The 142,478-nt window shown below is 37.4% G+C and overlaps 9 protein-coding genes, 3 long non-coding RNA genes and 1 pseudogene across 14 annotated transcripts; 5 read left to right on the forward strand and 8 right to left on the reverse strand.

Annotated features, from left to right (window-relative positions):
- Positions 1-5,812: 5,812 nt before the first annotated feature.
- LOC106411128 (protein RCC2) lies at positions 5,813-9,339 on the forward strand. Its single transcript, XM_013851821.3, has 16 exons — positions 5,813-6,215; positions 6,318-6,379; positions 6,460-6,527; positions 6,623-6,744; positions 6,834-6,957; positions 7,058-7,109; positions 7,424-7,541; positions 7,624-7,654; positions 7,738-7,761; positions 7,834-7,958; positions 8,040-8,121; positions 8,206-8,328; positions 8,413-8,466; positions 8,546-8,618; positions 8,696-8,729; positions 8,808-9,339. Exons 1-16 carry the CDS (start codon positions 6,023-6,025, stop codon positions 9,134-9,136), a joined length of 1,614 nt encoding a protein of 537 aa, XP_013707275.2. The 5' UTR covers positions 5,813-6,022; the 3' UTR covers positions 9,137-9,339.
- Positions 9,340-18,511: 9,172 nt separating this feature from the next.
- On the reverse strand, positions 18,512-19,980 carry LOC125589864. The gene is made up of 2 exons (XR_007326059.1): positions 19,169-19,980; positions 18,512-18,963 (listed from the first exon to the last, which is right to left on the reverse strand). It is a non-coding gene; the product is annotated as an uncharacterized LOC125589864 (long non-coding RNA).
- An 817-nt stretch (positions 19,981-20,797) lies between these two features.
- On the reverse strand, positions 20,798-25,112 carry LOC106411172 (auxin response factor 5). 3 transcript variants are annotated; one of them, XM_048762471.1, is made up of 13 exons: positions 24,785-25,112; positions 24,414-24,674; positions 24,047-24,162; positions 23,867-23,965; positions 23,722-23,778; positions 23,498-23,653; positions 23,353-23,437; positions 23,004-23,259; positions 22,796-22,918; positions 22,489-22,700; positions 21,389-22,422; positions 21,126-21,316; positions 20,798-21,043 (listed from the first exon to the last, which is right to left on the reverse strand). In XM_048762471.1, exons 2-13 carry the CDS (start codon positions 24,538-24,540, stop codon positions 20,917-20,919), a joined length of 2,583 nt encoding a protein of 860 aa, XP_048618428.1. In that variant the 5' UTR covers positions 24,541-24,674; positions 24,785-25,112; the 3' UTR covers positions 20,798-20,916. The 3 variants fall into 3 exon arrangements, with proteins under 3 accessions (XP_048618428.1, XP_048618427.1, XP_048618426.1); XM_048762470.1 differs by having other exon boundaries at positions 24,835-25,111; XM_048762469.1 differs by having other exon boundaries at positions 24,831-25,111.
- Positions 25,113-33,311: 8,199 nt separating this feature from the next.
- LOC106407274 lies at positions 33,312-34,606 on the reverse strand. Its single transcript, XR_001281696.3, has 2 exons — positions 34,161-34,606; positions 33,312-33,708 (listed from the first exon to the last, which is right to left on the reverse strand). It is a non-coding gene; the product is annotated as an uncharacterized LOC106407274 (long non-coding RNA).
- A 14,296-nt stretch (positions 34,607-48,902) lies between these two features.
- On the reverse strand, positions 48,903-51,028 carry LOC125590521. Its single transcript, XM_048764121.1, has 3 exons — positions 49,767-51,028; positions 49,583-49,664; positions 48,903-49,022 (listed from the first exon to the last, which is right to left on the reverse strand). The coding sequence occupies exons 1-3, from the start codon at positions 51,026-51,028 to the stop codon at positions 48,903-48,905; spliced, it is 1,464 nt and encodes a 487-aa protein (XP_048620078.1).
- Positions 51,029-54,159: 3,131 nt separating this feature from the next.
- On the forward strand, positions 54,160-57,256 carry LOC125590522. Its single transcript, XM_048764122.1, has 6 exons — positions 54,160-55,008; positions 55,087-55,800; positions 55,895-55,906; positions 56,016-56,359; positions 56,427-56,508; positions 56,576-57,256. The coding sequence occupies exons 1-6, from the start codon at positions 54,160-54,162 to the stop codon at positions 57,254-57,256; spliced, it is 2,682 nt and encodes an 893-aa protein (XP_048620079.1).
- A 576-nt stretch (positions 57,257-57,832) lies between these two features.
- Positions 57,833-58,277, forward strand: LOC125590523 (uncharacterized protein At4g04775-like). The gene is made up of 2 exons (XM_048764123.1): positions 57,833-57,961; positions 58,053-58,277. The coding sequence occupies exons 1-2, from the start codon at positions 57,833-57,835 to the stop codon at positions 58,275-58,277; spliced, it is 354 nt and encodes a 117-aa protein (XP_048620080.1).
- Positions 58,278-58,577: 300 nt separating this feature from the next.
- LOC125590524 lies at positions 58,578-60,782 on the reverse strand. The gene has a single exon (XM_048764124.1). The coding sequence runs from the start codon at positions 60,780-60,782 to the stop codon at positions 58,578-58,580; it is 2,205 nt and encodes a 734-aa protein (XP_048620081.1).
- A 945-nt stretch (positions 60,783-61,727) lies between these two features.
- On the reverse strand, positions 61,728-64,340 carry LOC125589865. Its single transcript, XR_007326060.1, has 2 exons — positions 62,440-64,340; positions 61,728-62,336 (listed from the first exon to the last, which is right to left on the reverse strand). It is a non-coding gene; the product is annotated as an uncharacterized LOC125589865 (long non-coding RNA).
- Positions 64,341-64,394: 54 nt separating this feature from the next.
- On the reverse strand, positions 64,395-65,443 carry LOC125590525. Its single transcript, XM_048764125.1, has 3 exons — positions 64,922-65,443; positions 64,526-64,807; positions 64,395-64,415 (listed from the first exon to the last, which is right to left on the reverse strand). Exons 1-3 carry the CDS (start codon positions 65,441-65,443, stop codon positions 64,395-64,397), a joined length of 825 nt encoding a protein of 274 aa, XP_048620082.1.
- A 1,806-nt stretch (positions 65,444-67,249) lies between these two features.
- On the forward strand, positions 67,250-68,249 carry LOC106409080 (auxin-responsive protein SAUR50-like). Its single transcript, XM_013849762.3, has one exon. The coding sequence runs from the start codon at positions 67,361-67,363 to the stop codon at positions 67,808-67,810; it is 450 nt and encodes a 149-aa protein (XP_013705216.1). The 5' UTR covers positions 67,250-67,360; the 3' UTR covers positions 67,811-68,249.
- Positions 68,250-122,916: 54,667 nt separating this feature from the next.
- On the forward strand, positions 122,917-124,124 carry LOC111206987 (annotated as a pseudogene).
- Positions 124,125-136,496: 12,372 nt separating this feature from the next.
- Positions 136,497-137,369, reverse strand: LOC125590526 (glutathione S-transferase T3-like). The gene has a single exon (XM_048764126.1). The coding sequence runs from the start codon at positions 137,367-137,369 to the stop codon at positions 136,497-136,499; it is 873 nt and encodes a 290-aa protein (XP_048620083.1).
- Positions 137,370-142,478: the final 5,109 nt, after the last annotated feature.

The raw sequence follows: 142,478 nt of genomic DNA on the forward strand, positions 1-142,478 counted from the left end.
GCTTTTCTTTCTCTCAACATGTAAGATAGGAAATCTATGTACATGCAAAAAACTGTGCACTACAGCGATTTACTGGACTTTTATATGTTAGATAATGAGAAAAAGATAAAAATAGCATTAAATCAAGTTTTTGTTCCCAAACTAGCACTCAAGGTCAAAAGTCACAAAAATAGCACTTAATGTTTTATCAAAAGTCACAAACTTAGGGTTTAGAGTTAAAGGGTGGGGTTTAGGATTTAGGGTTTAGGGTTTAGGGTTTAGAGTTTAGGGTGTAGGGTTTAGATTTTAGGGTTTAGGGTTTAGGTTTTAGAGTTTAGGGTTTATGGTTTAGAGTTTAGGGTTTAGGGTTTATTGTTTAGGGTTTAGGGTTTAGAGTTTAGGGTTTAGGGTTTAGAGTTGAGAAATGAGGTTTTGGGGATAAGATTTCAAATTTTGAAAAATAAAAAAATTAAAATTTTCAAAGGATAAACTTTGAAAGATGCTATTTTTGTCATTTTAGTTTTTGAGTGCTATTTTTGTGATATAAACTTAGAAATGTGTTATTTTGGAGATTTGCCCTTAGATAATCCCCCACTCATATCTTTGTAAAAATATTATGCTTACATTCATATGTATATGCTGAGTATATGAATAGTCTTCTAGATTCACGAAGTTGTTCAGAAACAGAATCAATTCACATATAGATTTTTATTTTGTTCATGATCCTGTTGTGTTTTTGATAAACATATGCATATATGATAGCGCTGATGAAAAAATTAGTAATTGTTTTAAAATATCATAAGATTTGGAGCATCCTAGGATGAAAAGAGAAGCAAGCACATAGATATAAAAATTTGATCATTGTGGTAAGAGCTCCTTGCATATCTGTGTTTCCTTTTTGCTCTTTTGTTTTCCCTGTTTTTCTACATTCTATTTATTAATAAGTTTTAACTTTTAATTGTCAGATAAACCATATTGTCTTCAATTAATTCTAGCAGAGGAAGTAACAGGCTCTTATGAGTTATGACATCCTTGAGCTGCGGAAACATGATCAAGGTGTGATTCATTGGTTTCTTCAGTTTAGAATCTACAAAATTCATGTTCTATCAATTTTGTGTTCTACTTTTTGAATCTTCAGTTGTAAAAAGAAAGAACAAATATAGCAATGTGACAATTTTTAGTGAATGAAGCTATTTTACTTACGTTTCTTGCAACTTTCTTACATCTTTGTTTCTTATTTAATTTCTGGTTGGCTACTATATGTGTTGCTAACATTATGCACAATTTTATTGTGGTATCAAAGATATGATGTCTACGAGTTGAACTCTGGTTCATGAAGAGATCCTGATGGTGATATCACTCAGGGTTGGTCCCTAGATTATTTTATTTGTGCAGTTTACATGTTGGGTACAGATGAAACAGGAGGAACACAACTTGAGATCTTTCTCACGTTTGATTTTTTAACATGACAAAACAATAGCGTGGTTGTTTTTAGGTGTATATAAATATATGTAAGAATGCTTCTTTTTAGCCATGGACGGTGATTATGTCAAAGAGAGTGTTGGCTGAAACAGATGCATCTGAAGGGAAGAGACGACTGATTTTAATGCAGTGAGTCAGTATCTATATATATGTAAGAATGATTTTTTTCCCACTGATACATGTTCCTGGGAGAACATATATACAGTCTTTCCCCTTCAGCGTTTTTTCATTGGTTCTTCTTTTTAATTATATTTTAGTTTTGTTCTAAGAAAAAAACATCAGTTATATATCATGCATTAGTGCATTATCATGTGACATCACAACTAAAATATAAATAAAAACCACAACATCAATTTTTTTACTTTAGTAATAACTATTTTAATCAACAGCCAATTTTTAGATAATAATAAGATTATGATCACTGTTCAAAATTGGTTATATGTGTGTGTGTAAAAATATAGATGATGCAATTACATCAAAACAAACTTAGAACGAAGTGGAACAAAAATTTTGGAAAGACATCTGTGAAAGTTGTGAATTCAATGGCTTTAAATCTAAAATAGAATTACGATTGGTTGTACATTAAAAAAAGTTTTGCATCGAACTTTATATAGTAAGATAAATAAATATTTAGATCATGGATCTAATTAGTTGGGTTGAAATTTTTAAACTGGTATTTAAAAAATATATATTTTAAAAGGATTGTAAATTTAAAGGTGAGGGTCAATTAAATTACTAAGAGAATAATTGGAAACAAAATTTATAAAAATCAAGTGAAATGAAACATTTCTATAATTCATCCAATCAAACATATAACTAAAATTTATTCAATTTTTTTTTTCATTTTGCTCATTACCTTATATATAATTTCCAATAACAAAAATATCAGAAATTTGGATACTAATTTTTTTGAAATTTGTAAGACAGGAAAATTACATAACTGATAATAATTTTATAATTGTCTAGGTACTTATATTTTTATAATAGATTATACCATTTATATATCAAAATAAACATACATACAAAATATATAATAAAAATTAAAATTTAAATAAAAACCCCGGGCGTAGCCCGGGCCGACCCTAGTAATCTATATTATAATAGTTGAGTTTTTGATCACTCCTCAGTGCGCCACGCCAGTGTTTTGTAGGCCCCACTTTTAAAAAGTGTGAAAAAGTGTCAAATCCATGGCTCGAACCGGGTTATTGAGATATAAACACCAACATTTATACCACTAAGCTAAATAATACTTTGTACATTGGTGGCCGAACCTAGTATATATTTATGAAGGTCGGAATCCCTTGTTCTTCGGCTTCCTCTGAGGGTCGGGCTTACAAGTGTATTATGGGTCATTTTTAAATGGGATTCATCACGTTATTTGAAAAAAGCTCAAGTTTGCAACATATTGTAAATTGTTGTCGTTTAACATGAGTTTGAGTTCTTTTCATCGTTGTCTCAAACAAGTCTGAGTTACAGAGTTGCGTCGTGTGTCTGTTCGTAATCTATTTTTTCACCGGTGAACTCTTCATGTCTCCATCTTAAATTGCTTGATCATAAATGTTCCTGATTTGTAACCCCTCTGTAAACCCTATATATATGATTTTTATCTTTGATGAACTCAATCTGCATCTCCATAAAACTCATTGATTCATCTTAGCTTATAACCATCTTCTAGAAAATGTTTATATCTGCCTCTCCAGTTCCTCAAACCGGCGTCCCTGCGTCCGTCACTCAACCTTCGAGTCTCTCCATCTTGGTCGTAGTAGTCAGAGCATAGCCTCTGGCTTCATCCGCTTTTGGGATTCCCTGATCTTCAAGAAAGACATGGAGTTTGCGGGAATCATGGGAACTTCAAGAAAGACAGGGAGTTTGTGGGAATCACGGTTCTACTCCTTGATGAAAAGGTAAGTTAATATTCGATCTATCACACTTATTTAACATAGTTGTTTTAATTGATTTCATGATTCTTTGTTGAATAATATTATTTGCAGATTCCGTGATTCATGGGTTTACTCCCGTCGGACGTGCTAATCATTACATGCCATCTTTGAAAGCAGATTCCATTGTGAAAGTTGATCGTTTTGAGGTTGCTATGTGCTCAAACATGTACAAGATAACTGATCATCCATTCATCATTTGTTTCATCTCACTAACCATTATTGATGAAGTCATCACGGGTGCTCCTGAGATCAATCTCCAGTCAAGATTAGACTGTTCGAAATCTCCAAGTGATTGTGAACACAAACCTAGAACTCTCAGGTATATTATCATATTGCATATGAGTTTATATTATGTTTTGATATCATAACTGATATTTAAACTCGCAAATGTTGTTGGGCAAATCCATTCTGTCCAAGGCTCTGACCTCACCAAAGTAACAACTCGAGTCGTTATCCGTCTCCTCATTGATCCGTAAGAAACAATCAACACATAATTCCCTTTATATTACTGTCTATATTGTGCTAACATCAATAATCAAAAATATTTATTACCCAAGATTTGTGGTCGTCTATTTATCTCCCTTACTTATCAATCTAATTTTCCACAAATCTTTATTTTACAGCTTAAAAGAAACCACAATAACTCAAACAATCAGAACTCCCAGGTATATTATCATATTGCATATGAGTTTATATTATGTTTTGATATCATAACTGATATTTAAACTCGCAAATGTTGTTGGGCAAATCCGTTCTGTCCAAGGCTCTGACCTCACCAAAGTAACAACTCGAGTCGTTATCCGTCTCCTCATTGATCCGTAAGAAACAATCATAATTCCCTTTATATTACTGTCTATATTGTGCTAACATCAATAATCAAAAATATTTATTACCCAAGATTTGTGGTCGTCTATTTATCTCCCTTACTTATCAATCTAATTTTCCACAAATCTTTATTTTACAGCTTAAAAGAAACCACAATAACTCAAACAATTAAAACACCAAAAACTAGAATCTAAAAAAGACGAATCATTAATGATGACCTCTATTTTTGTTTAATGTTACAAATAAACTTCAAAACAAATATATCAAACCAATCAACTTAACTAAAACTCAACGACACATACATTGAGCCAGCTAAACAAATACAAACGACACGGCCAGCTATTTAACAATTTACAAACTTACTTTCGCATATGCTTACGAAGAAGACAAAGACGACAACCAATATCAGTGAAATTACCTAAACAAAAAAACAGAGTAAGTTACAAACTCTGATAAATACAACTAACAATGATTTTTGTTTACATATTACTCATCAAATAAAAGAGAAACAAACACAACCACACCAAGAGATACAAGAGACAATCCCAACAGACACAAAGGCGGCAACAACATCTCCACATGCTCACTCTGTCTTATGAAAATAGCTTACATGTTCAATGTCAACAGGACAATGTTATTGTTTTCTTATGAGAAGTACATATATTCGTTTAAGGCCTAAATACTAATTGTCACTCATTTTATAGTTATTTTACAAGTCTTCGTGTATTTGTTTTAAAGGTCCGGTAAAAGCAACAGTTTAGTCTTTCATGAGTGGAGAACAGTGCATAGACAGTTCATCATCACAACTCTAATCCTATAACAATAGAAAACTTGAAAAACAATGATCAATCCAAAACGCAAAATTTACAGCTACAATAACCCTAACAAATATTGAGATGAAACAAGAACACTGTCCACGAACGCGGAGACAATGCTCCTAGTGTGAATAATTGATTGGATTGTAGCTGATCGTAAATGAATTGTCAGTTACTGTAAATTCATTGTTGTAAATTTATTTGCAGAAATTTTTGTTGTAATTATTTTAGTCATGGTACAAAGTAAAGCACTACCGGATATTTATGTGAATTTCAAAAGATCATTAGTAAAATGGCATTGTATAACAATTTGGCACAGCAGTGAATACTTTTTTTTATGTCATCATATGATAAAATAAATAATCTAATTTCAGGAAAATACAGAAGAAACAAAAAAATATGTTTTTATTCCTTTGGTACCATCATCAGCAAAATAGCTTTTATTATGGGATGAGTTTGTATGTAATGAAACTATTTGGTACCAGCGAATACTTTATTGATGTCAGCATATGATAAAACAAAACAAAAGAAATTACGGAACAAATATGTTTTTATTCCTTCCTTAGGAAACAAACTTTGTATTTATATCTTTCCTCAGAAAGACGAACGTTAGACACAAAAAAAAAAGAAAAGAAGAAGCAAAAGCGGAAGAAGAAGAGGAATGAAATATAACGAATTAAAAAATATAATGATATATATATATTCTTGGTAAATGCAAATCTCACAATTTAATCCCTTTTCTATTTTATTTCTCCTCTCCTCTCTACTTTATCTTCACCCACCCTTTTTTACTCCTTTGGTAGTTCAATCTGTTTAGGGTTTCTGAATCTGTCTCCCCATTCTTTCCCTCTTTCACATTCTCAATCCTTACGATCGGGCCGTTGCTTTCCCGCCACTTTCAAAAGCCTCAGCCCCCATTCGCCGCGTACCCGTCTTCAGATCCGTTTCCAATTTCAAAAAAAAAAGTTCAAACCTTTTTCGATGGCAGCGATGAATTCAACCTCGGGGAAGAAGGATGAGAGCTCGGAGGAGAAGGGCGGTGAGCTTTTGTTCTGCGGCGCTACTTCTTGGGACATCGTTGGAAGACGCAAAGGTGTTGAAGGCAACTTGCTCTCTCCCACTCGGTTAAGGCCTCTCCTCGGCGTCAACATTCGATTCGTCGCATCTGGCTGCGGTAATCTCTCGTTTCCTCGTAATGGGCTCTGTTTTTTTTTTTTTTTAGATCTGTGCGTTGTAACAAAGATTGACACTTTATGATGTGTGTGTGTTTATATAGCTTCGTGTCATTGTGTGGCTTTGGATGTTGAAGGTCGTTGCTACACCTGGGGACGCAATGAGGTAATGCTTCTTTGTTTGTTTGTTTGCGCTCTCTTTAAATAGGCTTCTCTGAGATTATTGGTTTTGATGTGTGTTTTCAGAAAGGGCAGTTAGGTCATGGTGATATGATCCAACGTGACAGGCCAACGGTTGTGTCTGGACTCTCTAAGTGAGTTTATGTTTCCTTGTTAGTAGTGGAATAAGTGTTTTGAGAGGGAGATTGATTCTAACTCTCTGTTGAATGGATTGTGTTTCTTGTTGAAGGTACAAGATTGTGAAGGCGGGAGCAGGGAGGAACCATACGGTTGTTGTTAGCGATGAAGGCAGGGCCTTTGCTTTTGGCTGGAATAAGCATGGGCAGTTGGGTTTAGGCACCGCCAAAAACGGTATATGCTAATAATCTGATTGTCTTTTAAAGCAGTCTAATTACCGTTATATGATGGTGTGGTGAAATCTGTGTTTTTCTTTTTTGCAGGGTTTGTGTCTGTAGAAGTTGAATCGTCGCCTGTTCCATGTGTTGTCTCTGACGAGGTCACGAGCATTGCTTGTGGGGCTGACTTCACTGTGTGGTTATCTTCTACTGAAGGAGCCTCTATACTGTATGGTTTTCTTAATCTTTTGTTCTTTTTCCTCTGTTGTTGTTTTTTTTTTGCCTTTAAATGGCTTTGCTCAACTTTAGAGTGTTTTGTTTGTTTATAGGACTGCTGGACTCCCGCAATATGGTCAACTTGGTCATGGAACTGATAATGAGGTAATTTTATTTCGTATTTTATAGAAGATTATTGATTTGGCGTGCGCCTAGACCGATTTTTTGAAAGTTTGGGCATTTAAAAAAAAAACCGTTCAAGAAAAATCGTTTCGTTTAAGTCCGATTTGCCGCCTAGACACCGGGAAGACCGATTTTTATAACACTGATTGGATCAAATTGTTTGTTATTAGTCTGAGCTCTTGTATCTTCTTCTCATGTTAAAATTTTATATGTCTCTCTGATTTAAACCTAGATGAATAGATTACGTTTATATGTCTCTGCCTTTTACTGTAAACATTGTTACTGTGTGTTTTCAGTTCAATATGAAGGATGGCTCAGTTAAACTCGCCTACGAAGCTCAGCCACGTCCTAAAGCCATAGCCTCTCTTGCAGGGGAAACGATTGTCAAAGTTGCATGTGGAGCGAATCATACAGGTACAGCCTTAATTCTATCAATCTTTTGCCTTTCAAGAAAGCTAACTTCAAATTCTAAACTTTTCAAATTTTTCTTGTTCAGTGGCCGTCGATAAGAATGGGTTTGTTTACACGTAAGTTGCTTCTCTGTTAAAAATCCCAATCATTTTATACATATGGTCTTTCGATATATGTCTAATCTTGAAACATATTGCAGGTGGGGCTTTGGTGGATATGGAAGGTTGGTACCTTTAGTCCATTGGAATTTTGAAGACTGGTATTAGATGTTGGTTGGTTGTGAATTGCAATGCAGGCTTGGACATAGGGAGCAGAAAGATGAGTGGTCTCCTCGCCGCATTGATGTGTTTCAGAGACATAATGTTTTGCCTCCTAATGCCATCGTCTCTGCTGGCTCTGCAAACTCTGCTTGTACTGCTGGTAAAGTGAACTTAATCTGAACTATCTCTCTTTTACCTCTTGTGTTCCAGATTATCTAAAAGTTAGAATTGGTTTTTGCAGGGGGAGGACAGTTATATATGTGGGGAAAGATCAAGAACAATGGTGATGATTGGATGTACCCTAAACCTATGATGGATCTAAGGTTTGTCTTCCTAAGTCAAGATTGTTATATTTGCTTTTTTTGATGATTTGATTTTTAACATAATTATTAATTCCTTAATGCAAGTGGTTGGAACTTGCGTTGGATGGATTCAGGAAGCATGCATCACTTTGTTGGTGCGGATAGTTCTTGCATAAGCTGGGGTCATGCTCAGTATGGTGAACTTGGTTATGGCCCCCACGGTCAAAAGTAAACGCCTCACTATATATAACTTAACTTATAGTTTAAGCTCCACGTGTGACTATTCACTGTGCTTGTTCTTCCTCGTTTTAGATCCTCTGCAGCGCCTAAGAAGGTGGATATACTCGAGGGAATGCATGTTATGGGGTGAGTGTGTCCTCAAGAGTTTACCCCAGAGATGATTAGTTGGAACTTTTTTTTAATCCATTGTGTATGGTTTATGCAGTGTGGCATGCGGGTTTTGTCATTCTATGGTCATAGTGGACAGAACAGAAGATATCGCTGATCGTCTTGAGCAGGTAAGAAAAGAAACTGAACCATTTCTTATTTGATTGATCCCTCGTCTGGTTCCTTATGTGGTTTATACGTCCTGCAGCTCGAGATCTACGACGGGAAAGGATCATTAGAAGGTATACACTCGCATTATAATTTGCTCTCCCCTAGGGAGTAATCATATTATCTGATGTGTTTCTTTTGTTTTTGAACAGAGACTGTTGAACAACCCAAAGAAGAAACTGTGACAACAACAACAAAGCAACAAGTACCTGCCAAAAGAGGTAGAAAGAGGAAAGCAGCAAAGGCTTCGTCTGACTCTGAACAAGACAGTGATGAAGAAAACAGTGACAAGGAGAAGGAAGCTAAAGGCAGTGACAGTGACTATAGTGAAGATGGAGAAGAAGAAGCCAATGGCAAGAAACAGAGCACTCGTGGCAGAGGCCGTGGCCGTGGAGGACGTGGTCGCGGCGGCCGCACTGGTAATGGAAAAGCTTCGCCGGTGAAGACCGGTCGGGGAAGAGGAAGACCACGCAAGTCTTAGAAAAACTTACTTTGACTCCGACTTCTCTCGATGTGGTTTAATTTCTTTTTAACAGTTTTTTTTTTTGTTTCTTTTTAATACAATGAGAGGCTGAGAAACATTTTTATCAAACATTTGTTTAGGCTGAGAACTTTGATCGGCTTTTGTATTCTGATGTAAACCACATCGAATGATTTATTTTTCTAGAGACAGCATTCCCGTTATTACAGTTTTCAGAACTCAATTGATCATCGACTAGTCACAGGTCAGATGGGGACCTTGTAAGATTATATAAATGTCGGCGAGTGCGAGAAAACAGTGAATGAGTCCGCAAGATGACTTGAGATAGATGCAACTAGTGATTTGGATACTATCCATACTTTAAGTTCTGGTTAGTCGTGACCAATGGTTTGTTCATCTTCACACGCAATCCCTGAGCTTATATTATCACACAACTTTTTTGCTACCGACTACGGCTTCGTTTGTATGCGTGTCCACTTTGTCTGCGTACGTGAGACAATCCTATACCAAAAAAAAAAAAAAAATGAAAACCAAGAATTCTAAGGAGTAAGGAGAGATCAGGCAGTGTTACTAAAAGTATATGACTTTATTACAATGTTAAAATGATTATTTTATATTCTGATTTCATTTTCACTTAGTCCCACATTTTCATGTGATTCTTTTTTTTAAATCAAATTTCATGTGTTCATGTCTTAATTGCACAAAACAAAAAGGCGGCCTAAGTGGCAGTACTTTGTAAATGACACGTTGCAAAAAGCATGTCAATATTATAATGAGTAGTTGTTTTACACTTTGCAGGCCATTTCAACAAGATTAAAAACTAAGAAGAAAATAAATGGGTACATTGATGTTTTTGTCTATGAACATGGCTGTATAAGCATGGTTGTGACAAATGGAATGTTAATCTTGTCCAGATGCATAAGGTCAGTGACAAAGAGAATGTTAACCATGTTCAGAACCAAAGAGTCAGTGATAAATAGGTCAATTTTGCTTAAAACCAAATAATCAAATCAGAATACACAGACAAAACAAAACACTAGCCAGAACAAATTGTTTGACAAAAGAAAAAGACAACATATTGAATACAAAGCTAATTGTACTTTATTTTATCATTCAATGATCAATATTTTTCATATTTAATAGAACAACCCAAATGAATATAATCATAAAAATATCAACATTAATTTGTTTCATGATCGAACAATAAATATTCATCAATTTTTTTTTTTTTAACTTTCATCAACTATTCATCAAGCTTTAAGATTATTAAAAGTTTGATTTTCTGATTCATTCATTAATTTATCAATTAACTTACAATCATCCTTTAGTCTTTCAACTAATGTATTTTACTGTGATTAAACACAAATAAGCTCAACAGTTTAGAAACTTAAGGAATGTATTCTAGTGAGAGTTTGAGGTGTTTTGTTTTGTGATGACTTCAATACAATCTTTATCATTAATAATATCGAGTCGCCTTTGGTAAAGTAAGAGACTCTTAGTAGTATCATCAAAACAAATTACATCAGGATACTCGCCACCTCCACAGACTTTCCCAAATAATACAAGAGATAACTGATGTATATCTCGTCGTATCCCGAACACCTCACGAATAAAAGATTGTTTATTGTATCACAGATGATCTTTTTTTCTTCGAGACGATCTAGTGTTTGTGAAAAAAAATTGTGCAAAAATTGTAATTTATTTCATCATTCAATATAATCTATGTTTTCATATCTGATAGAATAATCAGAAATGACTATAATCATAAAATATCAACATTAATTTATTAATTAACCTACTTAATGAGTCAATTTTCAATTGTTCAACTAATGATATTTTACCATGATTAAACATGAATAATCTCAACAATTTGGAAACTGTTACAAACGTCAAATATGGCAGCGCCTCAATTGTTGAGTTTGTGAACAAATATGAGGCCCACTGTCACTATTTACACAGTAACTTCCACTTTTTAATTTCTATATAAACGATCGTTTATAACACATCATCTCAAAACACAATCTCTTCTCCCTTACAATAAAATCTCTCTCTATTCCAGTGTTATCTTCTTCGTACGGGTATAAAATTTTGCTTTGTTTAAATTCCCGCGATACAATAAAATTTCAGTTCTTTTTATAACACGTTATCAGCACGATCGTTCTGCAATTCGGTAAAATTTATTGTATCATATATACCCTGCTATAATGGTCGGTATACCGCCTGTACTATTATTTATATTATGTTATAATGGCCGGAATACCGCCTATATTATTTATTAATAATTTAATTAATTTATTGGTCGGCCGAGCCGCCTTATATTCTGTTTATTGTTAATTGGTCGGCCGAGCCGCCTTATATTCTGTTTATTGTTAATTGGTCGGCCGAGCCGCCGTATAATTTATTTATTACTCTGCATTGACCGGCTGAGCCGTTGCATGATTTGTTGCCATAATTTTTACCTTTTTCTAATTTGTATGAAATTTTATAGATTTGATTGACAGTTTAATACAATATTTTCAGACTGATTTTTGGTGCACTCGATTTAACACCAACGGTCACAAAGAAAATTTTTCAAAAATTTTCCCTTTCTCAAACGGTCATGAACAGTGATTTTCATCTATAAATACAACTCATTTTCACTTCATTTCATCATCCAAAACATTTCATCTTCTCTCAAAAATTTCAAATGGCTCTCCTCCGATTTTTCATTTCAAGAAAGATGATTCGCGCATTTTTGATTTTATGTGCAATTTTTATTTGTGTTTCTGTTTATGGTTTATTCGTTGGAGAATTTACTCCGAGTGAATTTAAGATGAATATCGGTTTAATTTTCTTTACATCGCTTCTCCTTGTAATTGCTTGTATGATTAATGTAAACGGTTTTTAAATTATGAAGTTCTAATAAAATAATTATTTTGTGTTTTAGAAATACAAATGGCAAACATCGAAAAACTCCAGTTCCCGGCTCTGAAAGTAACCGGCGAAAACTATGTCAGATGGGTCACAAATGTGAAACCTTATCTTGTAATAAAAAAGATAACCGAAGCGATAAAAGTCGGTAACAAATCGCCACCCGAGCATATAGCCGAAGCGATAATCTTCCTGAAGAAGCACTTAGATGAGAATCTAACTCACGACTATGGAGACGTTGAGGACCCAGCCGTACTATGGCAAACCTTGAAAGACAGATTCGATAATCAAAAGGAAATCAATCTCCCTCACGCTCTTGAAGAGTGGAAAACCCTGAGGTTTCAGGATTTCCAAAGGGTTAGAGATTACAATTCCACTATCTTGAGGATAGTTGCACAATTAAAATATTGTGGTAACCCTGTCACCGAAGCAGAAATGCTTGACAAGACATACAATACTTTCCACAAAGAACACAACGTCTTATCCCGAATTTACAGAAAATGTGGGTACACCAAATTTTCTGAATTGATGGTAACACTCATGTTGGCTGAAAAGAACGATGAGTTACTAATCAAAAACCATAATTCCCGACCTACGGGAGCCAAGGCATTTCCCGAAGTGAATGCTACGGCGGTAGAATATTCGGGAAAGAGAAACCAGACCAACCGAGGTCGTGGTCGGCGTTTCAACAACAAACGTGGAAAGCCTTACTATCCTAAAAGTATTAGATCTAACAAATGGGTTAGATCAGAACAACCTCCTAAAGGCAAAGAAACCGAAGAGGATACCACAAAGAAAAGTGAGACTGTATGTTACAAATGTGGATGTAAAGGACATTGGTCCCGTACCTGTCGTACTCCCCCACATTTGTGCAAGTTATATCAAGAGTTCATAAAAGGAAAGGCTAAAGAGGTGAATCTCACGGAAAACGTTGAAGGGACCTCATACCTTGAATCCTCTGATTTCGCAAATGAGCTGGACTATAATACTCTTGAAGAGTACGGAAATGTTTCTAATACGACTACTGAATAGTCCTCATTTGTAATGTATAATAATTATGTTTTTCAAAGAATAATGTTGTTTTAACAACAATATATGTATAATTATTGTGTGTTTTCTTTATATAATCAATGAATAAATTTCACGTTTCACTGTTGTTTAATGTTTATGATAATTTCAGAAATGGATCAAAACGCAAATGGAACAAACTCTAAGAAAGAGATTCAAGAGATATGTATACTAGATAGTGGAACAACGCACACTATCTTAAGAAACAATATATATTTCTCAGATATAAAACCAAAAAGAATTACTGTCAATACGATATCAGGTCCTGCAGACGTGATTGAATGAAATGGTAAAGCAAACTTTACATTGCCAAATGGAACGAAAATTTCCATAAATAATGCACTATATGCTCCAAATTCCAGAAGAAATTTGTTGAGTTTTAAAGACATATATCGTCAAGGATATGATACTCAGTCTGTAACTGAAAATGGAAAGAAGTGTATATATATAACTTCTGATAAATTTGGCAAAAGACACATATTGGAAAAGTTTCCAGAACTTCCTTCGGGATTACACCATACTTATATCAATGCAATCGAAACAAATTTTATGGTAAAACAAAATCCAGAAGATTTTAATTTATGGCATGATCGCCTCGGTCACCCGGGCACCACAATGATGCGTAGAATCATAGAGAGCTCGCATGGTCATTCACTAAAAATCCAGGAGATTTCTCAAGGGAATAAAATGACATGTGTTGCATGTTCTCTAGGAAAATTGATCGTAAGGCCATCGCCAACCAAAATCGATAAAGAATCACCAAAGTTCCTTGAAAGAATTCAAGGTGATATATGTGGACCGATACATCCACCATGTGGACCATTCCACTATTTTATGGTATTAATTGACGCATCCAGTGGATGGTCACACGTTTGTCTATTATCATCTCGAAACATGGCATTTGCGAGATTTCTAACTCAGATAATCAAACTGCGGACACAGTTCCCTGATTATAATATTAAAAAAGTTAGATTAGACAACGCTGGTGAATTCACATCCCAAGCATTCAATGATTATTGTATGGTAACGGGAATTGAAGTTGAACATTCTGTGGCTCATGTTCATACGCAAAATGGTTTGGCTGAATCTTTAATTAAGCGTCTGCAACTGATTGCAAGACCATTGATCATGAGATCAAAACTTCCAACCTCTGTATGGGGACATGCTATTTTGCACGTAGAAACACTTATTCGAATCAGACCGAGTGCATACCACAAGTATTCCCCACTCCAATTAGCGTTTGGTCGAGAACCAAATATTTCCCATTTAAGAATCTTTGGTTGTGCAGTATATGTGCCTGTAGCACCACTACAACGAACAAAGATGGGACCATAAAGAAGGTTGGAAATATATGTTTGTTGTGACTCTCTATCAATTATAAGATACCTAGAACCTCAGACTGGTGACGTCTTTACAGCACGTTTTGCTGATTGTCATTTTGACGAAAATGTATTCCCAGTTCTAGGGGGAGTAAACAAAAATGTTGGAAGTGATGTAAAATGGAGTGTACCATCATTGTTATATCTTGATCCTCCTACTAAAGAGTCAGAACTAGAAGTTCGACGAATTATGCATTTACAGAGTATAGCTAACCAGCTACCTGATGCATTTGCAGATACCAAGACGGTAATTAAATCTCATATACCAGCTGCAAATGCTCCTGCTCGTATCAAAATGCCAAATGAACAAGAAAAGGAGGATGACACACGAGAGCCAAAAACACGCCTGAAGCGTGGTAGACCTGTTGGTTCCAAGGATAAGAATCCTAGGAAACAGAAGAAAGCTGAAATATGTGATGCACCCAAAATAGCAGAAAATATTTTGGAAGAAATAAATGATAAGGACTCTGATGAATCAGAGCACCATGAATCGAAAGATAATCATGAGATTTCTATTAATTACATCCATAACAAAAAGATATGGAAAAGGAATGAAAATGATGACATTGGTGATGTTTTCTCATATCTTATGTCAAATGAGGTAAATGAAGATACCGATGATCCAGAACCGAAATCCATATATGAATGTCAAAAGAGACATGATTGGAATAAATGGAAAGAAGCAATACAAATCGAACTTGATTCGCTTAACAAACGAAAAGTGTTTGGATCTATTGTACTCACACCTGAAGATGTGAGACCAGTTGGGTACAGATGGATTTTCGTTCGAAAACGAAATGAGAAAAATGAGATTACAAGGTATAAAGCTCGCTTTGTAGCCCAAGGATTTTCTCAAAGACCTGGTATTGATTATGAGGAAACATATTCTCCTGTAATGGATGCGATCACATTTAGATTCCTGATGAGTCTAGCCGCTGATAAAAATCTTGAGATGCGTCTCATGGATATTGTTACAGCTTATCTATACGGATCATTAGATACTGATATCTACATGAAAATCCCTGATGGATTTAAAATGCCAGAAGCATTAAGTTCCAAACCTAAAGAGTTATGTGCAATAAAATTGCAAAGATCACTATATGGGCTAAAGCAATCTGGACGTATGTGGTATAATCGTCTCAGTGATCATTTAATAAAAGAAGAATATGTGAATGATCCTATATGCCCATGTGTTTTCATCAAGAAAACAATATCCGGATTTGTAATAATCGCGGTATATGTTGATGATATTAACATTATCGGAACTCAAAAGGAAATACAAAAGGCATCAGACTATCTCAAAAGAGAATTTGAGATGAAAGATCTAGGACAGACACAGTATTGTCTTGGCCTACAAATAGAACATTCACAAAATGGTATATTTGTGCATCAATCCACATACACTAAAAGAGTGTTGAAACGATTTAACATGGATAAATCAACTCCTCTTAGCACCCCGATGGTCGTTAGGTCACTTAATATTGAAAGTGATCCATTTCGACCACCTGAGGAGAAAGAAGAGATACTTGGTCCGGAAGTACCATATCTAAGTACAATTGGAGTGCTGATGTACCTTGCAAATTGTACACGGCCTGATATATCATTTGCTGTGAATCTTTTGGCAAGATTCAGCTCATCTCCAACTCGAAGACATTGGAATGGGATTAAACATGTTTTTCGTTACCTCCAAGGGACCATTGATTTAGGCTTGTTTTATCCTAAAAGTTCAAAAGGTCTAATGGTTGGTTTTGCAGATGCAGGATATCTTTCAGATCCACACAAAGCCCGATCGCAAACAGAATACGTTTTTACGATCGGAGGCACTGCTATATCTTGGCGTTCCCAGAAACAAACGCTCGTGGCTACTTCTTCAAATCATGCTGAGATCATTGCACTCCATGAAGCAAGTAGAGAATGTGTATGGCTAAGATCAATAAGCCGACACATCTGTTCAAGCAGTGGGATTGGCAAAAATACGGAGCCAACTATTCTATATGAAGATAATGCAGCATGTGTTGCTCAAACAAAGGACGGATATATTAAAAGCGATAGAACGAAACATATTCATCTGAAGTTCTTCTCATACACTCAAGAGCTCGTGAAGAAGAAAGAGATTGAAGTAAGATATGTCCAATAATGCGACAATGCAGCTGACCTCTTCACAAAATCACTTCCGACTTCAGCATTCAGAAAACATGTCCATAACATTGGAATGCGCCATCAGAAGGATTTATGACTGCTCATTCGAGGGGGAGATTACGTAGTTGTACTCTTTTTACCTTACTATGGTTTTTCCCATTGGGTTTTCCTAGAAAGGTTTTTAACGAGGCAACATAGACGTTAAGCAAAAGACAATAGTGACACCGGTCCCCAAGGGCGAGTGTTACAAACGTCAAATATGGCAGCGCCTCAATTGTTGAGTTTGTGAACAAATATGGAGCCCACTGTCATTATTTACACAGTAACTTCCACTTTTTAATTTCTATATAAACGATCGTTTCGATCGTTTATAACACACCATCTCAAAACACAATCTCTTCTCCCTTATAATAAAATCTCTCTCTATTCCAGTGTTATCTTCTTCGTACGGGTATAAAATTTTGCTTTGTTTAAATTCCAGCGATACAATAAAATTTCAGTTCTTTTTATAAGAGAAACTTAATCATTTTCACTGATTAACAGATTTACTTATAATTTCAAACATTTATGTATCCACTACATTTTGACTTTACTAATGTTATCTTAGTTTTTTTTTCTTATTTATTAAGATACTTTTACATTTAATTTTGACAAAATACAAACTTATACAAAATTTTGCTAATATTGTATATCTTAAACTGATGTGGAAAATATTATACTATTGCATAGAAAATTGGTATGTTTGTAATTATATCATTGTGCGTAATATCAAGCCCGAACCACTGAGACTAATAAGACTATATACAATTATTTGTAACTTCACACCCTACTTTTCTTTTTTTAACACTTCACGTCATCTTATTTTTCTTCCACCTAATTATTCAACACACACTTAATTTTTAACATCTACAATAGTTATATTTAATAAAATTCAACACTCTACTTCCCCATTTCTAATTCATATTTTATCTTTTATAGTTCACTAACTACATATCAATAATAATTTCGATTGTAACTAAAATAACAATATTTATTTTATTTTTGTATTTATTTTTTAATAATAGTTTTGTATATATTTGTGTGTGTTTAAAAACAGAATTTGAAACTAATAATTGTTGAGATTTAAATAGTTAAAATAAAAACTAGTAAAAGTTTAGTTGTTAAATGTTTTTATAGTTATGATCTATTTAACTAAAAATAAAAGTTTCAACACAGAAAAACATATTGGAAATTAATAAAAATTAGAGTAAAAAATTGATTTTTTCTATATCCAAATAAAATGAGACTAGCATCTATCTATAGATAATTAAAATCACGAATTTTGATATAAATTTTTACTTTAAAAAAATATGTACTATAAAAAATGAATTCTAAAAGCATGATTAACCCTATAACCCCATTTGGGTTTCTTAGTGATTATTTAAATAATTAATTGTACTTAAAAACTCTAGTTAAGAAACTATTAGATTTTGTGCTCCAATGGGAGTTTCTTAATTAAAGATTCTTAAAAAAAAAAAAAATTTAAGATAAAATTTATTTATTAAATAAAACATATTAAAAGATAACATTTTAAATATAGATTTTAAAATAAAAACATAAAAACAAAGATTACTAAAAATAAACGAGAATAATTTGAAAGAAAGATGCTATATATGTGATCAAAATGTAGAAAGTGTTTTTGATTATTTTGTGAATAATATTTGTGATGAAAGACACTGTTTGTCGATTACTTTGTAGAAAGATTTTTTTCGATGAGAAGAATGAAATGAGAGAATGAATTTGTTTGGTGAGAAGGAGAGAAGAAGAGTTTGTGAATAAAATGCTTTCTGAATAAAATTTTCATATATAAAGCAAGAGAGAAGAACCATATGCTTGCGACTTGAATAAAAATCTTGTGACTTGCACACATACGGACAGCACATACAAACATACATAACAACTCGTGACTTCTCTTGACTTGCACACATAAGGACAGCACATACAAAGTAACAAACATAACAACTTCGCTTGTGAAACATCTTGTGACTTGTACATCTTGTAGGTAGGGGAAGAGTCATACAAGGATGGCACTTGCTGAGTTAGAGACACTATGGGAAGACACACATCGCTTCGAAAGGGTAACACAAAAGGAGATATAAGAGTAATAATGTACTTCAACATGGAAGAAAGAGAGAGAGACTGTATCTCTTTGATTAGAGACAATATGATTATTGACGAAGAAAATGGTTTCAATCCCTAACACTAGCAGAACCATTTCACACCAAGATTCTTCATTTCTGCTCTTCGGACCTGTTGCTGCTTCCTTGATCTCGTCTGCAGATTCATCCTGATCTGCACCAACAAAATATTTCATCATCACATTATGAAATCAAGCAACAGCTGTTTAGTGTGTAAAACAAAACATGTTATAGATTCCTTTCAAACGCATAGTTAACCATAGATTCATGTTTTGGTGTCCATCTCCTAACTAGTTGTACCCAAGTTCATTTTGGGGACAAAAACTAAGTCTTTTAAAGTTAAAGTAACAAGATGAGACCTGCAAAGGATTCAATCCACGAGGACTACCAGCAATTTTGGGCTTGAAAGCATCCGGATTACGCTCCAAGCTCGCCATTGCAATACGATCCCGACGCAAAACATTCACAATAACTATACAAGATTACATCAACCAAAGTCACTAGGCATTGACATCTCATCACCACACCACATTGACCACTAAGAATTGACATCCCTTAAACCGATGAAACTAATCAAAGATTCTTGACAAACCGATGAACCGGAAGTGTTTGTGGCGGCGCGGCGTCTTGCGTCGTTGATGGCTGCTTCTCGGAACCTGACGGCGGCGTCTGAGGCTGAGAAGGCAAGTCTTCTTCCCTCCGATCTTGCGAACCGAGAACGTAATGCGACTGTTTCATCTCCCTTCCACTAGAAGATTCCATCTTCGCCTCCACAACCACCGCCGGGACGGAGAAATCTGATTGGCGCGCCGAATTGTTACAGTTAGAACCCGAATCTTGATCGGATTGCTCCATTATAGAGAGGAGTGTGATGGAGATTAGGCTGATTCAAGCTTGAAGGAGCTCATCGTCTTCGTTTGTTTCTTCGTCTCTTGAGTTCTTTTGAAAAAATCGAGCTAGAGCTGGAGCTTCTCCATGGTGGTAGGGTAGAGAGAAACGATGGAGTTGTCATAGTTGATTGCTTCATCGACAAGAAGACGGAGAAGACGAGACTAAACGAGAAGACGAGACCGAGACGAGAGAAAAGAAAAAAAGAGAGAAAAGAGAAAAAAAAATACAATCGATGCTTTGCTGACACGTGTTTCCAAAACCCACTTTAAAATCGGTTACAAAAATCCTAACTTAAGGATCGGTAATCTGATTTTTAATTAAAACAGTTATTTTCCTTAAAAATCATGCTAACAAACCGGGATAAACATGGTCTAATAGTTTGAAGGGATGTGCTCACCTTTCTCGGCACTTCCCCCATTCATATTTTGCCATGTGGTAAAAATGACCCCACTTCAATTGTATTCAACGGGTTGAAAAGTTTCTACCCTGTTTAATCCACATGTACATTTTTTTGCAATTTAACAACTCCATTGTATGGGTTCAACGGTTGAACTTCTAATTCAACTAGCCCATTGCTCGTGGTCTAATTACTACAGAACAAGAAGGGAAAGAACAGAAAAGCAGGAGAATAAATTCTTTGGATTATGACCAAGAAGCAAGAGAAAGCAGAGGAGGCAAGAACTCTCTTCCCCGGTTCATGAAGCCAACACAGTCGGCGAAAGCTAAGATTCAAGAACATAACTCACCAAGATCAATCCCTTATCTTCAGGAAAGAGAAGTTTCCATCAATAAGAGACATTCATTGCCTGTTGGTTCCAGTGGGAAACAAGATTCTTTCTCCTAGAATCTTCAAGCACAACCGGGAACAAAGGGTAGCAGATCTCCTCTCCTCCTATCGTTTATTTGCAATTCACTCCTTTGTATTTTGATGTTTTGATGATCAATTACTGAGAAAGTGTTTGCTGTTGCCTTTTGTTTTCAACAGATAGAAAATGGCAGAGATGGAGGAGTCAAATCGGAAAAAGGCAAATATTTTATTTGGTTTGGTGTTGTTTTGTTTTTTTTTTCGGACATGATTTCTTTGTCCAGTTTTGATCTTAAGACAACAAATATTCTAGTCTCAGACTGTCTTAAACTATTGATTCATTATCATTCATCACTCTACTGCATAATAACATTAAGATAGTTGCAGGTTTCAAATGCTTACAACAAGAGTCTATGGAACAGAAGTCTTGAGATCGTTAATGCAAGCGCTGCTCAAAAGCTTCATGCCTTCTTCACTCATCTGCTGAACCTCTGTTGGCGACAGTATCCTTATGCACTTCACACATCCCACAAACTCTCTGCGCACCAGTTTTATGTATGTACTTGAGTTAGAAAAACTATAATAACACAGAGCTTAATTTGATTAGTATCAAGACTTACTCCCATGGATCATCTCCTACAAGCAGAACATCACTCTCGTAATCAACATACACAAGCTTCCACCCTGAGCTTTGTGGGCGAGTGAGCAATCCTTCAAGTCCAAACATGCACTCTATTGCAGATTTCAGCTCTTGGTAGTCTCTGAAGCTTGTCACATCAATTGACCTCCCAACTGACCCGGTTTTTTGAACCTTACAGAACCAAAGTTCCGCGTCAGACGTATGCTTAGTGGAAAGTAAAACTAGATATTTGTCTTTTGTTACCTTAGTGTAGGTTCTAACGCGTGGCGTTGCAAGCTTCTGCTGCCATGAGCCTTTGCTGTTCTGCAGCAGACTACTATCATCAAAGTCAACATTGCTTGAAGATGTACCGGTTCCTCCAGAGTTGTCTGCAAAGCTAGCGGATGTGATCTGCGACTGGACATCTTGGGTGAAGCTAGTGTTGTTGTTCCCGATCATCTGGAAGTCAGTTTCTTTGATGGCACAGAAGTCATCAAGAACTGTGTTTGAAAGTGGTGGAGGAGGATCTAGAATGTTGCTGTTTGTGCTATTATTACCATAAAGGTCCTGCTGCATCAAGGGACTGAACTGGTCAAACTTCAAACCGTTGAGCTGATTGTCCCACACATCGTGAAAGAGAGATGAGTTTGTTGTGTCCGGTAACGCGACATCTGAGGAATCCATCAATGGCTGCTTGTATGATCCGGCAAGAGACTGGAAGGAAGAGACTTGTGATGTCAGCTCTTCTGTCTCCAGGAAAGAGAATCCATTTGTTGGTGGGTATATCTGTTGGCTTATGTCTGGACATGGAGACAAAGCCACTGGTTTCTGCATCAGCTCGTTAACCTTCTCCTCATTACACCCTTGGTTAGCCTGTTCCATTGACTGCTGCTCATTACCATGACTGAGTCTCCCAGAGCTGCAACCAGAAAGTGTCGGTTTTTCGGATATTGAATGAGCATGCATACTTTGTGTTGGCAGATTCTGTTCTTGGCCACTTGTATTGGAAGCAGATGGGTTCACAGTTAGCTTGTTTTCAGGGTTCATCACCATTGGTTGTTGCTGCATCTTCATATCTCCTAGTAAACCTCCCTGCCCCATTAAAACATTCTGTTGCATCTCAGACATGAAAGATGTTGTTGCATTCTGGTTGTTGTTGTTGTGAGGTCTCATCATCATTCTCATAAGCTGCTCTGAAGCCATGTTTGGGAATGATGCGTAAGGCAGGATCCCGTTTGTGGAGTCAGAAACACGGACAAAAGGCCGTTTGATCAAGCTGCCCCATTCAGTTTCACCAGCTGCACATTTCAAAACAAAGTTACTTAATGCTTGCAAATCAGATGAAACATGTTTTTGTAACTTACCAAAGTAAGATGGATGGAGCTGGCGTTTGAGTCCTGAAGTGAGAGAAGGGAAAATGAAGAGACTCTCAGGTGTTTCAATATCCCATGGACTGACCCTAGTAGGTTTATCGTTACATCCAGGCTCATCCCATTCGACTTGTAGGTTACGCCACTTAGAACCAGGCCATCTTAATGGATCCAAATCACTTATTCCAACAATGGTTCCCATGTATCTACATATACACATCCAAGAAGTTAAAAAGTGAACAACAAAATTTGTTTATGTAAGAAACAGATTAGGTTGTTGGTTAGTGAAATCACTTATTACCTACGTTTCCCTGAATCCTCAGTTTCAAACATCATCCCAAACCTCATACTAACTGAGAGCTGAGACCCGCATATAGCCTTGCGGTACTTCGCTATAGGGATCACAAACTCTGCTGGACACGCTCTGATAAAAACAAAACACCATAACCTCTTGTTTAGTCATGTGAGAAGATGTGTCTTTGAGAAGTGTAGAGGGCATTGGAGATAACCTTGGATTATAGAAAATCAAGAAAGGAGTGCGGTTTGCAGTTGCGTGAGCCGCGGCAGCAAGAACACCGATGTGCATACTGTCAGCTGAGAGAACCGAGGACGGTAGAGCTGTCTGTTGGCGGTTAGCTCGTCTCACACCAACCATCAGCTGAGACTTCTCATCCCGGATGAACAAAACAGAATCTCCAGCTCTCAGTCTCTTTGAGCCAACAAACAAACTCCATCCCGTTGTAAGAAGATGTCTCTTCGGTTGTCCTGAGAATGCAAACCAAAGAATCTGAGCTTAAATATCAACTGAAAATCTATATAGAGAGAGAGAGGTAGAGAGGGAAATCTACTAGTCTTTACCGCGGTATATATGGCGAAATGTCCAAGTATTCTCATGCAGATCTCGAACTACAAGCTCCTGAGTAGGAGGCTGTGCTGTGTAGTCCTGTAATGTATAACATTAGCAGCAAATAGAAGTGAGAGGAACAAAGGCTGCTATACTCACCAAGGGTGGGAATAGCTTCTCTGCAGCCCTACGTGGGACGGAGAAGCCTCCATGTGTACTTGTATCACTAGCAGTAAGCGTTTTGCAGAAAAACTCAGATGGGTGCTTGCTTCCTCTTAGTAGTCCAAACTCTGGTACAGGGAAAACATCTCTCTCCTGATACACACAAAAACCGTTCAAGACTCAATTTAAAATATGGAAGTTGCAAGAACTGTGAAACTTACAGAGTGAACCGGTTGTAGACTCATCTGCGCATAGATTTCGTCACTGTCTTTGTCTGCCTATTAGAATAAACCGTGGTCAAGAGAAATCAATATATAAGATTACAAACAAAAGCAAATGAAAATGATTATGAAATGGCACGCATACATGAAGGGTAACATTATGGACTTGGCACATCAACTGAGAAGGGAGATTTGGGTAATTAGGAACTTGGCTTGTTGCTGATCTTCTGGTTGATACAGCAACCTAAACAACAACAGAATAAGAATCAAACCTTAGAAGATCAAGAGAGCTATAAATGTGTCTAAATGACACACAAAAAGTTACCTGCTCGCTGTGACCTTGTGGGAAGTAATACACTAAGCTCCCAACTTGAGGGAGAGAAACCAGAGGGCCTGCACAAGCGTGCCATAGCTCCGAGTTTATTACCGGCTTTCTCGTTCCTGGACATGTTGTAAGAAACCAAAACTTTCAGGGAAAAAAAGTAAACAAGATTTCATTATGTCATTTAGCCTAACTTTTTTTACAAGTTGATTTAGATTTTGATTGACAAGAAAAAAAGTTAGTTTGAACTTTTGTATGTTTATTGTCATAGCAAAAAAAAGTAAACCCACAAAGGGAAGTGTTGCAAATGGAATTTCTCAAAAAGGGAATATTCATTCAAAATATTTTAGGAAGAAAGAAGATGAAAAACCTGACTGATCCTTCAACAGCTTCATCTCTTCAAGCAGAGTAGATTGAGAAGTTGTTGGTGTTGTTCCTCCATTAACCAAACCATTTGTTTTCATCTTGTCCTCAACACAAGCCAATGAAGCCATCATGTAGGGATTTTTTTTTATGTTCTGTTTTGTCTCTCCCACACTCAAACAGTAGGCTTTAAGTGAGACTCAGATTATTTTTCTTTACAAACTCTGTCATTATATATTTTTTTTGACCCAAGAAGAGACAAAGAGCCCTACAAGATAAATCAAGAAACAAGAAGAATTAAAGACAAACCCATTTCATGAAATCTGGATTTATATTGGTTTAAAGACAAACTCCAAATTCGAAGGACAAAATCCTTACACATGACAAAAAACAGAACAGAAGAGAGATTAAAGGGACTACACACAGACAAGCATGTCTCTCTTGTGGGCCTCTTGCCTCTCTCTCTCTCTCTCTTCCTTTCTCAGACCAAATTCGACCCTTCAATGAAGAAGAGAAACCAAAGCTGCCATCATGAAACAACAGTTTCTTTCTTTTGTTTCCAGATGCAAACAAGAAGGTCTTGAGAGAGAGACAAAAAAAACTTTCTTTTCTTTTATTTCTCTGAAAAATCCCACATTTTTCTTCTCTCTCTCTATATGTATATAAAGTATAGGTGTGTATGTATAGTTGTTTTTTTGCTTGGAAATGGGAAAGAGTGTGCATGCTCTTATCCTGCGCTTAAACTTTCTGTATATGGCGATGCCGTTGCAGCTTTTAGACTCTCCAAACGAATAATATTTTTATTTGTTTTCACATTAATTAAGATATCTTTGTATTGAAGTTTATATATGTATATATATATACATTAATTTATGTTTCAACAGTTTACTCAAAAATTAATAAAGTAGAGTAGTGAGCACACGTAATCTCTGATACGCACAGAAACGTAGTTGTTTGTACAAGTACTTTAAATGCTTATGTAATAAGACAGATAGCAAAGCTTAAAATAAGTACCATGAGTGACATTGTGACAATATATTACTGTAATGTAATTTGCATAGATATTCGAAATTTAATAGTATTTTCTTCCAAAAGTGTTTTGCTTTTTCAACAGCTTTTGTTGATTTTTGTAACCTGAATTTATATGTGTGATTATACAGAAAAAAATTAAGCCAAAAATGAAAACTTGCTTAGCTTTATGACAGCTAAAATATAATTTTTCAAAAAGTTTATTTTTCATGCTGATGTTTGGAAAAGGGGACGTGCATGGGTGGTCAGGCTTTGGAAGATTTTAGAGAAGGTGGCGCGTATGGTAGAAAAGCGTATATTAGCATGATGTCTAAGAGGTTGAAGAGAGGAAGTGTATCTTGCAACCTTTTGAGCTGGTGCTCTTTTTTCTTTCCGAGTTATGACTCAAAGATGTCTTCCTTTTGTTAGAAAAGTTATACGATTACTAGAGTATTTGATAATTATCTATTACTAGAATTGCATAGTTTTTATGTGCTAAAGAGTCTAACACCATCTCCAAATAAAATTGAATGCTTGTATTAGCACTGAAATGGCCTTTACGAATTATTTTTTGAACGTCTACATACAAGACAGGTGAATATCTTGGTTGTGAACATGTATCAACATACTTTGTCCCATTGACACATACAATTCCTCAAACATGTGTGTAATTGTGTGTGAGTGTGCAAGGTGTACATAGTGCGTCAGTGTGTGCTTAGCTTAATACACCTTTAGACTTTTTTGGTCACTTTTTATACATCTTTGTTTTGACTTTTCTTTTGGTTTTTATGCGACGAAATAATTGACATGTAGTGATTGTATTAGATTGTGTGATTTGTTATGAAACGATATCTTCTTTTTCGTTAAAGGATGATACGAAATGATATCGCTTTTTCATATCATTAAATTTACGTTTTCATATATATTAAAATTGAGCACGCATTATCTTCTGATTTTTAATACAGATTATCAAAGATTAGAGAAAACAATAAAACGTATTTTACACACTATAAGTCGTATCTCTTCAGGACTGGAACTAACATAAAAAAATATAGACATCATATCACTATATAAGATAGTAACAAATGTGCTGATCATAATACTCTTTCGCTATAAACATACTCAAAATGAATGATGCTTATCCTACGGTGATAGTGATACAGAGCTTGACTTAAATCTCCATAAACCCATGTCCATTTCCTATTAATACGTTCTGTCGACTTCAGAGAATATCAGGACCATGTAACAACAAGTTATGTGGATGTTGGTCTTTCGCATACAATTTGGACCATCTCAGGATCATGTAACAACTAGCAAATCCCATAAAATATACTCCTTTCGTTGTAATATACTCATCTCAGGATCATGTAATATACAAAGATATTTTATGTCATTTTTGTTGTTTTATAATAGATCATATTTTCAGATATCTAGATAATCATTGGATGTGATTGGCTATCGTTATAAATGCTCTCTACGGCCACAATTATACCTACAACCCTAAATCACCACCAATCTTGATTTGTATTTTTTTTAAACTCACAACTTTTTTTAAAAATCCACGTCACTTCTTTAAACTCATGTTTTTATAATTATTCTACATAGACAAATACCTACAGTCAAATTTAAAAAACTTTTAAAAATTAAGAATCTAGAGCCAAATCAAAAAAAATCACAGCAATATTTTTACAGCTAAAAAAAGAAATCATAGCTCTTACTAATCAAGCCCGTTATCAAAATCTGTGTAACCAACATTTTCACTAAGTCATCAAAAGTTCAAAAAAAAAAACATTTTCACTAAGTTCATTAGAATTAACAATTAAATTTTTGAATATTATTTGAAAAAAGAGATAGATTTTCTTTGATGTAAAACAATATCTAATATGAAACATATACAGTTATATTTAACTCTATTTATCGAACCATCATCATCCAAGATACAATATTCTCTTTATATTTGCAGCAGTTTGTAGCTACTAAATATTCAAAAATACAACACCATTGATAAATAACACTCCCTCCGTTTAGTTGTCGTTCTAGTGTTTTGCATACAAATTACGAAACTAGTTAAATGTTCAAATTTTTCCTTGTTTGACCACTAGAATTGCATAATATTTATATTCAAGCTTAGTTTAGTTTGAGACACAAAAGATAAATTAATAAAAAATTGAAATGAAATTATTAAACGATAATTATTTTGAAAATAAAATTATACTACAACGATACTTAATTTGAAACGGACAAGTATTTTTTTTACCCAAACTAGTCTTATTATGCAAACTCACAACCTTAAACCTTTTTATTCTAAAAAACAGGTATTAGAAATAAGAAAACAACAACAACAACAACAAGAAGTGAGATGGAAAGTGAAAACATTATATGATGCTTTTGCGTCTGAAAATCTTGACCGCTCGGCACGCGTGAAGTGGACGGAAAATCAATGGTCGAGTAAGAGAGATATAGTTTAAAAGATATATACATTTTGGACGGACACGCCGACACGTCACCGATTCTACGCTTCACACTTTCACAGTTCACATCTTTACCTCGGCGCTCTTCCTCTCGTCTTTCCATAGTAAAAAAGGCAAGACGATTCCTTTTTTTTTTTGCTAAAACATTTTTTTTTTTAACAAGCAAGCAAGCTTGAAGAAATCATCATTGGCCGGCCACTCCGATGATGACACGAGAAAAACCAGCATCCGAGGAAATAAAGTAAACTCCATCACTTGAATAGTTATCAACGACGGCGGAGAACGGTTAATTGATATTCTAAGGATTTTGGAGGGTTATAGCGGAATGTGTTGGTTGAGTGAACGAAGCTAGTGGTGCAGTGTGTTGATTTAGAAATTTTTGTTTAAATCAAATTTGTAAAAGACACTTGAATTTTCGTTAATTCGGATATAACTAATAAAAATAAATATTCCAAAAAAATGAGTTATTTAAATATCTTACCCGTTTAGTCGTAAGATTTTATTTTTGGAACTTTAACGTGTTAATAAGGTTGCAAACTTGCAATCAAAAATAAAAATACGAAAAATCTGGTAATGCTTGGAGAAATAACCCACGTCATATTCCAAATGTATGAAAATCCTATTTGGTTCTTTCGCCAAGTAACCCACTCCAACTATAATATCATGCCATCTTCGTGATTATCATTTTCCTTAACCGTTCAAATTCTTATTATCTAATTGTTTTAAATCAGACAAAAACATTCTTTGTTTTCTCATGTTTTTCTTTTTATTCTCCCATTTCATGTTTTCCTTAACATGTGTTTAATGTGCACCGTTTAGTGAGTCCTCCTTTTAAAATTGATTAGAATAAAAATAAAAATATCAAATTCCGATAAAAGGTCCCAAACGACCTTTTGGGTTATTAGGATTTGTGTCCTTTAAATTAATAGCTTTGGAGTTTGGACTATTTAATTAATTGCTACCACTAAAGACACCATTAATAAGCTCGTTTATTAAAAAATAGTAAAATACATAATAAATGTTTTTATAATAATAAGGCGTGCTTGATTTTAAAAATGCCATTGCCTCAGGCCCCCAAGAGATAATACGAATTACGAGGCCCCATTTTCGTGAAATATTGTGTATCATACTGATTATAGCTATACAACATTAAATTATATTTGTCCTCATCCCAAGTTTGTCACCCTAAGTTAATTTTAGTTTTATTTGTTTTCCAAATAAGATTTTAGGAAAACAAAATATTTTTTATCTCGTCAAGTTTCCAAATAAAAAAATATGTATCTCCAAATAGGAAATTTAAATATATAAATAAATAAAAAAATACAAATGTCAGTTAATTTTAAATATATTCTCTATTCAATTTGAAAATTAAGGATTTAAATATACTACAATTGTGTCATTTTCTTTTTCTCTCACCTGCATCAAAATTATGTTTGAAAACATAAAAATATATAAAAAAATCAATTATGATTTTGTTAGGAACCTAATAAAAAAAATTATTTAAAAACTAAATTATGAAAGTCTAGTGAAAGATATATTTTTTGAATTGAGGCTAAAGTGAAAGAGTTCAATAAAAAGAATACAGACATTTTTATTTTTATTTTGATTTTTTTTTCTCATTTCAAAATTATATTACAATATTTGAAAATACATATATAGAAAAATGACCCATTTTCTTCATTCGCCTTAGGCCCCTCGGCACCTAAGCACGGCACTGCCACTAGATATAAGGTTAAATTGTATTCTTTGCCTTTCCAGAGAAACATCTGAAACGGACTTAGCAACAAGTAAGCCACTCCATAAAAAAAAAAAAAAAAAAAAAAAAAAAAAAAAAAAAAAAAAAAACAAGTAAGCCACTCCCTTAAGGACACGTGATGGTCATCGGAAACGGTTCATAACGGCATGTGCTTCGCGCACGCATCTATGTAGATCGATGATTTCTATCGGACGGTCAATATGCAACGACGTAAGAATCGAGCCTCACGCCTTTCAACGGCGTCGTAGTTCACCTCACGTCCTTTCTCAACTTCCCTAACCGTCGATTCTGAAAACGTGTCACTTATACGAACGATTGCTATTATTGTACTTACGACGCGTTTATAGACACAATCAACGAGTAGGCCTGAGACTTATTATCCGAGATCCGCTCCGGATCCGCTTCGAAAATAAGATATCCGGAGTGCCCGGATCCGAATCCGGATAGTAAAATCTTGGATCCGTGCAAACCGAATCCGAATATCTTAATTTTTAGGTCCGGATATCCGGATCCGGATCCGTATTTTTTAAATATATTAAATTTTATTAATATTTATATTTGATATATTAATATTTATACATGAATTAATCTTATAATATTATATTTTAGTTTTTACAATATTATAAACATATATAAATATATTTATAAATATTTAATTTATGTATTATATTAAAAAAATTAGTTTTTTTTAAAGTATTATATTAAAAAAATTAGTATTTTTTGTTAAAAAAAATATTTTTAATTATTTTGACGGATCCGGATCCGGATATCCGCGGATAATGGAATATCAAGACGGATATCCGAAATCCGGATATCCGCAACCACGAATCCGGATCCGGATATTAAATCCACGGATCCGGATCCGGATCCGGATACCCTAAATTTCCCGGATATCCGGATCCGTACCAGGGCTATCAACGAGTATCGCCTCAAACCATTGAATAAAAAATTACAAGCGGTAGAGTAATTATGCCGCGTGTTTTCTGGCACTTGGACATTTTAAGGTGCGATTTTCTTATCCGTGAAAATAAATCCACAACTACCATCCAAATTCTTTTGACCAAAAAAAAAAAAAAAAAAAAAAGCTACTATCCAAATTCCAAAACATTAAATTACCACAAATAATTTATTTACCTTATCCTGACTCGTATCACTTTTGCACTATTACTAATAATTTATTTAATTAAAATTATAAAAAATCAAGAACTTTTTCCAAATAAACTCCCACAATAGTGCAAAACTAATTACTAATTTCTTTCTAAAAAAAATACTAATCACTAAATAGGTGAATATTTATGATAGAAAAGAATAAAGAATAAGAATAGATGGACCCCAAAATCATTAAAGTAAAAGCCAAAATAATGGGAGTGACAGGACGTCTCTTATGAGCTATTGGTACGTATAGAGTAGAGCATACAGTTATGGACCAGTGGGTCTTATTACAGAATCTATGGAGTAACATTTTAGGTTCAGGTTTAGTCAATCTATGGATGTCGACCCAGCCCCATTTTCAATATTAGAATCTAGACCTTCTCTTTTTGAAATTGCACTACTTACTCATTTTTATAGAGTAACATTGCAATACAACGGCTCATAATTTTTTTTTTGAGATTAACATGGTAGATGAACACATAACACTTTTCCACTACAATGTATTAAAATCACTGGTAAAGTGGTATGTCGTAGGTTTATTAGAAAATAAGATAATGTTAGGAAAACGGCTTCCAACTTAAAATCTGTATATTCTAGCAAAAGAAAAAACTTAAAATTTGTATAGGCATTTTTTGTGATTTAATCATGTTTCCTATGTTATTTATATTTTATATGAATGTGGCCATTCTGTATAATTAAAAGTTATGAAAAAGTGATGAAGATTTTTTAAAGGGAATAAAAGGGACCAAGAGAGGAAGGCTTGTATTATTACATTGAGAATGCGTAATAATGCCAACATGAAAAAAGGCAAATACAGAAATCATAATAATCAGCAATAGAGAATATATGAACAATCATAACTTATAATGCACAAGCGATTTACACATCGATCACTCATACACATTATCCAATTCGACTGGAAGCAAACGAATTATGATAGTATGTTAGTTGACACAAGTAATAAAAACATGTGAATGCTACGATATACGGATGCACTTATCCGTGCATACGTATAAAATACTGAATATAGATCATATATACTATATTTTTTGTTAAAGATCTATACTATACGGCACGTAAAAAAAGAGAGAGAGGCGTGATGTGAAGAAAACATGGATACTGTGGGTGCTTTGTGGGGTTTGAAGCCGACATTTTTATCTGTAATATTTTTTTGAATCGAGTTATGTAAAAAGGAGAGTCCAATTCTTTGTCTCTTCTGATATTTTTGTTTTTTTTTAATTCCATCTCCTTCTTTATTACTATTAGTATTATTTTAACTAAAGGAACGATATTCCTTATCCTCATAGTTATTATATGGATAATGCCAATATGAATAACGAGACTCGAAGCTTGAATATAGAATTACATATGAATGTTGTCAAAATAAAATAAAAAATATACTATATATGGATAATTTTTATTACGATTTACTATGCAAATTTTAACTCGTGTATCAGTTTGAAACTATTGTAATTAAATATTTTACAGTATTTTTTATAAAATAGTATAAATCGATATACTTGTATGTTTTCGTCCATGGCCATCATAAAACTCAATTTTACTGTCTATAGTGCCTACATACTCACAGTAAAATGTGATGGATAAAGCTCAAAGTATGATTGATAATTATAAGCTAGTATTACTTTAAACAGACAGAAAACAGTCAAAACACATGTAAAGAAATCATAATAATTGTAATAATTGTGTAGGAGATGCATTTTTTGTCTGTGGTTTAATTAAAGTGAGCAGCTAGTGGATGGAGGGGTGAATTAGTTGCAATAAATAGGCATTTTGGTATGGATTATTGGTAGGCCAATTATGTTTCTTGACCACATTATTAGATATTTTAGTCAAATACTTAAAGATCTGCCATGGCTCTCTTTATTTCCATGCTTACTAATTATTAACCTAGTTTTATCCTATCGCCACTACTTATTTATCCTTTTTAGATTCTAGATTAAGTAATTACGTAAGGTCGTAAACTTCCAAGGGGTAGACCTACATTTGGAAGTAAAAACAAAACTATAGAGATGTGCTTTAATGGTTTTGTTTGTATATATATATATATATATATATTTTGTTCTTATTGCTGGTTCAACAAGATTCGATTGTATTTTGATTAATCTCTTCTAGCTTCACTGTTGAAAATGTAAAAAAACGGGGCCCAAAATAAGCCCATTATTTGATTAATAGACTTTATACAATACGGAATTCATTCAAAGTCCATGGAAAAGTATCTATTACATTTTTAAAAGCCTTTTCTATGAGAGCATCATTGACCCACGAACCGCATTAGGATCTCTTGATGAATATTTTAGTAATTAAATGTAATTAAGAATTCAAGTTAATAGACACCTTAATTTTTCATTCCAATGCTAGTTTTCTATTTAGAGGTTTTTTAAAAAAAAAGTCATCATCAGTTTGATTTGTCTTTCCACAAGAAGATCATCATCATCAGTTTGAAGGTAGTAAGAAGAAAAAAAAGAAGACAAGACAAGTAAAGCTCAAGACTTAATAGAGAATCAAAGACTAATGAACCATCAAACAATTCTACACGATCTTCAAACTTAAAAAGCGTAGCCATGTTTCCTAAATCATACACAGAGAAAACAACAACAACAACAACAACAAAAGATACTACACTAAACGCTTCACCTTCCTCAGGATCATCATGCCCATTACATAAGCAGAAAACAGAAACTAAAGGTAAACCATCCCAAACTACATGTCCTTTTCTGAAATTCGATATATAGGTAATCGAAAGAGAGAGACAAACCTAAAGGCAAGTTGATCAACAGCAGTTTTGCCAAGGCAAGTGGCACCACCTTCAACGAGAGTAGAAACCACCGGACATGTTGAAGAAGCAGCTTCATGGGTCCTGACCAAAGCCAGTCACGTAGCCTGTAACATCGAATCTGGAAAAAACAGATGAGAACCAAAGAAAGAGAAAGCTCAGCATTTTGAACCTTTTGCAAAGTTAAAAGTTCATACACGAGAATGAGATATTAGATAAATATTTTTACTAGTCAATCAACATATCCATAGTTCTTTCTTTCTCTATATATAAAAGTATATGAATCTCTTCTTGCTGAGTGTATGTTTATATACCTTTAACAAATAGATGAAACAATGGAATTTTCGTTTACTCTGTTGCAATTATATCATATAAAGATATAGACTTTGAATGAGACAGAATGAATGAAGCCACATCTGAATATGACAATACTTTCTTCCAAAACTATGTATAAGAATTTATTTTATTTTCAGTATACACACAAATTCCCACAGTACAAGATTCGTTATTTCCTATCATTCATTCATCTTTCTCAAGAAAGAGGAAACCAGATGAAGAAGAAAAAACACTTACTGGATCAACTATGAATGGTGTGTGGTGGACGTTGTCGTCTCACTTGATGCTCGTACCACTCATACCGCTCATAACGCTCGGAATCGAGTGTTTCCTCTGGAGCCTCCCTCTCAGCTGGCGGATCTTGGCATCAACATGAGCCGTGAATCCAATCTTAGTCTTGGATCTCTCTCTTGTCCACATACGTTCGTGGATGAGGAGCAGGCTGCGGCGGAGAGACCCAAGCACGAGAAACACAAACCCAGATTTCTTTTCCTCTCAACGCCTTTTCTTCTCCTATCAACACGTGTCCAACAAGAGACGTTTCTTCCTTCCCCTAATTAACATCCGTCTCTTACTTTAATATCTATTTTTTTTTTTAATTACTGATTATCCTAAAAATTCTCTTTAACAACACGCGATAATAGTGCTCTGAGTGTTTCGGTTCCATATTCATCTCAAATGATAATCCCCTGTGACAAATGTTACAACTTATATTTGTACCGACGTGTCATCAATAACATGATTCTTAGAATCATTAGAAAAATAGGTTGGTCCTTCCAATTATATAATATAATTTTTATTAAACTCACCATAAATTCATTATTAATGTTCTTTATTATTTTTTTAAATAAAAGTTACAGATTGTTTAATGTGGCTAAAGTATATGTGACAATTAATGATTTTGAATAATAAAAATTTGATAAAAATTAGTATATCTTCTATCTTATTGTTTAATTTTAAATTATTAAAATAAATTAAACAACCACATTAACCATATAATAAAATTTTAGATTTTTCTGTATATCTTATATTTTGAATGTTTAAAAACAACTATAAATTCTTAGAACCATTAGAGAAATAGGTTGGTCCATCAAATTATATAATAAGATTTTTATTAAACTCACCATAAATTCATTATTAATGTTCTTTATATTTCCTTAAATAAAAGTTACGGAATTGACTAATGTGGCTAAAGTATATATGACAATTAATGATTTTGAATAATAAAATTTGATAAAAATTAGTATATCTTCTATCATATTGCTTAATTTTAACCATATAATAAAATTTAGATTTTGCTGTATATGTTATATTTTAAATTTTGTTAAACGATTATAAATTACTAAAACTGTTAAAAGTTCCACATTCAAATTTTGTGATCCATGATTTAAAATTTTTGTTATGACAAAATACAAATGATTACAAAATCATACTATAAGTAAAAAGGTCTAATTTAATTAATTATTTTATAGATTAAAAGATATATATATCATTTTAAATTAAACTATATACCATATAAAATACATAAATATTTTATTTTCGAAATTTACTCTGAACAACTTTTTTTGATAAAAGCTTTGAGAAAACATTAACAACTTAACTTTTTTAAAAGTTTAAATTACTAAAACTATTAATCACATAATGAAATTTTTTTATTAGTAATTTAAAGTTTTTGATGTAAATTATACAAATGATAAAAAAAATCATATGAGTAAAAAGCATCATCTAATACATTAATATTAAAAATATACTATGTATATTAATATCATTTAAATTTAATTATATATCCTATCAAATAGAAAAACTATTGTTTGGATTAATAAAATTGATTTATATGTTCACACCAATTTAATTATATATATAATAGTTACTAATTTTTTATTATTCAATATATTTTTAATTTTTCATAATATATAAAAACATATAATACATAAAATAATTTTTATATCTAATGCTCATTCCGCGCAAGACGCGGATCTTTATCTAGTGGAATATAAATGAATACAATGTGAAATGTTTGTAGAAGTTAAAAGAAATATTAATAAACTTTTTGGGTAGAGAAAATCTTTGGAATAGTTTATTAGCAAGTTTTGTCTCGTGTGTCTCTATATGCATGTTATGGAACCAGAATTAGAAGATCTTTTACGCAGACATATTTGATACGATATTTAAATATTATGGTGGTTAAAGACCCTTAAGATCTTTACATATGATCATGATTACTCTGGAAGATCTGAAACAATTTTTTGTTTTGTTTTTAATTTGCTTCTTGCCGTATGGAATATGAATATATGGTAAGTGAGAAGTGGGTATTCTCTTCTCTTCAATTTCACAGAGGAGATTCATTTGTCAGTGTCAATTTCATCATTATATGATATCACCTATCGTTGATTTTTCCATTTGATCGATTCAGCAAAGTTTGTTCCACAAAGATAACTTGAGTATTTTACAAACAAACTAAACATTTTTCAAACCTTAACTGAAAACAATGTTCTAGTACCTGATTTCTGGACAAGTTCTGGTTCAATCCTAATTGTAGTGCAACATTTGAATTAGTAAATGACAATGAGAGGCAAGCAACAATATCAACCATTCGGAAAGAAATAAATGGGAGAAGGCATGGTGAGGACCAAAATTCTAATCTTTCCGATGACATTTGGTTTTTCTTCAGATTTAAAATTTGGTTAGGCAAAACTATCATCGGCTGCGGTTAGATCATCTCCAATCTGAGCCTATTTTTTCCTCTGTAATTTCCACAAAAATAGAGTAACTCTATTATAGGGTAAGTTTTGCTCCAATGGTTTACTCTATTATACTCTATTTTTTCCTCTATATTATAAAATAAACCATTGGAGCAAAACTTACCCTATAATTGAATTACTCTATTTTTGAGAGAATTATATAAAAAAAAAAGTTTGGGTTGGAGATGGTCTTACAGCTATTGTGGAGAACAATTTTAAAAAAAATAAATTTAACATTCATTCAGAAAAGAAAAATTATTATAAAAGATTGGCAACTGAACTTTGGTTCATGTGTATACTAATTGCTCTATATTCAATCATGCCGGAACTAATAAGGGAGAAGTTGAAGAAAGAAAGGAGGAAATAAGGATTAGTTAATATAGTTGGTGCCATTGCCAAAAGAAATGTTCAACATTCAATCATTTCTAATCATTACGATACAATGATTGGGTTAAGACTGAAAACTAACATGATTTATAAGATTTTAATCAACATACAAACACAAAGTAGCTACCAAAAAAAAGTTATAAAACATATATGTAACTTTGATTTGGTTATGAGATTAGATTCTCATGATGATTAAGTCGCCCAATGTGTCCTTTTCATTTTTTTTTTTAAATAGGATATCAAATGGCGATTCTGATTATATCTTGGTATAGATCACGTTCATGTCAATGCCAGATCTGTAATTGGTTATCTTCAGGTTAATTGACTTTTAATTATTAAAATGACTACAATCTTGATACTCTGGTTAAAACATCGTCTAATATAAACGAAAGGACCTCCTCGTACAGATAATAATGAGTCGTACTTTTATTTGTAAACTGTGGGTATGATTGATCCCTTCAGTATAACATTTTTTCAATGATTTGAATATTCAAAGTGCATTTTAATATCAATTGAATAGCCATACCAAAAGTTAAATTTCCTATTGCACCTTCCTTGGTATAACTTAACTAGACAATGATATGGTTTCTTTTGAATGCTAGTTGTGAAAAGACTATTTCATTTCTACGTTTTTAGAGTTTAAGTGACAATAAAACTGATTTTATGGGGGAGAGCATTTTAACCGAACCGACAAGACTTTGGTTATAGATTCTTTGTAGGTTTACTGAAACAAAACAAAATCAAATTTATATTAAACCACACGCAGAAAAGATCAAAATGTCATACATGTTAGATCCGTTTAACTCGAGATCAAGCTCTAAAATGAACTGTGGAACCTCCTCAAACCTTTTTTTTTTATCACAGAAAACTTCATTAAAATTAAAAAGCCCAAAGGCAAAGTAGCCCAATAAAGGGTCCATTACAAACTAGAGGTCCAAAGAGTAGATTTTGCTAAGGTATCAGCCTCATCGTTATCTTCTCTACCAATATGAAAAAACGCGATTGAAACAAAATCAGAAGAGAGATCATGAATGTCTTCAATGATCCCCACCAGTTCCTTCCTCTGATTCTTGTTGTTGATTGCTCGAATGAGCGTTCGATTGTCGGAGCACACCCAGAGACTAGAAATCCCTTGACTAGCTGCCTTGAATATACCTTCCCTCACGGCTAGAGCTTCGGCGATCAGTGGTGAGTTGACAAAGTGCTGAATCGTCGAGCCCTGATCCACTGCCGACTCCTGTCTCCCTCTTAAAACCCATGCCAGTCCTGCTCTATGCCGTTCTGCATCCCATGCCGCGTCTGATTTACATACAACGATCTCGGGATCCGACGGAGGTAAGTTTCTTACCGAGGTTTCTTGTTGTCCCATCTTGGTGTTCTGACCTGATGGTAGTAAATCCTGAGCGTTACTCCATTCTCTCGCTAAGTTTAAACTTTTTGACGCTATCTCTGCAGGAGTTAGGCTTTTGTTTTCAAAGACCAGGAGGTTACGATCTTTCAAGATCGACCAAATCACCCACGAGAAGATTGGTTTTGAGACTCCTGTTGGTGGTAAACAAATCGCTGAACGGAATCGAGTTGTCATTACTTTAAAGGAATCATCGACAGCTAGGTGAACTGTATCTTTTAGGGGAATGCACTCCCAGACTCTCTTTGCAAACGGACAGGTAAAGAAAATGTGTGTTGAAGTCTCCATTTCATTGCATCTTGGGCAATTGACATTAGCATTAATTCCCCTTCTTTGTAAATTCTCCCCCAGAGGCAGTGCATTCTGGATCACAGACCAGATGAAGACTTTCATCTTTGGAGAGCATGCTGTCTTCCAGACATCCCGGATCCAATCAAATTCCTGGACAGGTAAGTCTCTCTGACGCTCCTGGTTGTTGTTTGCCACCGAGTGATAGCCCGACCGTGTTGTGTAGTTACCTGAAGGGAGAGGCTGCCATACATATCTATCCTCTACTCCTCGCAGACTTGGTTGCAAGCATTGTATTTGATCAGCAAAGTCAGGTAGGAATCTTTCAATCCTCTGCTTGTTCCATTTGAGGTCATCCGTAAGAAGATCAAATACCCGTAGATCTAAAGCCTCCTCTTCTATAGGTCCATACGGTATGTTTTGTACATCTAGGGAGATCCAAAGATCCCTCCAAACCCGTGTAGATAAGCCGTTCCCAATAGCCTTGCCTAGATTTTTCTTTAGGAGATTTCGAACATGGAGTATTCCTCTCCAGCCATGAGAACATACCGAGGGTTGCTCCACCTCTAGAAAGCTCTGTTTATGGCAATATTTACCTTTTAGGATCCTAGCTAGAAGACAGTCTGGTACCGTGATGATCCTCCACGCTATTTTTGCCAATAGGGCTTGGTTAAAGAGTTGAATGTTTCTAAGCTCGAGTCCGCCTTCTGCTTTAGATTTGGTTAGCCTGTCCCATGCAACCCAACTCATTTTCCTTCTATTGTTTGGGCCATCCCACCAGAATCTTATAAGTGCAGATTGTATTCTCTTGCAGATACTAACCGGAAGCTCGAAACATGACATTGTGTAGGTTGGGATTGCAGATAGCACTGCTTTGAGCATCGTCAGTTTCCCGGCTTTTGACAGGCACTTGGTAGACCAGCTAACGGCTCGTTGCCTTATCATGTCTACAATGGACGTGAATAGATCACGCTTCCGGCGTCCAAAATGTTCTGGAGCTCCAAGGTATTTTCCTTCCTCTCCTTCCTTGGAGATTCCAAGAATCAGTTTTGTTTCCTCTTTCATTGCCAAGGGAGTCTTCTTTGAGAAAGTAATGGCTGATTTGCTTTTGTTTATCTGTTGACCCGAGGCAATTTCATGCTGTGTCAGAATCTGTTGCAGCTTCCGGCTAGACTCAGGAGAAGCCGCGCAGAAAAACATCGTATCGTCAACAAACAACAGATGAGTAATTCTTGGACATCCTCTAGCCACTCGAACTCCTAGCAGAGTACCCTCTTTAGCTGCGTTTTTGCATAATCCTGTAAGCACTTCCCCACATAAAATAAATAGATACGGGGACAAGGGGTCTCCCTGTCGAATTCCTCTGCTGGGTTGAACGTGTCCATAGGCATGGTCGTTAATTAGATAAGAGTAGGAGACTGTAGTTAGACACTCCATAATCCACTGGATCCACTTGCTGTAGAAGCCAAACCTCTCGAGTACTTGTTCCACAAAATTCCATTCTAGGCGATCATAAGCCTTAGACATATCAGTCTTCACCGCCATGAAGCAGTTCTTTGTAGCTTTAGATGTCTGTAGATACTGTAAAACTTCATGTGTGATCAGAACGTTATCCGTGATCGATCTTCCTGGAATGAAAGCAGACTGAGTTTCTGAGATGAGGGAATTTAGAACCTTCTTCAAGCGTAGTGAGAGTAGCTTTGATATGATTTTATAGTAAATGTTGCATAACGCTATCGGACCGTAGTCCTCTGCTCTCTTTGCCCCTGAGTTCTTAGGGATCAGTCGAACATAAGTATGATTCACTAAATTTGGCAGGGACCCCGATGAGAAGAACTGTTGAATTTCTTGGGTTATCGCTGGACCAGTAACCTCCCAGTTCGATTGGAAGAATGCAGCTGAAAACCCATCAGGACCAGGGGCTTTATCCGGATGGATGGCAAAGGTTGCTTCTTTAATCTCCTTACTACTTGGAATCTCTATCAACATTTCATTTTGTTTGTCTGATATACAGGGAACCAGAGCCTCCTGCACTATATGAGTGCCGTTGGACGGGATGAAGGTGAATAGACGAGAGTAGTAGTTGCAGATAACCTCTGAGATCTGCTCCTCTTCATAATTGGGTAATCCATCTTCATCTTCCAGGACTGTTAATCTGTTCTTGGACTTTCTGAGCTTTGCCGAGGCATGAAAATAACCTGTATTTGCATCTCCTAGGGATAACCAGAGTTGGCGACTTCTCTGTTTCCAAAAGTTCTCCTCTTCCAGGTAGGTCTTCAGAAGTTGAGAGTTCAAGTCCCGAATGAGCACTTCATCCGAAACATGGTTTGACATTGCTTTATCCAACTCTTGCTGAAGGGTGTCAATTTTCTGCCTGCTGTTTTCTTGAAAAGCTTTACTCCACTTGCAAATTGCTTGACGACATAGAGACAATTTCTCCTCTACCTGGAGGTGCGAGTTGCTTTCCCATAAAGCTTTTATAATTTCTTTAACCTCCTGATTCTCTTTTAGACGACGGTCAAATCTGAATATTCCATTTCCTCGTTTCTTTCTTGTATCCAGGAACGAGAGCAGGGGGCGATGGTCAGACCCTCCATATCGTAGGTATTGGCTACGGCATGATGGAAAGAGATCGGCCCACTCTGTGTTGCAGACGGTTCTGTCTAAACGACATTGGACGAGGTGTGTATTTCTTTTCCCCCTCCAAGAAAGGAAACTACCGCAGTGTTTTAGATCAAATAGGTTGTGCCTAGATAGGAAGGATCGAAATGCCCCGAACGTCCCTTCCGCTCTATCAGGCCCCCCACACTTCTCTGAGTTATCAATAATCTCGTTGAAATCACCTGTGAGGAACCAAGGGGTAGAATTATCTGACTGCAATGTTGACAAATTTTCCCAAAATGCTTGTCTTCTAGGTTGCTCAGGTTCTCCATAGACAAAAGTAGTGTGAAAGGAGATCCCTTTGTTTGAGATTATTGTGTCTATGTAACGCTTGTTTGAAGATAGTACAGTAAGCTCAATCTCCTTCTTCCAGAATAAGAAAAGACCTCCTGCTCTTGGTGTTTTAGGTGGCACCGTGTGGTAGTTTTCTAGGATAAGCCACTGTAGGTCTTTTAGGGTTTTTTCATCTGGATTCTTTGTTTCCATTAAGAAGATAATGTCAGGTTTATTCCTTCTATTTATCTCCTTTAAATGCTGGATTGTTGCAGGATTCCCCAACCCACAACAATTCCAGCTGGCTATGACTAAGGAGCCTGGGGTGGAGCAGCCCGAAAATCCTCCTTCCTCCTCGTGGATGCCGGAATTAGTTGGATAGGCGGATTCCTCCGTTGATGCGAGGGTCCTGCAGTAGATGATTGGGCCTGAGCTTTATTTTTCGCCGTGGAGTTTCTTCTGGCTGGTGAAATTGCCATACTGGAGATGTTTCTTTTCCTTAGGCTTGCACCCAACAGCACATTTGGGCTTACATTCACTGACCGAGTTCTGGTATGTTCCCTCCTCCTTCTTCGTGGATGCACATTGCTATCAGATTCCTCGTTTTGTATTGTTTCATCTTCATTACATTCTTCTTGAGGCCCATCCTTTGTCGTATTTTCCTTAGGGGGGGGGAGGAGATCATAATCCTCTGTTCCACTGTGTCAACAAGAAGGGAGGACTCTACGCCTGCTAGAATAGGTGCGCTTGATATGATTCTTGTCGCGGTCTCTTCCATCTGACCATGGGCATCTCTTTGGAGAACTCTATGTTGTCTGACTTGTGCTTCACAAGGATCAGCACAACTCAAATATTGCAAAGTGACATCCTGCAGATCCTCCATAAACCTATTTGTTACAGTTATACCATCTTGAGATAAAGAGAACTAGCTTAGACAAAAAAAAACAGAGCAGCAAGCCATAGGAGAAATTGACGAGTTCGTAAATATGTCAAGAAGACATTTGTTACAGTTATACCATCTTGAGATAAAGAGAACTAGCTTAGACAAAAAAAAAAGAGCAGCAAGCCATAAGGAGAAATTGACGAGTTCGTAAATATGTCAAGAAGACATTTTACATGACATTTGAGAGAATTTAAGAATTAAACAAAAACTAATAATGATACAAAAACGGTTTGCAACTCAAATAATAAACTGGTGAGTTCATAAGCGTTGGTGCAGAGAAAAAATGGCTTAAAAATTCATTAAACGGGTAACGTAGACCCTACGATGTGGGTACAACTACATACTCTCTCCGTTACTAATCCTAAATGTAAGATGTTTTAAATAATTTGAAGTTGCAATATATAATATGTTTTTATATTTCTAAGTAACTTTTTATTTTATTAAAAACTGTGTAAACAATAATATTTGATAATCTATTTTGTAATTGGTTGAATAACATTAATTTATAATTTTAATAATACTTTCTAGATAAACAAATGTTTTTTTAATATGCGTGTTTTTATCTAAACATCTTATATTTACGAACGGAACGAGTAACTGCTTGTTATCTCATGAAATATTGGTGTCATTCAATTCCTGAATTCCAATCATATTAGACCCAATCATATATTTTCTAGCTTACTAACAAACACAAATAACTGTTTTCAAATAATAGCAATGCTATATTATTATGAAAAGTGTATAATGGAGGGCAGAGCTTGCAACTAGATAAATATGGAAAGAGGTCTACGTACTATGCTTCTTATGGGCATTCATGATCTGTTTCTCATTTCTTGGAACTCATCACTTTTTTCATCGTGGTTATTAGCATCTGAAGCTTTTTTCTGAAGCTTGAAAGTACATTTTGATTAAGTAAGACGTTGATCATCAAAGTGAGCTGAAAGTTAAAACCCGCTAGTCAACCCGCAATGCATCCTGATTCGTGCCATGACCTGTCTTAGATTATTATCACAATAATAATCTACTTCTACTGGTTAGCCCATTTTTACATTAAGTCTGGTCCTTTTTTTTTTTTTTTTTGCTTTGCCAAATTCATATTAGCAAGTAGCTGTATGTGTTACAAAAAAAAAAAAAGCAAGTAGCTGTATAACCAAATCAATGAGTTGTATATTTAACTGTCCGCCGCCGGCCACAAACGGCACTGTTTTTTAATATATATATGTATAGTTTCGTGTCATACATGTATTATACGTTATATATATATATATATATATATATATTCTTCTATTGGAGAGTTAATAAAATGACTGATATTTTCTACATTTTAACGGAATTTTCTAACAAATGAAAAAATCATTATCTCTGTGTTACAAAAAAAAAAAAATCATTATCTCTTATGTATCGTTTGATATTTTTTAGAACTCCTATTTTATTTTGTTGGATAAATTGTTTACACATGTTGGGTAGAGAAAATTTATAAGATAAATCCTTTATTGCTCATTCTTTTAACATTCTACTCAATCTTATTCCATTAAAAAATCCGGTTCTTGTGAAAAGAAATTGACCAGGTGATTACAAATTATTTAATATATTTTTCAATCATTCAAAATATTCAAAGTTTATGGATAATGGAAAACCTAATTATTAATTAATTATTCGAATCATATTCAAATGAGGCCTTTTGAAATTTTTATTGTTTTTCACTTTTCGTAGACTAAATTTTGATGAGCTGGTCTATGAACTGGCTTCCCATTTACGTACTTCACGACTCAATCAAAACCACTAACCATTTCCCAGATGAAACTTGGTTCTATTTTTCACATTTTTGTAATTTTTTTTATTTCAACTGTACTTATAGAGTATAGACGAGTATGTTACGTCCGCTCAAAATTTAAGTTTGGTCTATATTTTTGTTTACGTATATACATTTAAGTTTTGCTAATTTTGTTTCACCGCTGAAATATATAGAGTAATGTTTAAACAAGAAGTTGACAAAAAAATGTTTAAACAAGAAAGTTTATTTAACTAATTAATTCATTTTAAGAAAACTAGTATCGCCCACAAAATCAGGTATTTATTACACAGTTTGGATTAGGTCCGGACGTTCGGTCTTCGAGTCGGGTTCGGCTTCAGGCCTTAAATATTTGGATCCAATAGGTACTCATAAATTTCATGTTCGGATTCGGGTCGGTATTTCTCGGGTCCAGATCGGTTCGGATCTATAATTAAAATACCTATAAAATATCCATACTTTTTGAGTCCATATCGGGTTCGGTTTGGGTTCGGGTATTTAGGATCTGAAAAGAACATGACATACCCAAATTCCATCAAATTTAGTCGATATTTGTCATATATATCTAAAATTTTACAAAATAACTTAACTTAAACTAACATTTTAAAGTTTCATATTACTTAAAAATGTTACAAAATAAAACAAATATTGTTAACAAAAGATATTTCAATTAAATCATAAAATAATAAATATAAAATAGAATACAAAAATCATAGTTTTGGATATACATGTTTTTAAGTCGGGTACAAATCGATTCTTATCGGATCGGATCTATTCGGATCGTTTTTTTTGGTCCGGGTCTATTTGGGTCGGTTCCTTTCGGTTCTGGTGTTTTTTAGATAAAAGAAATTTGGACATAAAAGGTACTTGTAAATTTTCATTACGGTTTGAGGTCTGGTATTTTCGGATCGATTTCGATTCGAGTTTTCGGGTCCAAGTTAAAATGTTCAGGCCTAGTTTGGATGATGAAACAAATAATGCTATCGTTGATTAAATTGTTATTTTTCTTGCACACAACTGGATTGTCAATTTTTTATTTTATTCTATTTTGTCTTAGCTAACTCCATTTACTAAATGTTGTTGATTAATTATAAAAATCACATACGTCAGTGCCTATTTAAATCCTCCACCCCTATAATCAATTCTATAAATCTTTATTTGTATAATTGCGAATCAAGGTTGTTATTCTCTGTTTTTTAATTTTTATGTTTAACCTTTCGGCTTGTTTTCTTTCCATTCTTAAATCTAGTGTAAAAAAAAAAAAAAAATCAAGTGAGACCAATCTTAAGATCAGAAAGAGTTTAAGTTATATCAAACATGTTGGACAGTGCATTACGATCATTAACTAAATCATTACATTAATAAATATTTAAATAATTATATTTGCTTGAACCCAGAGGATCAATCTACTTATTTACATCAGAAATTCGGGTTATTCTTCTCGACTCATTTTTCATTAGTGTTACGACTTTAAAAGTTAGCTAAACATTATCGTTAACAGAAGAGTATATATCTTAACATTTTCATTAGCTGGTAGTCTACAACAGATGATTAAATACAATAATTACGTATGTTATATGACTGATTCTTTAAATTATGACTAAGTATGGAAATAATTTTCTAGTTATGAATGTATATATTAAAAAGGCTTTTCTCTAAGAACATAATAATACGTAAAATAATTTATCTACAAAAGAACATATCATTGTCCCAAATTTAAACAAAACAAAAAAGAACATATCGTTGTTTGTATAAATTGTCCCTTTTTAACTTTTGGCCTGTTTTGTTTCCATTCTACGTCCCGTGATGTAATAAAATCTAGTGTTACAAAAAGTTATAAAATAACAAAAATAAGTTTCATATCTTTTAAACAAGCAATTAGGGGAGGAGATAAATACGTGTCGAAGCCTTAGAAACTGTCAGAAAACGCCGAAAAGGTGTTTGCCTAAATACAAAGCATAATCCTGATCAATGTCTTAGTGATAAGTATGTCTCTTAATGCCTTTCACTAAACGTAAACATGGCATGTGCCACCTATGACACATACGACCACTTAATTAGTGATAATTAAGGATTTCTCCTTTATTCACGCTATAATCGTATACTATTAAGAAGACAATTAAGGTTTGATGAAGTACGTACACAGCTGCAAACTGTCAACTCAAAGTCATTTTTTCTGGTTACGTAATTCTGTGTTAGGTTATAATTTTACAAACATTTTATCTATTTTCTTATATTTTACAGGGTAAGATACCGAACTCAATGTTATGTGTTTGGTAATCATGTTAGATTTCATACCATTTATCATTGTTGCTTAGCAACTTATTATTACATCATTACAAGATTACACAAAAAAAAGAAACTTACGCAAAGAAGAAACAGAAAAAGAAAAGGAGAAATAAGTTTGCAGGAGAGAAACAGAGTTTACAGAGCTCAATGTTATTCCTAATTGACAATAATCAATGTCATATAGTCCGTGAAAGCTATGATTAGTTATTTCCTAGCTTGTGAGATAAGAGGAAGACTAAAACTTTTAATTAGGTTCATCCCCTCTGCTTATGATATAGCTAATCACCGACTCATAATGAAAACAAATTAGAAGAATACTAAGGCGATAATACATAATAATTTAAGGAAAAATGAAAATTCTATTTAAAATAGAACAAAAAAAAAGCGGAGTGACGGAGACGTTCCGTAGGTACAGACAGCTAAGAATATGATTATCGGAAGATTTTTAAGGTGGGGTTCTTAGCAGAATATAAGAACCTGATTCTTTTTAATTAAAAAAACTAAGAATCGGTTCTTAAATAAGAGTTTTAAGAGAATATTCTTAGTTTTTTTAGTTAAAAATTAAGAGATGGGTTCTTATATTCCGCTAAAAACTTTAACCTAAAAACCTTTCAATAATCATGAACCTAAGTGCAGTGTTTCCTTTCCCTCTTTTTTGTTCGTGCGTAAACCCTCTGAGTAAGCTTGAGTGTCCCTTGTCTGTTGACTATTATTTGAGCAGAAGCCTAACACATCTCCTTCTAATGCTGTTTAGAGCATAAGCGATAGGTCTTTTTTTTTGTTACTGCAATAGGTCTTTCGTATAGTGTTTTACAATTAGAATAAATAAAACAGTGAAAATAGTAGAGTAATTTTATTTGAGAAACTCTCATAACTTTGTGAGAAACTTATCTTTCACATGTTATTTATGTAGTGATTTTTTTAAGAAAATAATTATATAATTAGATATTAACATTTTCATTTTTTGAGAGATTCCTAGAGTATATACCATATTACTCATGCTCTTATTTGTTAAAGAGTATTTGGCTTGTATTTTTTGAAAAAAAGAATGTTAAATTAATTCAATAAATTTTTTTTTTACGGAAACTATTTAAATTTTTTTGAGCCATATCAATCTATTGTTACATCAAAAACAGAAGAAATTTATCTTATTTTTTTTATTTTTATTTTTTTGCTAAGAATGTTAATTTAATTTAAGATATAATGTTTTTCTACAGAGAGATGAACCTAAACAAGAGATACCCTGGCAAAAAAAAGAATAGAAAAAACAGGATATCAATCAACTAAGCATAGAATAACTCCAAGAACACTCATGGAGAGACCCGAAAAATAGAAAGTGGGTCATAACTTCATATGGCCAAAGTGCCATAAGGGAGCTGAATTTTCTCCGCTTCCTTGCCGCATAAATAGTCAATGATGTGTCTATTAATTCCATTGAAAGCCACCAGTGGAGGGAGCAGGGTCTGGTTGTGAAGCATATTATTCCTCTGCTGCCAGATGGTGTAAGTAAGGGCTTGAACCACCATCATACGCATGACTGATGGGGTTAAGGATGTGAACGATGAAGCCCACTGCATCAGGTGCGACCAGTTTGAGAATTGTGGCACCGGTTCTCTGATCCTACGATTAATTTCAGTCCATAAGGCCCCAGCATAAGGGCAAGAGAGCATCAAGTGTCCCTAGTTTCCTGTTGTGTCGAGCAGATGCAGCAGTCTGTTTGGATCTGTAAACCCCAAGAAGCAAGACGGCATCTTGTAGGTAACCTGTTAAGATTTGTAACCCATAAATGGAAAGCATTCTTAGGAGTAGCTCCACTGAACCATATGTATTTAGCAACAGCCTGGGTTGGAGCTCTAGGTCTCTACACTTCCCATGTTCTTGAAGAAGAGAAAACTGGGTGTGATTGTCCCTCTGTTGACCAGGTAAAGATGTCGGGAGCTCTGTCTAGCGATGGTGTAGGAAAGGTTGTGAGAAAGGAGTGAAGCGCAACTTCCATATCTGATCTTGGATGCGGCAGCCTCCATCCTTGTTCATTGTAAGCGTCAGCCACAGATGCATCTATATGAATCCTTAGGTTGCAGGGACCATTCCTACCGAAGACATTGATTAGAGGCCTAAGGGGGTCTAATTATCGTACCAGAAACTTGTGTTGCAACCATTGTGCACATCACTGATGAGAAATCTTGATATCAAGTCTCTAAGCTGAAGTATGCATCGCCATTCCAGGACATAAGCGGCGATTCTGATTGTGACCAGAAGCTATAGGAGGTAGGGCAGTTGTGGTGACAATGCCAAGCCACCCAGAGGGAGCTGCTACCTGAAAATAAGAGCCACGCAAGATGCAGTAGCAGTGTAATATTCCAAAGTTTAAAGTTTTTGAGGCCAATGCCTCCTTCATCCTTGGGCAGACACATTGTGCTCCATGATACTTTGACGTTTGCTCGCCTATCTGTTGCGCCAGACAAGAGGAAACGCGAGCAAAGCGATTCGATTTTTTTGATACATCCCCGCGGAAGGAGAAAAGTAGATGTCCAAAAATTGACAGTTCCTGTAATGACGGTTTTGATCAATAGGCAGCGACCAGCAAAGGAGAGAGATTTAGTGGCCCAGAGATTGAATCTGCTGTTAAGCTTGTCGATCAGGGGAGAGTATTCAGAGATTTTTAGCTTTATGTGCATCAACGGGAGGCCTAGGTATCGTATCGAGAGAGAGCCAATCGTGAAACCATTGGCAGAAAGCGCAGTGGTTTCTTCTTGGCTTACTCCTGCATAAAACAATTCGGTCTTATCTCTGTTCATTTGAAGACCCGACCAGCCAGCGAAGTCATCAACGGTCTCGTTAATCATGAAGAGAGGAGCTATCGCCATAAAAAAAAACCATAACATCATCTGCAAATATGAGGTGGGTGATTCCCAGCTCCTCTGTGTTAAGGTGATAGCGGATGTAGCCTGAGTTGAACCTGAACGAAGAAGACCAGAGAAAATTTCCATGGCAAGCACAAATAGATAGGGTGAGAAGGGATCATCCTGTCGAAGTCCTTGAGTACTCCTGAAGTAACCACCAGTGTGTCCGTACAGAGATTGAGAGTGAAGTTGTGGTTATACAAGAAGATATCCATCCTATAAATGTTTCCGGCACGTTTATAGCACAGAGAGGTGCCATGACAAAGTCCCTTCTCAAAGTGTCGAAAGATTTCCGTAGGTCTACTTTTAACATCCCGCTAGGCTCCATGTTGTTAGAGTTGTAGCCATGCACTATTTCAGTAGCAAGGATAACATTTTCAGTAAGTAATCGACCAGGCATAAATGCAGTCTGAGAGTGTCCTATCGCCAAGTTTAGAATTCCTTTCAAGCGATCTGCCAAAAGCTTGGAAATCACTTTGTAGATAGTATTCAAACATGATATGTGCCTGAAGTCAGTGGTCTTTGAAGCATTAGGAATATTTGGGATAAGAACGAGGTTAGTAGCATTCAGTTGTTTAAGGAGACACCCTGAGTTGAAGAATTCTGCAACAGCTGATGTTACCTCTCCACCCACAACAGACCAACAACTCATGAAGAAATCTAGAGAGTATCCATCGGGACCGCTCGCCTTATTTCGTGGAAGAGAGAAGAACGCATCACGGATATCATCAGCAGTGATTGGAGCGGTGAGTAGAGCCTGCTGAGCTGTCAAACAAGAGAAGTCCAAGAGGGTGGAGATATCATCCTGGATGAACATAGGAGGATCAACCGGCTTTCCCAAAAGGTTCGAGAAGTAATTGACACAAAGACTCTGGATATCATCCTGAGATTCATTGTGCACACCGTCCTCATCAATAAGATAGTGTATGTGATTGATAGCTTGTCTTGCGTTTGCCATACGGTGGAAAAAAGGGGTGTTTCTATCTCCCACCGTTAAACAATTAACCCTTGAACACTGATAGAAAAAAGATTCCTCGGCTGTAGAGAGCGTTACCCACTTTTGTTGCAAGTTCAACTCCATCTCTGCATTTTCTATGGTAGGGTCATTTAGGGTGCGAATCTGAGCAATATCAAGGGCCTCAGATGCCTCTTTTACTCTCTTCTCAATATCAGAATAATTTTGTTTGCTGATGTCCCTTATGGCCTTCTTGAGAGTCTTGAGTTTTCTAACGACACGAAACATAGATGTGCCGCTTATTCTGAAAGAAAACCAATGATGAGCAACTAAGGGTAGGAAATTTTCATTCTTGAGCAGGTAGTTGAAAAACTGGAATGGCTTTTTCTGCTTAGGAGCACCCGAGTGCAGATACAAAGACATTGAGGCATGGTCTGTGAAAGCTGGCTCGCCAAACACTGCCATAGATAGGGGAAATAACAGCAGCCAATCATCATTCACTAGGACTCTGTCGAGTTTCTTTGCAATAGGTTCCAGCCGTCTTTTGTTGCACCAAGTATTGGAAGATCCTCTGAAAGTAATATCCGCTAAAGCACACTGGATCAGATAGGCATGGACATTCGGGGTCCCAATCGGATTTCGGTTTAATCCAATCGGGTTTCGGTTTTTCGGGTTTATCAAAATCAGCCCCATTCGGGTTATATGAAAATTTGGTTCGGGACCGGTTCGGGTTCTATCGGGTTCGGGTCGGGGTTAGTAAATCTTCAAAGAACCGGTACAACCCGATGTACTTTCGGGTTCGGGTCCCAATCGGTTCTTCGGTTTAAATGTACCTGATTTATATTTACTTTGTAACCAAAAAGTAAGTAAAATCGGTTCTTTGGTTTTAAAATACTTGATTTGTACCTATTTTGTAACCAAAACATAAATAAAATCGGTTCGAAAAAAAGAAATGAACATCAAATGTGATCATTCAAAATCAAGTGAAAGGTAAACATAGTTATTGATCGAAAGAAAACCAAATAAATGAAAGCATAAAACGAAAACCAAGTTCTCATGAAATGAAAACATTATTCAATGAAAACAAAACCAAAATCTAAAAACTTCAACCTTCAACCTTCAACCGCCACCTTCAACCATAAATTTTCATATAATAGATAATTATTTTAGATGTTCAATATATTTTGAATACATATTAGGAATTGAGATCATGTTTGGTACGAGTTCTTTTTGGAAATTTTGTATGTTTCGGGTTCTATCGGGTATCCAGTTAGGTTCGGGTTTGGTTCGGATAATACCCATAACCCGAAATACCATAAAACAAGATCCATTCGGTATTTATGCCGGGTTCGGATCGGTTCGAATTCATTTTTATCGGATCGGGTTCGGTTTATTTGCCCAGCCCTAGGATAAGAGATTCCGCAAATAAACGAGTAGGGAGATCAACATTCGGGCCAACAGCTGCTGAGTTTTCTGAGGGTCTGAGAACCTGATTAAAGTCACCAAGCACGGCCCAAGGTTTACCCATAACACGGTGATCAGTAGCTAGGGATGTGAGCTCAGACCAGAGAAGCCTCCGATCCATATCATCTGTCGAAGTGTAGACGAAACAAATAATCACGGGGGAGGTTGAAGCCGGAAAGAAGACCTCGCAGGAGATCATCTTAAGGGACTTGGATAGGACAAAAAGCTTCACACTAGGAAGCCAAGTAATCCAAATCTTTCCTAAATCCGAGAATGCGTAGTTACTATCAAACAACCAGCCAGGAAGAACCGCATTCATAAACTTTTTCTGTTTTCCAGACTGTACATGAGTTTCGAGTAAACTCCCAAAAAGATAATCCTTATTCCGAATCCAATTCTTAAATCTGCTACGATGCGATAATTTATTAAAACCTCGCACGCTAAGAAATTTATCTTAGTGAGAACTAAGTTGCTATGGCCTTTCCATATACTGAATCATGTCGTGTATTCATGCTGGAAATGCGGTTTCTTACCTGCTAGTCTATGAAGTTAATCATAGTAGAAACTGAGTTATGCTTTTCACCAAATCTTCTCCCATTTCGTTTTCTCCATATTTTGTATAGGAAGGCCTGAAATACATATATGAGAATGAATAGCTCAACCTTACCTTTTTGTTGATGCATAAGTAGTTGAATTATATCATCCCATTCATATGTATATTGTTTTACATTTTAATACTATGTTGTGGTAGAGAAAATTTGAGTATGAAATATACATCGATCGTAAATAGCGTAAGTTTATGCTGACTCCTCTTTCCCTTCGATACGTGCCTGCTACTGCAGCAGGTAGAGAGAATGGCCTGCAGCTCAAAACCATTGAAGACCAACTAATTATCTGACTAAGAAATGATAGAGAAAACTTTGTTTACTCGAATCAGCTGATTAAATTGACTCTTAACATTTTCTTTTATTGTTATATGGGAAATATTAATATCATGATCATAGTCAAATTTTAGGATTCTTTGATGGTCTACAAAAATCAGGATTTAATTTGAATACCCTTTTCCATTTTTAATCTTAAAGTTGAACCCAATCTCCAATTTAGGCAATATAATACATATGCAAGGTAAATTTTTGGGAAAATTGGCAATATAGAACAAAACAACTATAGATTTGTCCCTTTAGTATTAAATCATAAATTTTTGTCCCTATAGAATAAACAATATTGAATACCCTATTTTGTCATTTTCTTTAACATGTAGTTACCATAAAAAAAACTAATTTTATAAAAGGAGTAAAAGTTTTATAAAAAAACACAATTGTATCGTCCTTCCTTCCTCGTCTCTGACTCCTTCTCAATTGAAGAAGATGCGATTTCGTTCGCCGTCGCCACCGTCTTGAGCTGGCCGTCTAAGTCTGTCGGAGAGGTTGAAATCGTCGTCCCATCTCTCCGTCGTCCTCCTTCTTTCATCGTCACATCTCTTCGTCTAACCTCTGTTATCTCCGCCGTCGTCACATCTCTTCGTCCTTCCTTCCTCGTCACTTCTCTTCGTCTTTCCTTTGAAATCGTCGTCACGATTAGATTCACATTGTTCTTCTTTTGCTCTTGCTTCATCTCGGTTCCCAAAAATTGAAGGTTAGGGTTTGGAAATCCCCTTTATTATTTTTCTTTATTTTGTTCGTTTTATGGTTTTGCATGTAGTAGATAGAGATTGCTTTGATTGAAAACACAATTCGATTCACATTTACGGTTTTGATTTTTAGTTTGTGTTTGAGTTGATTGTAGTTTGTTGTTGAGTTCGATTCACGTTTTAAAACAAAATTCGATTCGATTCACGTTTATAGTTCTCAATTCCTAATAGACTTGAAAAGGCTAATTAGTTTGACATGTAAATAGATCGATTTTACATGTTGTTAATGTGATCAGTTGATTTGGCTCTGTTTCTTTGCCGTGTTTGGACCATGCGTGTAGAGAAAAACACATATGCTAGTTGATTGTGATTGTTAGGTGCTATTTTTGAATGTCTAATAGTTTGATTGTGAGATTGAGTTATATTTACTTTGGAATTGTGTTTGTATGTCCTTAAAGGAATGGCTAGCGAGTTGAAGTTTATGATTTCATGTTTTATAGGAATGGCTTATCAGTTTCCAAAACGCATTCTTGAAGAAGGAGCTGAGACTCAGATTGATAAGATTAACAACACCTGTAGACGTACGATTCTTGAAACGGTGAAGGGTGTTCTCAAGGATGAGTATGAAGAAGTATTGAAAGACCCGGTCTTCGGTCCGATTCTGGCAATCGTAGAAAATAAGCTCATTTACTCCGGGAAGATTATTCACAGCTTCATATGCAAGCAGCTCAAGGTTTCCAAGCTCCATGAGTTGTGGTTTCTGTTCGCAAAGCGGCCTCTCAGGTTTTCTATGCAAGAATTTCATGCCGTGACTGGTTTGAAGTTCAAAGATGAACCGGAGATAGACTTCATTAACTGGAAGGATGATAAGGGGTTCTGGAGCCTCGTGCTGAAGCAAAATAGAAAGATTAACTTATTCAGTGTAAGGGATGAGCTTCTGAAAGAGTGTAAGGAGTGGACTTATGTGGACAGGGTGAGGCTAGTATATCTGTGTATTATACATGGATTCATCATGGCTAAGGATTGGAAAGTGTCTATCCCTCAAGAATATATCCGTTTGGTGATGGATTTTGAGAAGTTGAGGATGTATCCTTGGGGTCTTCGCGCGTATGATGAGCTGCTTGCATTAATATTCAGAGCAAGGGAAGATTTGCATCTGAAGAACAGTTACGTGTTGGATGGATTCTCATATGCGTTTCAGATATGGATTATGGAGGCAGTCCCAGACATTGGTACTATGGTGGGTAAAAAGATTAAAAAAAACATCACCAAAGCGAGATGTAGAAATTGGAAAGGAAGTGGAAAAGTATCCTACCAAGATATCAGTAGCTTAGAGTCACACTTCGATAAGGTAACTATCTTTCTTCTATGAATATTGAATTCTAAAATTTGAACAATTTATGTTTACTGATTTGTTTGTTCTTGGCAGGGAGAGCTGTTTCCCTTTATATCTAATACTGGGAACAATGATGTGGTTGATGATGCTGCGTTCATTAGGGAAGATGAGAAAAAGGATGAAAGAGTTGGTCGTATTGTTGCTCTGATGAATGCCAAACAAGACTGGAACCAATTCGCTTGGGAAGTTGAGGCTTTGCCTCGAAATGTTGAGCTTTCTGATTCAGAAGAAGATGTTGAAGTCGAAGATGTCACAGAGGAACCGTCTGTTATTGCAGAGGAACCGACTGTTGTTGCAGAGGAACCAATTGTTGTTACGAAAAGGGGCAAGCGCAAGCTTATTGATCTAGGTGTCGAGTCTCGAAAGAAACAACTGCTTTGTCAACGGGCGGCTGAGCATAACAGTGGTGTCTCCGGTGATCTGAAGACCTTCATTGAAGGTTTGTTCACCTCTTCTTTCAACTCTTTAAAGGAGCTGGTGCAAAAGGACATTCAAGAGCGTTTTGACAAGGTCCATAATGAGATGGCTAAACTCAAGGAAACGATGTCTCAAGTTACGGGTCCTTCACATACAGAGGGGAAAACCAGAGCATCTGAGATTTTGGGTCCTTCACAATCAGAGGGGAAAGACCAAGACAAATCATCACAGAGTCCGGATCCTTCAGCAGCAAAGGGAAAAGCCAATGGCAAGGCAGCTGAGAGTTTGCCTCCTCCTGCGGTTCATCGTAGCCCTAGGCCAGTAAGAAAGGTAACAAAAAAATGAATCTTTTGTAATGTTCCATATCGGGTTTGAATCTTTTGTAATGTTTTGTTCTTTGTCTTTTGTTTTGATTGCTATGTAGTTTGACACGGCTGTAATGTGGTTGTATTTTCTTATGTGGCATAACGGTTGACTTGATTGTAATTTTATTTGTATGAAGTGAAAAACCCTTATATTAATGTTATGCTTGGTTGTATTAACAGGATGTTCAAAATTCTGAAGACGACATGATGGATTTTTTGAAGAATTTGTCACAATCATCAAACATCAAAGTAGAAATGGAGACCCAAGAGTACTTACAAGATGCCATGGGAAACCTTTCTCAATCATCATATGTTAAAGGTTTCGATCCATCACAAAAACTCAATGGCGAAGAACCAGCTGAATGCGTTACTCCACTGACTTCATTTAAGCCTGCGGATTGGAGACCACCTACTCTCAAAGATATCGACTTACATGAGGATCGGGTGAACGATAGCGATTACTCACTAGTGTTTGTCCCTGAGGATTCATGGGCCAAACTGATTAAGTGGTCCTCAACTTCGATGTAAGTTTTATAATGTTTCTTCATGTTTAATAATTCAATCTTTCTACAACTGAATTTTGCATTGCAGGCAACTGAAAATTGGACCTTCTATGTTCACAAGTGAGTTAGCAGCACGTGTCATGGGACCTACAGAGTGGCTGTTGAATAATGTGAGTTTTTAATTTGTTCATTCTTATTTTTTGCACACCGACTTACAATCTCTTATCAAAATTTCAGGAAATTGATGCTATGATGTACTTATTCACTGAGAGGACTTCCTTGCGACGATGGGAACCAACAAAAGTAGCATTCATGACCTGCATGTTCAGTAATCAAATGAAGAACTCTTTCGAAGAGTTTCGGAAGGACAAGAAGAAATTCAAAGTATCAGAACTGCTTCACCAGTACGGCATTGGTGAACTTCCAGCACACGGACGAACAAGACTAATGTGGGATCTTGACGTTACACGCATGTATGTGCCTCTAAATGTTGGTAAACACTGGATCTCTATGTGTGTCAACTTTGTTTCTCGTTCAATAGAGGTCTTTGACTGTGAGGGATTGAAATACAACAAGGAAGTGGAGCCATTTGCCTTTCTCATCCCTAGAATTGTCAAAGCTGTTCAGTCTTCAAAGAATCGGCAGCAAGTGAAGGTCAAGCAATATACTGTCAGTTACGCCCCAATGCCCTACTTACTAAACAAGAGTAGCAGTGATTGTGGAGTATATGCCTTGAAGCACATTGAATGTCATCTTCTAGGCTTGGACTTCTCCTTGGTGAATGACAGCAACATTCGAGAAGCGCGCCAAAAGATTGCTTACGACCTATGGGAAGCTGCCAATGATCCTGTGCTTATTTCGAGAATGGCACAATACACTCCTCCAAAGACGATTACAAATCCTCTTGTGGAACTTTAATGAAGTTATTTCGATTATGACTTGTTAAGGAAGTAGCTTGTTATTTGACTCTCTTATTTGACTCTTGTAGTTACTCTTTATTTTCAGTTTATTTGAAACTTTTGTGACAATATCAATTCCTAACTATACCCTAAATGAGTGGTATGAGATGACAATCGTAATCAACCCCTAAAGATACCCTAAAGTTAAAAAATCGATTTCAACTACTATCTAAACCCTAAATGACAGTAAAGTAAAACAAACCAATTAAACCTCTATTTCATATATGACACTATAGTAAGACAAACCATTTCAACCCCTATCTATTCCCTAAATGACACTAAAGAATGACAAACAATTTGAAACCAAATTAATCCAGACAAACCTTATAGATCACAAAAAATATCTTAATAATGATAACAAATCTTAATAATCAAAACACAGATAAGTTGACCCTAAAACTCAACCCGATTAGAAGAAATGTTTGCCCTAAAAAAATCTTATATAAGACCATCAAAAGGCCAGAAACCCTACATATTACATCGTGGGTTTCTCCTACTTCTCTTAAGAAAAGCTCTCGTTTCTTCTCAGTAAAGAATGACGAACATGAATAACAATGAAGGGATCCCTTCCAGATGCTGGTGTGGGAAGGGGATTGTCACTTATGTTTCAAAAACAGAGGAAAACCCATACAGACGATTCTTCAGATGTGAGATTGGTAAACAGGTAAATCTGAAATTTCTTTAGTTATCATTATTCTATATGATAAGCGAATAAACAGATGTGAGATTGACTTGTTTTTGTGTTTTCAAAACAGAGAAAGAAAGAAAATCATCTTTTTAAGTGGGTAGACGACGCTCTGTTCGATGAGATTCAGAGGATAGATGAGCATCAGACGAGAATTGCCGAGGAAATTGAAGATCTGAGAAGTTCCATGAAGAAGACAGTTGAGGAGGAAGTTATGAAACATAAGAATTCGATCGATGTAGGTTGTTTAGGATCCATTCTCACTGTTTTATGTCTCTGGTCCAAACGTGATTGATAATGTTTTGTTTCTCTGTTTCATGTTAAAATAAAACTTCTATTATTTTCTAATGTTAAGACCTAAACGATTTCCAGTTGCATCATTTGACATGGACAAACTGAAACATAACTTCCAAAAATGAGAAGAACAAAACGCATAGTCTCTTAAACATAAAATTCAACATGAAAAGACTGAAACATAACTTGCATAAAACGAGAAGAAAGAAACACATAGTGTCTGAATCATAACTTGCATAAAACGAGAAGAAAGAAAAACATAGTCTCTGAAACATAACTTGTATTGAACGAATTGACAATCCTATATTGCTCTATCACATGTTCTCCTATTGTGACCTTCAATCCCACATCGACTGCATTTCCGAACTGTAGAGCCTTGAGTTCCTTGTGACGAACGGATCTTATCTTCGGCTGTCTCGTATCTGCGTTTCTTTCTCCTACCCGCAGCTCGTCTACTCTCTGGAGGAAGGATTTTCGACTTCTCCACATGAGATGGAACTTTCCATGCATCTTCGGGGACGCTAATAGGATTTATGCTTTCTTCATAAGCCGAGCGCCATGAGGCAGTAGTGTACATGTCATCTGTGAGTGTGTGTGGTCTTATTCCAACACTGAAGCCTGCTTTTATGGGGTGCCTGCATGGGATTTTCATCAGATCAAATTTTCCACAAGAACACGTGCGTCTGACCAAGTCTACCGAGCAGTCGAAAGTGTCACCTTGAACTAAAAACCTATGATCGCTAACTGGAAAGACCTTAAATGTTTTACCCTTCTCAATCCTTCTGTCAATCTTTTTCTCCACAGCAATGGTCAGTGGCTTCGAATGCTTAGAACTTAAAGTTCTACGTTTAAAAAACCATCGAGTCATCATTTCCCTAATGCTGTCCAACAAAGGTATCACTGGAAACTCTCTAGGCGTACGCAAAGCAACATTTATCGACTCCGCAGGGTTAGTAGTCCTAATATCAAATCTGTAACCTGGAAACTGACAACGAGCCCACTTCCTCACATCGGCATCTATGAGATACTGTCCAATTTCAGGACTAATAGCGAAAATAGCAGTGAACACCTTACGAAAATCAGCTGCTCGATAAGCTTTAGAAGCCTTTGCAACCAAACCAACCACACCTTTCCCGCTGAAATATGTCACAACATTATTCAGCAAGTGGTGAATGCAAATTCCATGATGAGCTTGCGGATACACTCTCGCAATAGCTTTAGCAATTGAGGAATTCCTATCAGACACAAAAGCTAAACTATGGTCGTCAGCAATGACCACATTAAGTTGTCTCATAAACCAGTTCCACGCGAGGTCATTCTCTGAGTCGACAACTCCAAAGGCAATATGATATAAACTCGAGTTTCCATCTAATACAGTAGTAACTAGTAATACTCCTTTGTATTTGCTCTTTAAAAACGTCCCATCAACCACAATAACTTTTCGAATTGCAGCAAAGAAACCGCGAACACTCTGACCAAACGAGATGAAGAGGAATTTGAATCTCCCTTTTGTATCCCTTTCATAAAACGTGTGTGACCCTGGATTAGCTTCCTTCATCATATGCAAGTATTTAGGAATTTTTTCATAACCTTTCTCTGGAATACCTTTCACTACGTTGATTGCATATTCACGTGCATCCCACGCCAAAGAATAGGATATCTCAACTCCATGTACCATACGCATATACTGGATTATATCATTCGATCTCCGCCCTTCTTTAGCAGTTTCATACTTATGCATAATCAGAGTACCCACTGTTTTTGCTGAAACTGTCCTAACAGAACCCTTCCTATTGGATGCAGCACATGAATGATCAGGTACATACTTTTTGATGATAAAATACGATGAGCCTGTTAATCCCTCTGCACGAACACGCCAGGTGCAATCATCATCTGAGTAACGAATGTACCACACTTTTTTATCCGATCTGGCAACCACGTAGTCGAAATTATGTTTCATTGCACATATTTCGAATGCTGCCTTCAAAAGTGTTTTGGAACTAAAAGATTGACCCTTCTTCACAACATTCACCAAAGAAAAGCGAACACCATCTTCATTGATCTTCTCTTTGTCACACTTTTTGTCATCTTCACTGTCAGGTACCTCAACATCTTCTTCTGAATCCATATCAGCTGCATTGTCAGACTCCATATCACTTGAATCATCAGACTCCATAGGTGCTTCCTCTCTGTTAGGCGACTCAGTACCTTCTTCCGCTATGTTAGAGGCTTGAGTACTCACACACAACTGCGTCGAAGCTTTGTTCTTTACATATGTAAGAAAATTTCTAACTTGCCGATCACTGGTGATGATAACATGGGGTGAGTAGATGCTATTGATCAAATCGGAAGGTAAATAACTCAGCTCTATATTGACCATGCTTACATCAATTCCAAAGTCTTCACACACCATAGCCTTTAGGTTTTCAAAGTTTGAACTTGTGTCCAAAGTAAGTAATCTGCCTCCTTTTTCTTCATCAACAAGAAATCCCCATCCATTGTTCATCGACGATTTCCACAAACCACATGAAGCATATATGTTAATCTTCATAATTTTAGAATGACAAAAGTTTGGAAGAACTAAAAGATGAAGAAAACTTCCACGTTGAATTTCAGAAATCGTGGTATGTTGAAGAAGAAGACAAGATTTTAGGAAAAAAACTTAAAAAAGGAAATTAAAAACATTTAAAAGATTTACTGAATATTTACTAACCGTTTTTGGCTAGATTTTCGGATTTTGTAATTTTATTAGGTAGAATTTGCATTCTATCTGTTTAGAAATTAGAAGGCCTGGTAGAATATTGTATACCACCGGTGTAGACAGAAAGACAATTCGAATAATGCATTTCCTATTTTAGTAGATTAATTAGTTTTTGTAGCGCATCAAATCTACCAGTTACATAGAGCATAGAGGGAATGAGGATTTTATATTCTTCCCTAGTAGTTGTTAATGTTTTTGGTGTATTGCGCATACTACGACTGGTAGATCACTATGTCTTTGTTAGATTATATATTCTAAATCTCCGTAGATGGTAGATCAGAGTTTCTAACACATTTACCCCATTTTTGAAATTACTATTCAAACATTTTTTGAATCTAAATTTATTTTTCTTCTATGCAGTTGATTATCTACATCAAATATACAATTTTTGCAGATTTTTTTGCATTCTAAAAAAATTGATATGAATTTTTATATACAAAAAGGGTAGTGAATGTCCAAAAATGACAAAAGTTGATTTTGTTCTAAGAGGACAATATCTTAATTTAGTTGTTCTATATTGCCAATTTTCCCTAAATTTTTAGCGTGAATTTTTTTTAAGCATGAATATATTTGAGTGGTTTAAATAAATGATCGAATTTGACCAACTACAAACACTACTATGGTTATTATTTGGAAAAAAATCGAATGGTATAGCTACCTAAATTTGTTTTTATCTAAACAGTGAAATTATCTTTATCTCATACTTTTTCAGTATTCCTTACAAAAAATATTTCAATTTTACAAAAAATATTGTATTCCAAAAATTGAATATGGGATGCAAAGTACCAACTCCATTGTGTTACTATTAGTTTGCCATCTCTTTGGTAAAATTCATAGACTTCTGTATAACTTTTACAATCAATATTTTCAATATTGAATACCCTAGCTGAAGCTGAGTAGCCTGAGTTATGTACGATTTGCTCGAATTATTTAATCAAAATAGTAATAAGCTGCATGTTTTGCATATATGTATATCTTTGCAATATAGTAAGTGAGGACATATTGTAGTCTGATTCTTGGATCTCTTCTTCGACTTAGCTAATCCCTTTTGGACCGATTAGGAAAAAGGATCAGGATTTAATGGTATCAGACCTCCTGATAAGAGGAACCAATGAATGGAATCGGAAAAGAGTGGAGGATACCCTTCCAGCACTAGCCCCTATTATCTTCTTAATTCAGCCTAGTCGACTTAACAGTGAAGACTCCTATGGCTGGCAGAAGACAAAATCTGGATCCTACGAAGTCAAGTCTAGATAATGTGCATTAATGGAATCCAAGATCAATCAACGCACCCGTTACCTATGAGAGCATACTCCAATTGGCAACGACATATATGGAGAAAAGATACATTACCTAAGCTAAAATTATTTTTGTGGAAAATTTGCATAGGGCCGAGCATTACCTTTAGGAATTAATCTCCAATCGCGAGAAATCTGTACTTCTGTTGTTTGTCCACACTAGGGATATTGAATCAATGGTACATCTGTTTTGCCAATGTCCTTTTGCGTTGCAGGTGTGGTCACACGCTCCAGTTCAGGGCCTCCTGGATTTCAAAAATCTTGAATCCTTTCCCCAGTTTCTCTCCCAAACGTCGAGTACTGTTGCACTACCTTCTACCAGACTACTTACTGATTTCATCTCCTGGTTCTGCTGGCAAATTTGGATTGCAAGGAACAAAATAGTTTTTAAAAAACCAATCATCATCCGCTGCAGATACAACACTCCTAGCGATCTGGGGAGCACGAGAATGGCAGCAGGCCCAGCCAAGGATACTAGCTACAACCTGTCCATCTCTCAGCTTATCACCTCCTCCTGCTAAGGCTCCGCCGAACACAATAAGCTCCAACTCTGATGCTTCTTGGTCACCAGTCTCTTCAAAGGCAGGTTTAGGCTAGGTTCTAGATGCGGGAGAACCACAATACTCCATTAAAGGCGCAATCACTACACCCAATGTGAGGTATCCTCTACAGGCGGAAGCATTGGCGCTTAGAGAAGCAATGACTGCAGCCACCCAATATCCCTTTACCAACGTCTGGTTTCGATCAGACTCTCAGGAGCTCATCCGAGCTATCGATTCTAAGATCTATCTGGTAGAGCTCTACGGAGTTTTCATGGATATCGAATCTCGATCTTCTACTTTCTCCCTTGTTTATTTCTCCTTTATTCGTAGAGAGTTCAATATTGTTGCTGATTCGCTAACAAAGAGCGCAACTGTATTGAATAGGGGTGGACGTTCGGGTACCCGTTCGGGTACCCGTTCGGGTACCCGTTCGGGTTCGGATCGGGTATCTCGGATTTTCGGGTATTTTGGTATAGAGGTGTAGAACCTGTTCGGGTATTTCTACACTTCGGGTCGAGTTCGGGTATTTTTAGTTCGAATTCAGTTATTTCGGTTCGGGTTCGGATATTTAGATTTTGAAAGAAAAAAAATTAAAATTTCATTTTTCAAATTTCTTGTATTTAAAAATATAACTTTCAATTCACTGATTTTTTTTAATAGATTGAATGATTAATAAATTTGGACATAACATTTTAAAACTAAAAAAACACTAATTTGGTTATTGTTTTTAAATTTCGGATGTAACTTTTGTTAATTCTTAAAACAAAAAACTTGACATGCATTTTAAGTGAGTAGCAAATCATTTCCTCCGTAATTATATGTATATTATATGAACTTAAAGTATGTGTAGTATCAATATAAATATTTTAATTAAAATAAGAGATATAAACTAGAAATATAAGGTTAGTAATATATATCTTCGGTTATCTTCGGATGTCCATTCGGGTTCAGATATTACCCGTTCGGGTTTAGATATCCAATCTCTCCTAATTCAATACCCGTTCGAGTATTTTGCCAATTCAGTTTGGATTTTGGTTCGGGTTTTTTGGATCGGGTTCAGATATCGGGTAAAATGCCCACCTCAAGTATTAAGACTTCTAGTTTGTACTGAACCTTTCCTAATGATATCTATTGTTGTTCGAAAAAATAAGCAAGTGAGGACAGAAAAAGACGCTACAAGTCCGATGCATTTCGATGAATGGTCATGCAATTATTATTATAAGCAATGATATGCAGAGGCAAATAAGATTTGGTGATAAGAAGGCAAAATTGAAAAGAGATTGGAAGATCCTTAAACCAACAAGTGGGGTACGTACGTACCGCATGAGGGGGATGCACCCTGTCCTCCATATCATGCACTTGATTGACCCACCTTTATTTGTTGTTTAGGTTTACTTCTACATGTTTTACCATCATGTTTGCAAATACTAAGCATCGTAATTTGTTGCAATATATTTTATTATAATATTATGAACTCACACGTATATTCTTGAGAAGAATGTTTTTTTTTTTTTTGATCAAACCATACTTCCATTATACTGAAACGAGTATAAACTCCATTATAGGAGTATACAACAATGCCATAGCAAGCCAAACAGATAAATAATCTGATTGAATAATAGAGAGATAGCTTAAGAAAACAACTTACAAAAGAATGCCATAAAAACTGCATAACAACAATTTCATAGGCTTTCTGACAAATTGCGTCCAGTGTAACCCAAAGGGTCACAATCACTGCCTCAAAGGCAGAAAAATGCACTAGCTGGGAGGAAAATCCTTGCAATACCAGCAATGCTTGTTCATCCAATTCGCTCCATACATGAGGAAATATTAGGAAAATAGACTGCTCCAGACAGGAAACACCCAAGAGAAAAGTACTCGTCTCAACCGGCTTCAACAGAAGGAATATCATAGATAGTGTTTCTTCAATCTGCCACCAAGAAGAAACACACACCAACATAGCACAAAGAGCCAGATTGAACACAAGAAACAAACTGCATACTGCAGTAGAGATTGGCACTAAGGCCATATAGATGCTACTAACGAGCACAAGAGTAGAATCCAAGGAGAAAGACTCCATCGGAACATCACAAATTAAGACCAGGATCCACATATCTAGTGCCTCCCATACAACCCGTGTTTCATACCATTCAACAGAATAATGAACCGAGAGTGAAGCGCAGAGGCAAACCTGGAAGAGAACATCAGGACATGATCGAAAAGGAGACCACACTGTGCGCCGGTGGTATAACAAACTGCATCCAGCAGTACATCGACGCCCAGAGACAAAAGATGAGACACCAACAGACAAGTGATGAGTGTCTCCGCCTCTCATCTTACTCGTCAAAATTGGCGAATGAGACTCCAGATCTTGGATTTTGGGAAACGCATGGGATGAAAGGCTGGCGGCGGCGTTGAGGAATTGAAACAGAGCGAGAACAGAGGAAGCGTCGGGAGGGTCAGGTGGGTCCGGCGGAATGGTGGGAGAGAGAGATTCAAACCAAAAAAGCTTACATGGTGGTGGGTCGGGAAGAGGCCTGAAACGCGACGGGGCAGGAGCAGTCATCATCAGGAGCATGGCGGAAGAGAAGATCTGCTTCAGGAGGAGGAAGGCTGAACGGCGGAGTTGAAGCGGATGAGATCCATCAAAGCGGCGTGCATAGGAAAATGGGCCTGAGAGGTTTTACCTAGGGCGAACTATCTTTGCGAAGAATGTTAATTCACATGTATATTCAAGTAAATCGATAAGTGAAGTGTGCAAGGGATATATAATATTTGTAGGGAATATAATGATAACTAGAGCTTGACCATCGCACCCGCGCGGGTGTTAGCTTTTTTATAAATGAATATTTATTTGTATAAGTGATAATATATATTTTAAAATTTACCCGTTTAAATTTTTTTTTAATATGACATTTCTTAACACAATAATTTTATAGCTTTTATTAAGTAGTTTTATTTTATCATGTAAACCCTTAATTATATCATCCATTTATTTAGAATATGACTTGTAAAGTCACACAAATGTATTTTTATTTTTTATGGATCAAAATTTTATGATTATGTATAATAAAATTATTGTATACTATTTATTATGTATATGTAGAATTAATAACAATTGCATATGGAGTTACTTTGTTTTATTATTCACATTAAAAACTAAGATATAATGATTAGTTTTTGCATATTTTCTTTGGCTGCTTGTTGTTGTGAGAATATTTTTTCCACAAGCCATATAAAAAACTATTGAGATCGTGTATCGCCGCACATGGGGGCATGGACAAATCCAAAAAATAAATGTTTCGGGACGTCGTGTTGATATTAATTTAGTTTCTGTATAATAAGAAAACATATATTTTCTGGAAAATTAAACGAAGTTGTTCGGTAAGGATACAAAATAAAAGCATCTTCGGTTACCATTTAACTGCTAGTGGCGAGAGAGAAGCTTAAACAATTGCGTAGACTTATCATAAATGAATAATAATTCTAATAATTCATGTTGGCTACTACACCCATGTGTTGGTTTTACTTGTTTCAATTTTTTTTTCTAAAAAAAATTAAATTCTAATCTATTAGAAACACAGACCTAATCCCTGAATGGAAAGTGGAGTCCACGGATACAACTTCTCCTGGATAATATTTAAATGGGCAAGACTTCTCTTTTCTTTGCTTCATTTGAAACTTTTTTATTTGCCAAAAACATTAACCCATATCCGTATAGGATGACTAAAAAACTGTGATTTAGTTTCGCATAACAGATGAATCGAATTTGAAATATGGTGACATCCCAAGCTTTTTCTCTACCCACTTTCACCCAAGGGTCATATGACTTTCCCCTGCTAGATTTACCTCCGACCTCCGACGGAGCTGACCGGGGCTTGTGCCTTTCCACTTGACCACGAGTCCTCAGTCTACTTGTTTCAAACTTTCATCTGAAACAGAACTTACTTAATATATGAAAGTTAAGATTTGGTTTTATCGTGGCAATTTTTATGAACCATAATTTATATCTTAGTGTCATGTTTTTTCGTCAACAAATTCAATGCCTTTTGTTTGTTTGCCAACAAATTTAAATGTTTTTTCAGTTTTACTGTTAAAAATTATAAAATATATACGTTTAGTCAATAATTTCATCGATGATACATCAAAACACGAATCTTATTATGTATTAATCAAAGTTGCCAAAGTAATTATTTCCATTATCAGTTCAGTAACACAATTATCAAACACAAAGACTTTTTTTTTTTGAACACAACGAAATACCTATAATCACTAATTCGAAAAGACTGTGAGGACAATTTCGTAATTATATCAAAAACTTAATGGCATAGTTGTATATCCTTCACTATTTAAACTTCGTCTCTCCCAAATGCTCAAACCCTCCCACCTGACATTTTCTCTCTCGCTTTCTCGTGAAAAAAAAATAAAGATTCCACCTTTTCCACTTCAATTTTGACTAAACCGGATAAAGAAAGATAAAACAATGGCCGGAGGTCTCGTGAAATGCAGTAAGATCCGCCACATTGTGAGTCTCAAGCAAATGCTCCGGCGATGGCGCAACAAAGCACGTTTATCTTCAGTCAGCCGTTGTGTGCCGTCGGATGTTCCATCCGGACACGTGGCGGTCTGTGTTGGTAGCAGTTGCAGGAGATTCGTGGTGCGCGCGTCGTACCTGAACCATCCAATCCTGAGTAATCTGCTTGTCCAAGCCGAGGAAGAGTTCGGTTTCGCGAACCAGGGACCGTTGGTTATCCCCTGCGAAGAATCGGTTTTCGAGGAAGCGATCCGGTTCATTTCCCGGTCTGATTCTTCCCGGTCAAGCCGGTTTACTTGTCCCGACGATCTTCAGAAATGCCACGGAGGAATCAAAAGCATGTTGATCGAAACTAGGCCGTTGCTTCACGCCGCCGTCGTCGAGAAAGTCGTATGGTGAAGAGTGTTGGTTCGTACGATTTCAGACCCAGTTTGACACGGAATGAGTTTGGTCGCCACATGAAAGGAAGCAGACGAGTTTTGTAATAAAATCGTCAATGACTCCGCTGAGTTACCACCGGTTCGAGTGGTGCTAATTTTAATCGGATTCAGGGTTTTTTTTTTTACCAAATATTTATTTATATGGGCGGGGTGGCGAGTTACTCACTGAGTCGAGATGGAGGAGGTTACGGATTGAGAAGGAGATGGCGGTTTAAAAGGTGGGGGTGAGTCGTTCCACCGATGTCATCCCGGGTTCGCACCCCATATTCAAGAGTCCAGACTGTAATTGTAAATAAGACAAATGAACATTTGGTTATCTTATTTGAGTATTTTGTCAACTTTCTATGTAATTCCGTAATTTTATTACAATCGAATTTTGTCCTAATTACTTTCAAAAATCACTATACTTGAAGTAATCGCAATGAAATAACATAACATACAAACTTAATTTGGTTTAATATTTTCCTTTTGACCTATGATTTAAGTTTAATAATCCTCAAAATAGTTTTACTAACTGAAGCCTGTAAAAAGGTAAAACTGTACTGGATGTGGAAGTAATTAACTCTCTGTTTCTAAAAGATCTATATTTTTGGATTTTCACACTTATTAAGATAATATATCAAATTTAGTTACTAATACATTATTTTCCGTAATCAACTATTTCCCATAAGTTTTCACCAATAGAATTTTAATAAATACAATTATGTTTTTCAAAATTTATAATTTACATTTAATTTATGCAATGAAAATATGAAAAATGTATCTTTTTGAAACAATTTTATTTTTTAAAATATGGATATTTTAAAAACAGAGGAATTAGTTAGTTGTTGAAAATTTACTGACGCTTTAAACATTAAGCGGTTTGAGTTTAAAATTTTGAAAAATACTAGTATAATTTATCATCAATTAATACTTTCTCCGTTTTGAAATGTAAGATGTTTAGAAGAAATTTTGTGTTCCAATATATAAAATGTTTGCATCTAGATAACTTTAACTTTATCAAAATCTGTGAAACCAATCAAATTTAATAGTTATATTTTGTAATTGGTTGAATAATTTTAATTTATAGTTTGAATAATATTTTTTAGAAAAAAATAATTTTCTTAATAAGCGTGTTTTATCTAAAACATCTTATATTTAGGAACCGATGGAATATAATACATTAAAAATTCTTATAACCATAATTTTGCACGATTTTTTTAGTTTCCAATATATAAAAGTTCAACGAGCGATAAGTATATGTTATGAATTAAAAATAGTGTATCCGACCAAGGCCATGTGAAGGAAAGACTATTAGCCTTGTTTCGCCTGACTGTGCTCAACCTCTTCTTCTTTCGTCTTCACTTTCTCCATCCAGTAAAAAGTACAGTCTACGGTACACATAATCATTCACTTGAATTTAATTAATGTTAAAATGATTTCTTAAGGAACCTCCGAAACTGTGTACTTTAGATTGTTAATCTAACTTAACATTATTTGGAAATGTTTTTACAACTTCTAAACTAATGCTAGAAGCTAGAAGGTAGTTTAAATTATTACCCCGTCTCTCCCATAGTATATTACTATATTTATAAAACAGGTATTATGTCTATGTCTATGTTTATGTGAAGAGAAGAGTTATGTTTAACTTGACAATAAAAATCTAATTTATCATTTTATTCAGCACTGTTACCACTGTAGAGTGCAGCATCTTCTTTTACAGTAAAGATATATTTGCGTAGTTTTTTATAGACATCAGTACCTTATATTTACTTGATGAGAAATAGTTTTATTTTTTTTTTTTTTTTTTTTTTGTAACTGATGAGAAATAGTTACACCTATAAATCGAATAGTTGCGGCGGCATGAGTAATTTGGTAAATGTGGAACAAGCATATGGAAATGGAACTGCTCACTAAGGTCAGTACGAAGTAAATGTGGTGGTCAAACGGATAATTGGTGAGTGGAAAGTGGAAAGTGTAATAATTTTACGGGATTTGATCAATTATTTTTTCTTTTGTAGAAAATTTGATTTGATCAATTTTTAGTACTTCATTTAAATAAAATCTAAGAAATCTAAAGCTTATGCAGTGAGTTTTTCAGTAACAAAAGAAAAAACTCATTTGGATTCAAAGTCATTTCATATACGTTTCAAATGAGTATTTTATTTTTTATTCTTTTGGCAAAGAATCGGTAGATATGGAAATATCAGCTACCTGTTTTCAGTTACACCTAAGATTGTAAAGATTTGAAAAGGAAATGCACTTAGTGAGAAAATGTGGTTATAATACTTTTTAAAAGTTATGATAATGTTATATATGTATATATGAAAATGACCCTGACTCCATCCTAAACCCCACAAATATACGATATCTGGCATATGCTCTAACATTTATTTCTACTTTCAAAATTACCTCCCCCGAAAAAAGAGAAAGATAATACTTTACAGAACTATAAATTCATCAATATATACATAAATATCTACAGGCCCCTCTGTATATGTGGGAACATTGTACCGCCACTTGGAGTGACATGAATATATAAGGGTGAAAATAATTTAGAATTATAGTTTTATCAGATACGTTATTAGTGGATTCGTGCAAATAGTTTCATGAGAAAATTATTAGACAGAAACTTAATTAATTGTATTTTTTGGTTGACAGAAAAGATGAGAAAATTCTTTGAAAGAACAACGAAGAGAAACCAATTGGGAGCCTATCAATCCAATCACGTAACTTATCAACTATGTCTATGAGTATAACTTATTTTTTGGAAAAACTAAAGAATTGGGTGTTTAGGGAAAAATTAGATGCTATTTAGAGGGAGTGCTCCTTCAAGAAAAGAGTAAAATTATAATCGTTGACTACTTCTCGTAGACTTTCTTCACACATTGTTCCCATTCAAAGCTCCTTTGCGTTCATTCCATAGTTATCTTGTTTTGTTGTTCTTCTTCTACTGATTTAATATATATAATGTGATACTGAATACTCCATTATAAAAAAGATACTTGCAACTTTTTAAATTCCAATTAGAGCAACATGCACAGAAGTTCATGTTCATGCATTTAGAGTTTGATTTGAAATTTTGAAAATGAAAGAAACGATTAGAAAAAAAATTATGATCAGGGCTTATTCCGGTGGGTACGTGTGGGTGTAAATTTTTTTTTGTCTCTATCTTACGCGAGTACAGTCTTGTTCTTTTACAAAGCGTATCTTGGTTTAGTTGTAATTATTTTTATATGATTAGCAAATCCCCTTCCATCTAGTCGAACTTACTAGAGTTGGATCGATGGATTATGGATTCAGTATATTATTTCTCATCGAGTTAAGCCAAAATATGACAGAGACTGAGATGAAACTCGAAATGCTAATTGGAACACCACTAAGAATTTCTGAGTACTAGAATAAATAAAAGGTATGTTTGTTTTTCAGCTTTATATAAAGAAGGTTCTTATAAAATGGTACACATATAAAATCGTATTGATTTGTTACAGGCTGATCAGAAGCCGGACCGAGGAGTTTGTTTTGGAAGTTAAATAACTATAAGACAATTAATCACAAGATGATTATATATTTATATTGGGTTGATCTTATGTGGCTTATATTTCCATAGGGGAATTATTTCGAGTAACTCTTATACAACTCTCACTTTTTCTAAGTTTATCAAACGAGTATCACATTTACACAGACCAAACTCTATGACCATTATAGACCTTATACCTCATGTATATATCATTAGCATATATATATATATATATATATAAAGGTTTGATGTACCACAAAGGATTGAAAAGGAAATACCCCATGTATATATCATTAGCATATATATATATATATAAAGGTTTGATGTACCAAAAAGGATTGAAAAGGAACAAGTGAAGAAAACCACCCCCAAACCCTGAAAAGTCACAATACAGAAATAGGTTTGCTTCACTGAGTGCATGTCTTTGTAGTTCTACCAACTAGGCATGAGATGGATCGGGTATCCGGACAATTTTAAAATATCCGGATCCGGATCTTTATCCGGCGGATCCATAATTTTACTATCCTTATCCGGATCCGGGGTTCGCGGATATCCGGGTGTCGGATATCCTTCTAAAAATTATAATATCCGGCGGATATCCGGATCCGGATTTGGATCCTTAAAATAAATAAAAAATAATATTAATATATATAAAATATTAACAATAATTTAAAAATAAAAAATATATAATGTTTTTAATTATTGCAATGTATAATATTACAAAAGTTACATAAAATTTATATATACTATTATAAAAATGAAAAAATATTAAATAAAATTAGTTTTTATATATAGATATTAATATTTTTGAAATAGTTATTAATAAAATTTACGGATCCGGATATCCGGACTAAAAAATCAAGATATCCGGATCCGGATTCGACTTTGACGGATCCAACATTTTACTATCCGGATCCGGATTTGGCCTCTCCGAATATCCGGATTTTCGGATCGGATCCGGATCGGATCACGGATCGAATCCGGATCTCGGATAAAAGTCTGAGCCAACTTTTTATTTAAAAGGTTAGAAACTTTTTGAAGGAAAACCAAAGACTGAGGAAGGTAAGATATGTCACTTTGGTTGGCAACTGAGAAAATGGTTGTCAATTACATTAGTTTTTGGATTTCTTGCAGGTCTTGTCGATTATGAAAGCCCATTGTTTAGGTTTTTAAAGAACGAATCTAGACCTAAATTGTATGTGACCAGTAGGGGTGAGCAATATTGGAAATGACTTATTACTTTAGCTGGCATTCTTGAAAATGACATGGAAATAAAAACATAATCAAAATTGAGTGTTGAGCCGTGCTTCCCTTAACAAAAAAAAAAACATTGGCTTAGGGTATCACTTTTTCAAAAACACTTAATAACATATATACTGAACTAATTAATTACTAATCTTAAGTAATAATATTTTAATATTTTATATGGCTTAGATTCGGTTCTAGACTAGATCTGTGTTACACCGAAAAAACCAACTTCTCCCAGACACAAAGCTCGAGGCAACAGTGAAACCAGATGACTTTCCTTCAACCACCGTTTCCGTTTTGAAATCCCACCGAACAGCTGTTTCCCCCACCACAATTTCTTATTGGAATTTTATTTTTCACCAGATCCCGGCCCTCTGGAGTAGGGGCTCCTTCCCCACGGTTGATAAAACGGGAGAGGATATACCAATCTCCACAGATCTGGCTTGAGAGACTCATTAGGGTTTCATTAGCGACTCAGTCTACAGCTCAGTCTACAGCCCCATGTGGTCTGAGGACTTGAGTAGTCTGGTCTTGGAACATCTTCTACTTATTGTGTAGTGCAGTCTTTTATACCTTGTCTCTGAGGTTAAAATCTTTCACCTACTTACGGTTAGAGGTCATATACCGTTGAAACATTTACTACAGTAACTTATTGAGGAGAGAAAGAGAAGAAAACAGTTATGGCTTATCGTTTATCAAGATTCGAAAAGGAGAAATGGGCTACAGACCCAACAAACCTGTTCGACGCCCCCACGTCCAGATTCCTGAGTCCAACAACAAAGCGCTTATTGAAGAACACAAACTGACTCTGATTGGCAGAGTAATGAACCCATGAATTCAGAAAACCAAAGCTCTGGTTGACTTTTTTCTCCAACATTGGCGTGTGGGAGGATCGATTACAGGGAAAGACCTAGGGCCGAATCTGTTCCAGTTCAAGTTTGAATTGGAACAAGACCTTCAACTCATCTTATCAAAAGCCCCTTTCCACTTTAAGAGATGGATGATTATTCTGCAAAGGTGGGAACCTGTGGTTTCAGACTTTTTCCCAGCTCTGATACCCTTCTGGATTACAATCCATGGGATTCCTCTGCACTATTGGACATATGTGACATTAAAAGCTATTGGGAAGGAGCTGGGGCCAATGGAGGATGTAGAATATATGAATGTTGACAGAGGAAGGATACGCGTTCTGATCGATGGCCTCAAGCCGCTTGAAATGAAACTCGATATCAGTCTTCCCTCTGGAACGTCTTTCATTCCCCTCCGATAGGGTTCCTCTCCTACACGAAGGTATGGCTAATGCTGCTTCCGGAAGACTCCAAGAAGTTAATATTGAGTACTTGGAGGACACAATCAATCTTAACAAATCAGGAGGAAGCAACATATCATCTTCCTCCAAGCAACACAACATCTTCTTCCAAGCAACACACAACGGCTGAAAAGGATCAGAGAGTACAAAACGGGGCTCTAGATCGCTCACCCATTCGATATCTTAGTGAAGATAGAATCCATGTCTCACTGAGACTGGGACCGATAAATGATCCGGAGAGGGAGGAGCTACTAGAAGACCAACTCCCAATGCTGGGAGGACAAGGAAGTGGCATCACTGCCCCATGTGGGAACCGGAATTCACACCGTCGAGATTTGTTAATCGGAGGAAAGCCAAGCTAACCTAGTCTTCCCTGAAGGTCCCGGTTATCTGCTGGGCCACACACAACACAATCAATATGAAAGAGTCGAAAGTAATAAATCGTAAAAGAGCGAAAAGAGAACAAAGAGGTCTTATTTCTAGATTCACGTTTGAGCGTGAACAACAAGTAAGATCCTAGGCCACGAGAGCTGTCGGTACGTTCGCTAGTCTAGCCACCTAAGTTCTAACCTAGTCGAGTCGCAGCTCGATAGTAAAAACGGAAAATGCCTAAATTGCTCTAAGTATTAAGTTTGCTCTGAGAAAACTCTTTCTTGCTTCTCGCCTTAAGCCCTCCTTATATACTCTCTCTAGGTCGATTTGCACCTTTTCCTGGGCCGGATTCGTCGCGAAATGGGCTTTTCTATTTTTTGTCACCCTTCATGATTATCTTCGGAAACTTGACATTTATCTTTTCCTGCGACTAAAAAATAGACCGTCATATTAGCCTTAGGCTCAATCCTGTTCTAAAATCGTAAGTGGGCCGTTTAGCCGCGGTTCAGCCCCCTTTTGGGCCGTTTTGGGACTTAGATGTTTTTACGATTTTTCCTAAGAAACAACCGTTGGTTTTTCCGAAAGGATTCCAATTCCCCGTATAGTTAAGGCAACTGGTATTCAAGCTAACCATAGCCGTTTTATACGGCAGGCAAGAATCCGTTTCGACGACCAAGTTTTTTATAACTTTTCCCGAAGTCTTTCTTTGATAATCCTAAGCGAGGCGAGACATGGGTATTGCGTCCAAGGGTCCGAGGATTGTGTTACGGGAAGTTAGACGAGGATGCACGGTTTTGGGACAGGAGGTCGGTCCTCGCCCATGGGCGAGGCGACCTCGGTGCGGGTCGTCCTCGCCCATGGGCGAGGCAACCTCGGTGCGGGTCGTCCTCGCCCATGGGCGAGGCGACCTCGGTGCGGGTCGTCCTCGCCCATGGGCGAGGCGACCTCGGTGCGGGTCGTCCTCGCCCATGGGCGAGGTGATCTCGGTGCGGGTCGTCCTCACCCATGGGCGAGGTGATCTCGGTGCGGGTCGTCCTCGCCCATGGGCAAGGTGACCCGTGTTAAGACGGTCGTCGCCCTAGGGAGGTGGTCGGTCCTTGCTTATGATTGAGACCTCATCCAGACTGATCCTCTTCTCAATGTTCCTCGGTTCGCATCTGCGAAAAGCTGTCTTTTACTTGATTTAACCGTTTTCCGCGAATGTCTAATTTTCAAGGATCGATCGACCGCGATTCCACCGTGACCGGTTTTGATCCAACAGTTAGCCCCCCAGTTAGCTAGGATCCGTAGACCTGGGTGTGAGGTCCTAGCTTGCGGTATGACTTGTTTTGATGGAATTAGACGTAATCGTTCGCTGAAAGTCCGAGAATGAATAGTAACCTTTTTTGCTATATATAGGTGGAGTAAGTTTTGTCAAAGTCTTTATTAACTTCTCTTCACAAGAAAATTTCTCCAAGGTAGAAATTTCTCTTATCCTCTCTCTCTTTACCTTTGTGTCAAAGTTATTGTTTTTCAAAAAATGACATCAAGAAAGAGATCCTCTAAGAAATAGACTTCCCCTCAATCATCTTCTGGCAATCCTTGTACCAATGGGGAGATTGTTCTTAAAGAGGAATTCGAGGTCGAGCAAGAAGCGTACTGGGACGCTTTATGCGGTTAGATAACTCCTCCACCCGAAGTTTTCTATCCCACAAGACCCGCGACGCAGCTTGATCTTACCCTTTCGAGCAGGACCTCTCCCGCCTATCTTAAGACCCTTTAGGAGTTTTACAGAGTCCCGAGCGGGGTTGTGTTTCGAGTCCCGGTGCATGGGGAGAGTACGGAGGATCCCCCAGAGGGATTCTTCACATGCTATGAAGCTTTCCTGACACGTTGTCGCATGTGGTTCCAGATTCCTGAGGCCATCGTTCGCGCACTCGACCGTTTTGAGATGTCGATCAGTCAGCTAAACGTTGCGGCGTTGCAGAACATTCTTGGTGTGTTGATCCTGAGCTACGAGCTCAGAATGGACCTCAGCCCCGACGAATTTGAAGGGCTATGGTCGACACGAAAGACCTCGATTGACTACTCATACCGTATGGCTCCTAAGAGACATATGTCGATAATCCAGGGGCATACTTCAAATGCCAAGGGATGGTTCGAGCGTTTTTTCTATGTTTGAATTGATGGCGCATCCGTCAAGGAGAACTATCTCCCCTTGTTCTGTGGCAAATGGAACTTTCATCGTGGTGCGATGGTTGGAAATTTGGTTCGTATAGATACTCGGAGGTATCTAACGCATTTTATTTATTTATTTTGCAGCTAACAGTATCCTCCCCGCAACCCCTAGGGACCTGTTTGCTAAGCGCGATCTTCTCCGCAACGGTCCGTTCTTTTGGGATTCATTCACCCTAGACAGGATCCGGAATGCAGTGGCGCTCTACTGATCGCGAGGCATCTCCCGACCTTTACGTGCATCGGATATGGACGAGCCACACCTCAACGCTGTTCCCGATCAGAGGGAGAGAGTTAGGCCCCGAAAGGACAAGGGAATCGCTCCCGAGGACAGAAACTTTGTCTCAGAAGATCTTCCGCTACCCGGATGGAACCCGGGTTTCACCCCGGGTGATGGGAGTGGAACCAGCGAGGCTCCCCTTTCGAACGACTTCTTTGCCAACCTTCCTCCCATTTTTACTACTCCAGCGTCACTGGATGAAGCGTCGAGGAGAGAAGTGGTCGCGGAAGGTTCTCGGCTGATCAACGAGGTTTAGTCTCTGAAAAATTATTTTTTTGGCAAGTGTTCGTTTGTCGCTTCCATGTTTGACCCTTGATTCGTGTAGGGAATGCAGGTCTTTAATTCAACGCTTGACAGAAGTTTCAGAGAGGCGCGTCTTTCGCACTTCAAGGCCGAAGAGATCGAGAGGAAGGTCATCCATTTTCAGAACGAGGTTGCGGAAAGAGAGCGCAGACAGGCTGAGTCCCATTCCCAAGCTCTCATTCGTGCGGAGATGAAAGGGAGGAGGGCGATTGCTGCTGAGTTAGCGAGGAGAACTACATTGTTTGATGCTGAGTTCAGGAGTTTCAAGGACGCTCAAGACTACGTTGGTGACTTCCGCGAATGCCGCGGTTCGGTTGGTACCCTTTGGAAGTCGCAGAACGCTGATTTTTCTTTTCTCTCCGAGGTTGCTGAGATGTCGGGCCTTATGAATGGGTGCGCCCAGGCCGAGTCGATGGTTCCTCCAATCGAGGGGAGGATCTGAGAGCTTTGGGAACCCATCGGGGTTTCGGAGAACACGATGGAAGCGGGAGCCGATGCTGCAGACGAGGGAGGAGAAGTAGATCAGCCTGCAGACTCATTTGGATCTTGACCTTGATCTCTGAAGGTCGTCGGGATTTGTTTTCCCTTTGGCTTTATCTCAAGATTTCGTGTAGTGTTTTAGGCCGTGTGGCCGTTTGTTATTAGCGTGTGCTATGGCCTTGCAAGGTCATTTGACTATGTATGCGGGACTGGCCATTGGTGGCTTCGAATCCCAGCCGCTCTGCGGCCTTTTTATATATAACGAATTTTCTTTTAGCATTCTATGGGTTTTAGTTTATACTTCTGCCAATTGTCGTGGGAAAGACATGAGTAGTCACTTTGTATCTTAACTCTTAATTTGTCGTTCCGTTCGTTTGCTCTTTCGAGGGTATTCGAAAACGTTTAGGAGTTTTACGAAGTTTCGTGAGCGTTTTAGATGTGGATGATGAGACATGTTTTAAGATCTCGTATCAGTTTCGATATCATGCCTTGAGATGTTAATGGACCAGTAGGACTGGGTTTAAGGCAATACCTAGGTTTACTTTCAGCTCTAAGGCTATGCGACGACTAATCGGCTTTCGTTTTGCCAGTTGGCGATTTCTACCTGATTATTTCCGATTAAAGTCTGCGACTGGGCGCCGGTTTATATGACTTGTGTGGGAAAAAGTGAGCACTCTCCAGAGAACGTCTGGTGTGCTGACCAAAACTTCGGATTTTCTTGTATAGCGCGCTATGGTATCCTTGTCGAATGTAAGAGAACCTTTAGTTTTTATGAAAGGTTTGACTACGAGTTCTTTTTTAGAAAACGTTTTGGACTTGTCCGTCGGGGCCAATTGACAGGCATTTTGTATTTTAGAGTCACGGATGGACTGTGTATTTGGAAAATATCTTTCGAGAAATATTTGCGACGTCTCACTTTCTTGAAGATATGTCTTTTGCTGTGAGATGGCTACGATCTTTGTTTTTATAGAAGATGCATTTTTCCGGTCTTGCTTGACCATGAGTATTTGTGAATTATGTAGGAATTAGTTTTCGTCCAAGGACTGCTCGGACGGTATGCCCTTATCTTGGGCGTTTCTAAGGCCAACCTTAGATTACTGTGACTTATTGCAAGTGAATCGTAAGATCGGAAGAAGGTAGAATTTATTGAAAAAGTTTCGAAAATATCGAGTACATTCATGGATATTTCGGACTTTGTGGGAGTATACAAGTATGACAAGCTGAACTTGTCGATATGACAAGCTGCCTACGTACCTCTTTCGAGGATCAAGCCATCTCGTAGTTCTGCTTGTTGCTGCGGGTGTTCCTACTTGCTGGATGAGATCGTTCCGGTTACTTCAGCCGTTGGGGCTAGTTGGATCGATGACCGTTTCAGGGGTCGGGCTGTCCGCTGGCAAGGCGATGGACTCGAGGACTATGTCGCTGTCTAGAGTCGTTGCCTGGTCGGATGATTCTGGATCACTTTTTATGGAGCTCTCGGGAGCGTTTTGAGCTTTCTTAGCCCACTTCGGGTTGACCGCGGGGGTGTTCCGAGTTTGTCGTAGTTTATGCTCGGCCAAGAAGCAGAGCCTAGACTGTTTCTGGCATCCCCAGATTACCGCTGTTCCGTTTGGAGTTGGGAACTTGATGCCAAGGTGGTAAGTCGACGGTACCGCTTTCATGGCATTGATCCAAGGAGTTCCCATGATGACATTGTAGATGGCCGGGTTATCGACTACCGCAAAGTCAACGATTTTCGTCACCTCTTTAGCCATCACTGGGAGTTTGATTGATCAGAGGGTCATTGATGTTGCACCTGAGAAACCGATGAGAGGTTTTGGTTCCGGGACGACTTTTCCGAGTTCAATGTTCATCCTCCGGAGGGTATCGCGGAAGATGAAGTTGACTGTGCTTCCCGTTTCGATAAGGATCCTTCCCACTTCCAGGTCTCGGATTACCAGATTGATAACCAATGGGTTGCAGTGAGGTTTGTCGATTCCGATGGTTTCCCGCTCTTCGAAGATGATCATATCGTTAGGGGCGTCGTTGGTTGGGGACCGAGCCAGCCAGCTTGAATTCATCTCAACCTTTCATCCATAAGCTTTGATCGACGAGATCGAATCGCGATAGAATTGCGATCCCCCGATGATCATGCTCACCCTTCGGCGGTTGCTGTCGTTTCCTCGGTCATCCTGCCTCCTTCTGCATTTCTCGGCCGACTGATTTTCACGGGTGTTGTTTTCGGGAGACTCCTTATCAGTTTTGGGAGGGCGATCGAAATCCAGGAGGAGTTCTTTTATGCATGTGACCTTCGAAATTTCGCCGGCGAGGAGCTTCGCAGCAAACCTTGCGCCGAGAACCTTGCAGTTCATAGTGGAATGACCTCTGGTCTGGTGGAATTCGCAGTAGGAATTATCCTTGAACTGGTTCCTGGTCCAGGTATTTCCGGAAGTCTTTCCCTGTTCGGAGTTGATAGCGTAATTATGCTCGCCCTGGAGATCTTCTCCCTCGTGGTGGACATACCTGTCGTTGCGAGGGTTTTTCCTTCTCGCTGACGTCTTCAGCGAGTTGTACTTCTGGGAGAGGACTTTCATCTCTTCTTCCATCATGATGAAGTCCGTTGCCTTGTGAAGAGTGTCATGGATTGTTCTCGGTTTTTCAAGGGATATCCATTGCCGGAGTTTCGACCTGTACCAGAGAGTTTTCCGCAAAGCATCGACTGCCACTTTGTCGCTGATTCCAGTGACTCTTGCCATTACCAGCTTGAACCTGTTCATGAATTCACGGACTGGTTCGTCTTCTCTTTGAGATAGACTCCAAAGGTCGACGTCTGAGTTTTTTCTGTCCATGAACATGGAATACTGTTTGAGAAACTCCGAGGCGAGCTGACGGAAACTTTCGATGGAGTTTCATTTCAGACGAGAAAACCATTCGAGCGCGGCTCCTTTGAGGTTTGCGATGAGGAGGAGGCAGTAGCCAGCGTCTCGTTCGCGTTCCTTGAGTTTGCACCTTCCCATCGCGATCTTGAAAGACTGCAGATGCGCCTTTGGGTCGGTGGTGCCATCGTAGACGGGAATTTTGATCTTCCCAGGATCTGAGATGTTAGTTTCCGTTATTTGGGCATTGAACCATGTTTTCCGCGCTTCCTCGAGAAGTCTAATGATCTCGGGTGCAGCGTTTTTCGCGTGGTGAATCTGTGATTTTACCGCCTTGACTTCTGCCGCAGGTTTTGGGATGTACTCGCGGAGATCATGGATCTCATCAGGATTTCTATCAGCCTTGCGAGCCTGTCGGCGTTGGCTACGGTGGATCCGAGCCTGATTCTCGGCCAGTTCTTCCTGCTCTACCCAATAGAGGTTTTCTTCTTCCTCTGTCATGGGCCTTACGAACGACACGTCCTGCCGAGCGGACTGGCTTCGCGTTCTTCTCGGATGGATGTCGGCACCCCCGTCTGAGTGATCGGACTGGTCGCTTATGTCCAGATTGATCCGCTCGATATTGCCTCCTTCGTTGCTCCCAGCGGGAGGTGGAAGGTTCTCCGCGGTCAGTTGTGCGCCTGGCAGGACTGCTTCGTCAGGGTTCTGACCTGAAGAATCCTTGTCTGCCCGTGTGGCCCGATCGCTCAGAGTCTCGAAATCGAGTCTTCTGCCGCTGCGGGCTCTTGTGGCCCCACGCGGTTTTTTACTCTTTGCCTTCGCCGTTAAGGTTTCCACCTGTTTTGCGAGAGAGGCCACGAGATTTCCTTGTTCGTCCGACTTTTTCTGAGCGGGCGAACATTTCTTTCATCTGGTCCAGTATCACGGCGTTCGTAGTGACCGTGGATACGTTTCCAGCTGGAGTTCTGTCAGCGTTGGCATTGACGGAAGTCCCGTCGTGCGTTTGCTTTTCTTTGTCAGCGTCGATCGTCATACCTGACTGAGCGTGCGTTGTTGCGTGAGAGATAGATCTGTACCCCTTCCTTCTAGCGCTAAACTGTGGGAACCAGAATTCACACCGTCGAGATTTGTTAATCGGAGGAAAGCCAAGCTAACCTAGCCTTCCCCGAAGGTCCCGGTTATCTGCTGGGCCACACACAACACAATCAATATGAAAGAGTCGAATGTAATAAATCGTAAAAGAGCGAAAATAGAACAAAAAGGTCTTATTTTCGAATTCGCGTTTGAGCGTGAACAACAGGTAAGATCCTAGGCCACGAGAGCTGTCGATACCTTCGGTTGTCTACCCACCTAAGTTCTAACCTAGTCGAGTCGCAGCTCGATAGTAAAAACGGAAAAATGCCTAAATTGCTCTAAGTATTAAGTTTGCTCTGAGAAAGCTCTTTCTTGCTCCTCGCCTTAAGCCCTCCTTATATACTATCTCTAGGTCGGTTTGCACATTTTTCTGGGCCGGATTCGTCGCGAGATTGGCTTTTCCATTTTTCGTCATCCTTCATGATTATCTTCGGAAACTTGACATTTATATTTTCCTGCGACTAAAAAATAGACCGTCATAGCAGCCTTAGGCTCAATCCTATTATAAAATCATAAGTGGGCCGTTTAGCCGCGGTTCAGGCCCCTTTTGGGCTGTTTTGGGACTTAGACGTTTTTACGATTTTTCCTAAGAAACAGCCGTTGGTTTTTCCGAAAGGATTCCAATTCCCCGTATAGTTAAGGCAACTGGTGTTCAAGCTAACCATAGCCGTTTTATACGGCAGGCAGGAATCCGTTTCGACGACCAAGTTTTTTATAACTTTCCCCGAAGTCTTTCTTTGATAATCCTAAGCGAGATGAGACATGGGTATTGCGTCCAAGGGCCAGAGGATTGTGTTACAGGAACTTAGACGAGGATGCACGGTTTCGGGACAGGAGGTCGGTCCTCGCCCATGGGCGAGGGGACCTCGGTACGGGTCCTTCCCGCCCATGGGCGAGGTGACCTCGGTGCGGGTCGTCCTCACCCATGGGCGAGGTGACCTCGGTGCGGGCCGTCCTCGCCCATGGGCGATGTGACCTTGGTGCGGGTCGTCCTCGCCTATGGGTGAGGTGATCTCGGTGTGGGTCATCCTCGCCCATGGGCAAGGTGACCCGTGTTGAGACGGTCGTCGTCCTAGGACGAGGTGGTCGGTCCTTGCTTATGATTGAGACCTAATCCAGACTGATCCTCTTTTCAACGTTCCTCGGTTCGCATCCGCGAAAAACTGTCTTTTACTTGATTTAACCATTTTCTGGGAATGTCTAATTTTCAAGGATCGATCGAGAGTTGGTTTTCCGGGAACTTTCAGGCATTGATTCTGTCGTAACCGGTTTTGACCCCAACACCCCACCCAAACCACCAGCAGCTTCAAAAAAGAGAGGTACTAGGAGTCCTACACATGGAGTGGCAGTGAAAAAGAGGAGAGTAACAAAAACTCAGAACTCCCCGAGGAGAAAAACCTCAGCGAGCCAGAGACAGACGGGTGCTCCCTCAACCTCAACTTCAACTAAGCCCAATGCTCAACCGCAACCTCGCACTACTGTTTTCCCTGCATCAAAGAGGAAAGGAATGGATTTTCAGTCCGGTCCAAGTGTTCTTCCTTAGTAAATTTGAGCTGGAACTGTCAAGGTATGGGGAGCGACCTGACAGTTCGTCGTCTGAGGGAATTTAGGAGGAAAAATTCCCCGGATATAATGTTCCTCATGGAAACAAAGAGACAAGACGAGGAGGTATTCAGAATGCACAAGGGAACATACTTCACAAATCATTACACGGTGCCTCCAGATGGTCTCAGTGGCGGATTAGCTCTCTCTTGGAAAGATAATGTCCAACTAGAAGTTCTTTTTTCTTCACCGAATGTAATAGACACAAGGATCTCGTATAATAACAAAACCTTTTTTGTGTCATACATTTACGGTGCGCCCCAACGAGAACATAGAGCCAAGTTCTGGGAGCTCCTCTCGGATATAGGAGCCCAAAGAGACTCGGCTTGGTTGCTTACTGGCGATTTTAATGATCTGTTGGATAATACTGAGAAGGTGGGTGTTCCGCTGAGATGGGAGGGTTCGTTCTTATCGTTCAGAAACTTTGTCTCTCAGCATGGTATATGGGACCTCCAATTCTCAGGAAATTTACTCTCATGGTGGGGTACAAGATATACCCATTTCATCCAGTCCCGACTGGATAGGGCAATGGCAAATGTTGATTGGCTAGAAATGTTCCCTGCAGGAAGGAGCGAGTACTTGGACTTCGAAGGGTCGGATCATCATCCGATACTCACCCATTTCGACCTGAATTTGAAGAAGAAAAAAGGTCTCTTCAGGTACGATAGAACACTAAGCAAGAAGCCGGAGTTCTGTAGCTTGTTGAAACCATCATGGCTGGATGCAGGCCCTGTTTCTGTGCTAACTAAGATCTGTCAAGTTAGAAGAAACATGTGGCTTGGGCAAAAACGAATGCAGCGATAAGTAAAGAGGATATAGAAAAGAACCAATCTCTCCTCGAACTTGCTTTATCAGCTACGGTACAAAACCAGCCTAGAATCCAGGAGATAACGAGCCTACTAGAAGCAGCTTATGCGGAAGAAAAGGCATTTTGGAGACAACGCAGCAGAATTCAATGGCTGAACGGAGGAGACAGGAACTCAGCTTTCTTCCATGCAGTAACAAGAGGACGAAGAGCTCGAAATAAATTCACAGTGATTGAAAATGAAGAGGGGCATGCCTTCTACGACGAGGAGGAGATTGTGGCTACGTTCAACTCCTTCTACCAGGCTCTGTTTACTGCAGGAAGCTCTGGCTCGAACTCAAGAGAAGTGGTTCAAGAAGCTTTATCTTCAAAATTACTCTAGAAATGAATGAAATTCTAATGGCGATCCCGGGCAGACTTGAGATAAAAACAGCTGTTTTCTCCATTAATCCTGATAAAGCCCCGGGGCCGAATGGTTTCTCAGCGGGGTTGTATCAATCTTTTTGGGAGATTATAGGGGATGATTTTTGGGGTTAAAATCGGTCACGACGGAATCAATGTTTGAAAGTCCGAAGAAGAAAAAACGTAGAAACCTTCTTCGACAACTACTTTTTCGAAATAGATTCTTCTTTACGAAAAGCTTTGCGGAAAAACGTGAGTCATCGGACAAAGCTCGAAGAGGGTCGCTACGCAGCAACTGAACACATGTTCCGCTCGGTCTCGAGCCAAAGCTCGGTCACTACGTAGCGACCGAGCTCGAGCCAAAGCTCGGTCGCTACGAAGCGACCGAGCTCGAACCAAAGTTCGGTCGCTACGTAGCGATCGAGCGCTCGGTCGCTACGTAGTGACCGAGCTCTTCTGAAACATTGATACGACATTAGTCCATGCGTTCTCGTCTACCCTTCGATGCTATCTTCCGAAGACCGTAGCGAACCCATTTCACGATTCCCCGCCATTCTAAGTTATCGATCAAACTTTACCGTAAAAACCGCTTAAAGTTCGTTCTTTATCGAAAGAAGCCGTAATAAATGCTTCGAGTCGGAAGACGGCCCAAAGGGACCTAAGACATGACTCGAAGCCCAAACTTACGATTTCTTAACCAACGGCCCGTAAGCCGCATGACGGTTTACGCTTGGTTCTCAAGGAAAGATAAATGTCAAGTTTCCGCGGATAAATACGAAATTTTGAAGATAATTACGAAGATCGGAAAAAATGGAATATCTCCATTTTTATGCTATGACGGCTTAAGGGCGGAAGGTGAAAAGCGTAAACCGACCTTGGAGCCAGTATATAAGGAGTCCTAGGCGAGAGGCATGGGGGAGGACTTTTTCAGAGAAAACTTAGCACTTAGAGCAATTAGGCAACTTTCCGTTTTTTGTTATTTCGAGCTGCGACTCAATTAGGTTTAGCCGTCTTAGGGTTGCTAAAACTAGGAATCTCGCCGACAGCTCTCGAGCGCAGGCTTAAACCTTGTTGTAAACGCTCATACGCAAATTCGGAATAAGACTTCTCTTTGTCTCTTCTTACGATTTTTATACTTCTTCGTTGTCATTATTGTGTTCTGATTTACTTGGCGTGTGGTATTAGCAGATATCCGAGACCTCTGGAAAATTAGGGTTTTCCTAGTTTCCTTATTTAAACGGAAATCGACAGTGCGAATTTCGGTTCCCACAGTTTGGCGCTAGAAGGAGGGGGGGGGGTGCGGATCAATCTAACTCTCAGCCACAAAACGCTTAACAATGTCTGGAAACACGAAAGACAAAATCGCAGTTCGCAACAATGCAGGTAAGACAACCCCAGCCGCCACTGCGCCTATGGCCAATGATTACGCAAACGCCATAGTGCCTAAAAACCTAGCCGCGACTTTTCGCCAACAGGAAGTGCTACGAAACGAGCTTGCGATTTCTCTGTATAAACATAAAGGAAAATGATAAATTTTATCAAATCCGTAAGTTTGGCTCATTTCCGAGCAAAAGAAGTTTCAATGCGTAAGGATTTTACCAAAACACGTTTTCCGAAAACTTTTCAGAAGGGTAAAACTTGTTCTCCCAAATATCGCAGAATACCCCTTTGTTAATCGCGGAAAAAGGAAGCGCAGTAAATCGATTACATAGCTCGGTCGCTACGTAGCGATCGAGCTCTAGCCAAGCTCGGTCGCTACGTAGCGACCGAGCACGCACAAGGCTCGGTCGCTATGTAGCGACCGAGCACGCACACAGCTCGGTTGCTATGTAACGACCGAGCACACACACAGCTCGGTCGCTACGTAGCGACCAAGCCTTCATACAGCTCGGTCGCTACGTAGCGACCGAGCACGCACACGGCTCGGTCGCTACGTAGCGACCGAGCTCAAGCCAACTCTCCACTCTCTACGTATCAACCTGTATGGCCTCAGAAAGGTCCTCCTTTGCGTTCTCGTTTGATTCCCCATCGAAACACTTTTCGTTTCGTCTCAATCGAAGTTTCCGTTGAGATTTTACGACGAAATCAAGTAGGACTCTTCTTCGCTTGCTTCAACTCGCTACATAGGGACCTGTCAGGCCTAAGAAAGGTCCTCCTTTGGGTTCTCTTTTGAATGCTCATCGAAACGCTTTTCATTTCATCTCAATCGGAGTTTCCGTTGAGATTTTACGACGAAAACAAGTAGGACTCTTCTTGGCTTGTTTCCGCTCGCTACGTAGCGACCTGTCAGACCTTCACTCGCTACATAGCGATCTGTCAGGCCTCAGAAAGGTCCTCCTTTGGGTTCTATTTTGAATCCTCATCGAAACGATTGTTGTTTCATCTCAATCGGAGTTTCCGTTGAGATTTTACGACGAAAACATGTAGGACTCTTCTTGGCTTGCTTCCGCTTGCTACGTAGCGACCTGTCAGACCTTCACTCGCTACATAGCGACCTGTCAGGCCTCAGAAAGGTCCTTCTTTGGGTTCTCTTTTGAATACTCATCGAAATGCTTTTTGTTTCATCTCAATCGGAATTTCCTTTGAGATTTTACGACGAAAACAAGTAGGACTCTTCTTGGCTTGCTTCCGCTCGCTACGTAGCGACCTGTCAGACCTTCACTGTCTACATAGCGACCTGTCAGGCCTCAGAAAGGTCCTCCTTTAGGTTCTCTTTTGAATCCTCATCGAAACGCTTTTCGTTTCGTCTCAATTGGAGTTTCCGTTGAGATTTTACGACCAAAACAAGTAAGACTCGTCTAAACTCCTTCACTTGCTCCTACTCGCCCTTACCTCCATCTTTGTGTTCTCCTTCAAATCTCGATCGAAACGTCTCTTGTTTCGTCTTGATTGGAGTTACCATTGAAACTTTACGATAAAAAAAAACCCCGCAAAGACTTGTTTTCTCGCTTGGATTCAGATTAATCGTATAAAACGGCAACGGTTAACTTAACACCCTAACCGCCTCAACTATACGATTACGTTGAACCTTTTTATAAAAATTGACGTCGTATCTAAGGAGAAGATAACAGCCAAGTTCGGAAGATAAATGTCAAGTTTAAAGGATAAAGACCAATATCGAAAATGGCGAACATACACGAGAAGAGGAAGGGAAAATAAGCAAGCAAAACTGAGAAGAGACAAAACTGCGTCTTTGAGAGAACTAAGGTATTTCCGACTTGAAATTTTTGAAATCAGACTTGGAATTTTCGTAGGAAATTACTAAGAAATAAAAACGCCTTTGAGACTGCCATAGAACTTCAGGGAACGTAAAACCTAGGTGGATAGTCTAGCGAACTAAGTCTTAGGCGATTTTTTCTTGTCTCGATATATTGTTCCATAACTGTTCAGCCAGATCTTGCAAACCGATCTAAACTCTCCGAAAATCGAGAAACGATCGCCACGCATATCAAGATCGCTTCCTAAAGAGGGAAAAAACGAGAGACATGAACGTCGTCTTAAAACCGATTCGTTTCTAGCAATTTTCTTGGAACCGACATATTCCAAGTCGTCAAAGTGGAAACAAACCAAATCATAGTCCAAGCGTCGTCTTTAAATCGTCCAGGATTATTGATCATTTCAAACCTTAGAAGAAGAAACGTACACAACCCTTCAAAGTATCGGTTCAACTGTTTTCTTTCGTAAAAAAAAAGGGAGTAGGTACGTATACTATACTCGTATACTCCCAAACTTCAAAAACGTTTGCAAATCGTCAAGAAAACGATTTTGTCAAAGCAAATCGTGTCAAATAGGCAAACGACAATCTAAAATTCGTCTAAACGCTAGCAACATGTCGAGACGATCATGAAGATAATCTCAAAGACTATACATCATTTCTTGTCGCAATCATGCGTACAAAAAACATATACCAATATCAAACTGAAACTCGACGATTAGCCAAAGTAATGAAGCCCTTTCCAGTTTTAGAAAGCCAGTTTCGTTTAAAAATTTCTACGAGAAATCTTCAATCACCCAAGCATTTCTTTCAGTTTCCGTAGTACCAAGTGAGTCACGGAAAAGCATCAAAAACATTTGTGACGAAGAAAATTCGAGAATAGATTTAGCATCATGCACAAAGAGATGCTTTCCTCCCGATGGTGGCTAGATCCACCTCTGGTCGACCAATTCGTTCCAGAAACGAATGTGTCATGAGAATCCTTTCATAAAACCTATGAAAAACGTTCTGCGACTAGAACGTAATGAAATAAACTTTGGTAACACTCCATGAGTAACTCCAAGCAACTTTCACCTAGGATCGAAATCACAGCAGAAACGTTTCTCGTGAAACCAGCAGAAACAACGCTACTTTAACATATGTTTACATATCACCAATCTACAACCTTCGTAGAACCGGTCCCCATTACTTACGCGAAAAATCCTTCGTACAATCAGACCAACTAAAGTTAACATAACAGGCTTTATGAAGAACCATGCGGCTTGCTGGCTTCTTCTTTTCTTTTCCCTCGGTCACATCCGAGAAGGCAGTTGTCCCGCCACTGACTCCACACTGGTTATGTAGCAAACCTCTTGGGCTTCGTCTTCCTCAAGCAAAAAAGATTCGATTTTCATAAGACTATAGGTCACATTGTACGAAATATTCATCGTATAACTGGAACCTAGGGCGGAGAATCGTTTTCTACTACTATCGGCCATATTAGCATGGATAACCCCGACAAACTTGGCCTATCAATCTCAACAAGCTCTCTTTGGCCCTCGGTCAATTACGCCTTCCACTAAAGGTCCAAACCAATATTTGCCATCCCCTTTAAGGACGATCGTAAACTAACATGACCTTAAATGTTAAAGTACCATGGTCTAATCCTTGACCTACAACATCCTTGTCTATTTGAGTGAACACATCCCTCACGCCAAGCCAAACTATTTGAGAAAAAATGGCTCCATCACTTAACGGCTAAACGACAATCTACGATTTGTCTAAAAACGTCGTGTGACTATTAAGAGAATAATTATCGTATAGCCTACAGTCGGAAGTCATATGATAAATTCTTCGTAACGAAACTCAGTCCTAACAACCAAATGGTTAAAGGAAGATCTAAACTTTTCAAAAATTGACCGAGTTCAATACGCTCCACAATTCACTTTAAGCCCGCAATGTTTTACCCATAATACACGGCATGTAAAGAAAAATTCGTAACAAAGCTTCTAGAGCTATACGAAACATCCTCAAAAATGCACGAAATAGATCTCGGAAAGCCAACACTTCACAAAGCACTATGAAAGAAAACGCTTCTTCCCATGAAAAAATTTACGCGACACCTCAGTCCTAATTCCTTGATCGCAAATCAAATTATTAGCATCCAAACATGAACAACAATTTTGGCTGCGAACATCCGTAGTCAAACAAGAACGTTTCTCAAACGCATGGCTAAGACTAAACCCTTGCAACATCGCAAAACATCTTCAAGCCCGCAAACATTTCAAGCACGAAACGCGGCATACGAAAGAATAACAAATTTTCAGCCTCGCGAGACGTCGCAGACTCCTGAAGATTTGTTCTTTGACGAAATTTCCTTCCTCGATAAAAACACTTTCTTGGAAGACCAGACAGTCATACGCACTAACATCTTCTCAAAATATATCCTTCACGAAGACTCCAAATGGTATTTTTTACCATTAAGTTTGTTGCTGATCACAACGAACTCTTAACGTCCTAAACAGACTTAGCCATCTCGTGGAGATGACTCTCGTACATCCGACACAAGGATAATAGCGCTATAAAAGAAACCCAAAATTTTTGGTCAGCACTTCCAGGAGGCTTAAAAATTGTCCTTGGAGAGATGCTCGGTTCCAACCATACAAGTCGTATAAGCCGAGAACCTATCGCGGACTTTAAGTCGGTATGTAATCAGGATGAAACTGAAACGGGATACGTAAGTCGAATTAGTCATCGCACCTACTAAAACCAGGAGTAAACCTAGGTCTTGCCCTAAACCCAGCGCACTGGTCTCTAACATCTCTAGGCATAGTATCAAAAACCTTGATACGAGATCCCAAAATTTGTCTCTTTGACAATATTCGAGCGTCTTCAGAAATCCCGCAAGATTTACACACTGCGGAAAACTCTCGAAACCGATCACGGATATAGCAGTTCACACAGAGTTAGATTACGAGATGACAACTCGTAGTCTTCCTTCTACACCCATATAAAATGCCATCGGCAGCAACACGCCTGATAACCGCTACATAAAAACTAGACCGTAAAGGTCTCGCTGGAAAACAAGTCATATGAACCTTAATTCCAAGACGAACTACGAAAGGCTTGATCCCTTCAACAAGGGTACGTAGGCCGCCGTCATAAGGCGCAGCCCCAATCTTATCACGTTCTACTTTTAGAAGAGCGAGAAGACCACTTACCACTAACTTTTTCGACCATTAATTCCGCCTAACTCACCTAACTTGCCTAACTTGCCAAGCCACTCGCTCGAACCTCACGCTATAAGCTCATGGTTCTACGAGCTGGGGGGCTAACTGTTGGGGTTAAAATCGGTCACGACGGAATCAATGTCTGAAAGTCCGAAGAAGAAAAAACGTAGAAACCTTCTTCGACAAATACTTTTTCGAAATAGATTCTTCTTTACGAAAAGCTTTGCGGAAGAAACGCGAGTCATCAGACAAGAGCTCGAAGAGGGTCGCTACTCAGCAACCGAACACATGTTCCGCTCAGTCGCTACGTAGCGACCGAGCTCGAGCCAAAGCTCGGTCGCTACGTAGCGACCGAGCTCGAACCAAAGTTCGGTCGCTACGTAGTGACCGAGCTCTTCCGAAACATCGATACGACATTAGTCCATGCGTTCTCGTCTACCCTTCGATGATATCTCCCGAAGACCGTAGCGAACCCATTTCACGATTCCCCGCCATTCTAAGTTATCGATCAAACTTTACTGTAAAAACCGCGGAAAGTTCGTTCTTTATCGAAAGAAGCCGTAATAAACGCTTCAAGTCGGAAGACGGCCCAAAGGGACCTAAGACATGACTCGAAGCCCAAACTTACGATTTCTTAACCAACGGCCCATAAGCCGCATGACGGTTTATGCTTGGTTCGCAAGGAAAGATAAATGTCAAGTTTCCGCGGATAAATACGAAATTTTGAAGATAATTACGAAGATCGGAAAAAATGGAATATTTCCATTTTTATGCTATGACGGCTTAAGGGCGGAAGGGGAAAAGCGTAAACCGACCTTGAAGCCAGTATATAAGGAGTCCTAGGCTAGAGGCATGGGGGAGTACTTAGAGCAATTAGGCAACTTTCCGTTTTTTGTTACTTCGAGCTGCGACTCAATTAGGTTTAGCCGTCTTAGGGTTGCTAAAACAAGGAATCTCGCCGACAGCTCTCGAGCCCAGGCTTAAACCTTGTTGTAAACGCTCATACGCAAATTCGGAATAAGACTTCTCTTTGCTCTCTTCTTACGATTTTTTTACTTCTTCGTTGTCATTATTATGTTCTGATTTGCTTGGCGTGTGGTATTAACAGATACCCGGGACCTCTGGGAAATTAGGGTTTTCCTAGTTTCCTTATTTAAATGGAAATCGACAGTGCGAATTTCGGTTCCCACAATGATATCTGCCGAGAAGTCTGTAAATTCTTTGAAGAAGACAAGCTCCACCCGAGATACAATGAAACACACTTGCGACTTATTCCAAAGATCTCCGCAGCCAAAAGAGTCTCAGACTTTCGACCGATAGCGCTGTGTAGCACTCATTACAAGATTATTGCAAAGCTCTTATCTAAAAGGCTGCAACCGCTACTCAAGGACCTGATCTCGCCATCCCAGTTTGCTTTTGTACCGGGAAGGGCCATTTCCGACAACGTCCTTATTACTCACGAGATCCTCCACTACTTGAGGTAATCCGGCGCGAAGAAACATGTCTCAATGGCGGTGAAAACCGACATGAGCAAAGCCTATGATAGAATCGAGTGGAGTTTTCTTCGGGACGTTCTTCTCAGATTTGGCTTCCATGAGACAGTTACAGCTTGGATTATGGAATGCATATCCACAGTGTCCTACTCTTTCCTCATTAATGGAGGACAGCAAGGACACGTACAGCCCACATGAGGACTCCGTCAAGGTGATCCACTATCGCCATATCTCTTTATTCTCTGTACAAAGGTATTGTCGGGGCTGTGCAACAAAATGCTAGCGGAAGGGACACTGCCAGGAGTAAAGGTTGGACGTTGATGCCCACCGATAAACCACCTATTGTTCGCCGATGATACCATGTTTTTTGGGAAGTCAAATGCTGCTTGCTGCGCCACTCTTATAGCTATCCTCAACAAGTATGAGAAGGCTTCGGGTCAGTGTATCAACAGAGGAAAATCAGCTATAACATTCTCGTCAAAAACAACAGCGGAGTCAAAAGAGAGAGTTAACCGTGACCTGTTGATTAGCAACGAGGGAGGTATCGGTAAGTACTTGGGTTTGCCGGAACACTTTGGCAGAAGGAAAAGAGATATCTTTGCTGGTATTGGGGATAGAATAAAGCAAAGATCGCATAGCTGGACCGCAAGATATCTCTTAGGGGTAGGGAAGATGGTGCTTCCGAAGACTGTGCTTGCGGTGATGCTGGATTATGCCATGTCATGTTTTAAGATTCCTAAATCCCTTTGCAAACAGATCCAATCGGTCCTCACTAGGTTATGGTGAGATGCCAAACCAGAGATCCGAAAGATGTGTTGGGTCTCTTGGGACAAACTCACATTACCAAAAGGAGCAGGTGGGCTTGGATTTAGAGAGATAGAAATCTTCAATGATGCTTTGCTGGCCAAGCATACATGGAGAATCTTAAAATACCCCTCTTCGCTCCTGGCTAGGACACTGCTGAACAAGTACTGCTTATCAACCAACATACTAGACTGTACAATCTCGAGTTCAGCGTCTCACGGGTGGAGAGGCATTATGGCGGGTCGTGAGATAATCAAGAAAGGGTTAGGATGGGTCATAGGCGATGGAAGCTCGGTTAGTGTTTGAGGGGGGGGGGGGGTCAATGGCTATCTACTTAGCAACAACTAGCCCCAATGGGACCTGCTACTCTAGAAGCTCAAAATTTGAAGGTCAGTGACCTTATAAGTTCAGAAGGTAACGAGTGGAATCTGGAGATGATAAGACTTCACCTACCGTTATACGAGAAGCACATCAGAAGGTTGGTCCTAAGCTACCGGTTGATGAAAGACGAACTGGTGTGGCTCCATGAAAGGTCAGGACAAGATACCACCAAGATAGGGTATGCACTTTCAAAGCTAAATGTTGCAAACGACCAGGAAAACTTCAAGTGGAGACAGTGGGTTTGGAACTTGAAATGCTCCCCGAAGCTACAACATTTCTTATGGAAACTAAAGAATGAGGCGTTGGCAGTGGGCGAATCCCTGAGAAAGAGAGGAATGCAAGTGGATGATCGATGTAAGAGATGTGGTGAGATTGAGTCCACACTACACGTCATGTTCTCTTGCCCATTTGCAAAACATGTTTGGGAGAGAATACCGACAATGTTAGTGCCGAGTACAACCTCTGTCCGATGTATCGGGGAACCACTTCAAGTGTGTTCCCGCATGATCAATCTCCCTCCGCAGGGGTTGAGCTTACCACTCTATCCCTGGCTATTATGGGTTCTCTGGACAAGTAGAAATCAACTGATTTTTGAAGACAAATCCTTTACGAAAACAGAGGTCATGATGAAAGCTATCAAACATGCTAAAGAGTGGCAAACTGCAAACGAAAAGAGCCCAGCAAAGACCTTGGTTTCGTCAAAGGACTACTCATCAAACCCCGCTCAGAAGCAGGTACAAGAAAATGCTTACGTATGCTATTCGGATGGAGCTTGGAATAGTGTGTCTAGTGCAGGTGGCATGGGATGGAGTATCTCAGCGCCAAATGGTGACACAATATATCAAGGTTCAACATCTCGAGTGGAAGTGGCATCAGCTTTAGTCGCGGAAGCGCTGGCGCTAAGAGCGGCTTTGGAATGTTCTGAGGCACTTGGTATCCGAGACATGGTCTGTTTATCAGACTCGAAAAGTCTCGTTAATCAGATTACAGTAAACTATTCTGTGATCGCTTGAAGGCATTCTCCAAGACATTGGCGTGTTGAGAAGATCTTTCATCTCTATCTCTTTTAAGTTTGTTTCCAGAGTCTGTAATGAAGTTGCTGATGGATTAGCTAAAAGAGCTCTACTTTCTGTGTTATGCTCTTCCACCGAGAATGTAATCTCTGCTACTATTTAAGTTATGGAATAAGAAAAGTTTGACAAAAAAAAAGTAATAATATTTTATTTATATGGGCTTAAATTTAAATTTTATAAAATATTTATACATAAAATATGGATCAAGAAAGAAAGACATTGATTAATCCATTATTAGTTCCCTAATTAAAGTTATAGTTTAGTAAAAAATCTATAAAGATTAAATTTGCAAAAATTTAAGTTAACAAAACAATTTAGCCGACATACGTCTTCCTTTCACGAACCTGTTTTGAAGGTAAATATTTCATATCAATAGAGTAGTTTTATCTCACTTTCTCTTGCCGGCCACTCTAATTAATGTAAAACTATATATCCTTTATATTTTCTTATTTCCAACTATTTTATTATCTACCTTCAATAATTTTAGGGAGAATTGGAAAAGTGAGACACTTTGAAATTTTGTTTGTCACAATAAGATTTCTGCAATTTTGGACATGTTTTACCCTTGTCTAATGGGAAAAATAGTAAATTGAATTTTAAAAATGTAAAAAAATATGAAAAGTGTTGGAAAGTATGACAATATATATGTTTAAACTTTTTTTAAAAAAAATTGGAATCATATTTTATTTTATCTTCTACCTACAGTTAGAATACTCATTCTGGCAATCTACCTAGTTCATATGTCTGATTCTAAGTTTTAAACATAGATATATCATGGGTATATACCGTAAACTATCCTTTCTTATATATTCTAGCAAAGATAGAATTGGTTACGTTATAGTCAAGAAAGATGTCTTCGGTATACCTACAGCTTAATAACGATATATAGCCACAACTCAATGATATAGGTCGGTTATATTACGTGACATAACTTGTTCTGCCTTTTACCTTATATGACGCTTACAGGAAGAATACATCTCTCACCAACTATACGGTGTTCTGCTTAGGTAGTGTACATATTCTAGGCAAACCGTAAAAATATGTAAACATCTATATTCGGTTAAAAAAAATTCCTAAATCTAAACTAAATCTACCCTAAATCTCTTAAAAAAATATTTGAGAATATTTTCTCCGCGTTATTATCCTCCTCCTCCCACGATCTTTTTCTCTTTGTTTGTGTTTCTCTCAAATTCGGTATATGGATATCTCGTTGCAGTGATAAGTGGAGTTTCATGGTTGACCAAGAAAGAAAGGTGTGGTTCATTCGTGATGTAGTTGTTGTGGCTAGTGGAGCTTCGTGGTTGACATATAAAAGCGTTCATAGAATTACAAACTTGAGTTCTTAAGAAGCTTTTTAATCAAGCTGAAAAAACTTGAAGTTTCAGTTGAACAAAACCATTTCATGTACATTGAGAATTACTTGCTCATTTTTGTGACAGTTACAAAAGTTGGATCATGAACAAGGAAACAAAAGCTTACAAGATACAACCAATTGATTACTTGGTAACATTTTGTATGTTCGGGAAGTAATGATGATAATATGGATCAGGACAACAACAAAAAAAGAGTGAAGAAACGTGCATTTGGAAGGCAAAGCTGTTGGTGCACAAAAGAAAAAAATGGAAGGCAAAGCTGTTTGAGAGGTCTTGCTGGTACAATAGATCGCTCATGTAAGATCATGTTTCACTCCAAGACGATGTACTGCAGCATCTCTTGTGATGAAATTGAAACTTGCTCTGCTGGCCTGAACTGCTCCTGTTGTAGCTTCTTCACCTCGCTCTGAAACATAACTTCTTCTGGAACTGTTCCGTCAATCGAGTTTGTCTGCAGCAAACAAGAGAGAAAAATGTTATACTAATTTTTTTCTGTAAAGAGAAGAAAAAATATTGTTTGGAATGCTACTAACCTTGTCAAGTACCGCATATGAACAACTAAGAAGATCCCCTGCACTGTCTTATTTAATATCAGAAACAGTGATGTCAGACGTTGGATCATTAATGAGTATCATATTTTTAACCATGGAGGACCACAAAGTCTCCCGCGCTCACGGTTCTGTATCTTTGAAATTCTTGAAAAGAAACATACACCATCCATAAACCGATCCAACTAGTTTTTGATAAACTTCAATACCTTGAGGAGATTTTCCGCGGAAACGTTTTCACCAAGACTTGAACCAAAACACTGACAAGCAAATAAAAGAATACAACTTGATTCATTGAGAAATATCAGAATCAAATTGACAAATCAAACAAAAAGTGTATCACTAATGTACAAATCATTGATACTGAAACACTTAAACCATACCGAGCATAATATATTGTTCTAGAGTTTCTGTAGAAACTTTGTAGCGGATGCAAACATGGCAAATTCTGATCAGATTTGCTAGACAGTTTACTGCATATGAACAACTAAGCATAAATATAGGATAGAGACAGGCGGATTTAACCGTTCAAAGAAGAACAAATCGTCATTGGAGAGAGGAAGAAGCTCTTGGGGGAGAAGACGCTAGAAGAGAATAATAGATTTTAGGTTTAACTGTGTTCCCTTTTTTCTATTTTACATTATATATTTTAATTAAGTTAAAATTTGATTAATCTAAGGGTATAATTGTATTAATAGTAATTAAAATCTTAAAACAACAAAAATCTTAGAGAAAATCTTATTGAGACAAATCGGAGTTGAGAGTGTCTTTTTTTTGCCAATTTTCCCATAATTTTATCTATTTTTCCAAACTGTGGATAACAATCATAATTTTATATGTTTGATATAAAGATGTCACCGAACAAAAGACATCAACCGAGTGATAGAAAAATATCATCGGTTACATCTTTTAAGAGGATATTTTTTTCAGAGCTAAAGCTGATAAAACTGATAAAATCTTATTTTCGTTCAACTATGTCACAAGAAATAGTAGGGATTTTGTTCTGAATCAAGAGAAAGAGAGAATTAGTTGTTCTTATTATTATTCCATAGACCACGATACATATGTATAGGAATACAAGACTAGGGTTTAGAGGCCTCTAGAAGATGGGCTTATGGGCCTATATGAACATCCACATAATAGTTCATAACACTCCCCTTGGATGTCCATTATACAAAATAAATCCTAAAGCGCATAAGATGATGCCTCATTAAAAACTTTACCAGAAAAACCCAGTGGGAAAAACCGTGGCGAAGAGAAAAAGAGTGCAGCACGCATCTACTCCCATTGATGAGAACATAACTCGAGATATCTGATAGGACACAATCCAATGTGATGAATTAACTCCATCTTCTTGGGATTGGACCGTTTTACTTCTCTTGACAGATTTGACAGTCCTCACTAAAACTTGAATATCTTGGTGACCGCATGACAAATGACTTCAAATAACTTGGAAATCGAAGCTAACATCCATGTCTAACTTTAGGCACCTTCAATCTCTGGTAAAATGGGAATATCGAGTGATATTTTGAATATCATACGAAATTAGGTATTCTGAGACAGCTTGTATATGTCCCACGAAAACAGCCATATCTCGAGTTCTATAATGGAAAATGACTTGATTCAAATTGGAGATGAAAATAGACTCAAAGATCTTTCTCTGGACACCAATTCATATTTTAATTCCATCTAGAAGGTCTCCTTTGATTGGAAAACTTTAGACCTTCGATTCTGTCTCAAGAATGGAATGTGTTCATACATTGATTCTTCTTCAAGTATGATTGATCTATCTCATTTTCTCCTGCTTCTTAAATCTCGAAAAATAATTTGAAAGATTGATGACATTCCTCTTTAGGTGTCTATCATTAGCGTGTTATTTGTTGCCTCGTTAAAACCTTGACATGGAAAACCCAGTGGGACAAAACCAATGATAAGGAAAAAGAGTACAACTACACGCATCATCATATTCTCCCCCTGGAAGCATCATCTTTGGGAGATCTATTATCATCATACATATCATCCTTTTAGGAATTGCTATAAGCATATCCTTAGTGAATAAGCTCGTTTGATTGTCAGATAATATTTTTGACCATTGTACTTCTTATCCATAGCATTATTTTCACACAAAAGATCATATCTTGGTCTATTTGGACTTCTTGTCCAAATTTCCTTTTATAGACAATCTTCTAAACCTTCACATTATGCATACTTATACATACGAGTTATTCCTTTGCTTTTTATAAAAGTTACAAGTATGACTATCTTTCTTGTCATACGAAATCACATCTTTCAATCATGAAAGAGATCAGTCCAATATTATGGTACTTCATGTGCAAGAATTAGTTCTGCTCAAATATACTCGCGCGGTAATGTTCTCGAGAACTAGCATTTACTGCTTTTAGCAGTTCAAATCCTTATGGGTTTTACTGCTTCTTGCAGTTTATATTCTTTTGTATCTTTCACATAAATGTCATTTTTCCAATGGCTTTCAATTCTTGTCAGACTAAAGAAACTTGAAAGTTGATGCTTCCACCACATGATATGTTTCTTTGTAATCAATTATAGGTCTTTGTGATAATTTTTGTGCAATTACTTCATCGCATCTCATGATTTTGTTATCACATCTATTTTTTTCATACAAATACCTGTTTCTATGCCATTGGTTTTACACAATCAGGTGTACAGACTACCTTTCCGAATACTCTTCTCTTTCAAAGAGATTTAATCCTTCATCTATTTCTTATTTCCATTTTTGGCATATCATTTCCTTTGTGTACACTTGTCAATAGATGGTTCATGATCCTCATTTTCATCAACTGCTACATTGCATGCATACGTATTCACGACGTCGATTTGATATTGGTTCCATATTGTTCCAGACATGACATAGCTATTTGAGATTTTTTATTCTCAGGTACCTGAATTTCTTTCTTGTCATGTTTTCTATCTCTTTTCGAGATCCTTAATTAGTATTTCATTGCTCGATTCTGCCATTTTCATTCATGCTCCTTTTCTTTTCCAAAGATTATTTTATTTGGAACCGATAGGTCTTTCACGCTTCAAGCACTCTTTAGACTCACTAGCAGTGTGATATTGTCCTTCTGGGACATCCATTTTAATTGGAGCTTTTACAGCTAGTACTTGTGACTTAATCACTTTCTTATGGTCAGTAAATGAGTCTGGCAACTCATATGCTAATCGTTGTAATAGAATTATCTCCATACATTCATTTTGGACTTCTATTTACGCTCTTTAGTCTGAGGATCAATGATAATTCATTTTAACTCATTCATTTTCCAGCTGTTTATTTTCTCCCTCTATTGTTGGATAGACTAACTTTGAGTCTTTACATAAATCTTATAAAATCTTCTAGATTTTATCATCAATGGAGATCATATCCAACATATTCATAACTTCCTTTAAGGTCCTATCTTTTAGTTGTATGGTGGAGCAATTACAACTTGTGCAAATTTTCTAGATGGGGACCTTTGGTTCCCGATCAAAAAAAAATTTAATAGGGAGAATTTTTAATTATTCTTTGGCATTACACGAATCATTGATGTTGCATCTTACGTTGAACATTAGCTACAATATGTTCATCATGTATATCCACATGCATAAAATAATCATCAAAGGCTTTTGAATTCACCAGTTTTACCAATTAGAAAAAATCTGGTTGCGATTTATGACAAGGATACATACGACCTTCTTGTCGATGCATTAACATATGATGGATGATCAGTCCACCAGTGGGTGATCAAGCCGACAAACATGACCTTGTTTAAATAGGTTCTAAATCTATTTGACTGGTGAAAACCATATTCTTATATTGCCTTGTAAGCAAGCAACATATAGCAGATTCGTAAGAATCTTCTGGTTCTTCAACGAATATGCATATGATTATCTTTCGCATCATTACTAAACCGGTATGGCATAAGCGATTTGCCAAACATTACATTTTTGGTAAACTTCTGGTTTACTATTACATTTATCTCCATTTTTAATCATTGTATAGTACAATACAATAGTGTCTTGCGTAATACTTCTGTTCGAAGGTATTCAACATTTCCATTTACTTAATTGTCTCAACATTACTAGATTATAAATCCCGTGGTTTTATTTTATAAATGACTCATTAAGTCTATTTCCAGTGTGAACATACTTCTGGATGTTCTACTGACTATGGATGTGGGATTCTGTAATTCTCCCCCTCGAGATAATGACACTTCAAGTTCATATATCTGGAGCTGAATCCCACTTTAGAATCAACGACATATCGAACTTAATGTCATGTGTTATATCTTAGATCATTTTGACCATTGAGACTTAGGAAAGTATAACGCACTAATGATTTTAAGTTTCATTCCCATAGGCAAGCATGTATCTGCTCCTCTAGAGCTTCCAATAATCTTGATACTAAAAGACATTGTACTCACAATAATTTTCTTTCATCTTTAGATGAACGAATTATATATCTTCTTTATTACCATCTTTATTTTCTCAACTTCAAGTGAGAGTATGAGTTATAAAAAGAAACTATTTAGATTTTGACCTTATTTATATCCAATTTACGTCTACAACCACTTTTATGTCTACTTTCTTGACCAATGTTGATTTTCTTTCTCAATATAAAATGCCAGATTCACTTCTGAAAATGGAGCATAATCAAGTAGACGTAATTCATCATCTTACATCAATAATAGCTCATTGTTTTTCTCAGTGTCAAGAAGACAAGACATAGTTATAAACTTTTTTACTCTCTTTTCTCAATAGTGTGTCTTCTGGACAACATTATTCCTATGAAAATTAATTTTTTTTTTCAATACATATGCATCATTAAAAATTTCTTCGAGAAATTTTACTTATAAACTTAACATCCATCATAGTTGAGATTTATTTACAGACTTAAAGTCTTTTAATATTTAGATGTAAAATACATAATGAGCTTTAGGTAATCGCATTCGGATGATTATACATTTTTTTTTGGATTGCTCTCCAAAATTTGTGTATCTTTTATAGTCAAGCCTTAAGCTTAAAATTCTCGTATAAAATGGTAATATAATAATAAAATTATTTCTAATTATCAAAAATAAATAATACTCCTATAGTAATTATTTTATGAACTAGATCCATATTTTCATACTATTTGACAAGGTTTAACCAATTAATCAATATAGTGAACAAATTTTAGATCACATGTAATAATTTTTATGTAAATTATTTTAAATGGTCAAAATTTAATTAACCTTGTGTATAAAGCAAGAAAGAATAAAATACTTATTTTGACAAGAAAAAATGCAACGTATATGAAAATTCCAACTGCTCATGTTTCTCGTTGGTATAATTTGATCTCTTCTCTATTATAGAACATAAATAATCCTTCAATACTTGAAATTTGCTCATATAAATATGACTATTATTCAATATTAGTATATATGTATAGTCCATTCACCAAAAGAAAATCAGAGTGAAAAACGAAACGTAATTATATTCCAGGGTACACATCTAACAAACATCTTTTGTAGTATGAAACATGTCACGTAATATAATAACTATTAATAAATTTCGTTTAATCAACCAACACCAAACCAATAAATCGATTGATACAAGTAAATAAAGCAAGATATTTTTTTTTTTTTGTAACTTAAAAAGGTTAAACCCGGGTTTATTAACGACACATACCTAACCCCCGGGTGAGAGGTGCAACCCACGGATGGATCCTCTCCCGGTTATTCAAATGAGCCGTAAACATGGGCCCATATCCGCGTGGCCACATGTGGAGCTAATAATTTTGCACTAGAAGGGAGTCGATCCCTGGCCTGGACCAACAGAACAACTCCTCCTCTAGTGGAAACTCCTAGACCACCACGATGTGGTTAATAAAGCAAGATATTTACCAGCAAGATTTTGTTCTACAAATTATAAAATAATATGCAGTGTCAAATATAAACCAAAACATACCACTACGATACCTTGCTAATAGTTATTCAAATATTAGTATGATAAAAAGTTTTATTGTTAAATATATATCTCATACTCAAGTCAATCAACATATATCTGCATGGTCAAACAACTAGATCATCTCGACAGTATGAAAATAATGCATAATACATCATAAGTAATAAATAAATCACATCATAGTGTATTCACGTAAAGCTTTCAAATAACTATACTCTAAGCTAATGATTTCTCACGGCTATCAACCATAATTTTGTAACTATGAAACATGTCTAATAATTCTCTAAACCAATGGTCTCTCAAACCAACAAATATTTAGCGTGCATGAATTAAACCAGACAATAACACTTCATACGATAGAGAAATAAAACATGTTTGTTATATAGTATGATTCTATGATACAATACTTTTAGTTAACATTCATTATCCTTGATAAATTATAGCACACAACCATTACGATCAAAATAAAACAAGAAGATGCTACTGTGCAGTTCAAAGCCAATTATTTGAAGTTAATTAATATAATGAAATTAGCTAAAGCAACTCACGTCAAAGTGATAAATGATTGGATCAAACTGAATCACAATTCATATTGACATATTTATACTTTATAATAATAGGTCAGCATATCTATCTCCAAGGCTTCACACCAAGTCTTCACTTACATAATATGCTATACTAAAACAATATTTGTTTTACGGAATGAAACAAAACAAAATACTTGATAAACAAAGAAACCAATAGCTATTAAACCTTCAATTACTAAGTATAAGGTAACTTATCTCGGTGGTATGACCCATTACTGGTTAAAGATGAGTTATGACGGTCCCATATTCAACTCGGCGTGAACCTAATCAAGCTCTGATACCAACGAATTCAAATTAAGGCGATGAATACCAAATCGCCAAACCAAAGTTTTGGATGTATAAGACAGACACCTCGGCTCTGAAACAAAGTCGGAGAATTAATTAAGAATTCTAACTTATTGAATTCTAACTTATACGATTAGATAAACCATCCCAAAACAAAACATGAACAAACTACAAACATGAACAGCCGGTTATGAGAAGATTTATCTAATATACTATAGTATATTTTATACGTTTTGAAAATAGCGACTCAATTTGATTTTTGAACGTATTAAATCACATCTTAAAGAAACATACTCCTCCTACACGTAGGGTGAGATCGTTTGCAGTATATGAGATCAAAAGCAAAAGCTAACGCATAACGTAATCGAATACAAAAGCAGATGTTACTTATCTGGATATTGCGTAAGGTGAGATGACGATTAGGGTTTTGTTTTGTTGATTGAAATTTTAGATTTTTTTCGGTGGTTAGGGTATTGGTTTTGCTTAGTGGTTAGGGTTTCGTGCTAATAACGTGTTGTGAATCAAGAGAAAGAATTAGTTGTTCTTATTATTATTCCATAGACCAGGATACATATATATATATGAATACAATACTATCGTTTACAACCTCTAGAAAATGGGTTTATGGGTATATATGGGTTTATGGGTATATATGGACATCCACATAATAGTTCATAACAGATTTAACTATTTATCTATCGAAAGAAAACTTTTAAGTAAAATTAATTTTGAAAGTCCAGTCAATGAATTCATAGGGAAGAAAATTAGACAAATTATGTTTTAGAACTATTATTTAGTGAGTGTTATAAACCAAGTGATGATCGACCCATATCAGACCCAAACCGTCCGGCCCATCAGCTATCCATCCGGCCCATTCGCTAATGACTTAGGCGAATGAGAGTTTACCTTTATCTATACTTGATGTTTATTCTTTTCCATATGTATTTAGGATAAGTATTATTTCCTATTCCTATTAGGAATAGGATTTCCTTTTCTCTTACGAAGGTCTAAATAAGACGGTCTAATACTTGTATAAATATAGACCTCTGGTCATGAGTAATAATAAGCTTTCATAGCATCTCTTTTATAACACGTTATCAGCACGATAACCTCTAACCCTAAGTCCCCACGAAATTCCTTAAACTCAGCCAAATATCACAAAACCCTAATTCCGGCGGAACTTCAAAGAGATCGTTCTCCCAAACCGTGAGGACCCAGATGGCGAGCAATATATCAAATTGAAGCTCTCGCCGAGACGAATCATATGCTGCAAACCGCTTGTCGATCCGATCACTGACGCGCCGTCACGCTCTGCTACAGTATGCATCGCCGATTTGCTTTGGAACCCTAATCGTTTTCCTAACCCAAATCCGAGCTCTCTCTCTCTCTCTTGAAGTTAGCTCTTTCTAGACGTGATCAAGTAAACCAGACGTTCTCCTTCTTCCCTGTTCGTGATCCGACCAAGCAAGCAGCCCGTCCGCGACCCGACTCGAAGAACGATCAACTCGCGGCCTCCTTCTCTCTTTGGTGGTCAAAATCTACACTCCATAAGTTTCTAAAGGTAAAACTCGAAACTTAAAAGAACCTACACTGAATTTGGTTGATTGATAAAGATCTGAACCATTAAAATTTGAAGAACCCTAATCTAGGATAATAGAAACCCTAACATATGGAACTAAGTTTTGGTTAGATTGTTTTCCTGTTAAGTTGATAGATCAATGGCTGTTAGGGTTGCTAGAACATTGACTGATCAGTAAGAGCATTGAAACCCTAAATCTAAATTATATGATCCGTTTCCTTTATGATGTTTTGAAAATTTGAAATATCAAAAACCTAAATTGATCCGACTGTTTTGATTGATTGAGTTTGATGTATCTGAGGTTTAGGTTGCTAGATTAAAACCTTGAATTATTTTTGATGATTGTTTGAGTAAATAGAACTGTTTAGAATCGAATTTGATCTTAAAATTGTTAAATTGCTGAAAACCCTAGTTTTCCTTTTTGCATAAAACGATTGATAAACAAGTTTCCATATTGTGATTAATTGTTTGAATATCGAATGAACTGATTAGGAAAATTGCTAGTTTTGATTAAAACCATATTCTGTCCAGAATTGTGAATTTCCTTTTTGCTAAAAGTAGAAAATTTCTCTTTTCCTGAAATTTCCTTTTCTACTTGCTGGAAAATTTCCTTTTACTGTTAGGATTGCTAGAGAATTGCTAAAATTGACTGATTGATCTGATTTAATTCTTTTGTAAAGCTTGATATTGATAAAATCAAACCGAAAAAATGGGCCTTGAAACCTTAATATGATCTGATGATACTTGCATTATTATTCTGATTGCTTGATCATACTAAATATTTTAAGAAAAGTAAAACATAAGAATTATTGACCTGGTCTCACATTGATTAAAAATCGGCCTGAATATGATTGTTGTTATGATTGATGCTTTGATTGCATTCAGATATAAGATCCAACCTTTAGGGTTGTTGCATCACAATTTTATAAGGCCGTGTGGCCTAAAGCATCATATAGACCTCGCATACTTGTTTTTCTCGCACCATGGTCGAGTAGTTAATTGTTTGGTTGAGAGACTTGTGAAACCGTATGCATTGATTTTATTGACTCGGTTGCATCTTGAACTGATTAATAATATGTTTCAGATGTCGAAATTTGAGCCTTCGGATTATGCTGCCCTAAATCTCTCTGGAGATAATTATCTAGAATGGGTAATGAACACTTCAGTTGCCCTGAAGTCTAGAGGACTCGGGAAATGTATCATTGATGGCAATAATGCAATTGAAAGTGAAAAGCATAGAGCCATAACAATTATGCGCTATCATCTCACTGAGGATCTGAGAGATCAGTACTTAAATATTGAGGATCCTTGTGACCTTTGGACAAAACTAAATTCCAGATACTCAATGGCATTATGGCGAAAAGCCATGAATGAATGGAAGATTCTCAGGTTCCAGGATTTTGAATCCGTGGACGAATATAATTCTGCTCTGATGAAAATCGCCTATAGTCTTGAACTATGTGGTGAAGTGGTAACAAATGAGGATTTACTATATAAAACCTATTCCACATTCCATCCAAAGGATCTGTTGTTATCACATAAGGCTAAGGGTTTTACCACCTATAATCACCTATTGTCATGCCTATTGGCAACTGAGCAAAGAGAGCAGAAAGTTATAGATACCATTAGCAGATTTGAAAAACTTCAGAAAAGATACATTGAGCAACAAAACAGTGAGATGAGACCTCCTGAAGCCAATGAGGCTAAAAATGATACGTAGGAATCCAAGGAAGCTGTGTGGAAATATATGGATTGTGAGGCCGGCTTATACATTGACTAAAGAAACGAGATTTTGACATTCTGATTTTATGTTTTATGTTTTGCTTTGATTTGCTTGTCATTTACAATTTTATAGCAATAATAAGAGTTATTTTTAGTTATTATGTTTGATCTGCTTGATGATTTCTTGATTGATAAATGACAATGAAAACTTAATAAAAGGATAGTCAGTCTATTATAGACCACAACATTGCCTAAAGAGGCACGGATTTATTTACCCAATAAAAGACCCATTGAGTTAAGACTTGAGCATGAATGGTTTCCACATTGAACCAATGGGCAAAGGAAACAAAAGTTCCTTTCAGATTATAAGAAAATCGCCTAAGGCCTTATAAGAAAGTGGTCAAGACTATACCTACATACTCTACTGATTTAGACTATGCCAAGGATCAGTATGATAAAGGCAAAATCCATGGTAACCTGTATACCCACGAAATTTTATACACTTTATGGCATGACTGGATTAGCCATCCAGGTCTTTAAAAATTGATGCACATATTACAAAAGACACAAAGAGTTATCCCATAAAATCTCACGTTGTGTAACATGTACACAGGGGAAACTCATTAGGCTCTATTGTCCTAAGTACCACGTGATTATAGTATGTCCATGAGGGGGAATGAGGACAAACTGTGATCCATGAACATACTACAAATCCGTGTGACATGGTCTATGACCATAGTAAGACTTGGCCGAATTCTTTATACTACAAAGGCCACTACCTAATGCTTGGGGACACAAGGATTTACATGTGTAAGGTTAATATGCATCAGGCCATATAAGTGAGCATAGATAATCCCATCTCAGAATGAATACGGGTCATAAACCAGACATATATCATCCTAAGAGATTTTGAATAAACTACCACATACATATGTGCCGTCTAGGATGGAACCTCAGAAGATGATGAGAAAAAGATTGGGAATATATGTTGGATAGGAACATGTCTTTCTCCCACGTTTTTTAAGAGACCTTGTGCCAAATATGGGTGATCAAATTATGGCCAGGTACATGGATCGCATGACTGATGAATCCGACTATCCAACATCAGGAGGAGAAAGAAATAAGCTGGTAAAAGAGAATAAGAGAAATAGAATGGTATTTACCATCATTGTCTTGGCAAGATCCTCAGACTAGAAAATATGATTTAAGACGTCCAAAGAATGTGATCAAATGATACAAAGCTAGCAGAACTAGATGTCAGACATTGACCCAAAAAGAAAAGAATGACTAAGTCATACCAGCTTAGCACCACGAATTTGATGTCCTAAGAGACATAATCAAGTTCCTACAGTGTCTATACAAGATAGACCAATAAGTTCTAAAAGATAAGAAACCTCGGAAAGAAATGAAAGGTGCATAGAATGATACAAATCCGAGTTCAAAGGAAACCAGTCCAGATAGAGAGATAAGGTTGGTCAGCTAAACATCTAAGGTACCAAACCATGTAGTTTGGGACGCCAAACTGCAAGGTAGTAAAGGTCCTGGATAATAAGATCTCAAATCTATTAGATCATGTCTGGAACACTATGGAACTACATAAGAGTGTTAACACCAATAATGTATTTACATATAAGAGAGCTCATAAAAGAAAGTAGCACTTGAGTTTAAAGATATAAAGCGAGGATCATGAACCCACGTAAGAGTACTCATAAAGAATAAATATCAGACTAAAAGAAAACGTGAGGTTTAAAGAGTTTAAAGAAGAGATGGGCGTATTGGCCAAATATATAGAAACGCCATCTGATGATATAGACCAGTGGATAAATGGGTCTTGTGAGGGAAAGAAAATTGTGAGATGTGGAACGTGACCAAGTAGTCAAGAGGTCGTTCACATTACTACTTACAGCATTCAAAGAATGGCTTATTACACAAGGATACTCATAGAGACCAAAGGAACATATTATAAGGAAATATGCTCCTATGTGGTGGATGCTACTACACAAACTCGAAATTGATGAAGTCTGGAAACAAAAGAAATAATTATGTAATAAGTAATACATTGATCACTGGATAAAGAAAATAAAGGTACCAGAAAGATGAGAAAATAAGTTCTCAAAGAACAGCATTGTTCCTAAGCTGTTCATGGACTGAAACAAAAGCAGCTGCATTGAATATGATAAGACTAAGTAAAACTTAGTGAAGGAGTTCGATAAAGAACAATCCAAATCAGTCCATATATTCTTATAAAAGAAATCCCTTGTGTTTATAAGAAATCAGCACTGCAAGTAGGTCATGAGATGCCATCAAAGAAAGTGTGGACTGCGATGTTTTTCAAGTAATATGATTATAGTATGAGACTGCAATGTAAGCACAAGCCATTATGTTTATATCAGTGGATAAAAGGAAACCATAATGGTCCAAGAGAGTGACCAGAAGTATGTCTGGTCGAGGTCAACTGGATATGGCATTGCTGAAGGCAAGAGAGATCGATAACCATGTATAAAGGTCCTTGAGTGTATTTGATTGCAGATCCATAGTTTGATGAGATTATAAAACTCATTGCAGCAATGATTATTAATGATATGACCTTAGACACTCATGGGGTATGGACGGGTATAGACAAGGTCTATAACTCAACATGGATCGACCAATGAGGAAAGATCGGCTATAATGGATAAGCCATTAGCACATACGGGTGATGTATGTCCGAATGGACGAAGGCATGTCCATGAGAAGCCAAGTGATTCGTATGTGTTTGGGTCGATGACTTAATATATATTAAAGTGTCCACGGTATGGCAAAGCCATGTGACTAGAGGATCCGTGGGACATGAGAGGACTTGCGAGTAAAGTTTGATCGCAGATTAGAGGTCCATCCGAGTACTGGTCGAGTGCCATCCGTCCGACCAGGACATAGAGTGGTCAGCTGCAAAGATGCACGTCTTGACCATGTCCTAATGAAGTTCCATAAGATATGAAAGTTACAAGATAACTCAAGTTACAATTCAGCAAGAGCTATTCCTACATCAACTTCAAGAAGCTCAAAGGACTACAAGTTCAGTCATATGATATGTCAGCCGACTTCTTCACCATGTCTACACCAACCACACGTCCATGAAATTTATCTATCAGTTTAGGACGTGCCAATTAAAGGACCAGTTCAAGACTTGGCGCCCATGAAGCTAAACTATCAAATTGTCCATGCGCCAACTCGAAGAACATACACGGGGGTACAAGTCAGGGGGAGTTCATGTATTGTACTCTTTTTCCTTATCCATGGTTTTGTCCCACTGGGTTTTCCTGGAAATGTTTTAATGAGGCAACATTAAGCATGTTATAAGCTCTGAACCGGATGTGTCGATCAAGGGGGAGTGTTATAAATTAAATGGTGATCGATCCATATCAGGCCCAAACCGTCCGGCCCATCAGCTATCCATCCGGCCCATTCGCTAATGACTTAGGCGAATGAGAGTACCTTTATTTATACTTGATGTTTATCATTTTCCATATGTATTATGATAAGTACTATTTTCTATTCCTATTAGGAATATGATTTCCTTTTATCTTATGACGGTCTAAATAAGATGGTCTAATACTTGTATAAATATAGACCCCTGGTCATGAGTAATAATAAGCTTTCACAGTATCTGTTATAAAACAGTGCGTTGGTTTTTAAGAAGTGACTAATTTTAAGACATTTTTTCACAGGGCATATTTTTTTGTCGATTATGTATGCTATTAGTCGTCGCACGGCTCTCAGCTGGTTTGGTATCTGTTGACGTGTATAGTGGTTTTTATCTTTTGAATTGTAGTTTTAGAGACATGGATCAAACATGAAATATCTCAAACCACATGAATTTTTCTTTTTCCTTAAACCACATGAAAATTAGTTCTATTCAGTTCGATTTAACTGAACCTGCTCTCCCGTAACATTATGGTTGTGTGAATGAAAAACCTTACAGATGATAATTATTTGGTTATTTAGACTAACATATTATTTGTCTCTATAAGCTTTTCCTTGGGTTGCCTATTTTAAGCCTAGTCCACTTTACCTTATCTTGCTTTGAAAGCCTACAATATATAACAAAATATCTCTTGCAACAAAAGAAAGGAGAATCTACATGCTCTCGAGTTTCTATTACTTGATGTTATATATACCAACTTTTGTAAGGCCTTTTTAATGCCCAAACAACAATGGCTATTGTATAGACATTAAAAATGTTAAGTCAATTGCTGAGCTGGGCCTTATCATCCACTCGGAGTATTTCAAAATTTGGAAACCCAAACAAGTCACCCTCCGTTGGAAGGAACTGGTTCGGTTCGGTTGGGATAGATGGAGACACGAAGTTGCCACGTGATTCAGTTACAAAACATAAACCGTTGGTTAATCATGTGATAACCGATTTATAAGGTTCGGTTAGGTTGAAACGTGAGTTTAGTGATGGATAGCGACAACACTCATGCAATTCAAAAGTGTGTGCAGTACAGTACACATTTCTTTATACCTTGTCGATCTCATCGTTCTTTCCCATTTCCTTTTTAGTATATGATTTTTTTTTTGAACTGCGTGTATGATTATATAGCTTATTGTCATCATTACATTAAATAAAATAAATTTAACGGCGAGGACCCATTTGTCTTCGATGTTTTTGTTTTCATGTTTTACAGTGTTGCCTTTTAAGAATGGAGTCGCTGAAATGTATGTATTATGGTCCTTTTCTCTTTATATGATGGTTAAAATTTTAGAAACTTAAGTTCCTTTTTCTTGAGATAATTGTATAGTTTTTTTTGCTAAAAAAGATAATTGTATAGTTTTTTTTGCTAAAAAAGATAATTGTATAGTTGGAAACTAAACTAAATGATAAAAAGTTGATTCGTTGTGATTCATCTAGTATGACTTATCGTTCTTTTGCTTTTTTTTTTTTTTGATAACCGAGTATCGTTCTCTAGTCTGGATCGTTCTTTTGCTTGGAGCTGCACTTTACGTTGCAAAGCAAGAACGTACGCTTTGCTAACAAATAATTTTTCTCGATCACTGCAATGTAAAACTGTTGGCAAACAAACTAGATAACATAGTAGTTCATAATTTAATAAAAACTAGTTAAGCAATACAAATTCTTGATTTTAAAAACTTTCCTTATGATAACATTTTAGAAATCTCTAAAGCAAACAGACCAGACGTACGATTGATAAGTTTGGACCCATCAACACACCTTGGTTAAAGGAAGTGAAACAAGACAAAAGAAGGGTGAGGAAAAATTGATCCTAATGGGCACAAACTATACTGCAGAATAGTGCCAATTCATACAAAACATAATAAGAATTATATAAATGATGAATTTGTGGGTCTTGCACTTCATAATTTTTTCTCATCAGTTTCTATGTAGATATAAATGGTTGGACCAGCTAAGTTTCTTTGACAATATCTTTTTGTGCATGAAGATTAAGTTGTCTCACCATATCCAACTCAGGGTTGAGGAGGAGTTCTTTACTCATTTAAATAATGAAAAAATTAAATAAAAAGTGAGAAGAAAAAAATAGTTTCTAAGACCACCTTCAATGGGGTTCTTTCCATTGGAATTACTAAAATATGTATTATGTATATATATATATGTATATATTATATATGTATAAGTATTTATGGGGTCCATAATTTTTGTGGAACCCTATAGCTAGGTAAAAGTTCTAAAAATCCCATTTTAAAAACCTTTGTCTATAGGGTTCAACAAAAATTGTAGACCCCACAAATACTTATACCTATATAATATATGCATAATATATATTTTAAAAACTTCAATGGGAAGAACCCCCATTGGAAATGCTCTAAAGATAGGTAATTTAAGAACCAGTAATAACACTGTAAGGCCACTTGTGTTTTAGTTATCGGTTAGGTTTATTAAAGTTTTATTATTTAATTTGACTATATTAAAAATATTTAGATTAAACTGTTAAGAACTTTTTTTTTTTTTATCAAACCATACTTCCATTATACTGAAACGAGTTTAAACTCCATTATAGGAGTATACAACAAGGTCATAGCAAGCCAAACAGACAAATAAACTGACTGAATAATAGAGAGATAGCTTAAGAAAACAACTTACAAAAGAAGGCCTTAAAAACTGCATAACAATAATTTCATAAGCTTTTTGACAAATTGCATCCAGTGTAACCCAAAGGGTCACAATCACTGCCTCAAAGGCAGAAAAATGCACTAGCTGGGAGGAAAATCCTTGCAATACCAGCAACGCTTGTTCATCCAATTCGCTCCATACATGAGGAAATATTGGGAAAATAGACTGCTCCAGACAGGAAACACACAAGAGAAAAGTACTCGTCTCAACCGGCTTCAACAGAAGGAATATCATAGATAGTGTTTCTTCAATCTGCCACCAAGAAGAAACACACACCAACATAGCACAAAGAGCCAGATTGAACACAAGAAACAAACTGCATACTGCAGTAGAGATTGGCACTGAGGCCATATAGATGCTACTAACGAGCACAATAGTAGAATCTAAGGAGAAAGACTCCATCGGAACATCACAAATTAAGACCAGGATCCACATATCCAGTGCCTCCCATACAACCCGTGTTTCATACCATTCAACAGAATAATGAACCGAGAGTGAAGCGCAGAGGCAAACCTGGAAGAGAACATCAGGACATGATCGAAAAGGAGACCACACTGTGCGCCGGTGGTATAACAAACTGCATCCAGCAGTACATCGATGCCCAGAGACAAAAGATGAGACACCAACAGACAAGTGATGAGTGTCTCCGCCTCTCATCTTACTCGTCAAAATTGGCGAATGAGACTCCAGATCTTGGATTCTGGGAAACGCATGGGATGAAAGGCTGGCGGCGGCGTTGAGGAATTGAAACAAAGCGAGAACAGAGGAAGCGTCGGGAGGGTCTGGTGGGTCCGGCGGAATGGTGGGAGAGAGAGATTTAAACCAAAAAAGCTTACATGGTGGTGGGTCGGGAAGAGACCTGAAACGCGACGGGACAGGAGCAGTCATCATCAGGAGCATGGTGGAAGAGAAGATCTGCTTCAGGAGGAGGAAGGCTGAACGGCGGAGTTGAAGCGGATGAGATCCATCAAAGCGGCGTGCATAGGAAAATGGGCCTGAGAGGTTTTACCTAGGGCGAACTTCAGCGCCGTTCAATTATTTAGAGATCAATTTAATAACTGTTAAGAACTTCAAAATGGGTTTCAACCATTGAGGTTGCCCTAATGAATTATGAATTAACAAGTCCACAAACCAATGATATTATCTTTTTCTTTAATCGCAAAACTTGTTTGTTGGTTCATGTATTTCTCCTCAAACATTTTTCCGCTAAAAAACTGGTGAATATAAACAACATCAAGAAGGATTGTTCGGACATGAAGAGATTGACTATGAGTGGTTGTACTTGTAGTGGAACGTACATATACGTGTATGTATAGCCTTTGTTTCGGTTTCAGTTACTAAAGAAGTGCAATACAGTTAACTTCTCTGCTCTGTTTCTCTTTGTTCGTTGTGTTATAGGAATTGAAACGTAACGGACGAGGTCAGACGCACTATTCCTCTACTTTTATTTTCGCATCCTTATTAGTGTTGGGAATCTGAGTCATTGCGGGTCCCATCCCGTTTGACCCACCTTGAAGTGGGTGCGGGTCGAATGATTGAAAAAATTCAACATGCAGATGCGGATCGAGTCAATATTAAGCAGGGCGGGTTTGGGTTGACCAAATTTGAGTTGCGGATATCCGCCAACCCGCAAAATTAATTTTTTTTTTGTAAAAATAAAAATAAAAAATACGTAAAAATATAGAAAATATTTTTTTAAATTATATAATTTTAAATATAAATATATAATTTATATAATTATAAAAAATAATTAATATATATTAAAATAATTATTTTATTGAATTTAATATTACTCGCGGGTCTCGCGGATTACCCGCAAATCTTAACGGGGCGGGTATATCATTTTTTCTTCGCGGATCATGCGGGTTGAAATTTTGAATTAAAAAAACGCATCGACCTGCGGGACGTGTTGACCCGTGAACCCAACTCTGGCTCATCCGGACAAAACTTTTTTATACGAAGAACTAATAAAATAGTTTAAACAGAAAAAATCGAGACAAATTATAGAACATATAAGACCATTTCCATTGGCACTCTACGTCTTCTTCTATAATCTACTCTGAAAATAGAACGCTATTAGAAATGCTCTAAGGAATCGTATCGCGAATGTAAACATGTCATAAATTTCAGGACAAGTGATATTACACAAATTATTTTATGCGTGACAACTGAAGAATTGTAGCGTACGAACGAGGGCAGACGCACATGTTTGTACCAATTATCAGATTGATTCCCCACAAATAATTACCTATCGGTGAAATCATACAAGGTGTGACTTAGAGTTAGTAGAATTGGACAAAATATCTGTAAATTTTGATTAGATTTGTTATTCGTTTCGATTCGAACACAAAAATCTAAATATTTGAAACTTTACGAAACAAACAAATACTATACAATATCTGTAAGAAACAAAGCAAATCACATCTACTAGGAAAGAATATTCGATCCAATCCGTTATATGCATGTATATACATATAGTTAAAGAATCTTATATATATAATGAATATAAATATTATACTTTATATAAGTTTTACAATATATAACTTTTACAATATATTTATTAAATTAGTTATTAGAACTGTAAAAAGTAAATAATTTTTTTTTTAATTTTTAATAAAATATATTATTATTTTATATTATTTGGAATATTATTTATTTTTATTTTTTATTTTATTTGTACGGATCGAATCGGATATCCAGCTATAAAATTTTCTGGATATCTGGAATACCAAATATCTGGGGGGGGGGCTACAGATCAAATAGGATTGGATAATTGATTATTTGCACGAAACAAATTAGATTACAAATACCTCTGAAAACCTAGATATTCAATTTGTGTCCATCCGTACGAGTTAAACAGTAAAATGTATGCTCGCCTGGAAAACTGATTTATACACTTCCATGTACACCAGGAACTTGATTTATTAAGTCTAACATAATGTAACTATAGACCAAATTTCTTAGTTAACACTAAAAACTAGTTATGTGATCAATCGGGTTTGTTTTTATCATATATCTGTGCATGGCGGCTTCAAGTATAATGCAACTGGTTCAAACCGATCACTTTGTAACGTCGGTTTTGATATAATTTGTGTTTAATTAGTTTAATGATTTGTAATTAATTAAGTTGTTGATACCAATTAACAAGTTAATTACAAATGCACTTTTTCATCTAAATTTTTCTTTATTCAATATTGTGTATTAAAGACAACAACATAAAATTTAATATGATATGTCTTATCAAAAAGCATAAAGAAGATTTGTAAAACAATCTAACCTCCGAAAAATATAATCTGACAAATACGACTACAAGAGAAATCAATAATGAAGTCCATACCGAATATTGGTTGCATGTCGGCAATACATTGATATCATAATGATCTCGTTATATGTTTTTAAACAATCGAAGTGCTTTCCCGCATCCCAACAGGCTGCAGTCACCTTCATTATCTACACGATAAAAGTTTCCATATAAAGATAATCCCTTCAAAAAGGTTTTCTCTAGACACGTTGAATAATCTGCGATAAACATTACAACAAAGAGCAGAACAAAACGAGTATATCTCTTATTACAAAAACCAGCGAAAAAATATCTCCATAATTTTGAAAAAAAAAACCAAAATAAAGCTATAATACTATAAAACAAAGAAGAAGAAAACTATGAGAAGAAAATCTCAGTGCTAGTGCTACAAAAACCACCTGCGCGGACACACAAAAAATCTTCTTTTTTTATTGACGGCTGCAAACTCTTATTACAAATGCATTTAGTTACCATGATTTTAACATGAGAAATTAAATAACAAAAATTTACTTTCTCTCTTTCTCTCTCTCTCTTAACTTTTCAAAGATAAGGTTTGATTAAAAGAAAATTGAATACAGAACTCATTATAGCTACCTAAGTAATAATCAAAGTAACCATGTGATGGTGGTTAACTGGCAGTCCAGCTCTGGGTTGCTAAGCAATTTGGGTTAGAAGGCACCAATACACACTATCATGCGGCCATACAAATATGGGTCCGTTGTTTACGGTCCATTTGAATACCCAATGAAATGATCTATTTTTTTTTTGTCAATTATGCTATTACAAACTACGAGAAACATTACATAGACGATATTATAACCGACAATTCTACTTGCCTTATGAGGATTCATGTCTAACCGCATCACTCCGGAGCCGCCGTGTGAGATCCATTCTTGGCGGTACTCTTTGTGCCATGCTGAGATCTCTGGTAAGCCTTTGTCTCGAATATTCTGCATAATTCGTCTTTGCTGGGAATTAAAACTCAGACCTCTTGATGTAGAATCATTAATGAATCATTGGTCAAACCAGTGGACCAAGGAGGCTTCCACCAGTGAAATGATCTATCTATGGGATGTACCTTCTTTGAAAATTAGTTTGGCCCCTTCCATAAGCCTAGAATACTCGGGTTAAAAAGATTTAGATGTCCCACGACATCCTAAAAAGAACACACTTTGTGTTTAATTACCATATATGTTTCATATTAAATGATGGTTTAACTCAATGCACAAATATTAAAAAATTACTTTGATCAAAAGTATCACTAAAATATAATTAAAAATTGATTAGTTTAATTATAAATAGAAATAATTATTAAAAATTTAATTGGCTAAGCAATTTTTGAAAAAGTTAAAGTTATATAGATTTGTGCAAACATCATATATTATGAAACATCAAAACTTTTCTAAAACTTCATGTATATATTGAAACATAGGGGAGAAGTAGCTTTTGGAGCTATTCGTTTATCACTTTCAACCTTTTCTTCTTCTTCATCTTCATTTAAAGTGTTCAAGTTCTTCCAAAATCAGAGTAGTTTCATTTCCGCAAGTAATTTTTGGATTCAAGTTTCTTGACTTAACGCGATTCCTAGTCTCCTTATTTTTTTGACTTTTTTTGTTTTCATGCTGGTAAAAAAGCTGAAGCTGAAGCTTCTATTTTGAAAACTCATATTGAAACTGTTACCCTCGCCAAGCTCACTGTCGAAGACCGGGGTGCACATTTAGATAGAGCGCTAAAGGAGTGTATTAAAGGCCATACTGATACTTCGTATAAACCCCAAATGGAGAATATGAAGAAGTCCGTCCTGTCTCTGTCGGATGTGATGTAGTGGGTAGAGCAGGTGAGCTTAACCTGCTGTGATGTAGTGGGTAGAGCTTAATCTGAGTCTTTTATATAAACATGTAAAAGGGCTAGTCTTTGGGTAAGGTAAGAGAGAGTCAATAAAGAACACGTTTTCATCTTTATCTTGTCTTTGTTTCTTGCCTTTTACATGGTATCAGAGCCATGGAAGAGGTTTCAGAAACGTTTTCAACTCCAACATTGAGTATCTCTCACTGTGTTACTCTGAAGCTTTCATCCTCGAACTACCTTCTCTGGAAGACTCAGTTCGAATCGTTTCTCTCAAGTCAGTCTCTGCTTGGTTACCTTGATGGATCTACGGCTCGTCCTACACCTACAGTTACCAGAAGAAACGGTGATGATGTTACAGAGGAGCCAAATCCAGAGTTTGTCAAATGGATTCGTAAAGATCAGTTGGTTATGGCGTGGCTGTTTGGGTCTCTGTCTGAAGAAGCATTACATTCTGTGTATGGTCTACACTCAGCGCAAGAAGTGTGGCTCAGTCTAGGAAAGAAGTATAATAGAGTTTATGCAACACGCAAGTTAGATCTGCAACGTAAACTTCAGGGTATGTCCAAAGGATCAAAGGCCATGACTGAGTACTTAGGAGAAGTCAAAGGTGTCTGTGATCAACTAGATTCTATAGGAAGTGTTCTTACTGATCAAGAAATGATTTATGGAGCACTCAGTGGGTTAGGAAAAGAGTATGAATCAATCTGTACGGTGATAGAACACTCCATGGATGTTGTTCCACAAATGAGTTTTGAGATGCTGTTTACAAGTTGGTTGCTTTTGATGAGAAACTTCAGACGTTCACTCAACAAACTGAAGTCAATCCTCACTTAGCATTTCATGCTGGAAGAGGATACAACACTCGAGGTCGTGGAAGCTACAATAATCGAGGAGGTTACCATGGTCGTGGTAATATGTCATACTCAACTAGAGGCAGAGGTTTTCAACAGCAATTCTCAGGAGGTTCCGGTTCAAACTCCACTACAAAACCTACTTGTCAAATCTGTGGGAGATATGGCCACACTGCTGCTCGCTGCTACAACAGATTTGTTCAGGATTTTCAAACACCAGACAACATTCACACAGCTCTTGCTGCAATGAAAGTTTCTGATCAAGGTCGTCACTCAGGACAGGAATGGTACCCAGACTCAGCTGCAACAGCTCACATTACCAGCAACAGTGGACAACTTCAAAGTTCTGAACCTTATTTTGGAAGTGATCAAGTCATGGTTGGTAATGGAGACTACTTACCAATTACTCATGTAGGCTCTATCGCTCTTCAAACACCTCAAGGTAACTTGCCTCTTAATGATGTGTTGATATGTCCTGGTATATCTAAGTCACTGTTATCAGTTTCCAAGTTAACATCTGACTATCCGTGTGAGTTCACCTTCGACTGTGATTCTGTATGTGTTAAGGACAAGGTAACAAAGAGGGTGATAACACAAAGGCAAAGACTTAAAGATCTCTATGTGCTGAAGGACCTGCAGTTTCAAGCATTCTATTCAACCAGACAGCAAGCAGCGAGTGATGGTGTGTGGCATAGAAGGCTTGGGCATACAAATGTGGATGTTCTTCAGCATCTCTCCAGAAGTCTGGCAATAGTTATGAATAAGACAAGCTCACGTCTCTGTTGTGATGCTTGTTATTTAGGAAAAAGCTCAAAGCTTCCCTTTGTAGACTCTGATTCTGTCTCTAGTCATCCATTAGAAAGGGTTCATTGTGATTTGTAGGGTCTAGTCCTGTGGTTTCATCCCAGGGGTTCAGATACTATGTCATTTTCATTGATAATTATTCAAGGTTTACTTGGTTTTATCCACTCAAGCTCAAGTCTGACTTCTTTTCTGTCTTCCTCCGGTTTCAAACAATGGTTGAGAACCAATACAAGCATCGTATAGCTCAGTTTCAGTGTGATGGAGGGGGAGAATTTGTCAACAAACGGTTTATGCAACACTTACAGACTTGCGGTATTAAGCAGCTTGTGTCATGTCCCCACACTCCTCAACAAAATGGATTGGCAGAGAGGAAACATCGACACATCACTGAACTTGGGATCACAATGATGTTTGAGAGTAAGGTGCCACAACAGCTATGGGTGGAGGCGTTCTTCACTTCAGCGTTCCTTGGTAACCTGTTGCCATCATCAGTTCTCAAAGATCGAAAGAGTCCCTATGAAGTGCTGAATGGAACAGCTCCGGTATACACTTCTCTGCGAGTTTTTGGGTGCAAATGTTACCCTTATCTCAGACCGTACATGAAGAATAAAATGGATCCAAAGTCACTTGTGTGTGTGTTCTTGGGATATAATGAAAAATATAAGGGTTATCGATGCTTATATCCACCTACTGGAAAGGTTTTTATCTCAAGACATGTCTTGTTTGATGAAAATCATTTTCCTTTTGGAGATATATATAGTCGCTTTCACAAAGCTACAGCTTCAACATTACTAAATGCGTGGAGGAGTGTGAATCTGACACAAGAAGATCAAGTTAGTGATGCTGAAGTACTGGAAGAAGATCTACCTTCGCCTGTCCAGAGACAAGTAATGGTTCAAATGACACCAAGTCCAGTACCTCAAAATCAAGATGATGAGGATTCAACATCTGAGGCAGCGTCAACTTCATCTATCTCTCAGTCTGATAACGACGAAGTTGAACAGATAGTGAGGCCAGTCCCAGTTGTGCAAAACCCTCACCCTATGACTACAAGAGCTAGAGCTGGTATCATCAAACCAAATCCAAGATATGCAATGGTGACCATCAAAACAGATTGTCCTGAGCCTAGAAGTGTCAAAGCAGCTTTAAAAGATCCAAGGTGGAATGGAGCAATGCAGGAAGAGATAAATAACATGGCAGAAACAGAGACATATGAGTTAGTTCCACCTGAAGAAGATCAAAATCCAGTTGGTTGTGGATGGGTTTACAAGACTAAACTAAATGCTGATGGTACAGTTTTAAAACCTCGAGCTCGTCTGGTCGCTAGAGGAAACGAACAAGAAGAAGGAGTTGATTTTTGGGAAACCTTCAGTCCAGTTGTTCGAACAGCTACCATAAGTACAGTGTTGCATGTTGCAGTCACAAAGAAATGGATGATAAAACAACTTGATGTTCAGAACGCATTTCTTCATGGTGACTTAAAGGAGTCTGTGTACATGATGCAACCTCCAGGTTTTGAGGATTTAATGAAACCAGATCATGTCTGCAAATTGAAGAAAGCCATCTACGGTCTTAAACAAGCACCAAGGGCCTGGTTTGATAAGTTTAGCAAATTTCTACTACAGTTTGGGTTTCAGTGTAGCTTTCCTGATCCTTCTCTGTTCATCTATCATCGCGGTACAGACGTTATTTATCTGTTACTTTATGTCAATGATATGATTTTAACAGGAAACAATGAGATCCTGCTGAAGGTTCTCCTTGAAAAGCTCAGTTCAATTTTTCGCATGAAGGACATGGGATCAATTCACTACTTTCTTGGCATTCAAGTACATCAGTGTGAAGATGGCTTGTTTCTAAATCAGTCTAAGTATGCTCAGGATCTTCTGGTAACTGCTGGCATGAGAGACTGCTCAACTATGTCTACTCCACTTCCTATGAAGCTCGATAATCTTCCTGGTCATGATCAACTATTTTCTGAGCCATCGTACTTCAGAAGTCTTGCAGGAAAACTGCAGTACCTTACTCTGACAAGACCTGATCTCCAATTCTCAGTCAATTACATATGTCAGAAGATGCATCAACCAAGTGTCTCGGATTTCAGTCTACTGAAGCGCATCTTGCGGTATGTGAAGGGAACATTTGATATGGGGATTAGTATTAAAGGTCACTGTGACTCTACTCTGGTATGTTATAGTGATTCCGACTGGGCTGGATGTAAAGATACTCGCCGATCAACTGGTGGGTTCTGTACTATGTTGGGAACTAATGTTATTTCATGGTCAGCTAAACGCCATGACACTGTCTCAAAGTCTTCCACTGAGGCAGAGTATCGGACAATGTCAGCCGCAACATCAGAGATAGTGTGGTTACAAAATCTCCTGAAGATAATGGGACTCCACCAACGAGTTACTCCTCTGTTATTGTGTGACAATCTGTCTGCTGTTTGTCTTACAGCCAACCCAATGTTTCATAAACGGACGAAACACTTCGACGTCGACTACCATTATGTCAGAGAAAGGGTAGCAATGAAGGCTTTGGAGGTGAAACACATTCCTGCGACGCTGCAAATTGCAGATGTCTTTACCAAATCCTTGTCGCAGGAACCGTTTTTCAAATGGCGTAACAAACTTGGTGTTTCCGTGCCTTCTACGCCAAGTTTGAGGGGGAGTAAAGGCCATACTGATACTTCGTATAAACCCCAAATGGAGAATATGAAGAAGTCCGTCCTGTCTCTGTCGGATGTGATGTAGTGGGTAGAGCAGGTGAGCTTAACCTGCTGTGATGTAGTGGGTAGAGCTTAATCTGAGTCTTTTATATAAACATGTAAAAGGGCTAGTCTTTGGGTAAGGTAAGAGAGAGTCAATAAAGAACACGTTTTCATCTTTATCTTGTCTTTGTTTCTTGCCTTTTACATGTATGAGACAGATAAGGAGTTTCAAAGAAGAAAACGAACAGAAGCTGAATGATGTTATAGTAAGTAAGACCAACCAAATGGACAAACTCAGGGATGAGTTTGATTCCAGGGTTGGGGAGTTTGAGCAGGAGATACTTCGGTCTGCAGCTGAAAACGAGGAGCTCTCTAGATCGTTGCAGGAGCTTTCCAACATGGTTGTGAGGATAAGTGAAGAGAAGTTCAGAGCAAAGAATCCATCATACCCCTCCAAGACAATACTTTATTTTTCTATCAATCTCGCATGAATTGAACCTGAATCTGATACCATGACAAGTTTCCCGGACTTTTAACTTACATATTTGCAATATGAGTAAGTGTAGTGGCCCAAGTCCCTTATATATTACTCAAGTCTCCTACATATTTGCAATATGAAATCTTCTTTCCAACGGTAAAAGTCCAAACAAGATTGGTCTTTGATGTCTGAACTCTCTCAAACCAATAGTAGGAAGATGAAGAATACTGAGAGTGCTAACCAGTTGGAGCTTATGGACGACTTTCTAGAAATGGAAAAGCTCGCTTGTCTACCAAATGACGAGAACACAAACGGTCACTCGAGTGCCGATTCTGATGCTGAGACTCTAGCAGCGATGCAGCTTAAGAAAAGTATCTCCACTGTGCTCCAGTCTCTTCCCAAAGATGCTGCCATGGAGAAGATTTTGGCAGAGGTACAGTGTGCCATTGAAGATGCAGGTGGCGCTCCATTTGAATGTCATGGACCTAATGTAAATTTGAAAGATTGAAGCTCGATAAAGAAAAAGCAGAGATCAACCTTGCAAGCTGTGAAACAGATCTTGAAGCAACCAAGTCAAAACTACAAGAAACAGAGCAACTGTAAAATCAGATTTGAATGGGATTTGGAATCTGCTCACAAGTCTAATGGAATGGCTGAGACACAGCTTAAATGCATGGTTGCATCTTACACATCTTTTGTCGAGTTAAGTTCTCTTAATGTCAAAATCGAAAACTTAGAAGATGAGCTCCATGACGAAAAGGAAAACCACTGAGGGGCTTTAACCTAATTTCAAGAACTGGAGGAGCAATTACAAAGGTATATTAAAAACCAAATCTTACTCTTATCTCTATTTTTCACCACAGAGTCTCTAAATACTCTTTTGTACAAAACTTCAGAAACAACCAAAACTGTCCGACGCGTTCAGTAACTGAAGCTGATCCCAGAAGCAAACAGGAAAATTAGTTAGCAGCTGCTGCAGAGAAGCTACAGGAGTGTCAAGAGACTATATTGCTTCTTGGGAAGCAACTCAAATCTATGTGTCCTCAAACAGAACAGGTTGCTTCTTCTCTAAGCCAAGAACAAACCCTAAACCTAGAAGAAGATAACGAGAGCGCAACTTCCACAAAAAAATCAAGACAACAGATTGAGTTCTGCTTCAGACAAAGAAGCACCATCGATGACTACAATGAGATCTCCGATGGGACCGAAACATAGACACACCAAGTCAAACTCATCATCTTCCTCGTCATGACTTTACCCCTGAGAAACACTCTAGAGGATTCAGCAGGTTCATATCCTCTAAAGAAAAAAAACAAACCAAAAAAGTACAAATCTAACTATGTTTGTATGTCGTATCCAGTGCCGTGCGGAAAAGTTTTAGGGCCTAAAGCAAGTTTTAAAAAATAAACTTATTTCCAACAATATTAAAAAATAGGGAGAATTGCCAAGTGTGACTCAAAACTTGGAGTCAAACCAAAACAATACCCCAACTTGGGTCAAAGGCAAAAGTAACTTAAAAGGCTATTGAAATTACAACTATCCCCTTGTGACCAAACAAAAAAACGGAATTTTTTTTACGTTTCTACCCCTCGCAAGTCGTCTGTTTAGACGACTTAACTGAAAGTCGTCTGGACAGTTAGTCTTAAACATAATTTAAAAATTTTGTAAAAAATATTTTGATAAGTGAAAAATGGGAATTATGTAATTAACATATGTCTTAGGAGGTATAAATTAAGATATAACAAATTTCAATTGTTTTCAGCATAGATGAGTGAAAGTAGTGAGTCATGATATTCTTTAGTTTATGTTTCATCAACATATGTTGTAGTATTGTATGTGTTCTTAGGGTTAGATTTTGGAAAGCATTAAAACCGTTTTTGAAAATTTTTAAAATTACTTATGCGTGTTCATTTCTGTGTATAGTAAACACTATTTAAGTATAATTTGATTTTATAACGTGGTTAGTTAGTTAATCTAGTCATTTTAGTTTAGGGGTTCATTTTAGGGTCTAGGACGACTTAATATTTTGTCGTCTGAAAACAGACGACTAAATATTAAGTCGTCTGTTGTACATTATCAGCCAGAATAAGTCGTCTAAACCGGACCAAACCTTAAAGTTTACCAATGTACTTTTAAAGCTAACCGGATTATTTACCCAATATATAAGGTGATTTTTATTTTTTTTGTTTCATTTTTCACGAAATTCAGAAACCCTAACAGTTCTCTCTCAAAGGCGATTTCGAATTCCCACGATTTCCGAACAAACCATCGTTCTCAACGTCAGCTATCTATCTCACTTCATTCTCACCGTTGTCGCCGCAGCTTCTTCTAACCCTAGCGCCGCCGATTCCTCTAAACCCTAGCGCCGCCGATTCCTCTAAACCCTAGCGCCGCCGCTTCCACTATTTCCGAACAAACCGTCGCCCTCGCCACCGTGGTCACCAACGTTCTCACCGCCGCTTCCTCTAAACACTAGCGCCGCCGCTTCTTCTAAACCCTAGCGCCGCCGCTTCTTCTCTGTAAACCTTAGCGCCGTTTCTCTGTAAACCCTAACGCCGCTAAGTCATCAATCTCGAGGAAAAGATGAACATAAAACGTTGTCTCTATCAATTTACTCATTCTCACCGTTTCACGTTTATTTTTTCAGATCTATAACCGCAATGACGAGTACTCCAACTCCTTCTGCGACTGGAAGACTTGTAAGTAATTTAAGTCGTCTACTAAGTCGTCTGGACTTATATTGTTGTCTTTGATTATTTTGCAGACAAAAAGGATGGATATTCCAGAACTCCCCCGTAGGTTATACACATCAGGGGAAGAGCCAGAAGCCCACAATAGCATTTCGTATCATACGGATAACAGCAAGTTGCATACTGCTCTTAGGAAAGCTCTTACTGATGACGAATTTGAAGAGCTCAAGGAGTCGAGTTTGGGAGTTTTCATCAAGTTCAAGGAGCAGGGATTTGGTTGGGCTTCAAGGCTGGTTCACTACATGCTCAGTTTCAAGCTGGACATTAAGAAGAAGTATGAGATGTGGTCTCTCGTTGGTCCAGAACCTTTGAGGTTTTCACTGTTAGAGTTTGAAAACCTCACTGGTCTAAACTGCGAGTACATCGAGGACCTTGAGACACCAAAATGTGACGTTACCCCAGAGATGGTTTCTTTCTGGGGGATGCTGGGAGTTCATCTGGAAGCTGGGCCAACTACTGATCAGATAATAGCAGCACTGAAGAGATGCGGGGATTGGTCCAGGGAAGATCGCAAGCGGCTCGCGTACCTCTCCATCTTCACTGGATTCATTGAAGGGAGAAAGTTTTCAACCGCTACACGATCTACTCTGGCAAGGCTAGTGATGGATTTAGAACGGTTTGAGAATTATCCATGGGGGAGAGTCGCGTTTAAGGTGCTGATGGACTCTTTGTGGAACAAAGAAATTGCTGGCTGTTACACCGTGGATGGGTTTATACAAGTTCTTCAAGTCTGGACGTACACAGCTATGCCGGAATTGGGTGCTAGTATTGGTGGTCCCAGAGCAGACAGTCCGTCTCCACCGATACTGGCTTACGAGGGCAGCAGAGGCCGCAGATCAATGAAAGCTGCTATCTTGAGTCAGGTATTTACTTCAATCCAAAAGACTGCGCAGACGACTTATTATAAGTCGTCTGGAAGGTCGTCCAGCTTGACGACTTATCGGACGACTTATAATAAGTCGTCTGGAAAGTCTTCCCAGCTGGACGACTTATTAGACGACTTATTATAAGTCGTCTGGAAAGTCTTCCATCTGGACGACTTATTAGACGACTTATTATAAGTCGTCTGGAAGGTCTTCCATCTGGACGACTTATTAGACGACTTATAATAAGGCGTCTGGAAAGTCTTCCCAGCTGGACGACTTAATTAAGTCGTCTGGAAAGTCTTCCATCTGGACGACTTATTAGACGACTTATTATAAGTCGTCTGGAAGGTCTTCCAGCTGGACGACTTAGTAGACGACTTATAATTAAGTCGTCTATTTAGTATTTTTTTTCAAATATCTAACTCGATTCTTCTATTTACTGCAGACCCGCGTAATCAACTTTGTTGAGAAGGACATTAGTGAAATGTGGCCAAAATGGGACTCTGAGGTTGAGGACCTGCCCGCGGAGAACATCATTAAAGTCATGTATGAGCGGAGACCGTGGAAGTGGACCATGGATTGCTGGGAAGTCACTGGTACTAAGGTCAATACAAAACCTAAGGTTGTGACTCCATCGAAGAAGGCCAAAGAGATGGTTGTGTTGGAGGAGGAGGAGGAGGAGGAAGACAATCCAAGACCTCGGAAGAAAGCTCGTAAAGAGGCTCCTGAAGAGGCTAGAGAAGAGGCTAGAGAAGAGGCTAGAGGGGTGACCAGAGAGGAGTTGGAAATTATGTTCAAGGGCGTAGCTGAGGCTATGAAAAAAGGGTTTAATAAGTGCATGAGGGAGTTTAGGAAGTTGTCTGATAGATTGGAAGCTGTGGAGAAGAAGGTTGGTGTCACCAATCAGGCTACCCCTCCACCTCTAACCAATCAGGCTACCCCTCAAGATAAACAGCCTACCCCTCTTGCCAAAGAAACCGGGGGTAGAAACAAACAGGCTACCCCTCATGCCAATGAAACCGTGGTTAGTAACCAGCCTCCTCCTCATCAAACCAAACAGCAGCCTCCTCCTCCTCAAAAGAAACAGCAGCAGCCTCCTCCTCTTCAAAAGAAACAGCCTCCTCCTCAAAAGAAACAGCCTCCTCAAATCAAATATGTTAGTATCAAATCCAGGGTTAACTAGTTGTCCAGACGACTGTAAAAGTTGTCTGGACGACTAGTTGACCCTGGACGACTTAAACGTAAGTTGTCTGGACGACTAGTTGACCACGGAAGACTTAATTTTAAGTCGTCCAGGGTCAACTAGTCGTCCAGACAACTTTTATTTAAGTCGTCCAGGGTCAACTAGTCGTCCAGACAACTTTTATTTAAGTCGTCCAGGGTTAACTTGTGTGCAACTTTTATTGCAGAGATGGTTGCCGGAGGATACAGCAACCGAGGCGAACTCGGTAAATAAAGCAGATGGTGTCACCTCCAAAGAGATTGTTGCTGTCACTTCCACCGATCACCAACCGAGCCTCGCTTCCACAGATCAACAACCGAGCCTCGCTTCCACCGAGCCAAGCGATCCAGTTTCACAACCGAGCCTGGTTGTATTGGACAAGCGTGCAAAGAGTAAACGAGCGAAGAAACCTGCTCCTACTGTGAGATCTCCTTATATGGCAGAGAAAAAAAAAGATAAAGTGGCAGCCTATAATCCATTTCCGCCAGTAAACAAAGAAAAGTTGAAGGAACTCGCTGATTGGTTGAAAACTGATCCGTAAGTGATTGCTTTACCCATAATAGCTTGATTTAGTCGTCCAAAACTGATTGCTTTTTTGTTTGCAGTCATTATTTAACTAAGATCGAGGACAAACCACGTACATCACCAACAAGGTGGTACCACTTCCTCCGGACAGCCAGAGGATGGCTGGAAGACTGCGTAAGTCTTCTGCACACGATTTAAGTCGTCTACAAAGTCGTCCAAGTAGACTACTTTCCAGACGACTTAAAGATAAATCGTCTGGAAAGTCGTCTACTTGGACGACCACGTAGACGACTTATAATTAAGTCGTCTTCGTCTGGTAACTTCTAACTTGTTATATTTAATATGCAGCATATAGATGCTTGGATTAATGTGCTAAGGCAGAGGTATCAGGAGAACCCACAAGCTTTCAGGAGCGAGCGAATGTGCTTCCTGGATCACAACTTTTCTCAGTCTTGGAGAGAGCAGTATCAGCTCTTCAAAACATCGGAACCTGATCACAAAGGTTTAGGAAGAGTTCTACCTGGTGGGGCGTCGTATTTTTATGACGGATCAATACCTTCATTTTGCCAATCAAACAAGAAGTGGGGGGAGGACATTGATGATATCTATGCGCCAGTGAACTTGGACGACAAGCATTGGGTTGCTATTTGGATATCGATCCCTAAGAGGCACATAGTCGTCTGGGACAGCATACCTTCATCTAGTGTACCAGACGCATGGGATGCGATAATGGAGCCTTTTCTCCAGATGGTCCCTTATCTGCTTGTTGAGTGCGCAGCCACCGACGAAATGCGGGTCAAATACGGGTTGGAGCCATACACATATGAGAGACCGCTGAAAGGTGTACCCACGGCCAACAATGGTGATTGTGGCGTGTACACTGTAAAGTACATTGAATGTCATGCGCTCGGGGGCTCCTTTGACCCTAAAGACTTTGCTAGGTGCAACGCGAAGAAAATGAGGGATAATATGGCGGTGGATATATGGAAGGAGCTTGTTGATCAGCATCTGAAAGAAAATGTGGATGGTGATAAGTTCGTGGGCATGTATGATTAGATTTGTATTTGAACATGATTTTTTAACATGATTTTTGTATTTGAACATGATTTTTTAACATGATTTTTGTATTTGAACATGATTTTTGAACATGATTTTTGTATTTGAACATGATTTTTTAACATGATTTTTGTATTTGAACATGATATAAGTTGTCTGGAAGAAATAAGTCGTCTGGAAGGTTTTCCAACTGGACGACTTACAAATAAGTCGTCTGGAAGGTTTTCCAACTGGACGACTTACAAATAAGTCGTCTAGAAGGTTTGGACGACTTATTATAAGTCGTCTGGAAGGTTTTCCAACTGGACGACTTACAAATAAGTCGTCTAGAAGGTTTGGACGACTTGAAGGGATAGTAGAAGGTAGTCTAAAAATAAAATACACTTGAAGGGATAGTAGAAGGTCGTCTAAAAATAAAATACACTGGACGACTTAGTAGAAGGTCGTCTAAAAATAAAATACACTGGACGACTAAATATTTAGTCGTCTGGACGGGTAATCAAGACGGGACGACTTAAATTTAGGTCGTCTGGACAACTAGTCAACTGGTTGTGTACATTGTGGTTTCGTATGGCCAGTTTCCTTGCAGTTTGAGCATCTCCGTGCCCTGTGTTTCTTCCTGGGTTTGTGTCCTCTCATCCTAGATAGCTCCAACCAAGATTGCCATCTTGATTTCTTCGGTCTCCCCCGACCACGCTTTAGTTCTGGAGGAAAGCATTCTCGTTCCTCAATATGTTGTGACACGATAGGATATATATTCTCTGAGTATCCTGCATACAGATAATTCTTTGAGTACAGTGGACATACAAGTGTGGAGATATGCAAACCAGCATGTATTCCAGCAGCTATAGCATGAGAGCAAGGTATTTTCTCCACTCCATAGACACCACAATCACACTTTGCATGTTCCAAATCAACCACACAGTCCATTTTGCCACCTTTGACAAAGAAATGCCATCCATCAATTGGTTCGACCGTCATCATACCCGCTATCTCTTCTCGAACAGCAAGCAAGTATTCAACAGCCCGGCTATGTTCAGTTGTGAGACTCAAAGCATCTTGTCTCCTTTTCCAATACCATTTTCCTAACTTCTGCCTTATGAACTCCAGCAGGAACGTAATCGGAAATCCTCTTGCTCGCTTCAGTGCGGAATTAATAGATTCAGCAATGTTGCTTGTTTTTATGTTGAACCTGTTCCCCTTACAATAAACCCTTGACCATAGCCTGACGTCGGCTTTCTCCAAATACGTTGCAAGTTCCGGGTTTGCACTCCGTATCTCAGCCATGTACCGGTCAAAATCGTAAACCGTGTGAGCATAAGCAGCCCCTTTCACCAAGTACATGAGATGTTTCCCTTTAAACTTTTTGACAATGTTATCTTGAAGGTGATAATAACATATTCCTCGGGTTGCCCAAGGAAACACCTTATCACACGCACTTTTAATGGCCTTGTGCCGGTCGGAGACTATCACCAGAGGCTTGTCATGAGATATACAACTAGCCAATTTTGTGAAAAACCATTCCCAAGAAGGTATATCTTCCTCATCCACGATCCCAAAAGCCAATGGGAATATCTGAAAATTGCCATCTTGTGCGGCTGCAACTAACATAGTTCCTCCATACTTTCCACTTAGGTGAGTTCCATCCACCACAATGACCCTTCTCTGATACTTAAAACCTTTGATAGAAGCTCCAAAAGAGAGAAATAGATACTTAAATCTTTTCATAGAATCAAGTTCTATCGCCGTGATAGAATCAGGATTTGCAATGGAGATTTGCTCGAGATATGATGCCAGACGCGAATACCCTTCTTCTGCTGATCCTCTCACCAATCTTTGTGCATATAACAGTGCTCTGTATGAAGTGGTGTAATCAAGCGCCATGCCAAACATGTTCCTCATTGCATCAGTGATATGCTGCGGAGTTATCCCATCAATGATTCCAACACGATCAATGAAAAGACTACCTACATACTTCGGAGTACAGTGTCTCCGCTGAGCGATTCGGTCTCCCGCTGAGCATAAATGTTTTTCCACATACTTTGTTACCCAAAACGTGTTTGTCCCATGTTTGACACTCGCTCTGACCTTCCATCCACAATAGCTAACCGGACATGTTGCCACAACGAGAGTTTTCGTTGATTTGTATAATCTGAAAGAAAACTTACCCCTCACTGCTGCCAACCGCAGCTCTGAAAGCAGTGCACCCTTGCTAACAAAACTCTGGTTGACATAGATGGTACCATTCGATTTTCCTCCTTCAATAGCATTTGTCTTAGCATATGCCTTTTGGATTTCTTCAAAACAAATATTATCATCATCTTCCTCGTCCTCATCTGGAACCTTTCCATAAAGACTGTAATCCCCACCATTCTGATCCGTTTCACCAACAATAGAATTATCAGCATCCTCCTCCCCATTTTCCTCCTCCCCATCTTGATTTTCATCTTCAACAAACTCATTATCACCAACATCTTCATCATCACCACCAACATCTTCTTCCCATTCACCAGCTTCATCATTATCACCAACATCTTTTTCCCATTCACCAGCTTCATCAATATCCCTTTTCTCTGAAACCGTTTCGACCTTGCTGCGGCTTGATACACAAAGACATACTCTATGGGTTTTGAGTATCTCCAGCAAGTTTCGAACTTGTCTATCACTTGTAACATGAATGGGAAGACTGCCTGGAGCCATCATCATTTCTGCTGGTAATGAGTAGCTAATCTCCACACTCACTGTTCTCATGTCCAGGTTATAATCTTCTTGAGCCATTGCAACAAGTTCAGCATGTGTTGAATCTTCATTCAATAAAAACAATCTTGCTCCTTTGAGATCATCAACCACAAAATCCCAACGGAAATCTCTCAACAACCATTCTCCATACACTGCATGTAACTGAAAAATCATCTGCAAATATTCAAAATAAAACACATTAGTAAACATAGAGAAAATGAAGAAGTTCAATAAACATTGCCGCAGACGACTTAGCATTAAGTCGTCCAGAAGACTTAAAGGTAAGTCGTCTAAAGAGGTCACTTTTGCAATTGAAAATTAAAAGGGACGACTTAATTCTAAGTCGTCCGGCTTTGTTTGTTAAAAAAAAAACTTCAGACGACTTATATATAAGTCGTCTACGAGAAACGGGCTAGTTTTGCATTTGACCGAATCGTGTCAGATCTTTGACTATTTCTGGACGACTTATAATTCAGTCGTCTCTGGGAAAGTTAAAATTTCAATATTTTATGAAAACTTGACGACTTACGTGTAAGTCGTCCTAAGGTTAGTTTTGTAATTGAAAAATAAAACTTGAAATTTAACTTTCTCCAGACGACTTAGATGAAAGTCGTCCAGCTAAACGACTTAATTTAAGGTCGTCCGGGATAAGCAAGGTTTGACCAGAAAATTGGGAAAAATTCTGGACGACTTTGCTTTCCCCGGACGACTTTAAATTAAGTCTTCTGGAGGGACGACTTTATATTAAGTCGTCTGGTTAAAGTTAAATTATGAAGTTTTATTTTTCAATTACAAAACTAACCTAGGACGACTTACACGTAAGTCGTCAAGTTTTCATAAAATATTAAAATTTTAACTTTCCCAGAGACGACTGAATTATAAGTCGTCCAGAAATAGTCAAAGATCTGACACGATTCGGTCAAATGCAAAACTAGCCCGTTTCTCGTAGACGACGTATATATAAGTCGTCTGGAGTGTTTTTTTTAACAAACAAAGCTGGACGACTTAATTTAAGTCGTCCGTTTGACCAGCAGACTCATCAGTAAGTCTTCTACATACAGATGACTTACTAGTAAGTCTTCTACGCGAACAGATCTTGAAAAAAAATTCAAATTCGTACCTTAAACTAGGTGAGATGACTTCGTTTGCACACAGGGTCTTCTCCAACCACCCAGAACCTCAAACGAAAGCAACCGTAAGTAAAAACGAAAGAAATATGGCTCTGTCAACCATAGCCCATATTTTGAATCAAAAGCTTGAGTTTTTTGGATGAATATAGAGAGAAAGTGAAAGAAATGTTGTTTTTAGTTCATAACAATTGAAATAGAGAGAGTGTAAAGAGATTTACGTGCATTAAAGGGCATTAAAAGCTCCAAACAGTTCGTACAAGGTTGTTGCCACTATTCATTGCAGTGACAATATTGTAAATACTTGAAGAAGATGAGGTTGAGACAGTAAAGAAGCCATTTTCGAAAAAAAAAAAAAAAATGTTAATGGCATTTTCGTAGATAAAATGCAGGTGTGGGGTTAAAATCTCAAAAAAAAAGGAGTCAAAAGAAAAGGTTAGTTTTCTGTTTGACTTCAAGTTTTGAGTTACTTTTGCAAAAAGCCCTAAAAAATAATTTCTAATACAATAATCATTTCCCCAAATACACAACTGTAAAACTATAAAAGAATAAATTTAAGGCAAGTTTTAAAAATAAACTTATTTCCAACAATATTAAAAACAATTTTCTAATACAATAATTGTTTCGCCAAATACACAACTCTAAAACTCTAAAAGAATAAATTTATTAAATAAATATGCTATAATTATATCATAGAAGAAAAAATAGTTGAATTCAAAAGGTGAGTTAGTCGAGCTCATGGGAAAAGTTTTTCAAAATGAGTCTAAACCACTAGACTGAAAATTATTTTTAATTTTGAGGCCTCAAATAAAGTTATATTAATCGGGGGCCTGAGGCGATGCATTTTTTAATACACTGTAAGCACAACTCTGGTCGTATCTATTGCTATATATAAGAGAATCTTTATCCCATATACTCTAATGGGTCTCTTAATTTATTTTTAATAGTATTTTAGGAGTTAATTTTGGTAAGAGACATGTTTAAGAACTTTGAGATTTTTCCCCTCCATTGCAAGTCTCTTATTTAGGGTTTCTTAAAAAGTTATTAAATTTTCTTTTATTAAATTTTTTTTTATTACATAAAAGATTACATTTTAAACATAGATTTTAAAATTAAAACATGAAAACAAAGATTAGTAAAATAAAGAAGAATTATTTGAAAGAACCATCCGAGCTCAGTTGTTGTCTTCATCACGTCCAAATTTATGTCATATATGTTGAGCCAAATCATCTTTAAGTTGTTGATGCATTTGTCTATCACGAATTCTTATCCGAACACCCATCTGGTTTGCGATATTTGTAGGGATTTATGTAGAATACGTGAGATCGACATGTGAACTTCTGTTGTCTTCTCCTTGCTGGAATTCTGAAACATCATATTGTGTGTATCCATCTCGTTCGTTTTCTACTATCATATTATGGAGTATGATACATGCTCTCATAATCTTGCCAATTTTGACTTTATCCCAAAACAGCACTGAATTTTTAACAATGGTAAAGCGAGCTTGCAAGACTCCAAAAGCACGCTCGACATCTTTTCGGACAGCTTCTTGACGTTGAGCAAATAAAACTGCTTGCGGCCCTTGTGGTAGAGGAATAGATTGGATAAAAGTTGCCCATTTCGGATAAATACCGTCGGTGAGATAGTAAGCCATATGATACTCTCTTCCATTGACAGAGAAAGTGACATTCGGAGCTTCACCTCTTATTATGTCATCAAAAACAGGTGAACGATCAAGAACATTGATATCATTTAATGTACCTGGAGGTCCAAAAAATGCATGCCATATCCAGAGATCGTATGAAGCAACCGCCTCTAAAACGATTGTTGGTTTACCCGAACCACGAGAATATGGCCCTTTCCAAGCGGTTGGACAATTCTTTCACTCCTAATGCATACAATCGATGCTTCCTATCATCCCGGGAAATCCACGATATTCTCCAACATCAAGTAGACGTTGAAGATCAGCCGGTGTTGGTCTTCTTAAGTACTCATCGCCGAACAAATATATTATTCCTTCTACAATATTTTCCACACATAACCGTGTTGTTGTTTCACCGAGCCGAAGGTATTCGTCGACCGCATCAGCTGCAGAACCATACGCCAAGACACGAATGGCTGCGGTACACTTTTGAAGAGGAGAGAGACTAATCCTTCCGAGACCATCTTTCTTTTCCCGAAAATATAGAACTTCGTTGGAGAGTCGATCAACAATGTGCATGAACAATGGCTTGTTCATTCGAAAACGTCGTCGGAATAAATTATCAGGATACGTTGGAGTATCACTGAAATAATCATTCCATAAACGAATATGCCCTTCTTCACGATTTCTTTCGATATAAGCTCGGGGTTTTTTTTTTTTGAGCACCAGGAATAGTAAATCCTCAAACGCTTGATCAAAGAATTGATCAAATTTTTCATCAAATTTTTGATCAAATATGTCATCAAATGTATCATCAGATGATTCATCGAAAGTGTTTTGAGAAGAAGAAGCCATAGAAGTGATTAAAGAGTTTTATAAACTTGTGATCAAAGAGAGAGAAAAAAAAGAAAAGATGAGTTTGCTTGTTAGAAGTAGAAAGAATAGAGGGAAGATGAGTTTGGTCTTGTTAGAAATAGAGAGATAATAGAGAGTAGATGAGTTTGGTCGATGTTAGAAGTAGAGAGCAATAGAGAGAATAGAGAGAAGATGTTAGAAGTAGAGAGAATAGAGAGAAGATGAGTTTAACAAAGAGTTTTAACAATACAAGTAGTAGAGAGAAGTAGTCAACTGATCAAATGCATCACTAATTTAACAAAGAGTTTTAACAATACAAACTGATCTTGCGATCAAATGCATGACTAATTAATTGCTACTCTGCTAGTGTCTGCGTGATGCACATGCACACTGAACAACCCGACAAACTGAAAGATGAAACCCGTGACACACTGATACAAAACTAAACTGATACAAACTGATACAACACAAGCCGAGACAACAATTTGTCCTAAAAGCCGACACAACACCTGCCGACACAACACATTGGTACGTGGCCTGTGATGCTTGAATGGCCCGTGATGCTTGAATCTTCAACTGCAATATGGTAGCGGGAACACTCATTACTACCAATGCCACGTATTGTATTCGTTTGAAAACAGAACATGGTACGTGGCTTTGATGGTAATGAGTGGTCCCATTACCTTATTATCACAATGGCCCGTGATGCTCCTCTCCAATGTAGTCTCTTCTTTCCCGTTACCTGAAACAAATAAAAGAATTGTCCACATCAAGAGATAACTCAACAAAACACCAAAACATTAAGTTGCTTATAGAACAAGAAACAGAACATGACATAAACTAGAACAAGAGAGCAAATCATTACAAATTTAAGTAGAACAAGAACATGAAACAACTAGATTCTAAAGCCGAGAACATGAAACATGAAACATAAGGAAGAAATAAAGCCGAGACAACTTGAACATGAAACAAACTAGAACATGAAACAAACATAAGGAAGACATAAAGCCGAGAGTTACATTAACTCATTTATAAACTTTTTCTTGAGATCTTCTTCATAATCAGCTAGATTTTCCTTTGCAAGAAGCTTCTCAAGTAGCCTCATCTTGGAGAGTTGTTGCTTCATTGCCAAGTCATCCTTCTTGATGCTCCACATGAGCTGATAATCAGACACATCTTGCCCCTCAACCTGCGGCTTCTTTCCACGTGCTTTTTCAGCCTTACCACCAGGGGGACGAGAAGTTCCTTCTACACCAGCATCACATTCATTCACTTGAGAGCTTGCTCCTGAATGTGAACCATCAGCGAACTTCCTCCTTTTGGAGCTGCTCTCAGTTTTAGATGTAGCGAGCTCACACCACTTCTGGTCGTTACGGAGCTCGTTCCACGCATGTTCAAGGCTGAACTTCTTTTGTTGGTTGTTGAAGTAGATTTCGTGGGCTAGTTTTAGAACGTCATTGTCATTCATTCCACTGGTTTTCTCTCTTGTGGCTGCCTCATACGCCCCAACAAACTTGCAAACTTCTTCATTCAGATTGTGCCAACGTTGCTTGAATTGATTCCCCTCGCGTTTTTCACAGCCAGAAATTTTTGGACTAGCCGAGAAGTATGCTGCAACTCTTGTCCAGAACGTTGCAGACTTCTGCTCATTCCCTACAATGGGGTCTTTGCTCGTGTTCAGCCAGCTGCTAATAAGCACTATATCCTCTGTCACTGTCCACGTCCTTCTTTCCTTACGCTCTGCTGGAAGCTCCGCAGCTTGACTTCCAAAGGACGGCACTTGCGATGAAGAGGTTGGAACACGTCCTTGACTGCCAAAGACAACATTTTGTTGACTATGGAGTAGTTCAACAAAATTTTCCGAGTCCTGAAATGGTTTGAAATCCATTTTCGAAGTCAAGGAGAGAGGAGAAAGAGGAGACATAGGAGAAAGAGGAGACATAGGAGACAGAGGAGAAAGAGAAGACACATGCGAAAGAGGAGAAACATGGGAAAGAGGAGAAGGAACGAGAAGGCGCATTCATCTGTTGGAGAAGGAACTAGAAGACACATCTTATAAAACTTTCAAGAAAATGAAGGAGAGAGGTTTCGCATTCAACATACACAACCAACACATCTATGTAACAACAAACAACTAACACCACACCATCAATTCTATTTAAAACAAAACTGGAAAGAACACTTCAATTGTTATGACTTGACATATATCTAACAACAAACAACTAACAACAAACAATGCTTTATTTTCAATTTCAAATAACTCAAACCACACCATCAATTCTATTTATTACAGTGAGACAACCATAACCGAACACTAAAGCAACCATTAATTACCCTAACTACCATTCAGACATAAGCTAGACCATTTCATTACAGACCAGAAGCTACGCCAGCACATTTCGACCAGATGAAAGAGAGAAAGACTAACCTTTGATGCTGTGTTTTCCTCTGTCAAATGACCCTTTCTTAAGCACACTTGATCCAGCTATCTAAACACACAAACACCGAACACATTAGCCTCTTTTCTTTAATTCTGAAACAAAGACTGAGACTTTAATTCTTTTCTTTTCAGTACACATTACAGAAGCTATTTTATCTAAGACAGAAGAGGATTAAGAACATATCAAACACTAACCTCAGCTTCCACAGATCATATCAAACGCGATTTGATCCCTTCATCTCAGCACGCAAAAGACAAAACCAAAAGACAGAAACAAAAAATAATATTAATCACCACAGAGAAGCCCAATCAAAAAGCAACAAACAAAACGAGATTGAAAGAAACTATTTGAACCTAAGACATGTATGATTGAAGAACATGGAACAGAAGCTTTACCTGAGCGATTCGCAGAGAGCCATCGACAGAGAGCTCCGTCAGCCGTCGAGGACAGCCACCGCCAGACAGAGAGCTCCGTCAGCCGTCGAGGAGAGCCACCGAGAGACAGAGAGCTCCGTCAGCCGTCGAGGAGAGCCACCGCGAGACAGAATTGAACCTACAAACAAATAAAACTCGCGATCAGAACAAGAAGAAGTCTAATCTAAGCATGCATGATTGAAAAACACAACAATACATTTACCTTCCGATTCTAGTAGATCCACGACGAGAGAGGGAGAATCACCTTCTCGGACGAGCCACAAAGACAGAGGATTCCGTTAGGAGGTGTGGAGATAGGGAGTTTCACCGGTATGTCGACGATCCACGGCGAGAGTAGGAGAATCACCTTCTCGGAAGAGCCACAGAGACAGAGGATTCCGTTAGGAGGTGTGGAGAGAGGGAGTGTCGCCGGTATGTCGACGATCGACGGCGAGAGAGCGAGAATCGCCTTCTCCGAGCTTCGATACGAAATGGAGACGATTCGGTTCCGAGAGAGAGAGAAATGACAAAACAAAGACACACTCCCCCTCTCTCCTCTCATTTTGCTTACACGTGTTCCATAAACACGTCTCTTGTTAACCCCAAATAAGAAACGTGTTTACCTTTTAATTGTCTTTTTGATTTTCTTTTAATCATAAGAGATCGCCTAAATACGCGGGATAATCATGCTCTAAGGGTATTTACTAGGTGGGATTGATGTTCTTAATTGTAATTTTTTTGTATTTTTTATTGATGTTCTATGGCTGTAAATACTTCCCCGGTTTAAAGAATATTATTTTAATATTTTATTTTTTGTTAATAAAAATATCATTTTAAAATTTTAATGCAATTATAAGATTAATATTAATATAAAATATATTAATTTTATAAATAATTTTATTTATTCAAATATTATTGATTGAATAAGTGTAACTAATAATAATATAAAGAGAAATTCCCTTGGATAACCTTTTTTATTTTATTTTCACAAAAATAGCATTCAAGGAGAATATGACAAAAAAAAGTTTTATTAAAGGATAAAATACATTTATACTCCAGGGTTAACTAATGTAGACTTTTGATTTAGAGTTAAGGAGTGGAGTTTTGAGGATATGGTTTCAAATTTGTTTTTAAAAAATATTAAAATATTAAAATTTTCAAATTCAAAAAAGATTATTTTGGTCATTTTCCTTCTTGAACACTATTTTTGTGACAAAAACTTAAAAAAAGTTTATCTGAGAGAATTGCCCTAACATAAATGCTGATAAAAAAATAATAATAACGTAAATACATTTTTATCATTTTCTTAATTAGTATGAAAGTGTGAAATGTCAAAGTGACGTTGTTTCTCAAAGAGTAAATCCACTCATCTCTTTCTCTCGTTTATATATAAGGTTTTTTTTTATACTGTTTAGTTTCAAGCCATATGAAGGTAAATTTCAAACAACCAACTTTAAAAAAAGCTAATATAATTTTGTTTTTAAAAAATCACCAACATAAAGAGCTCAAAAGAGCATAGATAGAACTCGCCAAAAATTGAGATAGTACAAACCAACAGACTGGTTTTTGTACTAATTCTCAAGGCGTAAGCTTTACTGACCAGCCTCCTCACTGAGTAGTTGTTGCAGCCAAGAGGAACATGACGAGTCAAAGGACTATGATCTCTGATCTCTTACCGCTTCCACTCTATTTTGCAAGTGAGAGTAATGCGATGGATACAAGATAAAGACATGAGCATGAACGAAGGGGTCCATCAAGATGATACAGTTATGTCGCATGTTTACCATCAATATGAAATATCCAAAATTAGAGGCCAAATTGTAAAAAACATAAGCCCAGGTCCGTGAAACTAGCTCTTCTTTTCTTTTATCTACAATAGCGGCTTGAAAAGAACTCAGATTTTAGGAATCCGTTTTTATAAGATAATTCCCACCAATTCTGACATATGATAGCCTAATAGTGGCTAATAACTTATTAACAAAGAGAGAAAACAATCTGCAACCAAAACGTCGAGGAGATTAAGCAAATCAACAAAACACCAAAACCGTCACTTCACAAGGATAGACCATCACTCCACCAGGAGCCAAAAACTCTTAAAAACTCTGGTTTGAATCCATATATAAACCCTAGTAAACAAACCAGTGCCACACCGGCGTAGTACTCGTCGAAAATCATCGGAACTGCTCGCTAGCTACAAGATTTAACCCAAGAATGACCAAAATAGATCACCACGACCACAAAACGCAGACAGAGAATACGAGAAGATAACATAGAAAAGCAGAAAACATGAGAAGAATGAAGAAGAGAAACTATTGATTTCCGGCGACCGCATGTACGAGGCGGCGGTCGCCAGAGAGAGATATATGAAGTTTTTTAAAAGTATCCCCTAGTCTATATTTGCGAAGTGATTTTGCCACATGTCCTCTTTACAATCAATTTCACAAAACAAATATGACATGACTACTGAAATTGATGACATGACTTCCGTAAAAATATGACATGGATAATTTCATTTAATGTTGATTTATATTTTTGGCAAACTTATTAGAATATGGTAATAATTCATATATTACATTTAATATTGAAATTTCTTTTTGGTAAACTTTTTTTTTTAAATATGGTAATAGCTCATACATCATCTATAAAATAAATATATTCATATATAACGTTTCAAATTTCGAAATATTATTATTTTTGTATAATTATCTAATTTGTATTACTAAAACTTTCAAAAATTCCTACAATTTTTTAAAAATTTTAAATATCTAATCGTAAGATCATTAGTTTTTTTTATATACCTACAAATTTTATAAATATTTTTAGGCTAAATTTTTGATAATTATACAATTTTATATCATTTTTATTAGTTTTATACAAATTGATTTAATATATATCAAATCTATATTAAATATTAGTAAGAAAATAGTAAAATCTACAATATTTAATAAAATTTATTTTTAAATATAAGTTAGATTAAAAAAAATTATTTACTGCATATGGTGCAGAAAAACATCTAGTATAATTTGAATTATCATATTTAAATCACAATTGGTTACTCATGGGCGAATGAAGTCTCAGTTTTTAATTTGCCCAGCCCATTTAACTCACCTCATCGGCTACTTCTTTACGATGCTTGTCAATCGCATCATTACTCTTATTTTCAGTTGAATATCGCTTTTTGATTATTATTTTTTTTTAATAAAACAAGAGGAAAGAAGCAATTATTATATCATAAACTTCACTACATTAGTTTTTTGGGAAATTTTGGATAAATGCACTTCAATAAGAATATAATTTGATAAATACACCCTTGTTTAAGCTTTTTGAAAAATACATTTATTTATATATAAATTTACCAAATTGCCCAATTTTAATATTTCTCAATTCCTATTCAACCATTTAAAAAAAGAATTTAAAAAAAACCGTTAGAGAATATTTTCTTTAATATACTACACAATATCTTTCTCGTATCTTCTTAATATATCTTAAATGTATTTTTTATTATTTTGAAAAAAAAGAACGTAGGACGCGTCTCGTCTTCTTGAACCCTGGCTTATTTGTCATCAGTACTACTCAAAGTCACACTTGTGTACGGCATATTTAGAGAGCTTGCTCAAGATGTGAAGGTTCAAAAAATCCGAACGGGTTAGGATTCAACCAGTCCAGATACTCGTACCCGATTGGTTTATATCTGATACCCGAAGTACCCGAATATCTTATACAATAAAGGAGACTTTAGTCTCTCCTTATGAAGCCACATCATCAAAGAGGGGTGAGCATTTCACGACACGCGTCGCCACACCAAGCATCCTTACGATTTTCGGCTGACGCTTCTCTTATTTCTCTAACACGATTTGGACTTTTTAAAAATTATAGAGATGGCCCAAACGTTCCCTTTAGTACCTGATGCTAGCCTAATTTAAAGAATGTGATATGGGCTTTTATTACAATAGATAAAGTTGGTCCAGACATTGTAGAAGCACTCGCTTTTTATTAAAACGAAAAGTTATGATTATTCTATACCTCTGTTTTCGAGCTGTTCCTCAACCTTTTATTTTTTAGATAATACATTTGTTTAAGTCTTTCCTTATCAATAAATATATTACAACCAAATGAAGGCAAAATCACACATAAAATATAACA

This window comes from Brassica napus, chromosome C7, assembly GCF_020379485.1.
Source record: "Brassica napus cultivar Da-Ae chromosome C7, Da-Ae, whole genome shotgun sequence".
NCBI classification, from domain to species: domain Eukaryota; kingdom Viridiplantae; phylum Streptophyta; class Magnoliopsida; order Brassicales; family Brassicaceae; genus Brassica; species Brassica napus.

What these genes read in the sequence shown, in the direction of transcription:
- LOC106411128 (XM_013851821.3), top strand. Translation starts at nt 6,023, where the DNA reads ATGGCAGCGATGAATTCAACCTCGGGGAAGAAGGATGAGAGCTCGGAG. An exon ending in ATGTGGAGCGAATCATACAG is followed by an intron (nt 7,542 to 7,623) that starts GTACAGCCTTAA and finishes TTTCTTGTTCAG; the next exon opens with TGGCCGTCGATAAGAATGGG. An exon ending in AAACTCTGCTTGTACTGCTG is followed by an intron (nt 7,959 to 8,039) that starts GTAAAGTGAACT and finishes TGGTTTTTGCAG; the next exon opens with GGGGAGGACAGTTATATATG.
- LOC106411172 (XM_048762471.1), bottom strand. Translation starts at nt 24,540, where the DNA reads ATGATGGCTTCATTGGCTTGTGTTGAGGACAAGATGAAAACAAATGGT. An exon ending in GCTGTTGAAGGATCAGTCAG is followed by an intron (nt 24,163 to 24,413) that starts GTTTTTCATCTT and finishes CAACATGTCCAG; the next exon opens with GAACGAGAAAGCCGGTAATA. An exon ending in GTCTACAACCGGTTCACTCT is followed by an intron (nt 23,654 to 23,721) that starts GTAAGTTTCACA and finishes TGTGTGTATCAG; the next exon opens with GAGAGAGATGTTTTCCCTGT.
- LOC125590521 (XM_048764121.1), bottom strand. Translation starts at nt 51,028, where the DNA reads ATGGCAGTGTTTGGCGAGCCAGCTTTCACAGACCATGCCTCAATGTCT. An exon ending in ATCTCTGTACGGACACACTG is followed by an intron (nt 49,665 to 49,766) that starts GTGGTTACTTCA and finishes TTCTTCGTTCAG; the next exon opens with GTTCAACTCAGGCTACATCC. An exon ending in TATTTGCAGATGATGTTATG is followed by an intron (nt 49,023 to 49,582) that starts GTTTTTTTTTAT and finishes TCTTATTTTCAG; the next exon opens with GTAGCAGCTCCCTCTGGGTG.
- LOC125590522 (XM_048764122.1), top strand. Translation starts at nt 54,160, where the DNA reads ATGGCTTATCAGTTTCCAAAACGCATTCTTGAAGAAGGAGCTGAGACT. An exon ending in AAGTGGTCCTCAACTTCGAT is followed by an intron (nt 56,360 to 56,426) that starts GTAAGTTTTATA and finishes TTTGCATTGCAG; the next exon opens with GCAACTGAAAATTGGACCTT. An exon ending in CAGAGTGGCTGTTGAATAAT is followed by an intron (nt 56,509 to 56,575) that starts GTGAGTTTTTAA and finishes TCAAAATTTCAG; the next exon opens with GAAATTGATGCTATGATGTA.
- LOC125590523 (XM_048764123.1), top strand. Translation starts at nt 57,833, where the DNA reads ATGACGAACATGAATAACAATGAAGGGATCCCTTCCAGATGCTGGTGT. An exon ending in GATGTGAGATTGGTAAACAG is followed by an intron (nt 57,962 to 58,052) that starts GTAAATCTGAAA and finishes TTTTCAAAACAG; the next exon opens with AGAAAGAAAGAAAATCATCT.
- LOC125590524 (XM_048764124.1), bottom strand. Translation starts at nt 60,782, where the DNA reads ATGAACAATGGATGGGGATTTCTTGTTGATGAAGAAAAAGGAGGCAGA.
- LOC125590525 (XM_048764125.1), bottom strand. Translation starts at nt 65,443, where the DNA reads ATGACTGCTCCTGCCCCGTCGCGTTTCAGGCCTCTTCCCGACCCACCA. An exon ending in TGGATTCTACTCTTGTGCTC is followed by an intron (nt 64,808 to 64,921) that starts GTTAGTAGCATC and finishes TCTTGGTGGCAG; the next exon opens with ATTGAAGAAACACTATCTAT. An exon ending in AGTTTTTATGGCATTCTTTT is followed by an intron (nt 64,416 to 64,525) that starts GTAAGTTGTTTT and finishes TACTCGTTTCAG; the next exon opens with TATAATGGAAGTATGGTTTG.
- LOC106409080 (XM_013849762.3), top strand. Translation starts at nt 67,361, where the DNA reads ATGGCCGGAGGTCTCGTGAAATGCAGTAAGATCCGCCACATTGTGAGT.
- LOC125590526 (XM_048764126.1), bottom strand. Translation starts at nt 137,369, where the DNA reads ATGGATTTCAAACCATTTCAGGACTCGGAAAATTTTGTTGAACTACTC.